Source organism: Bufo bufo, chromosome 9 (assembly GCF_905171765.1).
Source record: "Bufo bufo chromosome 9, aBufBuf1.1, whole genome shotgun sequence".
NCBI lineage: Eukaryota > Metazoa > Chordata > Amphibia > Anura > Bufonidae > Bufo > Bufo bufo.
In genome coordinates, this window is record NC_053397.1 from 57,811,157 (window position 1) to 57,955,335 (window position 144,179).

At 43.9% G+C, this 144,179-nt stretch overlaps 1 protein-coding gene across 2 annotated transcripts; it reads right to left on the reverse strand.

Annotated features, from left to right (window-relative positions):
• Nucleotides 1-3,332: 3,332 nt before the first annotated feature.
• Nucleotides 3,333-104,487, reverse strand: LRRC8C (leucine rich repeat containing 8 VRAC subunit C). 2 transcript variants are annotated; one of them, XR_005774226.1, is made up of 5 exons: nt 104,295-104,487; nt 32,364-32,505; nt 23,979-26,435; nt 16,341-16,343; nt 3,333-3,343 (listed from the first exon to the last, which is right to left on the reverse strand). XR_005774226.1 is itself a non-coding variant. In XM_040407536.1 (3 exons), exons 2-3 carry the CDS (start codon nt 32,499-32,501, stop codon nt 24,171-24,173), a joined length of 2,403 nt encoding a protein of 800 aa, XP_040263470.1. In that variant the 5' UTR covers nt 32,502-32,505; nt 104,295-104,487; the 3' UTR covers nt 23,608-24,170. The 2 variants fall into 2 exon arrangements, 1 of the variants encoding a protein (XP_040263470.1); XM_040407536.1 differs by lacking the exons at nt 3,333-3,343; nt 16,341-16,343 and having other exon boundaries at nt 23,608-26,435.
• Between the last annotated feature and the right edge of the window lie 39,692 nt (nt 104,488-144,179).

A 144,179-nucleotide genomic window follows, 5' to 3' on the forward strand; every position in this document is an offset into this window, starting at 1 on the left:
CCTTAAAGTGAAATAAATGAAAAAAATATACATATTAGGTATCACCGCGTCCATAACAACCAACTCTATAAAAATTTCACATGACCTAACCCCTCAGGTGAACACCGTAAAAAATAAAAATAAAAACAAAAACAAAATTTATTTGTCACCTAACATCACATAACGTGAAACACCAAGTGATCAAAAAGGCACATGCCCCCAAAATTGTACCAATCAAACTGTCATCTCATCCCGAAAAAAATTAGACCCTACTTAAGACAATCGTAAAAAAAAAAAAAAGCTATGGCTCTCAGACTATGGAGAACCTCAAACAAAAATTTTGGGGTTTGAAAAATGCTATTATTGTGTAAAACTTTAATAAATAAGAAAAAGTATACATATTAGGTATTGCCACGTCCGTAACGAAATGTCACATGACCTAACCCCTCAGGTGAACGCTGTAGAAATTAATAAATAAAAACTGTGCCAAAACAACCAATTTTTTGGTCACCTTGCCCCATAAAGTGTAATAATGAATGATCAAAAAATCATATGTACCCAAAAATTGTACCAATAAAAACGTCAACTCTTCCTGCAAAAAACAAGCCCCTGGACAAGACGATCGGCAGAAAAATAAAAAAATAAGGCGTTCAGAATTTTTTTTCCAAAAATGCTTTATTATATAAAACTGAAACAAATAAAGTAGACATATATGATATCATTGCATCCGTAACAACCTGCTCTATAAGAATAGCACATGATCTACCCTGTCAGATGAATGTTATAAAAAATAAAAAAATAAAAACATTGCCAAAACAGCCATTTTTTGGTTACCTTGCCTCACAAAAAACGCAATATAGAGCAATTAAAAATCATATGTACCCCAAAATAGTACCAATAAAACTGGCACCTTATCCCCTAGTTTCCAAAATGGGGTAACTTTTTGGGAGTTTATACTGTAAGGGTGCATCAGGGGGGCTTCAAATGTGACATGACATCTAAAAACCAGCCCAGGAAAATCTACCTTCCAAAAACCATATGGCGCTCCTTTTCTGCTGCGCCCTGCCGTGTGCCCGTACAGCAGTTTACGAACACATGTAGGGTGTTTCTGTAAACAAAAATAACAGTAATACCTTTGGCACTAGGGATGAACGTGCAGAGGTATAATGTCTCACTCTAAATTATATATCAAAAACCAAGTGGACTGGGTATAATTAAAACATAACTTTTACTATGGTATTTTAAAAAGACGTAAATAATAGACCAAATTGCAGTGAGAAGATAAACAACAATAAATAACGCCACCTACTAATTCCACAGTGTAATAGAAGGAAAAAGGGTGGATCTTACCACTTTCGGTAGAAGGAAAATCTGCAGATGGCGTGGATGTCCAGGGCTGCCATCAGAAATTTTGGGGCACCTTACACAGCTCAAGGCCTGGGCCCCCCTCCTACCCCGCCCCTTTAGAATCTTTCCTGACTCCGCCTCCCGGCCCCCCTCCACCCCCAATTTCATTATTTTTTTGCATTAGGATGCATTAGGGCCGTACGGATCCATTCGGGGCCTCTTGTGAGAGCCTTCAAACGGAACTCACAAGCGGAGCCCCAAACGCGAATGTGAAAGTAGCCTGTTATGGGGGGAATCTGTGGATGACGCACTGTTATGGGGGATATCTGTGGATGACGCACTGTTATGGGGGGAATCTGTGGATGACGCACTGTTATGGGGGGAATCTGTGGATGACGCACTGTCATGGGGGGATCTGTGGATGACGCACTGTCATGGGGGGGATCTGTGGATGACGCACTGTCATGGGGGGGATCTGTGGATGACGCACTGTCATGGGGGGGATCTGTGGATGACGCACTGTCATGGGGGGGATCTGTGGATGACGCACTGTCATGGGGGGGATCTGTGGATGACACACTGTTATGGGGGATCTGTGGATGACAAACTGTTATGGGGGGATCTGTGGATGACGCACTGTTATGGGGGGATCTGTGGATGACGCACTGTTATGGGGGGGATCTGTGGATGACGCACTTTTATGGGGGGGATCTGTGGATGACACACTTATGGGGGGATCTGTGGATGACACTCAACCACTCTCAAACTTGTTAAAAGGATCCCAAACACAATATGCACAATAATAACACTCCCCACCCCCTCCAACACTTAATTAACCCCTTCATGGCCTAAACTTTTTTTGTTTTTTCTAAGCAGTACACAGCTAAATGGGGCTGGGTGGGCTGGCAAGGGAGGGGTTAATAATAAGTGATGGATCATGGTCTGGAGGATCATCATGGCCCTGGATAATGTTGCTCGGTCTTTGCTCGGGGGTAAAATGCAAAGCTGTTTTCTGGATTATCCCACAGGGCCATGATCCTTCATCACTTATTGCTATTAACCCCTCCCTTGCCAGCGCCATTTAGCTGTGTGTTCTGACTGCAGCTAAACACACAGCTAAATGGGGCTGGCAAGGGAGGGGTTAATAACAATAAGTGACGGAGGATCATGGCCCTGTGGGATAATCCAGAAAACAGCTTTGCATTTTACCCCCGAGCAAAGACCGAGCAACATTATCCAGGGCCATGATGATCCTCCAGAGCATGATCCATCACTTATTGTATTGTTATTAACACCTACTTGCCAGCCCACCCAGCCCCTTGCCTTATGGATGGAAACAAGTCAAATAATAACCTACCTAATTTAACCTAATGGACGTTATGGACCTAATGAATTATTGGGGGGGGGGGGGGGGTCCATCCAAGTCCAAGAAGATCATGTGTGTGATGGAGGAGAGGGCACTAGGGCAGCTGGGCAGGCTTCCAGACCACCACAGTCTCAGACCACAAGTTACCTCCAGACAGTACTGCGTCTGCTGCCACTCTCTCTGCCACTGCCAGGCCAGAACAGAAGTTCAAGTTCACAGCGCTAATTTGAATGACGCCGGCGGCGTGAGGCAGCGACGACAGACAGGTACAGCCAGCCGCACGCACAGCATCTGAGGTCACGTGCCGCTGCGCATCGGCTGCTTTTAAAGGGGAATGCAGCCGGGCCCGGAATACCGTCCCCACTCTCCAGGTTAGGCTAAGGTGTGTTGTACACTACTTACTGCGGCCGAATCAGCGGAGCGGCGGGGGGAGGGTCGGTCAACGGGGCCAGGAACAATCAATTGCCCAGGCCCCCTGCAGACAAAAAAATAAAAAATGAAATTGGAACTGGCCGGGCCCCCTCGGGGTCCGGGCCCCTTACTGGGGTATCGGCTGTACCCCCCTGATGGCGGCCCTGTGGATGTCCTAATGTGTGGTGGCAAAAGAACACTTGTGACCGGCACTCTTGTGGTCCATGGCGGTAAATATATCTCATATTATGCCCTAATGGTATAACCCTACCTAACAGGAGGGTCAGGGGCTATAGAAGTCATCTGCCTAGCGGACACAGAGCACCCGCCCCGATAGGGGCGACCCCGCACGGAAGCTGTCCCTGTATCGGGGCCTAATCCCTATTTGAACCCTTATAACAAAGCCCTACATGCCATGTTTCGTTCCATAAAACCGGAACTCATCAGAGGACTCAATGAACTGAAGGGAATATGGTTTAGACTAAAGGAAAATTCCTTATGGTGTGGAATGTAGGGACATTCAATGATAAACATCCATACCGAGGTGTGGGGAAGTGTCCCCAATCCACCTCCGTCTCACCACAAGTTGTAGGTATTTGGGAGAGCCTGTAAAATGCAGAATCAGGGTAATAAATATTGAGTTTTGTTTGGCTGTTAAACCTCGATGTGTTAAAGAAAAAAATTGATTAAAATTGAAAATCTGCCAAAAAAGTGAAATTTTGAAATTTCATCTCCATTTTCCTTTGATTCTTTGGTACACCTTAAGGGTTAACAAAGTTTGTAAAATCAGTTTTGAGTAACTCAAGGGGTGTAGTTTCTACAATGGGGTCGATTATGGGGGGTTTCCACTATGTAAGGCCTCTTTCACACTTGCGTTGTCCGGATCCGTCGTGCACTCCATTTGCCGGAGGTGCCCGCCGGATCCGTAACAATGCAAGTGAACTGAAAGCATTTGAAGACGGATCCGTCTTCAAAATGCGTTCAGTGTTACTATGGCAGCCAGGATGCTATTAAAGTCCTGGCTGCCATAGTAGTAGTGGGGAGCGGGGGAGCAGTATACTTACAGTCCGTGCGGCTCCCGGGGCGCTCCAGAATGACGTCAGAGCGCCCCATGCGCATGGATGACGTGATCCATGTGATCACGTCACCCATGCGCGTGGGGCGCCCTGACGTCACTCTGAAGCGCCCCGGGAGCCGCACGGACGGTAAGTATACTGCTCCCCCGCTCCCCACTACACTTTACCATGGCAAACAAGACTTTAGTGTCCTGGGAGGCATGGTAACCATTCAGAAAAAGCTAAACGTCGGATCCGGTAATGCGCCGAAACGACGTTTAGCTTAAGACCGGATCCGGATTAATGCCTTTCAATGGGGCAAGTGTTCAGGATTTTTGACCGGAGCAAAAAGCGCAGCATGCTGTGGTATTTTCTCCGGCCAAAAAACGTTCCGTTCCGGAACTGAAGACATCCTGATGCATCCTGAACGGATTTCTCTCCATTCAGAATGCATGGGGATAATCCTGATCAGGATTCTTCCGGCATAGAGCCCCGACGACGGAACTCTATGCCGGAAAAGAACAACGCAAGTGTGAAAGAGCCCTAAGCCCCACAAAGTGACTTCAGAACTGAACTGGTCCTTAAAAAGTGTGATTTGGAAATCTTCTTAAATATTTTAAGAATTGCTTCTAAAATTCTAAGCCTTCTAACGTCCTAAAAAAATTGAATGCCAACATAAAGTAGACATATGGGGAATGTTAAGTTATAAATATTTTATAAGGTATCACTTTCTGTTTTAAAAGCAGAGAAATAGAAATTTAGAAAATTGCACATTTTTCAAAATTTTTGGTAAATTTGGGATTTTTTCCTAAATAAAGGTGAAATATATTGACTCAAATTTATGACTATCATGAGGTACAATGTGTCACGAGAAAACAATCTCAGAATGTCTTGGATAAATAAAAGTGTTCCAAAGCTATTACCACATAAAGTGACACATGTCAGATTTGCAAAAAATGGCCTGGGCAGAAGGGCGAAAACTGACGTGGGTTAGAAGGGGTTTATAACACCTCACCTTTGTACAACTATCAGTGACTGACAGATATCTCTTTATACACTTACGCCTTTACTCCAGTCTTCTCTGCAATACCACTTCTCACCACCGTGTCTGCTATTGGACTCAGTTCACCCTAACTGCTGTTCTTACTGCAGTTTGAGCTATTGGAGTGTTACCTGTTGTCTCACACTGTGAGTCAGCTGTCAACCTTATTAGCCAATCCTGTAGGTAGTGGTTCAGTTTCTCTCTTGCTGCGTTCTGTCCTGTCTCCTGCAAGAGTGCTGAATAACACCCTAGGGGTTAGTAGCTGCCATCCACTGGTTGACACAGAGAAACCACACTCTCTGGTTTGACCAGTGGGTCCCACCCATTGGTCGTAACAGTAGAATATTTTTTGTCGCACAACCCTTTTAAGTCCTAAAGGTGGTGGAGGCTCCAGGGCCATGTTTCCAATCTATAATACAGGCCTGGCACTACTATTACGTGTCATTCCTGATTGGTTTACAATTTTGATTTCGCCAACTGAATTCTAGTCAGTGTCACATAAAATACATGTCACAGTGTGTATGCGTGTTACAATGTGAATATATATGTGTCACAGTGTGTATATGTGTGTCGCAGTATATATATATATATATATATATATACTAAATGATGAATATGGGTTTGTATTTATTGTGTTCATAACCATGACCCCCCCCCTTTACAGAAACCTGCATATGTTACTATATTACATCAAAATATTATCAAAATTTACACCAAGCACATGCTTCACAGTTACAAGAACTTCAAATCCCTAATCTGTCATTAGGTAGCCACTGTGACTACCTAACAGGAGGTCAGTGGATTTGTACTTGTCTCTATTCCCTCATGGACTATCTGTGACAGTGTCGGCAGAGTCATCTGCTGCTATAACTGTTGTGAACATTCCTCTCACGTGAGGGCGATTAAAATAGGAAGTGAATGCTAATGTAACCACATACTAAGAATCAGAAAATCAATGTGTTCTTGTGTCCAATTGCAAAAATATTATTATTAGGTCCATGTAGTCTTTATTAAACTGTGCACTGCCAACAATACTAAGGATCATGACAATTTGAAATTTGTAGCCAGCGTTGTAACTAGTAACTAGTGAAGCGGAATTCGGTCCGGAGTTTAGGAAAACTTCGTTTCGCAACAAATCTGAATTTCCTCCCGTTTTGTGGTAACGAATCAGGTTTTCCTAAAATAATGGATACACGTGTTGCAAAGCGAAATTTAGTGTAGAGGAGACAAGCCCAGGAATGCAAGATCGCCCATAATGCCGTGCAGCCCGCCCCTGTGATGTCACAACCCTATAAAAACCCTCATCCCGCGTGGTCTCCACCATTGTCCTGTGAGCTGAGCATAGGGAGAGATGTAATATAGTAACATAGTTTATAAGGCCAAAAAAAGACATCTGTCCATCCAGTTCAGCCTGTTATCCTGCAAGTTGATCCAGAGGAAGGCAAAAAAAAACTGTGAGGTAGAAGCCAATTTTCCACACTTAAGGGGAAAAACTTTCCTTCCTGACTCCAATCAGGCAATCAGAATAACTCCCTGGATCAACGACCCCTCTCTAGTAGCTATAGCCTGTAATATTATTACACTCCAGAAATACATCCAGGCCCCTCTTGAACTCTTTTAGTGAACTCACTATCACCACCTCTTCAGGCAGAGAGTTCCATAGTCTCACTGCTTTTACCGTAAAGAATCCTCTTCTATGTTTGTGTACAAACCTTCTTTCCTCCAGACGCAGAGGATGTCCCCTCATCAGTCACAGTCCTGGGGATAAATAGATGATGGGAGATATCTCTGTACTGACCCCTGATATATTTATACATGGTTATTAGACCTCCCCTCAGTCGTCTTTTTTCTAAAATGAATAACCCTAATGTTGATAATCTTTCAGGGTACTGTAGTTGCCCCATTCCAGTTATTACTTTAGTTGCCCTCCTCTGAAGCCTCTCCAGCTCTGCTATGTCTGCTTTGTTCACAATAGCCCAGAACTGTACACAGTCCTCCATGTGTGGTCTGACGAGTGATTTGTAAAGTGGTATGACAATGTTCTCATCACGGGCATCTATGCCCCTTTTGATGCAACCCATTATCTTATTGGCCTTGGCAGCAGCTGCCTGACACTGTTTTTTGCAGCTTAGTTTGCTGTTCACTAAAATTCCTAGGTCTGTTCCCATGTCAGTGTTACCCAGTGTTTTACCATTTAGTATATACGGGTGACTTGCATTATTCCTTCCTATGTGCATAACCTTACACTTGTCAGTGTTAAACCTTATCTGCCACTTATCTGCCCAAGCCTCCAGTCTATCCAGATACCTCTGTAGTAGTATACTGTCCTCTTCAGTGTTAATTACTTTACACAGTATAGTGTCATCTGCGAAAATGTATGTTTTACTGTGCAAGCCTTCTACAAGATCATTAATAAATATATTGAAGAGAATAGGGCCCAATACTGACCCCTGAGGTACTCCACTAGTGACAGTGACCCAATCTGAGTGTGTACCGTTAATAACCACCCTCTGTTTTCTATCACTGAGCCAGTTAGTTACCCACATACAGACGTTTTCTCCCAGTCCGACATTTTCATTTTATATACTAACCTTTTATGCGGTACAGTGTCAAATGCTTTGGAGAAGTCCAGATATACGACATCTATTGATTCGCCGCTGTCAAGTCTAGAACTTACCTCCTCATAGAAACTGATTATGGTGTTATTTGCTTATTTTCATTGACTTACTCCAAGATAACATCTCTTAGAAAACCTCCAAACAGTTTACCCACAACAAACTTACCGGCCTATAGTTTCCGGGTTCTGTTTTTGGACCCTTTTTGAATATTGGCACCACATTTGCTATGCGCCAATCCTATCAGAAATAAGGGTCTGGCTATGACATTACTTAATTCTCTTAGGATAAAGGGGTGTATGCCATCCGGTTCTGGCGATTTGTCTATTTTAATCTTTTTAAGACGCCGCTGTATTTCTTCCTGGGTCAGACAGGACACTTTTAATGGGGAATTACCTTTTACATTCTGCATTTCATCTGACAGTTTATTTTCCTCAGTGAATACAGTGGAGAAAAAAATATTTAATAGCTTTGCTTTCTCCTCGTCGCTCTCTGCAACTCCCCCATCCTTACTCTGTAAAGGGTCGACACCTTCAGATTTATACTTTTTACCATTTATATAATTGAAGAACATTTTAGGGTCAGTTTTGTTCTCTTTGGCAATTAATCTCTCTGCCTCTAGTTGGGTTGCTTTTATTTGTTTTTTACATATTCTATTTTTTTCCTTATAGTTTTTCAGTGCTTCCTTGCCACCCTCCTGTTTTAGTGATTTAAATGCTTTTTTTTGTCATTTATTGTTTCTTCACAGTTCTATTTTCCACATTGGTTTCTTCTTGTTCCTTAACCTTTTATTCCCATAAGGTATGTACTTCTCACAATTCGATTTTAGGATGCTTTTAAAAATATCCCATTTTGTGGCTGTATTTTTTATTTTTGAGGACTTTGTCCCAGTTAGTTAGGCCTATGGCCTCTCTTAGTTGTCTTCCCTGAAGAAACACTCTTTTGAATGATAATTGGAAGTTTATCCCCCAACCTGCACATCTGTTGTTCTGTCAGGTCTATTGGTTAATATTATGTCCAGTATGGCTGTCCCTCTAGTCGGGTCCAGAACCAGTTGGGAAAGGTAATTGTCTTTGGTTATTGCCAAGAACCTGTTTCCTATATGAGATATACAAGTGTCAGTTTCCCAGTCGATATCTGGGTAGTTGAAGTCCCCTGTAATAAACACCTCATTATGATCTGCCACCTTGTCTATCTTGTTTAGAATTAGATTTTATGTGGACGCTGTTACAGTGAGGAACAGAAGTATTTGAACACCCTACTATTTTGCAAGTTCTCCCACTTAGAAATCAAGGAGGGGTCTGAAATTTAAATTGTAGGTGTGTTCCCACTCTGAGAGACAGAATAAAATAAAAAAAAATCAGGAAATCACATTGTATGATTTTTAAAGAATTTATTTGTCTTGCACTGCTGAACATAAGTATTTAAACACCTGAGAAAATCAGTGTTAATATTTGGTACAGAAGCCTTTGTTTGCAATTACAGAGGTCAAACATTTCCTGTAGTTCTTGACCAGGTTTGCACACACTGCAACAGGGATTTTGGCCCACTCCTCCACACAGATCTCCTCTAGATCTGTCAGGTTTCGGGGTTGTCGCTGAGCAACACAGAGTTTCTATTGAATTTAGGTCTGGAGACTGGCTAGGCCACTCCAGAACCTTGATATGCTTCCTATGGAGCCACATCTTGGTTATCCTGGCTGTGTGCTTCGGGTCGTTGTCATGTTGGAAGACCCAGCCACGACCCATCTTCAATGCTCTGACTGAGGAAAGGAGGTTGTTGCTCAAAATTTCCCAATAAATGGCCCCATTCATCCTCTCCTTAATACAGTGCAGTCGTCCTGTCCCCTTCGCAGAAAAGCACCCCCAAAGGATGATGTTATCACGTCCATGCTTCACAGTAGGGATGGTGTTCTTGGGATTCAACTCATCCTTCTTTTTCCTCCAAACACGACGAGTGAAGTTTAGACCAAAAAGTTCTACTTTGGTCTCATCTGACCACATGACTTTCTCCCATGCCTCCTCTGGATCATCCAGATGGTCACTGGCAAACTTCAGACGGGCCTGGACATGTGATGACTTGAGCAGGGGAACCTTCCGTGCAATGCATGATTTGAAACCATGACGGCGTAGTGTTCTACCGACAGTAACCTTTGAAACTGTGGTCCCAGCTCTCTTCATGTCATTGACCAGCTCCTCCCTTGGAGTTCTGGGCTGATTCCTCACCTTTCTTTTCATCAGTGATACCCCACAAGGTGAGATCTTGCATGGAGCCCCAGTCCGAGGGAGACTGACAGTCGTCTTTAGCCTCTTCCATTTTCTAACAATTGCTCCAACAGTTGATCTATTTTCACCAGCTGCTTTGGAATTGCACCGTAGCCCTTTCCAGCTTTGTGGAGGTCCACAATTTTGTCTCTGGTATCTTTTGACAGCTCTTTGGTCTTGCCCATGGTAGTAGTTGGCGTCTGACTGACTGTGGGGTGGACAGGTGTCTTTAAAGAGCTCAGACAGGTGCTACTAAGTTAGATTAATGAGTGGAGTAGAGGTGGACTTTTTAAAGGCACAGTAACAGGTCTTTGAGAGCCAGAATTCTTGCTGTTTCTCAGGTGTTCAAATACTTATGTTCAGCAGTGCAAGACAAATACATTCTTTAAAAATCATACAATGTGATTTCCAGATTTTTTTTTTTAAATCCTGTCTCTCAGAGTGGGAATGCACCTACAATGTGAATTTCAGACCCCTCCATGATTTCTAAGTGGGAGAACTTGCAAAATTGCAGGGTGTTCAAATACTTCTGTTCCTCACTGTATATTAGGTGGTTTATAATAAACTCCTATTAGTAATTTATTATTGTTTTTGCCTCCATGTATTTCTACCCACAGTGACTCCACATTTTCATGTCCCTCATTTATATCTTCTCGGACTGTGGGCTTTAGACAGGACTTTACATAAAGGCAGACCCCTCCCCCTCTCCGGTTTTGACGATCCTTTCTGAACAGACTGTAACCCTGTACATTACCTGCCTAGTCATAGCTATCATCCAGCCATGTCTCCGTTATTCCCACTATGTCATAGTCCTCCTCACACATCACTAATTCCAGTTCACCAGTTTTATTAGTCAGGCTTCTGGCATTAGTATACATACAATTAAGAGGATTATGTATATTTTTTACCCTACATCTTTCCTTCTGAACTTTTCTAGTCCCTCCTTCCATTCCTCCCCCAGTTCCATTACCTCGCCCCTGGTCTCTATCTGCACTATCTTCCCTCCTATAATGTAATTACCCTCCCCCAGTCCCTATTTTAAACACTCCTCCAACCTTCTAGCCATCTTTCTCCCCAGCACAGCTGCCCCTTCCCCATTGAGGTGCAGCCCGTCCCTACGATAGAGCCTGTAGCCGATAGAGAAGTCGGCCCAGTTCTCCAGGAACCCAAACCCCTCCTTCCTACACCAGTTTTTAAGACAATTGTTAATCTCCCTAATTTCCCGCTGCCTTTCTTGCGTGGCTCGTGGTACCGATAGTATATCAGAAAATACTACCTTTGAGGTCCTTGCCATAAGCTTTTGACCTAAATCCCTAAAATCCTTCTTAAGGACGCTCCACCTACCTCTAACTTTGTCATTGGTTCCGATATGGACCATGACCGCTGGATCTGCTCCAGCACCTCCCAGTAATCTGTCCGCGATGTGTCGAACTCGAGCACCAGGAAGACAACACACCGTTCGACAATCCCGGTCTTTGTGACAGATTGCCCTATCTGTACCCCTAATAATTGAGTCTCTCACTACCAGCAGCTGTCTGGCCTGCTCTGTTCTTCTGGTCCCCTGCTTACCGGAGCTGACATTCCACTGACTGGCAGAGGAAGTGTCTGGCTGCAGCAGTGCTCTCCCTGGACTGACATCCCCCTCATCTGCCAAACGTGCAAACTTGTTGGGGTGTGTCAGATCAGGGCTAGCCTCCCAGGCACTCTCCCCTCTACCCCGTTTTTTAACTGTTACCCAGCTAGCTACCTCACTTTCCTGAGCCTCCTCGCTACCACCCTCCCCCACATCTACCACATAGAGTGCTTGCTCAGTGAGCAGCAAACTCTTTTCCAAATTGTCAACGCCTCTCAGTGTTGAAATTCGCCAATTTACCAATAACAAAGATGGAAGCCTTTATTATTTCAGTGCTAGTGAGTCAACCAATACCATCCAGTCTGCACCCTTTTGGAGGGACAGATCTTAATGATGACCATCCTCATCTTTTGCTGGCTTTACTTCTTCCAAATTATCCTTTAAAGTCTCCATATCCTAGAAAAGTCAGCAAGAAGCAGAGAGAGGAGGAGCTGGATGTTCCTGATGATATATTCTCATTGATATTAGATCATGTGGAAAAGGAGGAAAAGCAGATGGCACAAAAAGAGCTCCCACCTATACGACAGGAGAGCGCTGGAGAAGTGGGTATGCCAGCATATTGAGCCCCTGCCTAACCAGCCAAACCCCATACCAGCAACAGCCCCTGTCTAAAGGTGCAGTAAAGGTGCTGCTGCATGGCCGCAACCCATCCAAAGCACGGCCGCTCCGTGTGGCCATAACGTAAGGCAGATTAATTTGCCCTCTTTAAGGGCCAGTGCGCACATACCTTCTGTCTTCACCCTATGGCAGACTCCCTTTGGGTAGTAAGGCAGGTATCAGCATGGGAGACTTGCTGGAAATTCCTGGTAATGTGCTGCCCCGTATCAGATAAGACATTACACAGCTTAAGGCCTGGCAAGTACCAATATGGGAGACGGCATTCAACACTCGTGATGGCCACTACAGGTATCTCAATGCTCAAGTGGTTTTTAAACAACATGTTCTGTGATCCACTCTATGTTTGTAGTGGTATATCTGTCACGGGAAGTACGGGGGAGGAAAGACAACCAAAGGGAACCACAACAAAACAACAGACTAGGCCTCAAACCTAGGGAGTAAAGAGGTCACCTCCTAGCATTCCCTGATACTCACCCTAAGCTGCTAACAACATGTGCAAATCTCAATAGTAGAAATGCACATGCACAGGAACCTGAGACTGCTGAAACACTGCACCAAACCCTCAGCTTAGGGAACAGGGAAAGAGGCAACCGGCTCCTTCCAAACTGAAGGAGCCAGTGTCTCCCTGAGGCCTAGTCAGGACAGACACACCAAGAAAATGGAAAGGACTTAGCTTGAAATGTAACTGGAACAGGAGAACCACCACACAAGCAGAGCACTCCACAGAAGAGCTATCAGTCACAAGGAAGCAAGTGAGAGGCGGAACATATAAGGAGCCACCTGACTGATAATGAGCAGCATCTGCGAAGGGGTGGAAACCTGTCAGCAACAATGAAAACAAGAGAGATCTGTCAGATAGACTCCTGAGTCTTCCGTCTATTAGAACTTCTAAGATCTCTCCCAGGGCCGGCGGTGACAATATCTGGATGACATTATAGTCTTCGGAAGCATGTAAATATGGTGCTACAACGTCTGCAGAAGAACAGGTTTCCTAGCTTGCTAGTTCCTGCTAAGGTGTGCTACAGTTCTGTTTGCCTGTGCTCAACCTCTGTCTGATTACTGGATTTCATCCTCTGCTGCCTGCCCTGAACTTTGGACTGTTTATCATATCATGGTTGCTGTCTGCCGTTCCCTTTGGTTTTGCCTGATCCCTTGGTGCCCCTCACTGGTCTCTCTTGATCCCTTTGAGTCAGCTGTCAATAATATTTTTTTTTTAATGGTAACACCCATCTGGACCTTTATCACAAACTGCTATTAACTTATAACTTCTAGCAGGAATAATGGCACATCTAAGAATAATAAGAATAGATGCTCCAGACTTGTTATGACAAGGGGGATGCAAGTAGTTGCTAAAACAGACATGTCAGGAGAAACTAGAGGACCTCTTTAAATGGTCTGTCCCATTAAACCATCTTATGCCCTATCCTGATAATGGGAGCTTGTGTAAATGGAGCAGTAGACATGCATGTGCACTGCTACTCCATTCAGCTCTATGGGGTTGCTTAAAATAGCCAAGACAATCAGCATGTATGGATGTACGTGTTCTGCATGGATTCATACCCAAATCAGTGGAGAGCATCTTCCACATGGATGAGTAGGCCCAGAGAATGCCATGAAAAACTTAGCTGCCACCACCAGCTTGTGTTCTTCCAGCAATGGTTGCAGGGTTTTTGTTCTTTGATGTTTCTCACCTGACACACCAACGTCCATCCATTCGATGAAGCAGAAAACGTGACTCATTTGGGAAGGTAATTCTTTGTCAGTCAGCGGTGGTCCAATTCCAATCCTGGCGTAAAAAATGTAAGACTTTTCTGCCGATGCAAATTTATTAGCAGAGGTGCAGTCACCATCCATATGTGTCAGGGCCCCATACACAGTTTTAGACACACTACTATTTCCCTTGTCAAAGGGGGCGTGTCCCTGCACAGTCTTCCACTGCTAGTACTGGTTGGAGAGTGTCAGACTCTGCAGAAACACACTGCAAACTAGTAACACCCAGTTGCCAATGTATTTACAGGGAGTGCAGAATTATTAGGCAAATGAGTATTTTGACCACATCATCCTCTTTATACATGTTGTCTTACTCCAAGCTGTATAGGCTCGAAAGCCTACTACCAATTAAGCCTATTAGGTGATGTGCATCTCTGTAATGAGAAGGGGTGTGGTCTAATGACATCAACACCCTATATTAGGTGTGCATAATTATTAGGCAACTTCCTTTCCTTTGGCAAAATGGGTCAAAAGAAGGACTTGACAGGCTCAGAAAAGTCAAAAATAGTGAGATATCTTGCAGAGGGATGCAGCACTCTTAAAATTGCAAAGCTTCTGAAGCATGATCATCGAACAATCAAGCGATTCATTCAAAATAGTCAACAGGGTCGCAAGAAGCGTGTGGAAAAACCAAGGCGCAAAATAACTGCCCATGAACTGAGAAAAGTCAAGCGTGCAGCTGCCAAGATGCCACTTGCCACCAGTTTGGCCATATTTCAGAGCTGCAACATCACTGAAGTGCCCAAAAGCACAAGGTGTGCAATACTCAGAGACATGGCCAAGGTAAGAAAGGCTGAAAGACGACCACCACTGAACAAGACACACAAGCTGAAACGTCAAGACTGGGCCAAGAAATATCTCAAGACTGATTTTTCTAAGGTTTTATGGACTGATGAAATGAGAGTGAGTCTTGATGGGCCAGATGGATGGGCCCGTGGCTGGATTGGTAAAGGGCAGAGAGCTCCAGTCCGACTCAGATGCCAGCAAGGTGGAGGTGGAGTACTGGTTTGGGCTGGTATCATCAAAGATGAGCTTGTGGGGCCTTTTCGGGTTGAGGATGGAGTCAAGCTCAACTCCCAGTCCTACTGCCAGTTTCTGGAAGACACCTTCTTCAAGCAGTGGTACAGGAAGAAGTCTGCATCCTTCAAGAAAAACATGATTTTCATGCAGGACAATGCTCCATCACACGCGTCCAAGTACTCCACAGCGTGGCTGGCAAGAAAGGGTATAAAAGAAGAAAATCTAATGACATGGCCTCCTTGTTCACCTGATCTGAACCCCATTGAGAACCTGTGGTCCATCATCAAATGTGAGATTTACAAGGAGGGAAAACAGTACACCTCTCTGAACAGTGTCTGGGAGGCTGTGGTTGCTGCTGCACGCAATGTTGATGGTGAACAGATCAAAACACTGACAGAATCCATGAATGGCAGGCTTTTGAGTGTCCTTGCAAAGAAAGGTGGCTATATTGGTCACTGATTTGTTTTTGTTTTGTTTTTGAATGTCAGAAATGTATATTTGTGAATGTTGAGATGTTATATTGGTTTCACTGGTAAAAATAAATAATTGAAATGGGTATATATTTGTTTTTTGTTAAGTTGCCTAATAATTATGCACAGTAATAGTCACCTGCACACACAGATATCCCCCTAAAATAGCTAAAACTAAAAACAAACTAAAAACGACTTCCAAAAATATTCAGCTTTGATATTAATGAGTTTTTTGGGTTCATTGAGAACATGGTTGTTGTTCAATAATAAAATTAATCCTCAAAAATACAACTTGCCTAATAATTCTGCACTCCCTGTATAAACCTCTAGTAGTAAAAAGAGAAGAAAGGCACAACACATAACTATAAGAAAAGATGCTCCAGAATTGTAATTTCATGTGGAATACAAGTATTTTAACAGACATGTCAGCAGTAATGACAGGTGTATTGTAAGGGTATTTAATTCTGTTCCCTTTTCCTATTACTATTCTATGTGATGATGTGCTTTGTAATGTAGTACCCATCCCCCACTGTGCTGATAAGACCACATTCCTGAGTGATCTCAGAGACATGTGTGATGCACACTGGAGCAGGGGCTGATGGGAATAACTATGGTCTGCACTAACAATCAATTGGGATTCCGCTCCCTAGCTAGATGGCCTACCGGCGGAGTTCTTTAAAAAATATAGCACTCTATTACTACCACAGTTGATATCTGTGTTTAATGACTCTCTTCAAAAAGGAGAACTACCTGCTTCTATGAAGGAGGCAATAATAGTGGTATTGCCAGAACCTGGGAAAGACCCGACTATCCCCGATTCGTATAGACCGATCTCCCTGCTAACATCTGATGTTAAGATCCTGGCGAACAGATTACAAGCAGTTATCTCAACCATTATACATAGTGATCAAGCTGGTTTTATGCCTGATAAATCTACCTCAGTTAACCTTAGACGGTTATTTCTTAACATTCAGAGGTAGTCAGAATCGGCAGGAAGTCGGGCCATATTATCCCTTGATGCTGCTAAAGCCTTTAATAGTGTTGAGTGGCACTACCTATGGGAGGTATAAAGAGTCATGGGATTCAGAAATACCTTTATCTCTTGGGTTCAACTGATATAATGCAGCTCCAAGGCTAGGAACAGAGCTAATGGTGGTACATCGGAAGTCTTTGAGTTGGGTAGGGGTACACGTCAGGGATGCCCGCTATCCCCTCTTCTTTTTGCCATTACAATTGAGCCACGTGCATGCCTACTTCGCTCATCCAAAAGAATTGTTGGGTTCCCCATGGGAGCCAGAGAGGAACAGGTGTCCCTATATGTGGACGACATGCTCATTCACGTGGGAGATGTGGGAGGGTTGTTGGGCCCCATAATGTCTTATACAAGACTTTGGAGACTGGTCTGGGCTTTGTATAAACTTGGACAAGTCCATTCTGTTCCCACTAGAGCCGGCCCCCGTTGGTCTCTCCCTCTTGTCCACTCAGCTGCAGGTTGCTCACAACTTCAAGTATTTGGGAATCCTGGTTTCATCAAATATTGGGCACTACGTGAAAAATAATATAGATCCACTCCTGAACAACATGTCTGAAAAAATCAATGCGTGGTGTAAACTACTAATGTCTGAAACAGGTAGAAGTAACCTCCTAAAAATCATACTTATGCCGAAACTTGTGTACTGTATGTCCTACATAACTCCCCTGTTTGGATTCCACAACTGATTTTTTTTTTACAATACAAAGGTTGTTTAGAAGCTTGATTTGGATATTTTACAAAGAGGGAAAGATGCAGGGGGTCTCTCTATTCCTAATCCATGGCTATATTTTATTTCCTCACAAATGCAGCAATTTAGGCTTTGGGGGAGGACTCCTGGGGACAACACATTATAGAAAATGAATCCCCTATAGCCCTACTAAAGCATAGTGGTCTCTCTGACAAGTTGGTGGGATATCCTACACTTAATTTGATATATAAGGTTTGGCATAAGTGTTGTGACTTCACTCAGGTCACCCCTCTATGGAGGAATCCTCAGTTGCCTGAAATATTTTGACCAGAGGGGTTCTCCCCTTAGGAACGGAAGGGTGTGGTGTTCTTGTATCAGCTGTAAAGAGATGGTGTGTTCAAATCATTCGAACAATTCAGGAATGAGTTTTCTCTTTGTCATACGGCCTTTTATAAATTTTTGCAATTAAGACATGCATGCTAAGCTCAGGCAAGGTCGCTTACATGTCACTTACATGTACAGTAGTCCCATTGTTGCAACAGATTCTCACATGCGGCTCCTCGAGTGGATTAATATCATCCATATACAGGAGCCTGTTTGTGAAATCTGTGAAGCATGACCCCTTGATGGTCAAACAAAAATGTGAGGGGGAGGTTGGTTCTATTTCAGAGGATCAATGGAAAGCAGTAGTCACCTCAGTTATCAGTTTGCGAGGGCCAGCATATGTCCCAATTATTTCTTGTTCATCGTGTATACCGGACTCCATCCTTTCTGTTCAAGATCGGGGTTAGGAACGATGCTTCCTGCCCCAGATGTGGGGAGAGTCCTGTATCCCTGATGCACATGTTTTGGGAGTGTATGGAGCTTCGGAATTTCTGGACAGGCGTGTTAACTTGTATTAAAGAGACATATCACATTGTGGTCCCGTCTGGTTCGAGGACGTGTGTATTGGGAATGTTGGACATTACAGACTGTAACTCACGCCTGGGTGTGCAGCGTCTGCTCTTCCAGGCCAAGAAGTTGATTGCTAAATACTGGCTTAGACCCCAGCCCCCCTCCAGGGTTGAGTTTTTGAACAGAATAGACGAGATCCTTCGCCTGGATAAAGGAGTATATATTAAAAGGCAGTGTTTGGCCAAGTTTACCAAAATCTGGGACAAGTGGGCATCTTATAGGACCACTGCGACACAACATGGCTTATGATTATATTGGCTGTGTTGAGGGGTGGTTTCAGAGATACGTGTGGTTTTGGAGTATGCATATACGAGACCGGGACTGGGAAGGATAATTATGGCGGGTGGCCTGGAGTGGAGGAATTGAGAGACTAGGTTATCATTGAAAGGGTAGCGGACAAGCTCATACTTAGGGTGTCGGCTATATATTCCTCAGCGCTCTGATACATTATACCTATGTAAGTGGTATGGTATCCGTCTCATCACTGGGGGGAGGGGGGTTTATTAAATAACATTCTATGTTACATTTGAAAGGGTATATTTCTGTATCGTGTGCTTTCATTATTGAAAATTGGATGTCAATTATGGAAAATGTCTTGATATCTTTCTGAATGTCCAATGGGGTTGCATGTACTCATCCCTTTATCTTCTTTATGGGTTTCTCTTTATTGTTTCTGTATATTGAAAACTTGTTAATAAAAAATTATCTGATAAAAAACAACAACAATGAATTGCGATTCCACCTGGAACTTAATCCTAGGTAAGATGTAAGTATTGATTTGCTCTATCTCGTGTACACCCTGGGGTGTTGGTCAAGTGTTGTAACATGGTAGACAGCCATGTGTTATAGCATGGCCGACCAGAACCCTACACCATTTTTTAGTCTAGTGATATTTACTTTTTATTATTCTGTATGTGATTTGCTTGTGTTATCGTATATTTATTCACACTTAGTAAATATATTTATTCACTTAGCCTGCATAACCTTATTTATTCTCAAATCTTTTGAATTCATGTTACATTACAACAGGTCCTCTTCAAAGGAGTTCCCCAGGACATAATGTTGGACTGGTGGGGTCCCAACATTGCTCATGGAAGTGCCGTATTCCCTTCAATGTTTATACAGAGGCAGCAGTTCACCCATTCAAGTCCCATTGTGGACCCCCATGTTCATGTTTAAGTCCTAGATAACCCCCTTTAAATAATGCAATATGACAAAAACAGCTATATATGTATATTTTGCCTAAACAGTAAATAAATGACAGTGACGAAATTGGAAAAAATAAAGTCACACATATGAATATATTGCATTCAAGAGCAATATAATATAGCAGCATTCATTGGCACTTGATTTCTCAGATGTGATCTTTAATTATTGTATAACATATTAACTTAGAATTAAAGTGGTATTACCACAATCAACAATTATCACCTATTTATAGGATAAATGAGACAGGAGCTCACTGATTGACTTCTAAGGGACAGTTTTCTAGGCATGCTCTGTGCCCTGTGCTGAGGTTAAAAGGGATCTGACCTCTGAGTTTTTCTGCAGGAACACTTGTCTTATAGTTTTTATTGTGTTATTGTCACCGCCAGTTCTGTGAGAAGATCTGGCAGACGTTTTTCTCTACCTCTTGTATGATGTTCTTTGTTTTGGTTTCACTTTCTCATCTCCTTTCCTTCTGCCAGGTGTCACTTATTTCGACTAATCGTCTTCCTTTATAATCCCTCCCATACTGCCTCACTTTGCGGTTTATACTACTTCCTGGATGAGGTGTTCACTGCTGGAGGCTGCTTCTGCTGTTTGTACAGATAAGTCATTTACTTTATTGTGTTTCCTTGCTGGCTTGATTCTAGGTGACCCTGACTCCGTCCGTATTAAGTGCAGGGAGCCGGTGGTCGTGTCCCCTCACTATTATAGGGTTTTCAGGTGTCATACAGTATTAGGTACGCGGGCATGCAATCGTCTACCATACAGACCCTTGCATGTGCATAGCAGTCAGGGAGAGCTCTTAGGGTTTTATAGGGCTCACCTATAAGCTCCTTAGTTTGGGATCAAGCCAGTCGCTCGTTTATTTATATGTTCCAGCTATCTGCTAACTTCCATGTGTCTGCTCCTTTAAAATCTTGCACTGTGTATATCTGCATATCAAGTGCCTGTATCTTATATTTTTTATAATTTTTTAAATAAAATTTTTCAATTGTACTGGCAGCACCCCAAGTTTTTTCTTTGTTCAATATTCAAGCATTTCCCCAAATGCCTGAAACCTATTAGAAAAAGTAAAATTTAAAACTTTGTAATATACTTAACTGTTTAAGTTTATACTACACCTCTGCTTGTCTGAACTGTCGTAGATTTCTGTTTCGGCGCACAGACTGCTAGATGTGCCTAATTTATGACCAGGTCTGCACCTCATCGTAAATTGGGTGCATCCTCTGGCAGCACAGGGGATATCAAGACTAGGGATGAATGAATTGACTTCGGATGAGACATCCGAAGTCGATTGCATAAAACTTCATTCTAATACTGTACGAAGCAGGACCTTTAACATCTGGGTCAGTACGATTACAGCGATACCAAATACTTAGTTTTTTTATTTACGTTTTACAACTTTTTACAATAATAGTTTTGCATCACTGCTTCCCAAGATGCATAACTTTCTTATCTTCACCCCCACAAAGAAGGATCCGGAGTCACTAAGAAAGTTTGCAAACTTTTCGAATGCTGGAGCGCTCCACTGAATCTTGATTCAAAATTACTCCAAGGAGCAATAGGACTGAACAAACTGACAGGCAAATCCCGCGAGACAACCATCACGTAGTACGGTAGTCTCGAGCGAGGACGCCAAACAGCGTGAGAAGAAGCCGGCGCAGTGTGGTGAGTAGCGGCAAGAGAAAGAAATTTTCTAGCTACCGGCCCCTAATCAGAAGGGTAAGAGAAACGGTTCCGCTTTACTCCTCACCTGCAGCCTTATACTAACATTCCGGTGTACTAATATCAGTTGGAATTTTATACCTTCTCCTTGAATCGATATTACCATCCGGCCATAGTGCCGATTCCGGAATACCCTCTGTCCCAAATTGGGGAATTATTCCAAGGAGGACACAATTATATATGATAGAGTGACTGTTCTAAAGGATTTCCCTGCAGATCCAACTAGGGGATATATACATTTTGAGTCTTCTAAGGGACATCTCCAACACTACATTGATCATAATAGTGATCACCAACAGTGTGTATTTATCCTGCGGTTTTTATATTCTTATACATTTTTTTTGTATTTTATTTTTAGTGATTGTATTTTTATGTCCTTTTACTGTGGATGTTATGCTGGTTTTAATTTAATGTTGAAATAAATTGCCACTTTTCAATAGAATCACATATTTGAGTGCCAGCCTTACACTTTTTTACTATATTATTCTTCTCACTGACTGGGTGATCAGTTTTTAGGCTAGAGCACCAGTTCCGTTTGGGAGAGGTGGTGAGCTATCCACTATTGTGTTACATCTTTCTTGATTTTTGTCTTGCAGTTTTCATTGGTATCATTTTGGGATAAATTATGCTTTTTGATCGCTTGTTGTTAACTTTTTTGGTGGCGACTACGAATAAATTAGTAAATTCTGCCATTTTTTTTATTGGCATTCACCGTAGGGGATAATTTACATGATATTTGTATAATATGGGTCATTATAGACATGGTGATACCAAACGTGGTGGAGATTTTATTTTTGCCATTTTTTTATTGCAAAACATATTTCCAGGGGAAAAAACATATTTTTTTCATTTGAATTAATGTTTTTACTTTGATTGCTTTTAAAATACAATGCATTATCCCATACTGACATTGACCAGCAAAAAAAAACATTACCTATACCAGGCCCCAGTCAGCCTTTACACATATTGGCACCCCGCGATTGCATTTGAGGGGTGCCGATGGGAGAGAGTGGGAATACGCTTCCTCTGTCACCGCTTACATGCGGTGGCGCCATGAAAGGGAGTTAAACAGCCCCGATCGGCACTCCTGCTGGTCTGGGCTATTAGAGCATGTAAGAGTCGAGCCCCCACTCTCCGCTGCACAATGGATCAGTGCAGAACTTTGACCAGGCCGCTGTGAGCTTAAGGCCCTTTAGGGACCGCTGTAAAAAGGCGTATTGGTGGTCACTATGGGGTTAATTTACTGTCTTTTAAGAGATCAAATAAAAAAATAAAGCTCTTCTTTATTGATCCAGTGCAGTGTAGGCAGAGCCAATCTTGGCCACTTTTTGGAAAACACTGATGTACAGGGTGGGCCATTTATATGGATACACCTTAATAAAATGGGAATGGTTGGTAATATTAACTTCCTGTTTGTGGCACATTAGTATATGCGAGGGAGGGGAACTTTTCAAGATGGGTGGTGACCATGGCGGCCATTTTGAAGTCGGCCATTTTGAATCCAACTTTAGTTTTATGAATAGGAAGAGGGTCAGGTGACACATCAAACTTATTGGCAATTTCACAAGAAAAACAATGGTGTGCTTGGTTTTAACGTAACTTTATTCTTTCATGAGTTATTTACAAGTTTTTGACCACTTATAAAATGTGTTCAATGTGCTGCCCATTGTGTTGGATTGTCAATGCAACCCTCTTCTCCCACTCTTCACACACTGATAGCAACACCGCAGGAGAAATGCTAGCACAGACTTCCAGTATCTGTAGTTTCAGGTGCTGCACATCTCGTATCTTCACAGCATAGACAATTGCCTTCAGATGATACGAGATGTGCAGCACCTGAAACTACGGATACTGTAAGCCTGTGCTAGCATTTCTCCTGCGGTGTTGCTATCAGTGTGTGAAGAGTGGGAGAAGAGGGTTGCATTGACAATCCAACACAATGGGCAGCACATTGAACACATTGTATAAGTGGTCAGAAACTTGTAAATAACTCATGAAAGAATAAAGTTACGTTAAAACCAAGCACACCATTGTTTTTCTTGTGAAATTCCCAACAAGTTTGATGTGTCACATGACCCTCATTCTATTGAAAAAACAAAAGTTGGATTCAAAATGGCCAACTTCAAAATGGCCGCCATGGTCACCACCCATCTTGAAAAGTTTCCCCCCTCACATATACTAATGTGCCACAAACAGGAAGTTAATATCACCAACCATTCCCATTTTATTAAGGTGTATCCATATAAATGGCTCACCCTGTATATTATTGACCAAGTGTGTCTTGGGATGATAATTGAGGGTGTCATGTCCATTTGTTTCATGGAGCTCCTTCTAATTCACTAATAATTTATCACCATAGAAAATATAAAGGTTTTCACGATGAATATGCAGAAATAAAAATTAACTCCTCCATGTTCAAAATCATCTTTATAGTGCATCGAATTCTAGAATAAAAAAAGTCTGAAACGCATTTTTTTTCTCATTATGTGATAAAATAAGGCACAAACTAACATTCACGAAACACTGTATAGTCATTTAAGTTATTTATACAAAACAGGTATACTTGATGAGCTAATTCGTGATAGCTTGGTCCCTGGAACAGTCATAAAAGAACCGACAAAGTAACTGTAACACAAAATTTTTTTTTTAAACAAAATATAAATGTTTCTCAGATCTACAGACAGTACCTGAGCATTTCTAACCTCAAATAAAAGTTTACAAAGGTCCCACAAAAAGTTACATTGCCCTGCAATAGATTGTTTTAATGCCAACACTCAACAGTCAACACTATAGTGCTGAAAAATAGTGACCAGCAACATGTACACTAAAATGATGCCCAGTATAAGTGGGCCATGACAAGACAAAATATTAGGTCCAGTAACAGAGAATCATTCCCTCTGTCTTCACAACAGTACTGTTCTTGATTTCCCTTTCAGTCCTATAATAGGCCCTGACATCAGGTCGTTTTGTCCTATTCAGATTTCATTTGTTCTCTAATATCGGATGGAAGTGTCTCAAATAAAGTGTCTTCTACAACAAGTCCAACTCTCTTCAAGGCCCTACAATCTCCAAGTTCTGGTGGCAAAGTTTCAAAATGATTACCCTTAATATCCAGGTAAGATAGGAATACTAAATTCCCAATTTTTGGTGAAAGAGTACATAGGTTATTCTTCCCGATTTTTAAGGTTTTTAATTTCTTGCAGAAATACAGTTCATCTGGCACACTTTCTACTTTGTTGCAAGAAATTGAAAAATATTGTATACTTTGGAGAACTCCGATCTCAGGAGGAATGAATCTAATATCATTATAAGACAAGTCTAAATATCGAAGTTTGTGGCATAAGAACAGGTGAGATGGAAGCACCTCTATCTTGTTGTGGCTGAAGTACAGTCGTTCCAAACTTGTAAGTTTCTTTATGTGTTCTGGAATATAGGTAATGCTGTTGTACCACAGCTTTAAGATTGTGAGTTTACGCAAATGTTGAAAACTAAGTATTTCTTCAATGGATTTAAGATTATTTTCTTTCAGATCTAGTTCTTGAAGAGCTATAAGACTAAAAATTGCATGAGGTATGCGCTCCAAGTCACAGTGTATAAGCTCCAGCTCTGTCAAGTTGATCATTTTCTTTAGATTGTTTAGCATTACCAGCTTGGATCCATCATTATGGATACATAATTTCTGAAGATGACCAGAAACATCAACTGCTCCTTGAGGGATTTTAGATAAATTACTCTTGATAAACAGTATCTTAAGACTCTTCAGCTCCCGGAAAGACTCAAGGTTTATATTTTTGGATATATCATGGCTTAAAGAGCCTATCAAGTACAGTTCCTCTAGGTTCCTCAAACTGTACATCCATGGTGGAAGTTCTCGAACATCGTCAAACTTTACTCTCAATATCTTCAGATTCTCTTTTAAAAAAGCCAGGGCTGCTGTATGAATTTTTACAGAGCACTGAGACAAGGACAATTCTTGAAGGTTATCAAGCTGAGCAATTGTTGCTGGTATCATGACATTATTAATAATTTCCAGCTTTAAAGACTGCAGCTCGGTTATCTCAAAGACAGTATCTGGAAGACCGGAGAGCATAAATAATTGTATCTCCAAGCGGTTGTAAGCATTTGTTAGTAACCTCTGCCTCAGCTTATCCACTGTCCATTCATTATTTAAGTTTAATTGCTTCAATTTATTTTCACTGACTTCTGATAAGAAAACTGCAAACCTTTTTGAGTAGAGTGGGTCATATTGGTCTATCATGTGAAACATGAAGGCAAAATCATTTTTCACATCTGGAATATCATCAATGCCAGTTTCTTGACGAACATACTCAAAAGAATATTCCTTCAAGGACCGGTAGAACAACCAGTAGAGAGTATAAAGGCACGTAAGTCCATAGACTCCAACAAAACACAAGTAACAAAAGGACAATTTTGAAAACAAGTGCGCCATTGTGTGGTTACAGGAAAAGTTCTTATATCCCGTCATATCTTGTATGTCAACATTACAGTCCACAGTAAACTGTACTTTGGAAACAAGTGCACTATTGTAGCAAATAATAATGAGGAATTTAAGAACTTTCAGTATGGTTTGACGCACATACATGGCATGAAGAAGATCTCCTTCCTCAACATGCAGTCGAAATTTTTTAACTTTCTCAAATAAGGCTTTAGCTTGTTCTCCTTCCTTTTTATCCAGGGCTCCTGCTGTCGTTTTATCAACCACAAACTTCTCAGGTATGGATTTTAGCGACTGGGTCTTCACAAGTGGGCTCTCCACAGCAGAAGGGGTAGCAATTGTTTTGCTCAGAGCATTTTTCCGGTTGTCCTTCTCTTCTGGCTCCTCACCAGATACTTCTGACAAAGCTCTAGTTGTCCAGGGTGATTCAAAACACTTCCCCAATATGGAAATAAAATGCTCAATTTTTGAACTTGATCCGGGAAATTTAAACCAAAAGTTGCTGCAAACCATAAAAATTAAAGTGTGGATGAGAACTAGGTAAGGGAAATACTTTGCATACCAATGAAGGGCACGCTCATAACACATCTGATTAATGAAACTGTATTGCTGGAGATCCAAGTCTGTCTTTAATCCCCTCATTTCCACTGTCCCAGAAGGAGCTGTTGGCTTGGGAGTCGGAAGAGGCATATTGGTAGTGGCACCAGATGCATTATAAATAGAAGTGTTCTGAGCAGGATATATTCTCTTTGGCAGACAGATAATCTTATCTTGCATTACCTAAACATAAAGAAGAAAGAATTAATTATTTCCAAAATAAAACTACTCATAATCAAATTATAATGCACTTTCTGAGGTTGATCTCAAGAACTAATGTAATTTCTATGTAAGGGTTATAGCCAATATTTTGAGAAAACAGTGGCCTGGCTGTGATCGGTGGCGTAACTAGAAGGGCTTCAAAGAAAAGTCTAAATGGATCTAACACCATGTTGAAAATCAATTATTGTTGTTAAATGGCCATATCAACCACAGAAGGGTAAAAAATATATGACAGTAGGCAATGTATTTAAAAATATATATATTTTTTTAACCTTTTGAGGTTTGTTTGGCTGTTTATACCATTTTGTAGGTTAGTCATTACGTATAAGCATAATTAAGCCTGTGTTTATTTGCTTGGTCGGCAGATATTAACTGTAACAAGGCAGAAAGTAGCATAATTCTGGATATATATGTGCCAAATATCAAAAAGACGGCAGCTTGTTTGCACTCACAAAGCTGAATAACATTCCTGCATATGTGAGGTGTGGACCCACATTTCACACAGCAACTGACTTTAATCTACTATAGCTGTAGTTACTCCCATGGTCATGATCATCTAAATATCTGAATATCACTTTGTCAGAATTTGTTAAATATCAGCTTTAAATGGGAATTTCCATAAAAAAAATTATGACATATTAAAAACCTATATGTGATAATTTTATGTATTTTTAACAGGTGTTTTTGTAGATATATTTTTTGAAGTTACTCTATGTAATCTACTCCCTGTCCTGGTTCTTAAACTTCTTCTTTGTTTGGACGTTTAGCAAAGTAGACAGTGTTGCTTAACTCTCTCAGTCAGGCCATCACTGTGGCCGGGGTGGGTGGGACTTAATTAGAGGATCACACATTACACTAATCCCTGCAATACTATTCTGTTGGCATCTTTATCTAGGCCTATAAAGAGAACTATAGAGCTCTCATACTGTCATCCCAATTCAACAGCTACTATTATCACAAGGATCAGCTTGCAGATAACATCTTCTCCTCCTCACAACAGCACTAAACTGACAATACATGACCTATATAGGAGGTTTTATCACTTGTGCTGACTGCCATAATACTGCCAAAAAAGCTGCCATAAATAAAATAAAAAATATTGCTTAAAAAAAACAACTTTACTGTAGCACGGTCCAATCAAAAAGGAGAGCATCACAGCCCGGGAGAAGGAGACGCCCATTGAGAAACAGGGCAGTCTATTCCTACCTGTACCAATGCTATTCATTAGCATACCAGGCGGGAGAATTCAACAGGGGCACAGCGGACAAACGGAGCGGCGCCCAGAAAAAATAGTAAGCGCTCTTAGATCCCTGCTCTATGCCCTACATAACCTGCTACTTATTTCATAATGTCTGGACCCATGAAAGGTCCCCTTTAACATTTGTCTTTGCCGACCATGTGTGCATAAAGTCACACAAACTTCTGGATCCAAATAGGTTAGAGATATTATCTTAGAGGAAATGCCTTGTAATATAATTATCAATTGGATTATTTGTTCTGGTACAAACAAAATTAATACAAACTGCACAAACCAGGTGAACACGTTCCAATGTTGTTTCTAAGGCAACAAAGGAAAGGTCTTAAGAAACAAACAAACTAATTACACTTTCAGATGTGAAGCCACAATGGAATTTCCTTAAATTATCCAAGCAAATTTTCATGGAACGATAATTCAATTCAGATGGAAACTAATGTCTAATTAACCGCTTATCAGAGGTTTGCATATTTTTGCTATAAATATATAGCGGTGAGAGGTTTTGTTCTGTGATCATCCTTCAATGATAACACCTGCAATAACAAACCAGAAAAAAATGGTTTACGCCCCATGCACACGACCATATGTTTGGTCTGCTTCTGATTCGCATTTTTTGGAAAAAAACATGTCCTATTCTCTTGGCTGAAAATGCAGACCACAAAACCATTGAAATCAATGGGTCCGCTGGATAGAGGCGGCATATCGGTCTCTAATGTTATGCATTATTACTGGGCTTCTCATTTGTGTGTCATCCCATTCTGGGCATCCCAGCAGGCATTCACCAAATGGGTTGAAATTGAAAAGCTCTGGCTAGCCCCGGTCCATCCGAATACCCTGCTATGGCAGCGGACCCCTTTAGCCCCTCACACTCCCCTATTGGGGCCTAAGGCTTTTACCAAACACATATGGGACACCTGCCATGGCCGATTTGCCTTAGCCTCCCGACACTCCAATAATCCAGCTATTCCCTCCAGCTTAACCGCCTCAATGGGACACTTAAACCCTTTGCGCAACTTCAAGAGCAATCGAATGTACCGATGACGGAGAGATTTCACTACTTTTAGGTTCGTCACTATGTGAGTTCTACCTTTGAGTCACTTAAGGTGTCACTCCCTACCCCATTTTAACATTTGTGCCGATTGGGCACTGGGATGAGAGGTCTGATTTCTCTCATCTACCGCCTTTTGGCTACATTGGTGGAAGGTGAGATCCCCCACCATGCATACATGGATAAATGGGCTATCGCCCTCGGATCGCCTCTCTCTTGCAACGCCTGGCAGACTATATGGAATAGGGCAGCCCAGTCCTCTATTTGCACCACGTATAAGGAGTCCCAGTATAAGCTGCTTATACACTGGTACCACACTCCTGCCCTACTACATTCCATAAACCTTACTATTCCATCTGTCTGCTGGTGGTGCTTGAGCGACATGGGTTCTCTATATCATATTTTTTGGACATGCCCCAGTATCACCCCGTTTTTGGAAGGGGTGAGGGAAGTGGCTCAGTCCCTTTTTGGATCCCCCGTACTACTAGACCCAAAGGTCTATCTGCTTAACTTACCACCTCTGAGGTTCAATAAGTGCTCCTCCAGGCTGTTCCTCTCTCTATGTACCGCAGCCAGATCCTTGATTGCAAAATCCTGGAAGCAGACTACCTCTCCTACCAAGTCCATGCTGCTGGCCAGGCTCCGTGACTTTAGATCCATGGAGTACCCCACGGCGTCCATTAACAACGTCGTGGAGCAATTCCAAGCAATCTGGCTACCCTGGGACTCATACTCAACATGCTCCTAGTGGTCTCTCATCCCCCTTCTCCACCCTTGCTCTCACTTCCCCCTATTTGTTCCTTTTCCCTGTGTTTTGTCGGTTGTCTTGTCCTTTGTCATGAGTACTTGTGTTAAATCTTTGGTTATAGCTATGGGATCTTTACTGCTGTATAAGCTGATTCTGTACCTCTTCCCATCTACCCACTGCACTTTGATGTACCACTTTTTGTTTCTTTTTTATGTATCATTTAAAATCTGTACGTTATGTACTAATAAAAATCTACAGTTTAAAAAAAAAGAAATCAATGGGTCCACAAAAACAAAAAAAAGGATGTAACACATACTTTGTCTGTATTTTCTGGATCCGAGATTTGCGTACTGCAAAACACATATGATCGTGTGAATGCCCCCTAAATGCTAAGTTATGCAAGTAATACAAGTCACCAATATATACTAAATGGTTAAAACTGACACTGACATGGAAAAGGACATAGGGATCTTTTGACAATAAACTTAAAGGGGTATCTTCATCTCAGACAATGTGGGCATATCACTAGGAGGTATCCCAGAGGTGGGACCTGCACCTACCTCTAAAACTAAGCCTAACAGGAAGCCGGGAAAGTGGTGACTGGCGGTGGCGGGTCCGGCCACCACCAAGCCTTCCTATTGGCCCACCAATATTTTCAGAATTCCCATAGAAATGAATAGGAGCACACTGCCACCCGCACTTATCTGACAATGAAGACATATCCTATCCTAGGCCCCAATTGTCTGAGATGACATAACCTCTTTAAAGTGTACCTAAACCTTTCTATATACTTTATTTAAAACTATTTTCAAATATTCTTTATTTTTTTATGTTTTCTCACAGAATTTCAGATGCCTATTTCTTTTTAGAATCCGTAATCCCATACAGTGCTGCTCCTCCTGCCTGTACCTGCATTGCTCTACTAAAGCTGGCATAAATTGGCTATGTCAGGCTTTAGCAGATAAGGCACGGACTATTAAAACAGTGGAGTGAATGGTTGCATGGAAGGAGATCACATAAGACATCGCTCCTGTGCTGTGCCTGCTCTGCTAGAGCATGACATAGCCAGGTCCATAAATATTGGGACATCGACACAATTCTAACATTTTTGTCTCTATACACCACCACAATGGATTTGAAATGAAACGGACAAGATGTGCTTTAACTTCAGACTGTCAGCTTTAATTTGAGGGTATTTACATCCAAATCAGGTGAACGGTGTAGGAATTACAACAGTTTGCATATGTGCCTCCCACTTGTTAAGGAACCAAAAGTAATGGGACAGAATAATAATCATAAATCAAACTTTCACCTTTTAATACTTGGTTGCAAATCCTTTGCAGTCAATTACAGCCTGAAGTCTGGAACGCATAGACATCACCAGATGCTGGGTTTCATCCCTGGTGATGCTCTGCCAGGCCTCAACTGCAACTGTCTTCAGTTCCTGCTTGTTCTTGGGGCATTTTCCATTCAGTTTTGTCTTCAGCAAGTGAAATGCATGCTCAATCGGATTCAGGTCAGGTGATTGACTTGGCCATTGCATAACATTCCACTTCTTTCCCTCTTTGGTTGCTTTTGCAGTATGCTTTGGGTCATTGTCCATCTGCACTGTAAAGCGCCGTCCAATGAGTTCTGAAGCATTTGGCTGAATATGAGCAGATAATATTGCCCGAAACACTTCAGAATTCATCCTGCTGCTTTTGTCAGCAGTCACATCATCAATAAATACAAGAGAACCAGTTCCATTGGCAGCCATACATGCCCACGCCATGACACTACCACCACCATGCTTCACTGATGAGGTGGTATGTTTAGGATCATGAGCAGTTCCTTTCCTTCTCCATACTCTGCTCTTCCCATCACTCTGGTACAAGTTGATCTTGGTCTCATCTGTTCATAGGATGTTGTTCCAGAACTGTGAAGGATTTTTTAGATGTCGTTTGGCAAACTCTAATCTGGCCTTCCTGTTTTTGAGGCTCACCAATGGTTTACATCTTGTGGTGAACCCTCTGTATTTACTCTGGTGAAGTCTTCTGTTGATTGTTGACTTTGACACACACACACCTACCTCCTGGAGAGTGTTCTTGATCTGGCCAACGGTTGTGAAGGGTGTTTTCTTCACCAGGGACAGAATCCTTAGGTCATCCACCACAGTTGTTTTCCGTGGTCTTCCGGGTCTTTTGTTGTTGCTGAGCTCACCTGTGCGTTCCTTCCTTAAGAATATTCCAAACAGTTGTTTTGGCCACGCCTAATGTTCTTTCTATCTCTCTGATGGGTTTGTTCTGTTCTTTGGATCTCATCTTGAGAGTTGACAGCAACAGATTCCAAATGCAAATAGCACACTTGAAATTAACTCTGGACCTTTTATCTGCTCATTGTAATTGGGATAATGAGGAAATAACACACACCTGGCCATGCAACAGCTGAGAAGCCAATTGTCCCATTACTTTTGGTCCCTTAACAAGTGGGAGGCACATATGCAAACTGTTGTAATTCCTACACCGTTCACCTGATTTGGATGTAAATACCCTCAAGTCCCCCCCCCCCCATTCTTACACAACTCCTTTACGTACACTTTAACTGTAGCTACCAGTTTCAGATACCCTCAAATTAAAGCTAAAGGTCTGGACTTTATGTCCATGTCCATTATATAACTAACACATGAATATATTTTAGTAAACAGGTAATAAAAACTAAATTTGTGTCAGTGTCCAAATATATATGGACCTAACTGTATATAAGGGGTCAATACAGAGATTTCTCCAAAACACAGCTCATAGTCTAAGTGGAGTGCAGAGAGAGACAGTAGGTGGGATTACACATGAATACAGAGGTTACCTGCAATGTACAGCCGAACACCCCGATCATAAGCATGGCCACAGACAGATAATCGGTAAACACATCCCACCATGGTTTGAGGACTCGGAATGCTGGCTGCTGCTCGGAGAACTGACGGAATTCAGTAACGGGAATCATTGTCCTGTAAGGTACGAATAACACTGTGATGTGACTGTCATAGCAAGAGCATGCAAGACAAGAAGACTCACTGAAATCTTCACATATGAATACAATATCTTTATGTATATTTATCATCACATTATATATCATAATATACAGGGGCATACACAGATCTCATAGGACCCTATAGCAAAACCTACTCTGGGCCCTCCTGCCCCACCCAGTTTCCCAGTACACGTACATCAATCACTCCCAGGCAATGCAGAATACAAAGCCCAGCGCTCCAGATTACACATTTTATTATTAAGCAGAAGAAATTTTTATAGAAAAAAATTCTAAGAAAAAAGTCACACCTGGCCTCACCCAGGTTATCTGACTTTTAGACAAAGTAGAACAGGTGCTTCATAAACACCAGATTTCTTAATGTATTCACACCAGACAACTGGCATTGATAAAGCTCCTGCTTCTTTCCTATTACAAAGCTGGCTGCCTGCAGCCACCACTAGGGGGAGCTCAGCGCACAGGAATGAACTGACTGAATTAGAAGCTGTAATAATCTATTTGCACTGTGCTGCCCCTAGTGGCGGCTGCATGAAAGTGCAGTTTACACACAGAGAAGAGGAGTTCCCCCCATAGTAGTTGCATGGTCTGCCTCCATTGAAGGCATGCCACTGATAGCATATTGAATGCCTGCTACTTATCGACTATTTATTAAGACTGGGCTAGTTTTTCGTGAGCGTAAGATGAGTATATAATGTCTGAATGTCCTGGGTCTAACCAGCCAAACTGACAGCATCAAAGGTCTCTATGAAGCTGCTCATTTGGGTCCTTAGACCCACTGTTAGGTCGGGGCGTTTGGCTGTAATACTGGTGCATGGTATTACACATTGGTGAAATTAGTCTTAGATAACAATATAAAATATCCTTTTATGTTTATGTGACTTTTAATTTTTATTCATTAAACATTTCATATCATCCATTATATCCTAATTGGTTTATAGTGCCGGTAATTCCTTTGGCTATAATTTCATCATTTTAATCACTGGGGAGGCGATGTATCCTGTGCCCCTCAGACATGTGTACAGCTGCCCACATACTCTGTCTAATATGCAATAGCAAGAAGTAAATGCTTCCTCAGCTTCAAACAAAATGGGAAACTATCAAGGAAAGTATTATATTTTGGGGAAAAAAAACTATTAAAAATAGTCATTTTTTTCTTGTAAAATAAAGTCTAGCACAGAAAATTGAAGCCACAATGAATCTCTGCTATAAAGGTGGTCACGTAATGTCCAGTTAATAGAAGCTTTCCTGCGGTGGCTTGTACTTCTTGTTTCTACAGAGACATTAGCGAGCTTAGTTTTTCTCAGAAAAGGTTTCTAGTATGCAGATCGCAATGTAGATGTATACAACAAGCAGTTCACCGAGGGCAAAGCGTTTTCCTAAAAACTGTACGCAGCGCCCTGTCAAGGCTACACTCACACAGACGCTAGATGGTGTCTCCCTGTAATGTGAGCTGAGCGTTCGCATGGTAAGGCTAGGTTCACAGTCTATTTGAAGTTGAAAGTAATCCAGGCACATCCAGATTACGTCAGGACGCGTTTCGGCCTGTCCTGAGCCTTTATCAACACAAAGTTATAGGCACAAAGAATACCAAAAAATGACGCCCAGGGGCGGTCTGGGAATTTAAAGTAGCCCTGGAAAAAAAAACTAAAAGTAACCCCATGTTGTAGGCAAATCCAAATTGGCAGAAGGCGGGGCAACACAAGTAGGCAGGGCCAACACAAGACACAAGTAGGCAGGACAGCAGAAGTAGGCGGGGCCAGCAATACCATAGGGCAGCACAAAAGCCCACCCCAGCAGAACCAAATACAGCAGTGCAGCACAAAATACTGCCCTGTCACCATACTGAAGACGGTGATATAGTTAAATTCAGGAGGACATCTGCAGCTGCTGGCCAGGTTTCACTGTAGGGACTATGGCCAGTCCGCCCCTGATGACATCAGATGCTGTCACCCGGGTAACCAGCATAAACAGAATATTGCGGCATCATTATTAAAGCACTATGAAGTAAGAACTATGCTTATGGCATACTTTCCGTCCTGCTCCCTGCGCCGCCTCCGAAGCTTTGCTGCATCTCCACGCCTTCTATGCATCATTGTAAGTAGCATCTGTATCTAATTTAGTGCTGATTACTTTATTATACTGGCTATATAAGGTTCATACAATAATATAGTTACTGTTATCTCCTGATGAAGCATGAACGAAACGTGTTGAGATCTCAGGGTCCACAGGAACACTCTCATATGTCTCAGCTGGTCGTTATATGCAAAACTGAGTTTGGCATGTGCTCTCTATTTTGAAAGCTGTATACATAGTCTCCTTTTATTGTTGTGTTAGCACAAGGTCTGTTATTTTCACTTGTTTGGTCGTTTATTAACAAATACAATAGCACTTATTTTATTATATTTATTCAGTTTAGGCTACTTTCACACCTGCGCTTTTGCCGCATCCGGCAGGGATCAGCAAAAATGCTTCCGTTATTAATAATACAACCATCTGCATCCGTTATGAACGGATCCGGTTGTATTATCTTTAAAATAGCAATGACGGATCCGGCATGAACACCAATAAAAGTCAATAGGGGACGGATCCGTTTTCTATTGTGTCTGAGAAAACTGATGCGCTTTGCTCCACAGCTTGCATTTTGGAGCATTCCGTTCTGTTCAGTTCAGTTTTGTCCCCATTGCCGGATCTCAATACCGGAAAACTTAAACGCTAGTGTGAAAATAGCCTTAGGGTACGTTTCCTGAACTGCCTGCCTGATCAGGCAAACTGTATGCAAACACATGTCATTTTTTCTGACTGATCAGGCATTTTTCAGACTGATCAGGATCCTGAAAAATGCCTGATCAGTCAGAAAAATGCATTGCAATACCGGATCCGTTTTTCCGGTGTCATCAGGCAAAATGGATCAGGTATTTATTTTTTTCTCATTTTTAAAGGTCTGCGCATGGAATCTACTGGGTATGGAATCTACTCTAATATTAGAACTTTCTGAAGCTCTTCCAGGGGTGCCAGATTTTGAGAAATTGAGTGTGAGAATGTATTTCCCAATGCGCTGATTCTTCAAATCTGAAGGTCTGAAATAGAGGGGGGGGGGGGACACTCCCTTTTCCACAGTGAAGGGATCAACAAGCGGGCTGCCGTCATAAGCATAGTCGGAAGGTTGGATTTAGATGGTGTGAGAGAACTATTGGGGCACCAAAGAAGGACTAGTTTAGGGTCTAATGTAATATGAGAGGAACAGACCTCATTAATTAAGTCTTCTATTTGAGTCCAGTATGGACGTATTTTCCTGCAATGCCACCAAATGTGGGATAGCGAACCTGTTTCTACTCCACACCTCCAGCATAACTCCGGGACCTCTGGGTTGAGCTTATGTAAGAATTCTGGTGTTTTGTACCACCTCGTTAGCAACTTATATGAGTTCTCTTGTATTCTAATACAGCGATTAAAGCCATGTGAATGAGAGAGGATGAAGGCCTTTTCCGGATCAGAGAGGCGAATAGAAAGTTCTGTTTCCCAGGATCCTAGAAAATGGAGTTCAGGAGGTGAGGAGGAGAGCATCTCCCTATACATTTAAGAAAGAGGTTTATGGGGGGCTCGAGCAGCACTTAACCTTTTTTCCAACCAGGTAGGAGAGTCAGGGTAGGTGGGTGGCAATTTGAGGGACCTAATGTCTCTGAGGAAGTTTATAGAGTGAAGAAAGGAGGTAGCTTTGACCTTGGATAGGCCAAGGATCTCATCCCAATCCAAGTCGCCGTCAGACCTAGATATGTCTTGCAAGGTGAGACTCATGGGTAGGGACCAAACACCCGAAGGTTCCAGGATGGCGGGATGGATATGGGATTCTAAAAGATGTAGTGGCAGTCTAGGGTTAGGGAATTTGAGCGCTTGGGATTTGTATAGTTTAGACCATTCTACAAGCATGCCTTTCCAAATGGGAGAGATGAATGTGTTATTAGGGGAGCAGGATTGAAGTCCCCACAGGACAAGTTTCTCTTTATTGGTGAGCAGGGTCCGCTCCAATTGGGAGCAAAGGTTTGCGGTCTGACCAGAGAGAAGGGCCGCGCTTCTGCATACTTGGAGGGCCGTGTAATATAGGTGGATATCAGGAAGGCCGAAGCCTCCAAATCTCTTCTCTCTAGTCAGAGCATAAAAAGCAATCCTAGGCGATCTGCCTCTCCAAAGAAAAGAGGAAAACACACGGCGTGTTTCTGTGAAGAAAGAGTGTGGTAACCAGGGAGTGCCTGGAGTAAATAAATAAATTTGGGGACTATATAAGACTTTAAATAATTCTTCCTGCCTATCCAGAAGATAAATGGGAGTTTCAGGTTCTGTAGATGTGATCTAATGGAATTAAGTAATAGGGCATAGTTGAGGGTGAATAGATCTTTAACATTTGCCGAGATGCGGACACCAAGGAATGTTATGTCCGAGGGGCCCAGTTGAAGGGGGTGGTGCGTTTAAGAATATTAACCATACCGGTAGGGCAGGAGACATTAAGAGCGAGAGATTTGCTGTAATTAATTTTAGAGTTTGAGAAAAGTCGAATTCATCGAAATGGGTGAGCAGCTTAGGAAATGATTTTTTGGGGTTGGAAGTCATGATCAAGAGGTTGTCAGCAAAGGCGGCCATCAAGTGGGCTTGGAAGCCAACAGTAAGGCCTTCAATGTCTGGGTCCTGGCAGATTTTACAGAGCAGGGTCTTCATAACAATGACAAAAAGGGCTGGGGAGAGTGGACACCCCTGTCTTATACCGTTAGAGATGGTGAAGGTGGGTGAGATGGTGCCGGTGACTTTGACCCTGGCAGAGGGGGCAGAGTATAAAGTAAAGATTGCAGCAATGACTTGGTCAGAAACGCCAAATTTCAACAGGGCCCGCGACATGAAACGCCAGTTGACCCTGTCGAAGGCCTTTGCCGCATCTGTACTTAGTAGGGCCAAGGGTGTAGAAGTGCTTCGTGCCCAGGTTAGTAGGTGAAGCAGGCGTGTAGTATTTTTGTTCCCCTGTCTGCCAAGGACAAAGCCAACCTGTTCCCTGTTGATGATATCAGGTAAGATCAGTTGAATACGTTGGGCCAAGATCTTAGCCCACCATTTCACATAATTGCCACAGATAAGGTGGTCCTTGTTTTCCTTACGAATGATGGTTATATGGGCCGAAAGTGACTGGGGAGGAAGAGAACCCCCGTTAAGAAGGTAGTTACACAAGGATCTAAAATGGGGAAATAATATATCTTTAAAGGTTTTATAGTAGGAGATGGTAAAGCCGTCAGGGCCAGGGCTTTTACCCGAGGGGATGGAGGATAAAACTTTAAGGATTTCAGAATCTGTGACAGAATATTAGTTTTTGTTCAAAAATATTTTAAACTATTTGGTATTTATATTATTTAGAGCTAATGACTTTTTTAAATTATTATTATTCAAGTAGTCTAAAAAGGAAAAGACATAAAAAGGCAAATTTGAACGGCTACATCAATATACAGTATACTTCAGGCTCCTACATTCATTCGGAATCCTGTATTCAGGATTAAAAAAGAAATTCAAGAAGTTGCAATCAAATATGAGGTGGGACAAGTAATTGATAAGAAACTGGCCAGATATATGACTCTCCAGAGGCCCATGTTTTCTAAATATTGCTAAAAATACATAAAACACTGGACAATCTGCCAGTTCGACCCATTGTAGCGACAGACTCTATACCAGGAACTAGGGATCGACCGATATAGATTTTTTAGGGCTGATACCGATAATTTGTGGACTTTCAGGCCGATAGCCGATAATTTATACCGATATTCTGGGAATTTTAATTTTTGAAAAAAAAAACATTTCCTACACAAATCTGCTGAAAATTAATATGTTTATTGTTAAGGATCTCACACTGTCCCTGCTGCTCTGTGCTTTGTGCACACAGCAGCATGGAGCTGAACATGGCAGCCAGGGCTTCAGTAGCGTCCTGGCTGCCATGGTAACCGATCGGAGCCCCAGGATTACACAGCTGGGGCTCCGATCGGAGGAGCAGGGGAGAGGGGATCCTGTGGCCACTGCCACCAATGATTAATACTGGGGGGGGCGCACTGCGCCACCAACGTTTTTAATACTGGGATGGGGGGCGCACTGCGCCACCAATGATTAATACTGGGGGGCTCCCGCCTCCTGTATATGAATTAATGAAAGACTTATCTTCATTGGTGGAGCGGTGGCCACAGCCCCTCCTCTTCTTTTATCCTCTCTCCTCTAATTGGCGGCAGTAGCAGCACAGGGGGAGGGAGACACTGCTTCCTTCTCTGAGAGCAGCGCGTTCTGTGTTCCCAATACGTTATCGGTATATCGGCAAAATAGATGCCGATACCGATAACTGTAAAAATCCTGAATATCGGCCGATAATATCGGTAAAACCGATAATCGGTCGATTCCTACCAGAAACGCATCTCATCCACCGGCTTCAAAGCTAGATTCACATCACCGTTTCAAATTCCAGTATTCTCTTCCGGCATAGGAACAGAATAGCGGAATTACCAGATATGGCATACACCAGATCCGCCAGCGCCCGATGGATTGCATTCACCATAATAGGGTCCGCCAGGGTTCAGACATGAAGACAAAATACCGCTGCATCCAATCACCAGCAGTCATATGCCATACATACTGGTTTACCAGTACAGTACAGAGACCATCTCTGCTGAACTAGGGGGAGTGGTGGTGAGGGGAATGGATTTAACAAGTGAATACGGGGTGTGTTATGAGCCCGGAGACCAAAAAGTTTATCTTCGCTTAAGCTCAAGGATGGCAGTTCCTTGGATGAAATTCTGAGATGTTTTGTGACTTCCTAAATGAGTAGTCACTGGGGCTTTGAGCAATTTTGGCAAGCCTCTTCTTCTTTAATGCAGTCCCAGATTGTCTTCACTAGGGATTAATAGCTCACACTAAGGGTACATGAAGTCCAAGGGAATGTACAAATGGCTCAGTAAATCATTACAGCCTCATAGTATTCAACAACTTTTCTCAAATTGCCTTTGATATTGGTGTTTTTGTTAAAAGTTTACAGAAATTACTTCACTAATGGGCCTCGGGAACATCCATATTATAAGGCCCTATTCACAAGTCCGCAATTTTGTTCCACAGTTTGCGGAACGGAATTGCGGACCCATTAATTTCTATGGGCCCGCACTTCCGTGTCCGCATTTCCATTCCCGAAAAAAATAGTACTGTACCTCTGTATGGAGCGCTCTATAGAAGTACATGGGACCCTACTGTACCTCTGTATGGAGCGCTCTATAGAAGTACATAGGACCCTACCGTACCTCTATATACACCTCTCTACAGAGTTGCACAGGACCCTAGTGTACCTCTATATGTAGCTCTCTATAGAGGTGCATAGGAACCTGGTGTCCCTCTGCATATGAACCTCTCTATAGAGCTGTATAGGAACCTACTGTACCTCTGTATGCACCTCTCTATAAAAGTACATAGGACCCTATTGTACCTCTGTATGCACTGCTCTATAGTGGTGCATAAGACCCCACTGTACCTCTCTATGATTTATTTTTGTCGTATTCTATAAAAATTATATATTTTGGCATGCTCTATTGCCGACATAAGGTTCCCAAAAGAGGCCTACATGGAGAGTCTACATAAAGTCTTATGGTAACGTTCTGTATAGAGAGGATGGTATCTGTCAAGTCTACTGTAATCAAGTCTTGCATTGTAGAGTTCACGTTTTTTAGGTTGATAACTGTGGCGAAACCAACCTCGCCACTGGGTTTTGGAGAGGACTGGCTGCTGGCCTCTTGCCCCTGGATTATGGGCCATATACTAACTTTTAAACCCCTGAACCTATTCAAGTGAATTTTGGATAGGTTTGTCACAAAGTTATACTGTTTGAATTAATGTAAGTTATATGTATGGCCAATGTAAACTCACAAAGTTGTAACAATTTATAATAAGTGTAACTTGTCAGCTTGGGAGGAATATGCGGGTGTGTTTCTATTGTGCCATTGTCCCATTGTGTGTTTAAAATGGTGATGTCTGTTCTGTTGTCCTCACATGTGTATTGGCGATCTCCCTTTGTCCTCAGAGATAATTGGATTGCTCCTCAGGTTGTCTCCGGAGAGAGAGGAGGAGACCATGATGCATTGTGGGGATATGTTGTATTTGTCCTATGTCACAGTCTTCATTCTGGTCCTCTGGGGGTGTGAACGATTGGTTGCTGTAGTTACATTGTATGTGTTGTTAATTACTGATTGGTTATATTTCAAACCCCTGTGGGCAGTACTATGTTTGTGGTTTATGAATAAAAGAGGCTGTACGTGAAGTACAGTCAGACCACTGCTTGACCCTCAACACGGAGCCTTGTCTCGTTATTGGGGGGATTCACTGTATGCTGTTAGAAGACCGATTGCCAGAGGTGTAAGCTGATCCCTGTTCGTCTGCTAGCAGCTATTCGTGAGGTTCCAGTTTGGAGTGCTACTTTGTATCCAGTTCGGGACTTTGGTGTTCTGCAGTAGCTGTGCCTGTCTCTCAGAAAGGGGCATATCGCCTAAACGGATTTTAACCCCTTGTCTGCCGAAACGGTCCGTTACAATAACTAAGGGAGCAGTTACTTTTTCACATGGTTCCTTCTGGAATTGTTAAATACTTGTTACATCCCCTTATCTGAGTCCATATGTAATCCCCCTTTAAGTCTGCACAAGCTTTGATTTGGCAGAAATGACGCACAAGACATTGTCAGCCAATTTGAAATCTATAGAGCTGTTTACTGGTCACTCAGTCACCCACCGCTTTTCTTCTCCCACTTTCCCGTCTCCATATCTGTCAGTCTTATGGATGTTGGTCTCCCAGTCATGCCCTGGCTGAGAAGGCACGCCCAAATGCCACACTTGCACACTGGGAGCTACAAATGTAAATTCTTCCATCCATTTTGTTTTTCCTTTATTTCAATGCAAAGTAGGAAACAATATAGCAAGGCGGCTTCTAAACGTACAATTTTGGACCTCTTGTATCAGAACAATTGGCTTCTCACAGCAACCAATCAGAGTTCAGCTTTCATTTTTTAAACTACACTGAAAGTATAAAATGTAGAATCTGATTGGCTGCTCTGGACAACGCAGCCAATGCTTTACTCGGGGGACCCCTGGAGTGTTCCTCTGCAAGAAGCATCTCAGGAATCACAAGCAAAACAATATTGTACAGAAAGATAGCGATAGATTTTTTAGCCCTTCTATTATCAACCTGGCCGGTCATGCTCTGATAAAAACGCAGTCTAAACATGCCAAAGATTACATCTTCATATCCGGACATTACAGATGTTAGTTCTCAGAAAAGGTAACAACTGTTTTCCAGCATATTTTATACAAAAACCAGAGATGTACAAGTAGATCCTATCAAGATGGAACCTGACACGCTTCTCCTTCACCTTATTCCACTGAATACTATTATTAATGATTTCATCTTCCTACACCACTCAGGCAGGAGAAAGTAGCAAAGCTTTATCGGTACATTTTGTGGAAATTTAAATCTATGTGTACTTAAAAATATATATTTTTATATGTCATAGACACATATCAAAGGTTTTGATCGGTGGGGGTCTGAGTGTTGGGACCCTCACTGATCACACAGTGCGCTCTCTTTTCTCCTTGCAGGAGCTGGATTCGAGAAGGACTCATGGACTCTCTATTGAGCCTGTCTCAGCTCTAAATCTGGACAACCCCTTTAAAAGGGAATATGCCTAAGGGTTGTCGTAAGAGCCAACCCTTTTAATGAACAATTGAATGCATTGTCCACATTATTTTTTGTTAATTAAAACTGCCCGAGCCCTTATAAAATAGTAAAACCATTTCTACTCACCTTTCCAGCACACTGATCCACTCCTCCCTCTCCCCTGGCTGCAGCCAGTGATGTATTTTTTGGGCTGCAGCAGTGATGTCCCATACACCGCTGCAGCCAATCACTGGCCTCTGTGGTCTTGGGCCATACACCGCTGAGGACAGTGATTGGCTGCAGCTGTATACGAAACGTCACTGCTGCAGCCACATATTCGCTGCAGCCACAACAAACATGAAATAGGCAGTGCTTGGTAACATAAATGTTAACTTAACCCATGGTGTAAGATAGTAGTACCACTCAACAGTATTATCATCTGTGTACTATGATTTTTATACTTTGAAATGTATTTGCATATTGTACATTATTATTATTATGTGTTTTACTATTGAAGTGATGCTCTCCCTATATGCGTTCCCTGTTGGGGCACTGTCAAAGGTAGTTTTGTGACCTATAGGCACAGATGTGTTGGCATGTTGTATGTTACCACAGAGTCCATCGTGTGGAAAGATCTTTTTAAGTACATATGGGATGCTCATTGGTCTGGAAAGCTAAAAGTAATATTTTAGATTTAAACGGAGTCTTACTTCATTGACGTTATTTTTGATTTGTTTTCCTCTTGGATGTGATTTAGGTGTCCGAGCCTAGCGAGTTTGTTTCAAAGGGGTTGTGCCATAAACTAAAGTGTATTTTCAAATAACTAGCTCCCTTTCTTCCTTGGATTCTTAATTATTATTTTTTTGCTTGATTTGCAGTTTTCTCTTATCCCCCATGCTTGAATCCTACTTCCTGGTTTGTCATTTGTCTGCTGCCCCATCATTTCTTAGGACAATGAGATGTGTCCCGTCATAAGCAGGACATGTGACACTAACCATGCCTCTTGTTCTTACCAATGACCCATGTGCGTCCTACAGTTTTTTTTTTCAGATTTACCCCATTTGCAGTTTTCTCTTATCCCCCGTGCTTGAATCCTACTTCCTGGTTTGTCAGGAAGTGGGAATAAGTAAAATAAACAAATAAATAGAATTGTCATGTGCCTGCCGTCCCATTATGCCTTAAGACAGTCAGATATGTCCTGACATCAGCAGAACATGTGACACTAACCACGCCCCTTGTTCTTACCAATGACACTTGTGTGTCCTACATTACAAGGCCCCAGTATAGGACATAACCTACAGCAACTGAAAATCTAAATAGATTTGCCACAGGTTGCAATGGTAGGCTAATATCTTTAGAAAAAGGTAGTTTTGATAAATGGTGCTATTTGGGGAAAGTGATGTAACAGTGATATCTGTTGAATGGGATACATTTATATTAGTGTCACGGCCCCTTTAAGTTGGGTTTGACTAATAGAGAAATCTTATATAGAACCATTGTTAATTGTGAATTTGCTGATATTGTTTGCCAGTAACCAAAAAATACAATGAAACAGCAGGACAGTAAAATTCCAATTAGCCATTGGCTACAATGTACACTGCTCATAAAATTAAAGGGAACACTTAAACAACACAATGTAACTCCAAGTCAATCACACTTCTGTGAAATCAAACTGTCCACTTAGGAAGCAACACTGAGTGACAATCAATTTCACATGCTGTTGTGCAAATGGGATAGACAACAGATGGAAATTATAGGCAATTAGCAAGACACCCCCAATAAAGGAGTGGTTCTGCAGGTGGTGACCACAGACCACTTCTCAGTTCCTATGCTTCCTGGCTGATGTTTTGGTCACTTTTGAATGCTGGCGGTGCTTTCACTCTAGTGGTAGCATGAGACGGAGTCTACAACCCACACAAGTGGCTCAGGTAGTGCAGCTTATCCAGGATGGCACATCAATGTGAGCTGTGGCAAGAAGGTTTGCTGTGTCTGTCAGCGTAGTGTCCAGAGCATGGAGGCGCTACCAGGAGACAGGCCAGTACATCAGGAGACGTGGAGGAGGCCGTAGGAGGGCAACAACCCAGCAGCAGGACCGCTACCTCCGCCTTTGTGCAAGGAGTAACAGGAGGAGCACTGCCAGAGCCCTGCAAAATGACCTCCAGCAGGCCACAAATGTGCATGTGTCTGCTCAAACGGTCAGAAACAGACTCCATGAGGGTGATATGAGGGCCCGAGGGTGATATGAGGGCCCGACGTCCACAGGTGGGGGTTGTGCTTACAGCCCAACACCATGCAGGACGTTTGGCAGTTGCCAGAGAACACCAAGATTGGCAAATTCGCCACTGGCGCCCTGTGCTCTTCACAGATGAAATCAGGTTTACACTGAGCACATGTGACAGACGTGACAGAGTCTTGAGACGCCGTGGAGAACGTTCTGCTGCCTGCAACATCCTCCAACATGACCGGTTTGGCATTGGGTCAGTAATGGTGTGGGGTGGCATTTCTTTGGAGGGCCGCACAGCCCTCCATGTGCTCGCCAGAGGTAGCCTGACTGCCATTAGGTACCGAGATGAGATCCTCAGACCCCTTGTGAGACCATATGCTGGTGCGGTTGACCCTGGGTTCCTCCTAATGCAAGACAATGCTAGACCTCATGTGGCTGGAGTGTGTCAGCAGTTCCTGCAAGACGAAGGCATTGATGCTATGGACTGGCCCGCCCGTTCCCCAGACCTGAATCCAATTGAGCACATCTGGGACATCATGTCTCGCTCTATCCACCAACGTCACGTTGCACCACAGACTGTCCAGGAGTTGGCAGATGCTTTAGTCCAGGTCTGGGAGAAGATCCCTCAGGAGACCGTCCGCCACCTCATCAGGAGCATGCACAGGCGTTGTAGGGAGGTCATACAGGCACGTGGAGGCCACACACACTACTGAGCCTCATTTTGACTTGTTTTAAGGACATTACATCAAAGTTGGATCAGCCTGTAGTGTGTTTTTCCACTATAATTTTGAGTGTGACTCCAAATCCAGACCTCCATGGGTTGAAAAATTTGATTTCCATTTTTTTTATTTTTGTGTGATTTTGTTGTCAGCACATTCAACTATGTAAAGAACAATGCATTTCAGAAGAATATTTAATTAATTCAGATCTAGGATGTGTTATTTCCCTTTATTTTTTTGAGCAGTGTATAAGTATGAGCCACAGCTTGTCACACAGCAATGTGGCCGCCCAGCCATTCAGAAGTCATTTTTACTGCCATCTGCATCTCTGTTATGGAAGCGTGCATGTTTTATGTCAGACTGCCCAGATCTTGACAAGCAAGGGCAGCTACAAACATTACATCAGCGACAACCACTGCTAACGGGTCCATTCAATCACACAAACAAGTAATCTCTATAGACACAGTGCAGAGTGGTACTGTTATAGGATGCTACCTTCTCAATGAGCCAGTTTGTCATATGTGTGCCAGGTGTACTTTGCTCAAAGAGTCCATGGAGTGTTACAGCACGTAAATATAGCAATGCCAGCACAAGTGCACCACGATTTTCACAGAGTAGACTTCCATGGGTGAGAAGAAGAACACAAGGCTGAGATCACCATGCACAATATCAAGCGCACCACCACAAGACATAATAAATCACAACACAATACCCACAAGGCTATGGGCAGTGTCGGACTCGGGTGCTTAGGGCCCACGGTACGGATTCATTCAAATATAATAAATAATCTAACAAGGTTTTTATATAAACATAGGCTGGTTGAGGTGCTGTGCATTGAATATATGTACAGTGGATATAAAAAGTCTACGCACCCCTGTTAAAATGTCAGGTTTCTGTGATGTAAAAAAATGAGACAAAGATAAATCATTTCAGAACTTTTTCCACCTTTAATGTGACCTATAAACTGTACCACTCAATTGAAAAACAAACTGAAATCTTTTAGGTGGAGGGAAGAAAACAAAAAAAAACCTAAAATAATGTGGTTGCATAAGTGTGCACACCCTCTTATAACTGGGGATGTAGCTGTGTTCAGAATTAAGCAATGACATTCAAAATCATGTTAAATAGGAGTCAGCATACACCTGTCCTCATTTAAAGTGCCTCTGATTAACCCCAAATAAAGTTCTGCTGCTCTAGTTGGTCTTTACTGAAATTTTCTTAGTCACATCCCACAGCAAAAGCCGTGGTCCACAGAGAGCTTCCAAAGCATCAGAGGGATCTCATTGTTAAAAGGTATCAGTCAGGAGAAGGGTACAAAAGAATTCCCAAGGCATTAGATATACCATGGAACACAATGAAGACCGTCATCATCAAGTGGAGAAAATATGGCACAACAGTGACATTACCAAGAACTGGACGTCCCTCCAAAATTGATGAAAAGACGAGAAGAACACTGGTCTGGGAGGCTACCAAGAGGCCTACAGCAACATTAAAGGAGCAGCAGGAATATCTGGCAAGTCCTGGCTGTGTGGTACATGTGACAACAATCTCCCGTATTCTTCATATGTCTGGGCTATGGGGCAGAGTGGCAAGACGAAAGCCTTTTCTTACGAAGAAAAACATCCAAACCAATCTACATTTTGCTAAAACACATCTGAAGTCTCCCAAAAGCATGTGGGAAAAGGTGTTATGGTCTGATGAAACCAAGGTTGAACTTTTTGGCCATAATTCCAAAAGATATGTTTGGCGCAAAAACAACACTGCACGTCACCAAAAGAACACCATACCCATAGTGAAGCATGGGGGTGGCAGCATCATGACAGTTCAGTAGAAATAATTAAGGAATGGCACAACATAGAGTCATAGATGCTCCAGAATTGTTACTACATGGGCAATGCATGAAACTATTAACACATGCATGTCAGGAGTGGTGAAAGGTCCTCTTTAAGCTCACATCTGCTTTGGAAGCTCCACTCAGCGCCTGCGTAACAGATTCCCTCAAAAACACCGGACAAAAAAGTTCTGCATCTGGGACTTTTTTGTCTGGGAAAAAAAACAGGTTCTAAATAGAAACTGAACTAACTCCAATTTAGTCAATGAAGTCTGTTCAGCTCCATTTAAAGGGAACCCGTCATCAACTTTATGCTGCCCATACTAACGGCAGAATAAAATAGAGACAGGTGAGTTGATTTCAGCGGTCTGTCATTGATAAGTTAAAAGTAAGTGGTTGCCGAGAACCAACATCACAATCACTGCAGACTGGGCCTGGAAAAGAGTCCCGGCCTCCTGCGAAGAGTCCTGGTTATTCCTGAATTCCTGCTCTCCCGCCCACCTGCTGATGACTGACAGTCTTCTACCTAGTTTTCTCCCTTTCTCTCTAGGAGAAAACTGCCAATCATCAGCAGATGGGCGAGAGAGCAGGAGATTATAATAACCAGGACTCTTCCCAGATAGATTTGACTCTTTTCAAGGCCTGTGCTGCAATAATTATGATGCTGGTTCTCAGCAACCACTTACTTTTAGCTCATGAGTGAGACACCGCTGAAATCAGCATTTCTGTCACTATTTTATGCTGCCCTCAGTGAGGTCAGCATAAAGTTGATGACAGGTTCCCTTTAACTCAGTTATGTGCCAAACCCTGCACTTCCGTTATTTTTGCAGAGCAGTACAACGGAAAAAACAATGATGTGATCTCAACTTTAATCTGTTGTCCGCTGGTGCTGGATGCTCCACAATTATTCCCCTCCATGTGTCAGTAACTAAATCTACACCATCTGGCATTGATTTATTTTACTCACTTATATAGGAATATAAAAGGAACATAGTATTACTCATATTTGTTGGTTTATTAATTTAAAGGGGTTGTCCGGGTTCAGAGCTGAACCCGGACATACCCAGAATTTCACCCAGGCAACCCCCTGACAAGAGCATCGGAGCATTTGATGCTCTCTTTTGCCCCGCTGAATCACGCAGGGAAAAGGCATTTTCTGGAGTTCCGGTGACGTACCGGGCTCCCCTTTGGGCTGCCAGGCACTCATCACTGGCACTCATGGGCGGGCTTTAGCGCTGCCCTAGCCTGTAAAACGGCTAGGGCAGCGCTAAAGCCCGCCCATTAGAGCTGGTGACGTCACAGAACACACTGCTGGGCGGAAGCCTCTGCCCGGCAGTGTGTTATAGTAAATAAAAGAGCCCTTGCAGTGCTCCAGACTAAAAAAAATACCTAGTAGCCATTGGCTCCTGAACTGAAAAATTTAGGAGCCAAATCAAATTTTTAGTCGCCAAATCGAAACCGAATCAAAATTTTGGTATCGTGACAACGCTACGCCGATCAGATTGGCGTAGGGTTGTTTCGATACCAAAATTTTGATTCACTTTCGTCACCATAAATACTGCGCAAAAAAAAAACACCAAAAGAAGCCGCGTGCATTTCGAATTTTATGAAACGTTCGGCCCATAATAGAACAGTCCTATCCTATTTTTTGGGGTGACAAGGTGACTAAAAAATGGTGAATGCTCACCGTATAGGAGATATTTTTTTATAATTTAATAGTTTGGACTTTTCGGACGCAGCGCTATGTAATTATGTTTATTTATTTATTGTTTATATATTTTATATGTAAAATTGGGAAAGGGGGATTTAAACTTAATATTTTAGGGTACTTCCACACTAGTGTTTTTCATTTTCGGCATTGAGTTCCGTCACAGGGGCTCTATACCGGAAAAGAACTGATCAGGCATATCCCCATGCATTCTGAATGGAGAGTAATCCGTTCAAGATGCATCAGAATGTCTTCAGTTCAGTCATTTTGACTAATCAGGCAAAAGATAAAACCGCAGCATGCTACGGTTTTATCTCCGGCAAAAAAAACTGAAGATTTGCCTGAATGCCGGATCCGGCATTTTTCTCCATAGGAATGTATTAGTGCCATTTCCGGCATTCAGAATACCGGAATGCACCCGCACTTCTATGGTGCTGTTCACATGAGCGGTGATTTTCACACATCACTTGTGTGTTGCGTGAAAATCGCAGCATGCTCTATGTTGTGCGTTTTTCACGCAACGCAGGCCCCATAGAAGTTAATAGGGCTGCGTGAAAATCGCAAGCATCCGCAAGCAAGTGCGGATGCGGTGCGATTTTCACGCATTGTTGCTACGATGACGGTCTATTCACTGTATTATTTTCCCTTGTAACATGGTTATAAGGGAAAATAATAGAATTCTTTAATACAGAATGCTTAGTAGAAGGTCAATATAATAAACATTATATACACCCCAGTATAATAAACATTATATACACCCCAGTATAATAAACATTATATACACCCCAGTATAATAAACATTATATACACCCCAGTATAATAAACATTGGTGGCGCAGTGCGCCCCCCCTCCCCAACACCCCAGTATAATAAATATTGGTGGCACAGTGCACCCCCCTAACACCCCAGTATAATAAACATTGGTGGCACAGTGCACCCCCCTAACACCCCAGTATAATAAACATTGGTGGCACAGTGTGCCCCCCCCCAACACCCCAGTATAATAAACATTGGTGGCGCAGTGTGCCCCCCCCCAACAACCCAGTATAATAAACATTGGTGGCACAGTGTGCCCCCCCCCCCAACAACCCAGTATAATAAACACTGGTGGCACAGTGCGTCCCCCCAGTATAATAAACATTGGTGGCGCAGTGGGCAGTGCCAATGAGGGTTAAAAAATAATTAACTCACCTCCTCCAATTGATCGCGTAGCTGCCGGTCTCAGGACCTGTCAAAGGACCTGTGGTGACATCACTGTGATCATCACATGGTACATCACATGATCCATCACCATGGTAATGGGCCATGTGATGAGCTCAGTGACGTCACCACAGGTCCTGAAGAAAGAACAGGAGACCGGCAGCTACGCGATCAATTGGAGGAGGTGAGTTCATATATATATTTTTTTTTTAACCCTCATTGGCACTTCCCACTGTGCCACCAATGTTTATTATAGGGGGGGGGGGGCGCACTGTGCCACCAATGTTTATTATAGGAAGGGGGGGCGCACTGCGCCAGCAATGAAGATAACTGAGCTTTTAATACAAATACAGGAGGCGGGTGCCGGAATCACATAGCCGGCACCTGACCTCTATGACAGGGAGCTGCGATCAGCGGCAGTTAACTCTTCAGGTGCGGTACCTGAGGGGTTAACTGCCGCTGATCGCAGCTCCCTGTCATAGAGGTCAGGTGCCGGCTATGTGATTCCGGCACCCGCCTCCTGTATTTGTATTAACAGGTCAGTTATCTTCATTGCTGGCGCAGTGGCCACAGCCCCTCCCCTCCTCCTGTCTCTCTTCCTATTGGCGGCGGCGGCAGCACAGGGGGAGGGAGAGACTCCTCCTCCACTGCGCTGCTGAGAAGAACATCGGCGGCGGGGCAGAGAACTATCATCTCCTGTGCCCCGCCGCTGTATTCAACTGCAGAGCTGCTGCGGCGGGTCTAGTCGCAAATGGCGACAAGACTAAAAAGTCTTGTCGCCATTTGTAAATTCTAAGTCACCTTGGCGACCATTTTGGTCGCCATCTGGAGCCCTGCCTTGTCCTGCGCGATCCTGTGTAGGGCAAGGGAGAGCATCGGAGCTGTCTGGGTGAAATTATGGGTATGTCCGGGTTCAGCTCTGAGCCCGGACAACCCCTTTAATTGAGTATTTCTGTTAGGTGAAGCAGTGGTTACTTTGTGGGTTTAAATCCTTGGTCAGATTCAAACCTAAGACCCCAGAACTGAGCCTCCGATACTGCTGCCTGAGATCCAATTTACACCAGTTTTCTGGTGTAAATAGTAATAAATTTGCCAGGTTGTCTAGGCCCTATGCTGCCCCTGTTTTTTTCAAAAGGGTGAACTCCCCATAAAAGTCAATCTTTGTGCAAGTGTGGACTTGGTCCAAAATTTGGTACATCTGTGGTGCATCTACCAGCTGGAGAACCTATGCTCTAGAGCAGGGATCCCCAACCTGCAGCCCTCCAGCTGTTGCAAAACTAAAATTCCCGGCATGCCCTAATAGCTTGTAGGCTGTCCAGGCACACTGGGAGTTGTAGTGTTGCAACAGCTGGAGGGGCACAGGTTGGGTATGAGAATGGTCAAAATACTTAGCCCACGACCTACATAATGGGCAACAATATTGGCAACAGCCCGTCCTCAGGTATAATAGCTGGAAAAGTACCTGCAGAACACAAACTGCTGCTCCAACTGATGAAATACTGCATAGACTAAGACAACAGGAACATTCACGAGCATGAGTAAGCAGGTGCCCGGTATGACGCTGAGGAACAATAGAGCCATTGATCAACAGCAGTAGGAGAGTTTGGGATGGGATTAGGAAGCAGGAGCCACTTGCTGCACAGTCAGCAGCTGAAGTCTGTTTGAATTTGCTTCGATGATTCCGATCTCACACTGTTAGGCCCCTTTCACACGAGCAAGTATTCCGCGCGGGTGCAATGCGTGATGCGAACGCATTGCGCCCGCACGGAATCTAGAACCCAATGTGGCTGTGTACGTGTGCGTTGGTTTTCACGCATCACTTGTGCATTGCGTGAAAATCGCAGCATGTTCTATATTCTGCGATTTTCACACAACGCAGGCCCCATAGAAGTGAATGGAGCTGCGTGAAAATCGCATCCCATCCGCACGGATGGTTGCTAAGAGATGTTGTTTGTAAACATTCAGGTTTAATCACGCGCATGCAAAACGCATTAAATCGCATTGCACCCGCGCACAAAAAACTGAACAACTGAATGCGATCGCAAACAAAATTGAATGAACTTGTTGGCGAAATCGCACAGTTTTCACTGAACGCATCCGCAACGCATCCAGACCTAATCCGGACACACTCGTCTGCAAGGGGCCTTAATGGTTTGGCAAGCTGCACATAAGAAGAAGAAACATAGCGTGAAACCACCACCATCGTGAGAAGACCACCCCCTTATCTAGACCAGGTTTACTGTGACATATTTCAGTTTCGCCATATTTTATTCATACTGGTTTTCTCCTTTTAATAGTCCACCCCTGTAGAAGACCATTTTTCAATGTCATTTTGGGTGAAGGTTTAACTCTTTATAGAATTGATTCACTTGCATTACTCTGCATTGCTTGCCACTACTACCAGTGGTTAAAGGGGTCTGTCTCACTTCAGCAAGTGACATTTATCATGTACAGAAAGTTAATACTAAGCACTTACTAATGTATTGTGATTGACTTGATTCATTTTTCCATCACATTATGACTCTATTATTAGGGGGACAGATAGGGTCATCTGTCGCCGAGACCGTGAATGCCGAACAGTGTGTTGTCTTACAGGTGCTCGAGTTCGGCATATTGCGGATTGGATTGACAGATTGCTGGGTGGGGCTGGGGAAGACCAGGCGGTCATAGTACACATTGGCACCAATGACAAAGTCAGGGGGAGATGGAAGGTCCTTAAAAATGATTTTAGGGAACTAGGAGAGAAGCTCAAGTCCAGAACCTCCAAGGTAGTGTTTTCAGAAATACTACCAGTGCCACGAGCGTCACCAGAGAGACAACGGGAGCTTAGGGAGTTAAATAAGTGGCTCAGAAGCTGGTGCAGGAAGGAAGGGTTTTGGGTTCATGGAAAACTGGGCCAACTTCTCTGTCGGTTCCAGGCTCTACAGTAGGTACGGGCTGCACCTTAATGGGGAGGGTGCAACTGCCCTGGGGGAAAAATGGTTAGACAGCTGGAGGAGCTTTGAAACTAGGATTTGGGGGAGGGTGGGGGGGTCATACTAATAAGGGGGTAGATAGTGTAGATAGAGCGTGGGATATAGGAGGGGACAGTGGGGATTTAGTGGGGGCTGGGGTTAGTGAGGAAAGTAGGGAGCAGACTGGGAATAACTATACACCAAAGAAAAATAGAACTTCTGGTAACAAGAATCTGTTACATACAAACATCAACCAAGGTAACCCAAAAATCCCAGATATTCACTTTACAGGTAATAGTAACTTAAAATGTATTTTCACAAATGCCAGAAGTCTAGCTAGCAAATTGGGAGAGCTGGAGGCTATGTTACTAGAAGAACACATAGATGTAGTTGGTGTGGCTGAGACATGGTTGGACTCTTCGCATGACTGGGCTGTTAATATTGAGGGGTTTACACTATTTAGGAAAGACCGGGTCAATAGAAAACGTGGTGGTGTGTGCCTGTATGTGAGGAGTGATCTGAAGACAAGTGTGAAAGAGGCAATTGTGGGTGCCGATGGTGAGGATGTGGAAACCTTATGGGTGGAAGTTCAAAGGGATATAAACACTGAAAAAATAATACTTGGGGTAATCTATAGACGCCCTAACATCACAGAGGAGATAGAAGCTCAACTGTATAACCAAATAGAGCGGGCGGCACAGGCTGGTACAGTGGTCATAATGGGAGACTTTAACTTCCCAGACATTGACTGGGGTCATGGTTCTGCCTCAACCGCAAAGGGGAGAGAATTCCTCAACTTGCTGCATGACCACTTTATGGGCCAGTTTGTAGAAGCTCCCACTAGGGACAATGCTCTGTTGGATCTAGTAAATTCTAATGATGCAGAGCTTGTTGGTAATGTTACTGTTCGAGAAACACTAGGTAATAGTGACCACAATATAATTAAATTCTCCTACACCAGGGATAGGCAACCTCCGGCACTCCAGCTGTTGTGAAACTACAACTCCCAGTATGCACACTTGCTCTGCTCTTCTAAGAACTCTCATAGAAGTGAATGGAGCATGCTGGGAAATGTAGTTTCACAACAGCTGGCGTGCCGAAGGTTGCTGATCCCCGTCCTACACTATAAGAAGCAAACTCTGTCAGGCAGAGCAAAAACACTGAATTTTAAAAAGGCCAATTTCCATGAGTTGAGGGCAGCATTTCAGGGCATAGACTGGGAGCAGCTACTGTCACATAATAATACTTGGGAGAGCTTCAAATCCACATTGAGTAATTGCACTGAAAAATGTATTCCTTTAGGTAAAATTAAACCCCCCATGGCTTACAGCTACTGTAAAAAGGGCAATAAAAGAAAAAAAAAAGGGGCATTTAAAAAAGACAAATCTGAGGGGTCAGCTGTAGCGTTTGAAGATTACAAAGGGCTTAATAAAATCTGTAAAAAGGAGATAAAATTAGCAAAAATACAAAACAAACAGCAGGTCCGTGCAGGTAGGTCCTAAATAATGGTAAAGGGGGAAGGGGGGGGGGGTAGTCACTGAAGATAAGGAAAAGGCAAAGTTACTAAATGTTTTTTTTAGCTTTGTATATACAAAAGAAGAGAAAGGAGCTGATATCTGTGGCACCGGGGCTGTTTGTACATCCAGTAATATACTCAATTGGCTAACTGTAGATATGGTCCAAGAGAAGTTAAATAGGGTAAATGTGAACAAGGCTCCGGGTCCAGATGGATTACACCCAATAATTTTTAAAGATCTCAGTTCAGTCATTGCTGTGCCCCTGTTTATAATTTTTAAAGATTCTCTAGATACTGGTACAGTGCCAAGTGATTGGCGCAAGTCAAACGTGGTCCCCATATTCAAAAAAGGATCTAGATCCTCCACAGGTAATTATAGACCAGTTAGTTTAACTTCTGTCGTGGAAAAAATGTTTGAAGGACTCTTAAGGGACTATATACAGGAGTATGTGACTGTAAATAATATTATAAGTGATAACCAGCATGGGTTTACCAAGGACAGAAGTTGTCAGACTAACCTGATTTATTTTTATGAGGAGGTGAGTAGTAGCCTGGACAGAGGGGCGGCTGTGGATGTAGTGTTTCTGGGTTTTGCAAAGGTTTTTGATACTGTCCCCCATAGACGTTTAATAGGTAAAGTAAGGTCTATAGCAGGGGTGGCCAACCCGCGGCTCGCGAGCCGCATGTGGCTCCTCGCACCTTCACTTGCGGCTCTCAGAGGAGCGCGCTCTCCTCTACGTATGCGGCTCGCAGAGGGGTGCGGGCCAGGGATGTCGCAGGTTTCGAAATATTAGCAGCACAGGGGAGAAGGAAGAAGAAAGCAGTCCCCCCCTCCCCCCTGTGCTGCTGCCGCTGCCACCAATAAGAATGCAGAGGGGAAGAGGAGGGGAGGGGCTGTGGCCGCTGCCACCAATGAGAATGCAGAGGGGAAGAGGAGGGGAGGGGCTGTGGCTGCTGCCACCAATGAGAATGCAGAGGGGAAGAGGAGGGGAGGGGCTGTGGCCACTGCCACCAATGAAGGTAACTCACTCATTTATTGAAATACAAAAGGTGGGTGCTGGCTGCAGAATCATAAAGCCCGCACCCGACCTCTATGAGAGGTAGCTGTGATCCGCGGCAGTTAACCCCTTAGGTGCCACACCTGAGGGGTTAACTTCCGGGGATCGCAGCGCCGTCATAGAGGCCAGGTGTCGGCTATGTGATTCTGCCGGCACCCGCCTCCTGTATCTGTATTAAAGGTTAATTGTCATTGGTGGCGCAGTGCACCCCCCCCCCTTAATACGTGCAGGCCCGCGCTCTGACCTGACGCTGTGCACGTCAGATCACTGTTGAGAGGGCGCCACAGTCTTCAGAGCAGCGGCAGCAGAGGTAGGATAAGCCCTCTCCTACACAGTTTTGTTTTATTAAAGTACTGATCATGGGGGTCTTATGAGCTCAGATAAGACCCCCAAATCCTCATCAGACCCACAAAATTAGCCTCCCCAGTGCTCACATAAGACACCAAAAATCAGACACCCCATGCTCACATCTCCCCTATGTCAAATCACCCCCCCACACATGATCTCAGAATGGGGGTGGGGGAGTCATCTGAGCATGGGGTGTCATCTGAGCATGGGGCGTCATCTGAGCATGGGCGGTCATCTGAGCATGGGGCGTCATCTGAGCATGGGCGGTCATCTGAGCATGGGGCGTCATCTGAGCATGGGCGGTCATCTGAGCATGGGGCATCATCTGAGCATGGGGCGTCATCTGAGCATGGGCGGTCATCTGAGCATGGGGCATCATCTGAGCATGGGGCGTCATCTGAGCATGGGGCGTCATCTGAGCATAGGGGGTCATCTGAGCATGGGGCGTCATCTGAGCATGGGTGGTCATCTGAACATGGGGCGTCATCTGAGCATGGGGCATCATCTGAACATGGGGCGTCATCTGAGCATGGGGCGTCATCTGAGCATGGGGCGTCATCTGATAATAAGGTGGTCATCTGAGCATAGGGCGGTCATCTGAGCATGGTGCGGTCATTTGAGCATGGGGTGGTCATCTGAGCATAAGGGTGTCATCTGTGCATGGTGCGGTCATCTGAGCATAAGGGTGTCATCTGTGCATGGTGCGGTCATCTGAGCATGGGGTGGTCATCTGAGCATAAGGGTGTCATCTGTGCATGGGGTGTCATCTGAGCATGGGGCGGTCATCTGAGCATGGGGTGGTCATCTTAGCATAAGGATGTCATCTGTGCATGGGGCGGTCATCTGAGCATAAGGGTGTCATCTGAGAAATCTTGAAACACATTGTGAAAAACAAAGATTGCCAGAAGTCTCACTAAAGCTGTCTACACTACAGGTAGGAAAGGTGGTTTAAATGCACTTTTAAATGTTTGATAACTCAATTGCAGTAATACTGTCGTGTGCACGCATATTTGTGTAAACGGATAGCTTGTGGCTCCTGGCAGTTATACGATTTTTTTTTCTGGCTCTTTGTGTCTGTAAGGTTGGCCACCCCTGGTCTATAGGTTTGGAAAGTATAGTTTGTAATTGGATTGAAAACTGTCTGAAGGACCGTGTCCAGAGAGTTGTGGTCAATGATTCCTATTCAGAATGTTCCTGGGTTATAAGTGGTGAACTCCAAGGTTCAGTGCTGGGCCCTTTATTATTTTAGGATACTTTCACACTCGCGTTTGGTGCGGATCCGTCATGGATCTGCACAAACGCATCCGTTCAAGTAATACAACCGCATGCATACGTTCAGAACGGATCCGTTTGTATTATCTGTAACATAGCCAAAACTGATCCGTCTTGAACACCATTGAAAGTCAATGGGGGACGGATCCGTTTTCTATTGTGCCATATTGTGTCAGTGAAAACGGATCCGTCCCCATAGACCTACATTGTGTGTAAGGACTGATCCGTTTGGCTCAGTTTCGTCAGACAGACACCAAAACGCTGCAAGCAGCGTTCTGGTGTCCGCCTCCAAAGCGGAACGGAGGCGAACTGATGAATTCTAAGAGGATCCTTTTCCATTCAGAATGCATTAGGGAAAAACTGATCCGTTTTGGACCGCTTGTGAGAGCCCTGAACGGATCTCATAAATGTAAAGCCAAAACGCCAGTGTGAAAGTAGCCTAATTTATTTATTAATGATATCGAGGTTGGGATTAATAGCACCATTTCTGTTTTTGCAGATGACACTAAGCTATATAGTACTGTACAGTCTATGGAAGATGTACATAAACTACAAGCTGACTTGAACACTCTGAGTGATTGGGCATCAACTTGGCAAATGAGGTTCAATGTGGATAAATGTAAAGTTATGCACCTTGGTAGTAATAATCTCTGTGCTTCATATGTCCTAGGTGATGTAACACTGGGAGAGTCACTTATAGAGAAGGATTTGGGTGTCCTTGTGGATGGTAGATTAAATTATAGTATACAATGTCAATCAGCTGCTTCTAAGGCCACCAGGATATTGTCATGCATTAAACAAGGCATGGACTCGCGGGGCAGGGAAGTAATATTACCACTTTACAAAGCGTTGGTGCGGCCTCATCTGGAATATGCAGTTCACTTCTGGGCACCAGTCCATAGAATGGACGCACTGCAGCTGGAAAAAGTACAGAGGAGAGCGACTAAATTGATAAAGGGCATGGAGGGTCTTAGTTATGAAGAAAGATTTAAAGAATTGAATTTATTTAGTCTTGAGAAGAAACATCTAAGGGGGGACATGATTAACCTGTACAAATATATAAATGGGCCATACAAAAAATACGGTGAAAAACTGTTCCATATCAAATGCCCTCAAAAGACAAGGGGGCACTGCCTCCGACTGGAGAAGAAAAAGTTCAGTCTCAAGAAGTGTCAAAGCTTCTCTACTGTAAGAACTGTGAAGCTGTGGAATAGACTTCCTCAGGACGTGGTCACAGCAGGAGCAGTGGACAGTATCAAAAAGGGTTTAGATGAATTCTTAAAAGTAAACCACATTAATGCTTATGAAAACGTGTAGAAATCTGAGACTCACTTCCTTCTGGGATTCGCGCCCCCACCTATCCCTTAGTTGAACTTGATGGACGTTTGTCTTTTTTAAACCGTATTAACTATGTAACTGAGATTTTTCCTCTAGTAAGCAAGCATGACCACCACTGATGGATTGCAAGGTGGCCGTAACCATGGAAACAAGCTTTAATATTTAATATTTTGGTCATAAAGCAATATATCAATTATGACCAAGGCGTCAGAAGGTTATATAATGAAAAAAGTAAAAAGCATTATTGTTCCAGTATTATCAGATAATGCCTGCTTGTGAATGGATGCAAAGTAAATTACAGACAAAGTCTAATTACATGCTCGGCTCCAGAAAGCCTGTATCACGTAAATGAGCTCTGATGAGGCATATTAAAGGATTCTATGGAAAAAGACATTTCCTGCTATTTGGGCGATCTTCCACATAATAATAATAAAGCAACATAAAGATGCTTTATATTGTATTTCCTAATGCACTGACCAACAAGAAACATCAAGGCTTTTTATGGATGCAGACTATGTGCTTCAACCAGAAGGTGGCGCTATATTTACTTCATTTTACCAGTATAATTGTGCAAGAAGAGAATACTTTTGCATAACAAAATTGCAATTTCAACTCTGTTGCTCATATCATTTATGAATATATGTTATAAATGCATCCGAGAAGTGTACATGGTTAGCGTATGGTTTACAGTTTAACACTTACCACTTGCATTTGCTTTTTTGTTGGCGCTGCACTTAAAATTTAAAGGGGTTTTCCGAGACATTAATACGGATTACCTATCAGGTCATCAGTATCTGATCGCTGGAGGTCTAACACCCAGGACCCCCGCCGATCAACTGTTTGAGAAGGCAGCGGAGCTCACAGTAGCGTCACTGTCTTCTCTTAGCTTTCCCTAGGTCGGTGACGACATGTTCATTGGTCACGTGGCCTAGGTGGAGCTCAGCCCCATAGAAGTGAATGGGGCTGAGCGGATTCCAAGAACAGCCGCTATACAATGTACGGCGCTGTGCTTGGTGAGCAGAGAGAAGGCAGCACGCCCCCAGGAGCGCCAGTGCCTTCCCAAACAGCTGATGGGTGGGGGTCCTGGGTGTCGAACCCCCACCGATCAGAAAACCCTAAAGTCCTGGAAAACCCTTTTAAGGCCTCTTTCACATGGTGATATGGATTGTGTCAGGATCTGTCCAGGAAAAAACTGATGGTTTTCTGCGATTGAGTTCAGTGTGTGTGTTTTTACCATCCAGATGGTATCCGGATTGCATCCGTTTTTCAGGCGCATGAAGGAACACTGAAGAATAACACTCAACATCTCCCAGTGACCATCAGTGCAAAACGCATTGCCTCCGGATGCCTTCCGTTTTTCATGCAAGCCACATTCACTTTTATGGAGCCAATGCTGCATGAAAAACGCACACTATAGAACATGCTGCCATTTTTCCTGAGTGCATCGCATATGGACAGAAAACTTGCTTAAGGAGTCCTAAGGAATCTTGGAAATTATAAAGGAGTCATGGATTCTTGGGCACTGCCCTTAAAGGGGTTATCCCATGAATCATACCAAAAGTCCTAAAAGACTGCTAATAGTTACATTAAACAATTTGCAGTGTTTCTACCATATTAAATACATTTTTCATTTTTTTTGCTTCTGTATGTTCTCCTTGGTGCTGCTGCTAAGGGTACTTTCACACTTGCAGCAGAGGAATCCGGCATTTATTTATTATTTTTTTTAATTCGGTCTGCGCAATGCGACGAGTCCGGCATTGCGGTATTTTGAATGCCGGATCCGTCACTAATACATTCCTATGGGAAAAAAATGCCAGATCCGGCATTCCAGCAAGTGTTCCAGATTTGTGGCCAGAGTTAAAACGGTATTATCTCCGTCCTGAACAGTCAAAAAGACTGAACTGATGCGTCTCTCTCCATTGCTCTCCATTCAGAATACATGGGGATAAAACTGATCAGTTATTTTCCGGTATAGAGCCCCTAGGATGGAACTCAGTACCTGAAAAGAAAAACGCTAGTGTGAAAGTACCCTAAACTGTGCAGCTGGTGGCAAGCTCTAGACAGAATCAGTCTCCTCTCCCACCTGGCAGCTGAGAACATAGTCCCTTTTTAGGCTACTTTCACATGTGCGGCACCAATTCTCTGCAGGAACAGCTGCCAGTTCTCTGGATACTGCACTGCTGTATGCAACCGGAATGTCCGCCGGCCTCATTAACTATAATGGGGTCCGGGGGAGGTCCGGCCGCAATCCGACAAAAATGCAGAGAACTGGCCTAACAGAAACTGCTGCACACTGCGGTTTGTGTCTGGACGATTCCCGGCCTTCTCTGCCGGAACTGACGGCCAGATCACTCTCCCGCAGAGGTGAAAGTAGCCTTAGGCTGGGTTCACACGGGCGTTGCGGGAAAATGTGCGGGTGCGTTACGGGAACACCCGCGATTTATAAGGGAAAATAATAATGATCGGGTCTCCATCCCGATCGTCTCCTAGCAACCTTGCGTGAAAATCGCACCGCATCCGCACTTCTATGGGGCCTGCGTTGCGTGAAAAACGCTGAATATAGAGCATGCTGCGATTTTCACGCAACGCACAAGTGATGCGTGAAAATCACCGCTCATGTGAACAGCCCTAGAAATGAATGGGTCGGTATTCAGTGCGGGTGCAATGCGGAATACGTGTGAAAGGGGCCTTAGTCTTTACAGCAGTACGGCCACCCTACTTCTTAGGCTTGCCTGATAAGCAGGGCAGAAAGCTATTTCTATGGGCTGCCTTGTGGCGAACAGAGGATCACAAAGCAGAGATCTGGCTGTGAGGAGGGTGTCTGATCATGCCTGTCCACCAGCACTCAATTCATTACAGGCACGTGCACACCGCTATACAATGGACCCACTGACCGCCGGAGACTATTGTCTCCCATGGTCTCTGGGTTCATGTCCCATGAGACAAGAAGAAAATTAGTTTCTGCCCATGGACCCTCGGCCCATGCAGAAAAAAAGAGGTGTGAATTGCCCCCCCCCCCCCCCCCCCCCCCCCCACCTTCATTGCGTCCAAAACACCTGAACTAGGCCTCTGATGTATTGGGGCAATACAATAACAGGTACTGTATGTGTAGCTTGTGTAGGTGTCCAGAACGACTGATAATGTAAAAGGAGCTCCAAGTACTGGAACATAATGGGGAAAAAGTTGCATATTGTGTTTACTGGCATTACACAACCCCAGTGACTAAGAGTAAGTGATCTCTCCCATGGTATATATTAAGCTGTGGTTTATGTACTTGCCTTCATACTGACGAGCATTCGGTCATAGGCCTCTGGATATTTCTCATAAAGTAAGTTGCTAGGTGGTGCATCTGAACTGAACAGCTGGCTCTCACGCCTACAAGATCCAGCTGATTTGTGTTAGGCAGCTGACTAATGTAGCCAAACCCTGACCTTCTAAAAATGCAGTATATGCTATTAGACGGCGAAACATCAGCAAACTTAATAAATAACCAGTGGGCAGTGCAGAGTGCTTGGAGGATTTGATGGCAACTGTGATTAGTTGTCACGAGGGTATCGAGAACCACGCCTGACTCCGTTATACCCGGGGTCAGGAAGTCGCAGCGGTTGGCTGCACGCTATATTTAAGATAGGGCTGTTTTCCTTATGGTAGCTTTCTGGGTTTGCTTTGCAAACCCTTTTGGCTCACTCAGGGATCCGTAGCTCCTTCTCCTCAGCTGTTCCTTGTCCAGCACTCCCAGACCTCCTTATATTCCCCTCTCACACTTCTCTGGTTGCCAGAGATAGAGCTTCCTGCCTGGACATCTATTCTGACCCTCTGGAGCTGTGTTGCTGCGTTCTCTGGTAGTTGGTCCAGAACGCTACCCTCCGGATCCCTGTTGGACCTTTGTGGTCTATTGTGGTCACCCACCTGGGTGTATGTGTTTGTATGTTTTGTCTGTCCTCTCCCTGGTGTTTCCCTCTTAGTGATAGTGGTGCGGACTAGCGATCCCACCGGCCCGTTCACTATCCAGGGCTCATATTAGGGAAAGCCCGGGTTTAGGCACGTGATCGCCGCACGGGTGAGGAACCCGTCTAGGGACGTCAGGGCAGTCAGGTGCCAGCCGCAAGGTGAGTTAGGGGTCACCACCTTTCCCTCTCCCTTGGGCAGGGCTTTCCCTGTTTTCCTCCCTGTGCGTGACGTCGGTCATTACATTAGTCAGAAGTACAGCTCGGAGCACCTGGGAGAATGGAAAGATCAGGCAAAGAACTGCAGACGATAGGACAATCTGACCTCTGCCCAGCAGTGACAGACATCAGAAGAAAACAACTCAAAAACATTCTGTTCAAAGACAACGGAACATGTGTTTTATAGCACAAACTGTGTAGAAACACACAAAAAGAATAAAAGGTACAGGCACACGTCTGCCAAAAGTCTGCAATAGGTCCACATGGGTGTTACCATTTGGGGGTCCAGTCTGACAGTGGAAGCACTGATTGGATAGTGTCAGGCGGTGCAGGGACACACCCCCAGCTGGTAACACCCATCGCGACCTTCATTGCAGACTGCTAGTAATGAATTCATAAACTTATTGTGGGCATAATAGAGGAATGGCCCAAGAATTGATGCTCCAGAATTGTTATTACACGGCGAATGCAAGTAGTGTCTAAAACAGAGAAGTAACAGGACCTCTTCATCCACACTGCAGGGCAATTTGTGCTCTACTCTATAAATGCCACATATGTGCTGTATAAATGCCAGAGATTTGCTGCATCTATCTTCAGACAATTGTTAATATGCATTTTCCTACAGAGAAGCCTATGGGATAATGCCTGAACAAAAACCATACCCAGAATATGCTGTGTTTTGAGGAAAAAGAGTTTTATATTTCATTACTGGCTTTCAGCCAACCTCTGGTCACAGAGGTTTATTAAAAAAAAAAAAAAAAAAGCTAAAAAAATACCATAGAAGTGCCTATGCAGCTTTCTTCTAAAAATCATTATGTATGAGATCACCCTAAAGCTGGCCATACAGATAGCTGTCAACCAAACACCTGTTTAACTGACAGGTATACCTCCCAACTACCCTCCATAGAGTTTTACGCTTAGCTAAGCCAAGCATGCATGTGTCCTCAGTGAGGTAAAAGGATTAGGCAGCTGCCAGACATCTCTGATAGCTTTTCTCCCTTGAGAACAAAGGATTGAGCATGTTAAAATACAATATGTACACGGGGAAGGTGTTATCAGTGATTGATAGCATTCCCTGTGTAAGTGTGTATACAGAGATAGCTGTCAGTCACTGACAGTTGTACACAGGGGAGGTGTTATCAGTGATTGATAGCATTCTCTGTGTAAGTGTGTATATAGAGATAGCTGTCAGTCACTAATAGCTGTACACAGGGGAGGTGTTATCAGTGATTGATAGCATTCCCTGTGTAAGTGTGTATACAGAGATAGCTGTCAGTCACTGATAGTTGTACACGGGGAAGGTGTTATCAGTGATTGATAGCATTCCCTGTGTAAGTGTGTATATAGAGATAGCTGTCAGTCACTAATAGCTGTACACAGGGGAGGTGTTATCAGTGATTGATAGCATTCCCTGTGTAAGTGTGTATACAGAGATAGCTGTCAGTTAGTGATAGTTGTACACAGGGGAGGTGTTATCAGTGATTCATAGCATTCTCTGTGTAAGTTTGTATATAGAGATAGCTGTCAGTCACTGATAGCTGTACACGGGGAGGTGTCATCAGTGATTGATAGCATTCCCTATGTAAGTGTGTATACAGGGATAGCTTAACATTAGCTTAACATTAGCTTAACATTAGGGATGAGCAAATCGACTTCGGATGAAACATCCGAAGTCGATTCGCATAAAACTTCGGTCCAATACTGTACAGAGCAAGCGCTCCGTACAGTATTAGAATGTACTGGCTCAAATGAGCCGAAGTTATTACTTCGCGAAGTCTTGCGTGACTTCACGTAATACCTTCACAGATTAATTTTTACTGTAAAAAAACATTTCCCGAACTCGGGTTCGGTTCCAAGTGGTATCATATGAGCCAATACATTTTAATACTGTACGGAGCGCTCGCTCCGTCCAGTATTGGACCGAACTTTATTGCGAATCAACTTTGGATGTTTCATCCGAAGTCGATTCACTCATCCCTACTTAACATGCAATCCGTGCTGAAAGCAATAGTGTACTAATACTCCAGTAATCATATAGAAGCAGAACGTTGCTGCAGTGATATGTGACACCATCATATATTATTCATTATTGCCAGAAATAGATAAACTAGAAAGAGTTAAATGGCTTCACCCTTTGGTCACTTCCCATAGGTGTAATCCAGGCACTACAGCAGACATAATGTAAGATATCAACATTATTTTTTCCCAAAACGGGGGAAAATGAGAGGCGACGGCCTTCAAACTGGACCTAAAGATAAACCCTGCTGCTTACTTACTGAGTAAATAATCTTCCTCCAGCGCATAAACATTTATATTACTCATAAATAGTAAGGGAAGCCAGGACAGACAGCAAGACAAGTGACTCAGACAGACTTCCTGCAATCTCCATTTGTTGTTCCCCCCCCCCCCCGCCCCCGGGGGTTTGAAGATTAAATCTTAGCTCTTCAGAATTGTCTATTTTAGTAAATACTTGCTTTCCACATAAAAAAAAAATCTGGAGCATCTATTCTTAGAACTGTGCATTGTGCCATTCCTCTGTTATTCCTCCTGGAAATGTATGAATACACTGACAGCTGGGTGTTACCATTTTCTTTGTCAAGGGTGTGTGTCTCTAAAACGTCTGACAGTGTCATTTACAGCAGAAATGGGAGGATCGTTACTATGCAGAAGCCTGTGAAAAGATCTCCAGGACTGTTTACTAAGGGTACTTTCACACTTTTCCGGCATAGAGTTCCGTCCTAAGGGCTCTATACCGGAAAATAACTGATCAGTTTTATCCTAATGCATTCTGAATGGAGAGCGAGCCGTTCAGGATGCATCAGGATGTCTTCAGTTTGCAGCGTCCCACTCAGGACACCTGGGAACTGCAAAATAGCTTAACATTGCATTATCATACTGCATGTTATTTTGTACTACAACACCTGTTGTATCCCTGTTCATAGGCTGGTCTGGTGTAATTTATACATCCCACCACTAGATGGGGATAGTACTTAGGTCGTATAAATACTTAGGTCAGGCCTAGTGAGAGAGTAGTGAGATGAGAATGCAGAGTGAAGACTTCACACCACAGATTAGTGAGTGGAGCCAACTTCGCTATGTGGTAGTACCAAGGTGTGAGGCGCAGAAGAGCGTTTTCCTTCTGTGGCCGGACTATAGACTTGCATCCCTGACCAGTAGGAGAGAGTTTGCCTCCCTGGAATAGACCCAAGCATCAGAAAGATTCATCGGTGATAATAGCCGTTATTTAGGGCCACAGACACCTTTGCGCAGGGTGGAGGACTTATAGCTTCTGGCAGCCACACCATAATTCTGGGAAACAGACTAGCTACCTGTCCCAATGTTCTGCTTGGAGGGAAAAGACAAGGTATAGGACTGAGCATACCAACTGAAGTAAGGTACTCCATAACCACAGCCTGAATCAGAGCCCAAGAAAGCCTAGAAACAGTGGATTCGCAGATGAACTCTACTACTAACAAAGACTGCATTGTGATTGATGTACCTACTACAACTGGAACCAACATCAGTAAAAGTTGTGAGTTGCATCTTACCACTGTCTACCTCATTATTACTACTATTGGTTGTACCACCATTAACGGTACAGGCGTCACGACAAATACCATCAAGGGACTCAGCCGCAACAAGCACCCTAAGCACCCCTAACATCAAGGGCACCCAAACCACCATCTTGGCTGATGCTTCCCTACACAGAGCGTGCCCCGGAGGATTTCGTGCTGCCCACCTCAACACTATGCTGCCAGCCCAGGGAGGCTTTCTGCTAACCGTGAGTAAACTGATGAACTGTGTGTTATTATTTGGCCCCTCATCGGTCCACCGTGCACCTCACGTGTTGCCCCTGTGGTACTGGCTGGCTGCAAGTTCAGTCTTTTTGACTGTTCAGGACGGAGATAATACCGCAGCATGCTACGGTTTTATCTCCGGCCAAAAATCCGGAACACTTGCCGGAATGCCGAATCTGGCATTTTTTTCCATAGTACTGTAATAGTGCCGGATCCTGCATTCAAAATACTGCAATGCCGGATCAGTCCTTCTAGTCTGCGCATGCTCAAGGGGCATGTCTTTCTGCTGCATCTCTCTCTTTCACAGCTCAGGGTTTGTATCATTTCTGCTGCATCTCTCTCCCTATCCCACACTGGGGGTATATCCTTTCTGCTGCATCTCTCTCACTATCCCACACTGGGGGTATATCCTTTCTGCTGCATCTCTCTCCCTATCCCACACTGGGGGTATATCCTTTCTGCTGCATCTCTCTCCCTATCCCACACTGGGGGTATATCCTTTCTGCTGCATCTCTCTCCCTATCCCACACTGGGGGTATATCCTTTCTGCTGCATCTCTCTCCCTATCCCACACTGGGGGTATATCCTTTCTGCTGCATCTCTCTCACTATCCCACACTGGGGGTATATCCTTTCTGCTGCATCTCTCTCCCTATCCCACACTCGAAGTATATCCTTTCTGCTGCATCTCTCTCCCTATCCCACACTGGGGGTATATCCTTTCTGCTGCATCTCTCTCCCTATCCCACACTGGGGGTATATCCTTTCTGCTGCATCTCTCTCCCTATCCCACACTGGGGGTATATCCTTTCTGCTGCATCTCTCTCCCTATCCCACACTGGGGGTATATCCTTTCTGCTGCAGCTCTCTCCCTATCCCACACTGGGGGTATATCCTTTCTGCTGCATCTCTCTCCCTATCCCACACTGGGGGTATATCCTTTCTGCTGCAGCTCTCTCCCTATCCCACACTGGGGGTATATCCTTTCTGCTGCATCTCTCTCACTATCCCACACTGGGGGTATATCATTTCTGCTGCATCTCTCTCCCTATCCCACACTGGGGGTATATCCTTTCTGCTGCATCTCTCTCACTATCCCACACTGGGGGTATATCCTTTCTGCTGCATCTCTCTCCCTATCCCACACTGGGGGTATATCCTTTCTGCTGCATCTCTCTCCCTATCCCACACTGGGGGTATATCCTTTCTGCTGCATCTCTCTCCCTATCCCACACTGGGGGTATATCCTTTCTGCTGCATCTCTCTCCCTATCCCACACTGGGGGTATATCCTTTCTGCTGCATCTCTCTCCCTATCCCACACTGGGGGTATATCCTTTCTGCTGCATCTCTCTCACTATCCCACACTGGGGGTATATCCTTTCTGCTGCAGCTCTCTCCCTATCCCACACTGGGGGTATATCCTTTCTGCTGCAGCTCTCTCCCTATCCCACACTGGGGGTATATCCTTTCTGCTGCATCTCTCTCCCTATCCCACACTGGGGGTATATCCTTTCTGCTGCAGCTCTCTCCCTATCCCACACTGGGGGTATATCCTTTCTGCTGCATCTCTCTCACTATCCCACACTGGGGGTATATCATTTCTGCTGCATCTCTCTCCCTATCCCACACTGGGGGTATATCCTTTCTGCTGCATCTCTCTCCCTATCCCACACTGGGGGTATATCCTTTCTGCTGCATCTCTCTCCCTATCCCACACTGGGGGTATATCCTTTCTGCTGCATCTCTCTCACTATCCCACACTGGGGGTATATCATTTCTGCTGCATCTCTCTCCCTATCCCACACTTGGGGTATATCCTTTCTGCTGCAGCTCTCTCCCTATCCCACACTGGGGGTATATCCTTTCTGCTGCAGCTCTCTCCCTATCCCACACTGGGGGTATATCCTTTCTGCTGCATCTCTCTCCCTATCCCACACTGGGGGTATATCCTTTCTGCTGCATCACTCTCACTATCCCACACTGGGGGTATATCATTTCTGCTGCATCTCTCTCCCTATCCCACACTGGGGGTATATCATTTCTGCTGCATCTCTCTCCCTATCCCACACTGGGGGTATATCCTTTCTGCTGCAGCTCTCTCCCTATCCCACACTGGGGGTATATCCTTTCTGCTGCAGCTCTCTCCCTATCCCACACTGGGGGTATATCCTTTCTACTGCATCTCTCTCCCTATCCCACACTGGGGGTATATCCTTTCTGCTGCAGCTCTCTCCCTATCCCACACTGGGGGTATATCCTTTCTGCTGCAGCTCTCTCCCTATCCCACACTGGGGGTATATCCTTTCTGCTGCAGCTCTCTCCCTATCCCACACTGGGGGTATATCCTTTCTGCTGCAGCTCTCTCACTATCCCACACTGGGGGTATATCCTTTCTGCTGCATCTCGCTCTTCCTATCCCACACTGGGGGTATATCCTTTCTGCTGCATCTCGCTCTTCCTATCCCACACTGGGGTATATCCTTTCTGCTGCAGCTCTCTCACTATTCCGCACTGGGGGTATATCCTTTCTGCTGCATCTCTCTCCCTATCCCACACTGGGGGTATATCCTTTCTACTGCAGCTCTCTCACTATCCCACACTGGGGGTATATCCTTTCTGCTGCATCTCTCTCCCTATCCCACACTGGGGGTATATCCTTTCTGCTGCATCTCTCTCCCTATCCCACACTGGGGGTATATCCTTTCTGCTGCATCTCTCTCCCTATCCCACACTGGGGGTATATTCTTTCTGCTGCAGCTCTCTCCCTGTCACAGATATGGCTGTTGGCAGTTGAAGAATGGAACTGAGCATGTGCAACCACCTCAGTAGAAATGGAACTGAGCATGTGCGACCACCTCAGTAGAAATGGAACTGAGCATGTGCGACCACCTCGGTAGGTGGAGGTACACATTACAGATTAAACACCAGAGGGCATCATTATAGCGAAGCAAAGAGAATATCTCATACTAGAAGCATATTTATAACAGTACAAAAGTAACAAGCTTTTTTAGGCTGAATTATATTTAAATAACATTTAATGGCGGCACAACCCCTGCAATGTGAACGCATTTAGGACGTAAGTCCCCAGGTAGGTATTTCTGGGTTTATATGAGGTAAGTATTGACTGTACTTGCTTCAATGTTCCTAAACGGATCTGTTAAGAAAAAATAAAATACTTGGGGAAAAGTAGGCCAAAGAGTTTGCTTCAGTGAATCAAGGGAGTCATTTAGAGGAGCCAGCTTCTCGTTGAGCAGGTAAACATGGCTCTCCGCCGGGCACACTGGCTGGATTCTTCTGCACAGGATGCTAGCACTTTTCCTGTCAGTGTGAATGGGCGCTTTCTTCTCTCCCCAGGCTTATTCCGGGACACTTTCATGATGTGTAGAATACATCTATATCCGCACATGAAGCTCTTGTTTTCTAAAATGATAAGGTACAAGATCTATTTCTGGGCAGCCGCAGACATAACGTCAGGTTTCCCCTCCTGAAACTTCTAGACTGTGTGACTAAAAGAAGGGTCACAGAGATCCTAACATGATTCACGTAACATCAGATGAGAAGTTACTGCACGATCAGCAGGAAGCCGTGGAGTTACTGGTGCTTTCAATATTCCCAGGCACGTTGTGCTTCTGGAGAACATGTCTAGGTTAGTACATTGCTCCTCACCGTGCAGGAGAAGGCTTCACAAGTGCCGATTGGGTTGCATACTTTTTCTGGCATTTGGATTATACGTCATATTTCTGATGTTTCCTTGTTACATACAAAACTTTCAGCAAAAGAAGGAAGTCTTTCAAAGTCATGCCGATCATGATTCATTTCTGAACTTTTTTTTTGAAAAACACCATAAATAATCATTTCCTTTCAGCTTATGCCAGACGGATCCACTGGCTCCCTGCTGATGCATCTGGTGCACTCTGTACTAGAGACTACCATGTGCCAGTATTAAATGGGTCTTCTGAGACTTAGGCCTCATGCACACGACCGTATGTATTTTGCAGTCCGCAAAAAAAACTGATTTGCAAAAAATGCGGATGATGTCCGTGTGCATTCCGTAATTTGGGGAACGGAACAGCTGGCCCCTAATAGAACAGACCTTGTCCGTAATGCCGACAATAACAGGACATGGTCTATTTTTTTGCAGAACGTTCATACAAAATCGGAATGCACACGGACTAACTTCCGCTTTTTCTATTGAAATGAATGGTTTCTTATACAGTCCACAAAAAAAAACGGAACAGACACGGAAAGAAAATACATTCCTGTGCATGAGGCCTTATATACTGATTACCTATCCTAAGTATTTGATTGGTGGGAGTCCGAGATCTGAGACCTCGGCCGATCTGCTGTTTGAGAAGGCACCAGCACTCATAATAGCGCCGCGGCCTTGCCCCTGCTCACTAAGCACAGAGTCGTACATTGTACATTCACTTCAATGGGCCTAAGTCACATGACCTAAGGCAGGGATGCCCAACCAGCAGCCCTCCAGCTGTTGCAAAACTACAACTCCCAGTATGCCCTAATAGCTGTAGGCCGTCCAGGGATGCTGGGAGTTATAGTTTTATAACAGCTGGAGGGCTGCAGGTTGACCTAGGAAAAGCTGAGAGAAGGCCGCAGAGCTACTGCACACCCCAGTGCCTTCTCAAACAGCTGATCGGCGGGGGTCCCGGATGTCGGACCCCCACCGATCAGATACTGATGACCTATCCTTTGGATATAAGTCTCAGAAAACCCCTTTAATGATCTCCCACCAGTGTCTCTTGCAGCAGATGTTGTGCAGCAATACTTTACTCGTGGACTTACCGCAGCAGGCAGATATTCCATTTCCTTGCCTTGTGCTGTCCACAACTATTCTGCCACGTGTGAATGCGTCCTACTCTACAGATCTGATGTACTGAACATTGGACTTGTGACAATGGCCCTGGACACATGTACCAAGTTTTCTATTCGGAAGCGGAGAGGAGTCCACAGAGCAAGCCTGACACTAGACTCACTCCAATCTATAATGGCTGACGAACGGTACGTTCCAGACCTGAAACGCGTTGCATCTACATTTTTGCATCTACCCTCTACCCTGGCTGCATCTCGGAGGTAGCTCCGTGAACTGAAGTCCCCGGTTCTCTCTTCTGAACTCCTCCAATCTATAATACATACTGCACACTGTGAGTCTACGGTAATATGTCACTTAAAGTGAAGGTTTCCCTTATGTGGAGTTATTGTGGGATCTTCTCCCCGTAGCAGAGGGAGCATTCCAATAATAAGAAATGCAGGCCTGTGTACTATTCCCCTGACAGTGCATGAGAATCACTTCATGGCAGCCAATAATCTGTCAATGTCCACAGTCTAAACCCTGCGTCTGCGGAGGATTTCACAGGGAAAGGCAGAGAGATTCAGGAGTCTCTGCAGCCATGCTTCAGCAATGATCCCGCTGTAAAGGGATGATGGATTTCCAGGAATTTTTAAGGGACTTATGACAGAGGTGGCTAAATTCCCTTCCTCTCCCTTTAAACCCCATATATCTTTATACGGGTGTTAGGGGCATGTGCTGCGCCCCTCTCAAGTCCCATCTTTTCTCCTCTACATGCTGGGGGCTGCCGCTGCTTTCTCCATGTTCCAGGTGTCCAGGACCTTCACATGTCTGAGCTGTATACACCACATACCTCTGTGTACTATATATACAGTATTGATCACTTCTGCTTTTCTATAAGGGCCACAGAGTGATAGAACATAAAATAGATTCATGATTAACATTTACATTTTTTTCTACATTTATATGAACGTTAAAGGGGTTCTGCACTTTGTTTACTACTCTGGATAGATCATCAGCATCTGATCGGCGGGGGTCCGACACCCGGGACACCCGCCGATCAGCTGTTTGAGAAGGCAGTGGCGCTCCAGTAGTGCCGCGGCCTTCTCACTGTTTACCGCTGGCTCAGTGACGTCACGACTAGTATCAACTAGCGTGGGCGGGGCTAAGCTCTGTTCACTTGAATGGAGCTTAGCCCCGCCCAGGCCAGTTGATACTAGTCGTGACGTCACTGGGCCGGCGGTAAACAGTGAGAAGGCCGCGGCGCTGCTGGAGCGCCGCTGCCTTCTCAAACAGCTGATCGGTGGGTTGTCGGACCCTCGCCGATCAGATGCTGATGATCTATCCAGAGGATAGATCATCAGTTTAAACAAAGTGCAGAACCCCTTTAAATAATTAATTACACCCTATTAATAACAGATAATATTTTTTTAGTTGGAGTCAGATGAAGTACATTTCTACCGACTCCACCCAAAACTGGCTCTGACTGTTAGGCCCCTTTTACCCAAGCGTGACGGATTAGGTCCGGATGCGTTCAGTGAAACTAGCACCATTTTGCAGGCAAGTTCAGTTATGTCTGCAAGTGCGTTCAGTTTTTTTTCCGCGTGGGTGCAATGCGTTTTGATGCATTTTTTTACGCGCATGATAAAAAAACTACGCTTTACAAGCAACATCTCCTAACAACCATCAGTGAAAAACGCATTGCATCCGCACTTGCTTCCGGATGCAATGCGTTTTTCACTGAAGCCCCATTTACTTCTATGGGGCCAGGGCTGCGTGAAAAACGCAGAATATAGAACATGCTGTGTTTTTCACGCAACACAGAACTGATGCGCGCAGAACTCATGTGCACAGACAAATTGAAATAAATGGGTCAGGATTCAGTGCGGGTGCTATGCGCTCACGTCACGCATTGCACCCGCGTGGAAAACTCGCTCGTGTTAAAGGAGCCTTAGTCCGCAGCCCTGATTTTAATTCTGCTGAAAATGATTTTGTGAAACTTCTGAGAGAGGGTTATATAATGAAGTCGTTGGAATCCTGACGCAAACGGATGGCAAACGAAATCCTGACGCAAACGGATGGCATTTGTCAGACGGATACGAATGTGGATCCGTCTGACAAATGCATTGAAATACCGGATCCGTCTCTCCTGTGTCATCTGGAAAAACGGATCCGGTATATTTTTTATTTTTTGCATTTTTAAAGGTCTGCGCATGCGCAGACCAGAAAACCGGATCCGTTTTGCCGAAACACTTAATGCCGGATCCGGCACTAATATATTTCAATGGAATTCTTGCTCGGAGAGAAAACTGCAGCATGCCGGCCAAAAGAGAAAAAAAGACAATGCAGCAGCACTCTGCACACCAGATAAAGTACAATAATGCCATAGTCACAAAAAATATTATAGTGCTAATGCTACGCTTATTTATAAAGTGAGATGCTTGACAAATGCATTTTGTACAAAACCATTTGGGCCCGTTTGCCGAACGACAAGGCGATCTCTGTAAGACGGGAACCTAACACTAAATACTACAAAGGTAGTGGCCACAGCCCTTAATAACCAGTTCTGGGAAATGACACAAATCTACTTTGCCATTATAACATCACATGACGACCGTTGTGTTTTTGCGGTCCGCAAAATTTGCGGAACGGCACGGACGGCCTTTAATATAACTGCCTATTCTTGTCCGCAAAGCACGGACAAGAATAGGACATGTTATATTTTTTTTTGCGGGGCCACGGAACGGAGCAACGGATGCGGACAGCACACAGAGTTCTGTCCGCATCTTTTGCGGCCCCATTGAAGTGAATGTGTCCGCATCCGAGCCACCAATACTGCGGCTCGGATGCGGACCAAAACAACGGCCGTGTGCATGAGGCCTAAGTGACTCAGTTTGCAGACTTGATGGGGTGAATGAATATTCAGGAAGAGTGCTGGTGAAGCGCAAGGCTGGGGACATTAGACAGCTTTTTACGGATCCCAAATGAAATGACTTTAGTTCCAAGAGGAAATTCTAGAAAAACATCTCTGCGTGTCATCGATGTACACTATGCTTAAGTTTACTGTAGACGTCAGCTCCAATTACTGCAATATCCAGGATCACAAGAATAGGACTAACTACAGAAAAGAACCCAAAAAGTGGTGCTAGCAGAAAATATCTAGGGGCACAGGCTGCCTGGCTCGTAGAAGGTGCCTAGCCCATGGCTTAGGAGACCAGCTATGGAAGAGCCCGAGGTAACAGTCACACCTGATACCTGTAGATATACAAAAGCCTCTCTACCACATAAAACAACACGAGTATTATGAATGCCTTATGGTGGTGGTGGGGCTCTGTTACAGATTTTGCAATGGAGTCCAGGAGCTTCAAGTTATGACTCTAGCTATATGCTACAATATGCAGTCCTATGTAGTACTACGCTGTCACTGCTGTGAGGATCAGATTATACCGTAGTAGCCGATAATCAATGTCCACAGTCCACTATAAAACAGCCTGCAGATTAGGGTCACACTAGCAGCAGGACGGATCCGACAGGCTGTTCACCCTGTCGGATCCATCCTGCCGCTATTTCGCCGGACTGCCGCTCCGTCCCCATTGACTATAATGAGGACGGGGGCAGAGCTCCGGCGCAGCATGGCAGTGCACGGCGAAAGGCTGCCGGACTAAAAGTATTGCATGTCCGACTTTTTAGTCCAGCGGCCTCTCGCCGTGTACTGCCGTGCTGCGCTGGAGCTCCGCCCCCGTCTCCATTATAGTCAAAGGGGATGGAGCGGCAGTCCGGCGGCACAGCGAAATAGCGGCAGGACGGATCCGACAGGGTGAACAGCCTCTAGTGTGAAAGTAGCCTTAGGGCTTTTTCAAAGAAGGTTTTTTTGAGAGGCATCCAAATCACTGTAGGCTTAAACGGAGTCTGCACCTCAAAAATTGGTTTCAAAGCAACCATACCACCATGTATGGTAGATGCCACAGAACATGACCACCATTATCTTTCTTATCAATCTCTGGTCCTCTATCCTAAGCAAATAAGGATTTCAGTGCACCATGGGTGGGACCTCTCCGTTAGGGGATCCATTGCTCTGACAGTAATGCCACCCAACACCTCTTTTTTTTTTTTTTTATAAAAAATAAACAATAAAGCAATAAAAAAAATTGCATTATAATCATCAAGTCCCAAAATGCCCATACTATCAAAATATAAAAATATTTTTCCCATACAGTGAACGGCATAACGGAAAAAGAAATCAAAATTCACAATCAATTCCCAAAAATACTTAATAAAAAGTGATCAAAATATCATACAAGCTCCAAAATGATATACAGCTAGGTCCATAAATATTTGGATACTGACACAATTTTTTTTTAACCTGTTTACTAAAACGTAATCAAGTAGTTATATAATGGACATGGACATAAAGTCCAGACCTTTAGCTTTCATTTGAGGATATCTACATTAAAATTGGATGAAGGGTTTAGGAGTTTCAGCTCCTTTACATGTGGCACCCTGTTTTTAAAGCGACCAAAAGTAATTGGACAATTTACTCAAAGTCTGTTTTATGGGCAGGTGTAGGCAATTCCTTCATTTTTTCATTCTCAATTAAGCACATAAAAGGCCTGGAGTTGATTTGAGGTGTGGTGGGGAAATCTACAGCTTGGTACATCCTGAGAAAGAAAGAAAGCATTGGTGACCTCAACAATGCAAAAAGACCTGGATGCCCACAGAAGATAACAGTGGTGGATGATCGCAGAATAATTACCATGGTGAAGAGAAGACCCTTCACAACAGTCAACCAAGTGAACAACACTCTCCAGGATATAGGGGTATCAATAACCAAATCTACCATAAAGAGACGACTGCATAAAAGTAAATACAGAGAGTTCACTGCACGGTGCAAGCCACTCATAAGCCTCAAGAATAAGAAGGCTAGATTGGACTTTACTAAAAAAAAAAAATCTGTAAAAACCAGCACACTTCTGGAAGAACATTCTTTGGACAGATGAAACCAAGATCAACCTCTACCAGAATGATGGAAAGAAAAAAGTATAGCGAAGGCACGGTCCAGCTCATGATCCAAAGCAATACCACATCATCTGTAAATAACGGCGGCGGCAGTGTGATGGCTTGGGCATGCATGGCTGCTAGCGGCACTGGGTCCCTAGTGTTTTTTGATGATGTGACACAGGACAGAAGCAGCCGGATGAATTCTGGGATTTTCAGAGACATACTGTGTGCTCAAATCCAGCCAAATGCAGCCAAACTGATTGGTCGGCGGTTCATAATACAGATGGAAAATGACCCAAAACATAAAGCCAAAGCAACCCAGCAGTTTATTAAAGCAAAGAAGTGGAATATTCTTGAATGGCCAAGTCAGTCACCTGTTCTGAACCCAATAGAGCAGGGATGCCCAACCTGTGGCCCTCCAGATGTTGCAAAACTACAACTCGCAGGATGCCTGGACAGCCTACAGCTATCAGTGTACAGCAGGGCATTGTGGGAGTTGTAGTTTTACAACAGCTGGAGGGCCGAAGGTTGAGCATCCCTGCAATAGAGGATTTCACTTGTTAAAGACTAAACTTCAGACAGAAAGACCACAAACAACCAGCAACTGAAAACCGCTGCAGTAAAGGCCTGGCCGAGCATTAAAAAGGAGGAAACACGGCGTCTGGTGATGTCCATGAGTTCAAGACTTCAGGCAGTCATTGCCAAGAAAGGGTTTTCAACCAAGTATTAGAAATGAACATTGTATTTACAATTATTTAATCTGTCCAATTACTTTTGAGCCCCTGAAATGAAAGGATTGAGTTTAAAAAATGCTTTAGTTCCTCACGTTTTTATGCAATCATTTTGTTCAACCGACTGAATTAAAGCTGAAAGTCTGAACTTCAACTGCATCTGAATTGTTTTGTTCAAAATCCATTGTGGTAATGTACAGAACAAAAATTAGAAAAATGTTGTCTCTGTTCAAATATATATGGACCTAACTGTAAATAAAAACGACAGATCCCCCTACAGAAAATGAGGCCTCACACAGCTCCTAAGATGGAAATCTAAAAAAGTATGGGTGTCAGAATATGGCGATTTTTTTTAATTTTTTGTTAAAGTATTAAAACAAAGAATTATAAAAATGTGGTATTGCTGTAATCATACTGACCCAGAGAATAAATGTTAGCATATACCCCCCAAAGTTCCTATCTCTAAAACTGAGCCCCCAAAGAGAAGGGGAGCTGACTGCGCATGCGTAGCCGCCCTCCATTCATTTCTATGGAAGTGCTGAAAATAGCCTAGCGGCACGCTTGGCTGTTTTCGGAGGTCCCATAGAAATGAATGGGAAGCGCACTGAACAAGCGTGGCCACCGCGCCATTCACTTCTGTGGGGCTGATGAAAATCATTGAGCCGGTTCCACAGAAATGTATGTACCGTAAGTATGATTTTTTTGTTGTTGTTGTTTTTTACACCATTTCAGGGAAAATCGATTAGTTACCACAAAGCACAAGGAAATCCTGCCCTGCGGCAAGTTGAATTTTCACTGAAATTCGGATTGAAGTCCACTTTGTTGACTTCGATTCGCTCAGCACTAGCAGTCACCAATGTTAGAAACGTGTTTGTCAAAGGAATCATTCACACAGCGGACCCTTCATGTCCATACAGGCCCACTGCAGCCAAACCACGGCTGTCATTACCCGTACAGCTCTCACAGTAGTCTGACTGTTCTAAAATGTCTGTGTGGTCAGTGCTCACATGGTAGCGTATAAGCGGCGTCTGCACTGGAGTTTTTATGTTCCGGTTTCCAAAAATAGGCAAATTGGCTTCCTACAAAACTGCCCCTAGTGTGCGTTGTGTGTTGGGGTGGAATGACTGACTTCACAGGGAGCCGCCCCAGACACACAACTATCCCTGTGAGAAGAGCACTTTACATATGTTTGTCGTATATCGGTAGTATAGTACATGGGAAACGTGACAATCTTCATATCGATAATGACATTTTCATACATGTCCTGTCACATTTTGCAAATTATCATATCCAATGATTCTATTATGTAACCATTCTACAGATTGGTATAAAATAAAGCCACTGCCACTAGGGAATAGCCTGCCATGAATGGGCGTTCCTGGTCTGTACAACGTTGAGGTAGATGGTACGTGTCAAAGTAACCCCCATCTGAATGCCAGGCCCCAAAGTTTCCCATCAGAACATCGCCCAAAGCATCACACAGCTTCCACCGTCTTCTCTTCTTCCCACATTGCATCCCGGTGCCATCTGTTCCCCAGGTAAGCAACATACACAAACCCCGCCATCCGCATGATAGTAAAGGGGTTTTCCGGGAATTAAAGGGGTTTTCTGATATTTTCCTTTGGATAGGTCATCAGTATTTGATCGGTTGGGGGTCCGACACCTGGGACCCCCACCGATCAGACCGCCGCGGCCTTCTCTCAGCTTTTCCGAGGCCAGTGACGACACGTTCATCGTTCACGTGGCCTAGGAAAGTGAGTTTTATGGAAGTGAATAAGGCTGAGTGCAATATACAATGTACAGCACTGTGCTAGGTGAGCAAGAAGAAGGCCGCAGCGCTTACAGGAGTATCGGTGCCTTCTCAAAACAGCTGATTGTCGGGGGTCCCAGGTGTCAGACCCCCACCGATCAGATCAACGTGCTGACACCTTTCTATCATAGCCAGAATTAACCTTTTCAGCAATGTGTGCTACAGTAGAACTTCTGTCGGATCGGACAGGTTAGCTTTTGCTCCCAATGTGCATCAATGAGACTTCAGCACCCATGGCCGTTTCACTGGTTGTCCTTCCTTGGACTAGTTTTGGTAGGTACTAACCACTGCATACTGGGTACACCCCATAAGACCTGCCGTTAGCCATCACAATTTGGTGCTTGTCAAACTCCTTTTAGTGGTTTTAATGTTAAAAAGGTTTTCTGAGACTTATATACTAATGACCTATCCTCTGCATAGGTTATCAGTATCTGATCGGTGGGGGACTGATACCCAGTACCCTGACGATCAGCTGTTAGAGAAGGCAATGGCACTCCTGTGAGCACCGCGGCCTTCTCCATGCTTACCAAGGACAGTACCATACATAGTATAACGGCTGTGCTTGGTATCGCGCTCAGCATTATTCACTTTAATGGGGCTCAGCTGCTCTTAGGCCACGTGACCGATGAACGTGTCGTCACTGGCCTGGAAAAAGCTGAGAGAAGGCCGTGGCGCTACTGCAAGAGCCGCTGCCTTCTCAAACAACTGATGGGCGGGGGTCCTGGGTGTCGGACCACTATGATCAGATACTGATGACCTATATCTACACACTCCATGGTATAATAGACATGGGATTTTTTTGTATGGCTGCTATTGTCTTCAAGTGAACAGTTATAAGATGTTCTTTGGTGGAATACAAGCCCAGAGTCACTAAATCTGACCCCAATTTTCAGATCGCTGTTTATAATACCTTATCCAAGCCTGCTGATGTTGGCACCATGACCAGGGTATGCAAAGAAAATGGTTATTTTTACAAACTAGGCTATACGGTTTAATTTTTTCAAGACAAGTCTCTAACAGAAAACATAGCATCAAAGGGAAGTTAGTACTCAAGGAACACATGAAAGAAATTAGATTCTGCTGCTCAATCCGTCCTACGATGTGGTTTAGACCTTTCTCAACTACAGAGCAAGTTCAATGTAGGAAAAAGTCCAGGGACTCGGAGTGACAGCCAACCAGTGCCATTTGGTGGTGCCCACTGGAGACTGCCAAAGAACAGGGTACACCCCCCTTCCCCAAGGCAATGTTGTCTGTATATGGCAGCTTGCCTTCAAATAATCCAAAAGATTTTAGCGAACCAGCCCTAACTTCATACGCATACACAGATACTGACTGTATGGCACCTGACTACTGTATGTGCTTTACATAATTAAAAGAAATACTGCTTCTGTCCGTCAGAGACTTGGGACAAAACATTAGATATACCTCAATAATGGTAGTGCAGTACCTACATAGTACCACACAATGCCAATATAAATAGTGCCATACTGTACCCAGAAAACCAGCACACATAGGGGGACATTTATCAAGACCTGCGTATTGTACCTCTCCTATATCTGGTGCATCTTCAGGCCATGCTGCGAAACAGCTGTGCCGCCTGCTCCCTGCACGCCCCCTTTTCTCGCCACTACTGTAAAATGCCGTAAAGAGGGAAATGTCGCAAAGGTCCTATACAGTACTGTGGGCCTGTTTCCTGACAACAAAAACATTGAGCATGTTGAAATCCAACAGCCCGATTTGCTGTTTGGGGGAATCAGGAAGCACCTATACACATTTGATGGCAAGAAGGGATCGGCAGGTATGGCCGACATACCTCTGATGTCCAGCTTTGCTTGTTATAAATGTCATGTTTAAATTTTGGAATTTTACACTTTCTTGCTTTATTAGCATTTTGCAGACTCATTTATACATTGCAGCAGTCTCCACGACATCAAACATTTGGCAGGCACGCACAAGAACTGGAAAGCCATAAAGCATAATGCATGCACTGCAGATATAACACTTCTTCTGATCCAAGTGTCTGCAGTAAAGTAATAGCAACTCCCCTTGGGTATATATCTGCTCTTCATTCTTGCCAAGAGATTATTGCAAAGATGATGATGTATATAAGACGCAAAATCAACCAGACACAATGTTTACTCTAACGAAAACTTCTAAAGAAGAAAACACAAAGGAATCTCATGTTCCTCATTAGTAGACTTTAGTTCATCCGGGTTCTAAACCCAAATTAAACTTGTGTTTCATGCATAAACAAGACATGTCGGCCTCGCGCCGGCCTCTGGGGAGGGCACAGAAAGCCGTAACTGAAAGGATATATCTGACAGTGAGTAACAATCATCTTCAGCAATTCAATTACCAAATGAAAAGCATGGGAAATGGAAGTTCAAAGAGCACAAGGATGACGGCCCATCTCAGGAGGCTTCCTGTTGCTCCAATACCTTCTGCTCACATGTCCTGCTACCTAAGTAAATATCTAAGGGTACTTTCACACTAGCGTTATTCTTTTCCGGTATTGAAATCCGGTAAAGGGTCTCAATACCAGAAAAAAAAACGCATCAGTTTTGTCCCAATGCATTCTGAATAGAAAGCAATCCGTTCAGTATGCATTAGGATGTCTTCCGTTCCGTCCCTTGTACGGCATTTGACCGGACAAAATACCGCAGCATGCTGCAGTATTTTTTCTGGCCAAAATCCCGGAACACTACCACACTTGCCACACAGCATTCATTTCCATTGAACTGTATTAATGCCGGATCCGGTACCAAGTGTTCTGGAAATTGCCGCATCGCCGGATACGGTTTTTCTGGTCTGCGCATGCTGGTCTGCGCCGGATACGGTTTCTCTGGCTGTGAGAAAATTAAATACCGGATCCGCTATTCCGGATGATACGGATCCGGTATTTCAATGCAAAAGTCTAACAGATCCGGAAAAAATATATATCCGTTTGCATTACGGATTTCGGGATCCGGCAGGCAGTTCCGCCAACGGAACTGCCTGCCGGATTCTTCTAACGCTAGTGTGAAAGTACCCTAAGGCTAGTTTCACACTAGCGCTAAAATGTTCCAGCAGAGAACAGTCTGCCGGAGTTCTCCGGATCCAGCATTGCCCTCATTGACTTGAATGGGTGAGTTTAGCATGAAAATCAAAACAGTCCATGCTGAGGATTTCCTGAAGACTGGACATATGAATTGGCCCATTGACTTTAATTTCTCATTATTCAGTCCGTGTGCTGTTGGTTGTACCCTCAGACAGAACACGGACATGAAAATCCGTTGTCTGTATGAACCCTAAAGGGGCAGTCCAGCCATGTAAAACTTTTATAAAAAGTAGATAAAAGAAGTAATACTCCCCTTGATAATCCCCCACCGCTCCTGTGCGGAAATTTCCTGGAACCCCGCTGTACTTCCTGCTCTAAAGATGGCGCTCCAGTGAAGATGTGACCATGGCAGCCAATCACTAGCTATAGCAGTGACCTATCAGTACCACTGAGGTCAGTGATTGGCTGCACTGGTCACATGTCGGGATGTCATTGCTGGAGCAGAGACGGGACGGTAACCAGGACACAACAGTAACGGAAGCAACAGGAGATCGGTAAGGTGAATCAGACTTCTTTTATTGTCTAAAACATTCTAATAGTTTTTTTAGGGATTTGTGTACATGGCTGGACAATCCCTTTAATGAAGTAGAACCTCATGACATATCTCTTTCCAAAAAGATCTTGATCGCTCCTAGACTATATCCAAGTTCCTTGTATCTGCCATGTTATGTTCACCTTCAACAATGAGTGTCATAAGGCAGCACACATCTGTATCCTGAGGAAGGCACGGGGACAATGCCATTGTGTAGACCTCTTACTCCTCAATAAGGAAAAACACTATTATACTAGATTTATCAATGAAAGGTTAAAAATAACAGCCCCTATGTAACTGGATATTACATTAAATTAAACAACAGCACCGTGGATTTCAAGGAGGTCAAACACGACAAAAAGTAAAATGCCCAAAAAGTCAGTCTACCTCTGCTCTACTGTATGCACAGCTATATTCTACCAATGATTGAATACTAGAACGAGGGGCACTCAATAACTAGCAGTACATGGACCACTATATAAGCCAATGGCAAGGATCTTTTTATTCTTTATAAAACTAATATCAAATAAATAAAACACATCAAAAGTTAAAACCATAAAACTCCAGACTATATACGCTCTGGCACAAGTCCATCTGTTTGTGAATGATCTGAGTACTGCACAGTGTAAATAGGCCCCTATTATTGGGGTAATCCTCCCTTAGATTGTATGTTCTTAGGGATAATAAACTGTGCAAACTCAACTGAAAGTGTCTAAAGTCTCAGTTATATCGATGCCCCTCTATTTTGTGGGGTATACTCTCCCAAAGGTATGCGACCAGTATACTATTTTCACAAAGATTTTAGTGGCCAATGTGCCAGTTACACAAAGAATTAAATAATAGCTGAGGGTTCGGTACTTTACCGCTCAACGCTGCCGAGGCCGTCCGTGTAATATCTTCTTTCTTTGCGCTGCCAGGACCAACGCGGCGTCCGCACGTGATCCGTCAGCCTCCACTTGGCATCCCACGTGACGGAGATAATAGAGGTTCCCCAGGCCCTAGCGCCCGGACCGAAGGTGCGGCAACTTTGTGTGTTGATCCTGGCCGAACAAAATTTTAGACATCCACAAGATATGTATCTATTAGTCCAGTATTGGCCCCATGAGTATCTCACTGTTCTGTTCCAGACGCGTTTCGGGGCTACACATGCCCCTTCCTCAGTGGTTGAACAGTGAGTGTCAGAGGCTTCCTTTTATATGGTATACACGGGATAAAGCAGTGCTTGCTGGGACAGTGAGATAACCTCAATATATGGATCCGGACTTCCGAGCACTGGATAATGCGGAAGATCCAGTGAATTCAAATAACTTAATATATCAATGGATACAATATACACCAAATGCAAAAATATACTTCTAAATATGATTCTTGAAAACCCCAAAACAAAAATGTAAATCATATAATTACCATAATATGTCTACACATCGAAAACACAAAAACGGAATTGCGGTTTAAATGCGTCTTCTGTGCGTTATTTGATTTACATCGTATTTCACAATATTGGTATCATGGTGCTGATCTAGGAGACTAAATCTAGCCTATAGAAGTACATGTGTCCCATCTAGTTTATGATGTCAATGCATGTTACTGTGAGAAGGTAACAGGTAGTGTTGCTAGGAGGGATACTTGCAGATGCATGGGGGAGGCGACCTGCTGGGGAGGAGAGATCGGGGTGCTGATAAATAGCCTGACCCTGATGTCCCGCCCCCAACAGACAGCCACCCCAATATTCTATAGAAATCCAAATACTTCCATTTCAGCATTTAGACCTCTTGGAATTAAGGCATCGAAATCAAATATTCTTTTGGACTCCACTCTAGACATATGTGCAATGTGATTCCCAAGGTCTCTTGACTTTGTCAAGTGCCATATACATCAAAGTGGAAGGATCACAATTGTGCTGTTCCTTAAAATTTTTGGAAAGGGAGTGTTAATGTTTGCCAAATGTTTCGCTACCCTCTTTTTTAGGGTCCTCTTTGTTCTCCCAATATACTGTTTCTGACAGGAACATTTTAGAAGGTATATCACATCTGTAGAGTCACAGGTTAACCCTTCTTTGATGTTCAGACTAAATGAATTTTGTGTGGAATTTACTTTTAATATTTTCTTTGGGAAAGAGGTAATCCTACATCTATAAAATGAACAACGTCCACATCTATAAAATCCCTTAAATCAGTGGTCCCCAACCACCGGTCCGCGACCCAGGACCAGGCCCTGGATGATTGTTTGCCAGGCCGCGGCAATACAGACAAGGAGAAATGCAGGAGCCGGCAATCTCCATACCAGTATGACAATCCCTCAGGCAGCTGCTCCCAGCCAATCCCAGTGCTTCTTTCATGTACACCTGATGTGAGAGCAGTTATAACAGGCTGATTGGTTAGTGGTTAGACAAATGCTGATTGGCATAAATGGATTAGGGGCGGGGCTTAGCACAGTCGGAAGTGTAGTGTTTTCAGGTTAGTGTTGCTTGCTGTTAGACCAACCTATAAGACAAAACTCAAATTGGGTATATAAAATACACTGGGGTCTAGTATAATATACTGAGCCAACCAACAAAAAAAAACAATAACCCCATAGAAATGAGAGAACACACATATAAAATATATATGTAGTTTATTGAAACACAATACAATAACCATTAATGTGACACAAGGCACTAGGTAAAGGAGGGTGGGACGCCCCGTGTAGCGGGACATAGACAACCACCCTCACATATACCCGACCAACAGGGAAAAGGGGTCACAGACACAGGGTATAAAACCGCATAAAGATGGGAAAGCTGTAAGTTCGCCAAAAGTGACCTATAGACATATGTATGCTGCATGCATGTAAATGGTCAGTATGGTCACACATAGCAGACTTGCCCACCTATGGTAACATAAATGGCCATCTGGGAAATACAGATAGCCAAATGTATCACAAGTAGAGGCGAAGCAAGAATGCTATGTGTAAGCAGTAACACTAAAATAACAAACTAGCCATGCATGAAACAAAACATTAGTTACCCATGGTATGCTGGATCCCCAGGTCTGTGACCAGAGCGCGTTTCGCCACGTGACTACCTGCAGTTCATGACCCTGTGTGCCGTGTGGGCCCTAGCTGCTGTCATAGGGTTGTCACTAGGTAGGTGATGCTTTGTGTTTGCATCATACAATTTGTTAGTTAAAGAAGCAACCTATGGCCTTAAGTGCACTACAAAGCCAAGCAAGCCCTCAGCTATTTACGCCATGCAGACACTGAATAGATATTGTAGAGGGGGGGGATTGTTGCCCCATGCAGTATAATATCACCATTTGGCCCACCCCATGTGGTATAATGTCACCATTTGGCCCACCCCATGCGGTATAATTTTACCATTTGGCCCACCCCATGCGGTATAATGTCACCATTTGGCCCACCCCATGCGGTATAATGTCACCATTTGGCCCACCCCATGCAGTATAATGTCACCATTTGGCCCACCCCATGCAGTATAATGTCACCATTTGGCCCACCCCATGCAGTATAATGTCACCATTTGGCCCACCCTATGCAGAATAATGTCACCATTTGGCCCACCCTATGCAGAATAATGTCACCATTTGGCCCACCCCATGCAGTATAATGTCACCATTTGGCTCACCCCATGCAGTATAATGTCACTTTGTCCCCAGCCGCCTCGTACAGTATAATGTCTTTGTGGCCCCATGCAATATAATGTCACCTTGTGGCCCCATACAGTATAAGGTCACCTTGGCCCCAGCTGCCTCATACATAGTGGTATATATTTGAATATGCACCTTGTGTTTTGTTATGCGCGGGAATCAGTCAGTGCCGATCAGATCCCCCCTAAGCCGCCCCCCCCCCCCCCCCCGATCACTGGGACAATTGTCTTGCATAAAACCGGTCCTTGGTGCAAAAAAGGTTGGGGACCACTGCCTTAAATGACAGCCGATGTTGCCTACTACTAGTCCTTTCATTCCTAACTGACGGAGCTACTTTTAAGCCCAAATTTGGAACTTTAGTGTATGTAATCTGTGGAGTGTTTGTTAATTCAGATCCAATAATTCTATCATTAAGTAAATGATACCAATGTTTTTTGATAATTTTTTCTACCATCTTATACTCAGAATGAAAGGGCGAAATCATTCAAGTGTTTCACCTTTTTTTTATTTCTCGCTTAGGGGAGAAAAAATCCTTTCTATCCATGGCTCTTATTTTATGTAGTGAGTTTTCAAGTAGATGCGTAGGGTAATCTTTATCCAGAAATTGTTGTTTAAGATGAATGACTTCATTCTCAAATTGTTTTTCATCAGGACAATTTCGTTTCAACCTCTGAAACTGGCTTGTAGGAATATTTATCAGCCATCTAGGGAGGTGACAACTGGAAAAACTAATAAAACTATTCTTCATCACTGGTTTAAGATGAGTGCTACAAATGAGTTTATGTTCATCTACCCTAATATTCAGATCCAAAAATTGTACATTGGTTGTACTGATAACAGGAGTGAATCTAAGATTCCTATCATTTGTGTTGATGTCCTGTAAAAATTGATTCAAAGATTCCATCGTGTCCTGCCAAATGAATATGATGTCGTCTATCTACCGACGCCACAGCACCAGACTCGTCCCAAGCTTGGATTGGATGGTATCTGCCTCCCACTGCGCTATAAATAGGTTTGTATAGCTAGGGGCGAATCTGGTGCCCATGGCCGTCCCTCTTTGTTGCACATAGTACTCATTATTAAAAACAAAATAATTGTGAGTCAAAATATATCTAAATATATCCTTCCAATGTACTATTTGTAGTAAGTTGTCTATGTAAAGCTTCCAAACCTGCTAAGTGATCAATTATTGTGTAGAGTGAGCTTACATCTAAAGTTCCTAGAATCCACTCTTTCCTCCAAACCAATTCCTCCAAAATTTTAACTATATCCGTAGTATCCTTAATATATGAGGGTGTGGTCCTAACCGTAGGCTGTAATAGTTTGTCAATATATTGGGAAAAATTTGAGAAAATAGAATTTATGCCTGATACAATAGGCCTGCCCGGTGGCGAATTCAGATCCTTATGTATTTTGGGAATACAGTAAAATACTGGTATTCTTTTTCGTGCATTAGTAATACATCTCGCCTCTTGTTCCAAAAGAAAACCTGCATTTGTTCCCCTTCTACAATATTCAACCAGTTCTTTATGATAATCCTCGGTGGGGTCCTGTCTAAGTTTCCTTTATGTACTTTCATCGTTAAGTTGTCTCCAACATTCTCGTAAATAATCCTCAGTATTGAGAATCACTATACCCCCCCCCCCCCCCTTTGTCCACGGGTTGAATAGTGATCTTTTTGGTAGATTATAACTGTTGTATGGCTTCTATCTCCTTCCTAGTGAGATTTTTCTTTACCCTGTGACTCTTAAGTTGCCTTAGATCCCTTTCCACATTTAGTTTGAATGTTGCTATTTCATGGCTTATCTCCTGCTTTGGGTATCTCTTTGACTTTACTCTTAATTCTGTATGTTGATACCTGTCAGTATTAGGGTTGATGTTATTTTCCTTAGTTACTGGATTTTTTATATAATTTTTTTTAAGGCATATTTTCCTTTTCTATTCCTATATAGGTGAAAAATTTATCTAAAGTAGTGGTAGGGGCAAATTTGAGGCCTTTATTTAAAAGTGCTGTCTGCGTGTCCGTGAGTTGTGTTTTGCTTAAATTTACTATGTTTGACTTGATTTGTGTTGACCGTAGTTGTTTTTTCTTATTCGAGTGTCTCCCTCTCCGATTCTTACCTCGTTGTTGTATTGTTGTGTTCTGGTTTGTGTCCTTGTGATGTGAACCTTGGATTGGTGATAGTGACACAAGAGTCTTCTACATTTCTTAATGAACAGGTCCGGATATTAGGCACCCACATATACAGAGACTTACCTGGCATTCCGTTGCACCAAGTGACTTCTTTAAGGGTGGATAACCCCATTCGAAGAGTATACCCCACAAAATAGAGGGGCATCGATATAACTGAGACTTTAGACACTTTCAGTTGAGTTTGCACAGTTTATTATCCCTAAGAACATACAATCTAAGGGAGGATTACCCCAATAATAGGGGCCTATTTACACTGTGCAGTACTCAGATCATTCACAAACAGATGGACTTGTGCCAGAGCGTATATAGTCTGGAGTTTTTTGGTTTTAACTTTTGATGTGTTTTATTTATTTGATATTATCCAGTTTTATTGATTTGATATTAGTTTAGAAAGAATAACATGATCCTTGCCATTGGCTTATATAGTGGTCCATGTACTGCTAGTTCTAGTATTCAATTATATATTATTTTTTCTTGCGGTATTGGGGGGTATCGCGAGGTGTGCACCAGTCCATTTTCTGGGATCTAGGTAGAACCGCTAATCTTCCATTTCTTCATATTCTACCAATGGAGGCGCTATATCAGTGAGGTTAATTCTCGTACACAGAAAATCACATTCATGGTTCTATTATAACCAGAAAGGAGCAACACACGTAGAAGATAGATGAAGAGTTGGTAACAATGAGTCCCACTAGAAATGTTTCCAAAATCCACAATCATTCCAGCCATATAGAATTTCATTGGAACTTGCCGAGCATCTAGGAAGTATTGGGGGATCTCCTGACTGTCCTGAAACAGCTGATGTCCCTTTGATGGGGTTTTAAGTAGGGGTGCACCGAAATGAAAATTCTGGTCCGAAACCGAAACCGAAAATTCAGGATGCCCTTGACCGAAAACCGAAACCGAAACTGCCTTTTTGCCCAAATACTTTTAAAATACTTTTTTTTTAATGATTTTATTAATAATTATTTTTCATGAATGAAATTCATCTGTGGGTGGCGCTGTTATGGAGAGGGGGGGATATGTGCACTGTTATGGGCATAACAGTGCACAGATCCCTTTCCCCATAACAGTGCACAGATCCCTTTCCCCATAACAGTGCACAGATCCCCCCTCCCCATAGCAGTGCCATAGACCGATCCCCCTACCCATAACAGCCCCGGCCCTGCTGCTCACAGCAGACTAATCACTCACTGCATCTTTATTTTACCTTACAATCGTGACGCTCCAGTAAGAACTCTGCAGGCAGAGCGGAGGGCGGCGTAACGTCACTTACTCACGTGATGCACCTGCTCCGCCCACTTTATGAATGAAGGAAGCGGAGCAGGCGCGTCACGTGAGTAAGTGACGTTACGCCGCCCTCCGCTCTGCCTGCAGGGTTCTTACTGGAGCGTCACGATTGTAAGGTAAAATAAAGATGCAGTGACTTAAAGTAAACCGCCCGCCCGGCGCGGGTGACAAATCCCACAAATCCCAAACCCCATATTTTCTGACGATATGTACCAATATCGGCCGAAATGGATTAGGCCCATTTTCGGCCGATATTTTCGGCCGCCGGAATTTCGATGCACCCCTAGTTTTAAGGGTTTTGTTGCCATCTTCTGACTTAGGCTGAGTTCACATCAGTGTTCAGCCTTGTCATTCTCTCCGTTATAGGACCAGGAGAACGGAAAGGACGGATACGGCACATAACTGAGCCAAACGTAGCCTATGGACCCCATAGACTATAATGGGGTCCTTTAGGTTTCGGCTCCGCTTCAAAAATCTTCTTCTAAGAGGAAACCTAACGGACCCCATTATAGTCTATGGGGTTCATAGGCTCCGTTCGGCTCAGTTATGTGCCGTATCAGTCCTTTCCGTTCTCCTGGTCCTATAACGGAGCAGGAGAACGGAAAGGCTGAACACTGATGTGAACTCAGCCTTAAAGGGGTTTTCCCATCTCAGACAATGAGGACATATCTCTAGGATGGACCCGCACCTACACTGAGAATGGAGGCCCAAAAGTTGCGGAGGGCGCACTGCTGCGCATGCACAGCTGCCTCCATTTATTTCTATGGGGTCACTGAAAATAGGCAAGCTCCCATTCAAACCAAGCTCCCGGAAACCCGGGGTCCTCCTGCCACCACCTTCCCTGCTTTGTTCTCGATATAGGTGCGGGTCCCAGAGGTGACTTCCTTGAGATATCCCAGAGATAAGCCCCAATTGTATCAGATGGGAATACTCCTTTAAAGTGTACATGCTTATGGAGGAGACAAGTGATTAAGCTTGTTCAGCCGACAGCTATAGCATGCGCAGGGTTGGCTCTAAAATAAAATGCCAAAACTACCAAAAAATATTAAATTTAAAGGGGTATTCTGGTTATAACGAGTTATCCTCATAACTATCAGATCAGGGATCCTATTGCCGGGACCCACACTGATCACAAGAACGGGGGCCCTGTACCGCGTGGAGCCCCCCGCCCCAAATGGAACGGAGCTGCTGGTCGAAAAAGCGCATTCATTTCTATAGGAGCACCGGAGATAGCCGAGTACAGAGGACCATAAAAAATGTGATAATTGTTACTTGCAATATAAATTGTGGATCAGTGCTGGTTTTCAAGAGCGTAACATAGTAAGGGTGGGTTCACACTCGCGTTAGGTATTCCGTTATGGCTTTCCGTTATAACATGGTTACAACAGAAAATAACAGAATGCCCAGACAGAATGCAAAATGGAAGCCTTTAAAAGGCATTCCGTTTGCTCTCCGTCCTAATAGAAGTCTATGGGAAAGCATAACGGATCTGTCTGGGCCCCGTTATGCAAGACGGAAAACAAAGTCCTGTCGACAGGACTTTGTTTTCCGTCTTGCATAACGGGACCCAGACGGATCCGTTTTGATTCCCATAGACTTCTATTAGGACGGAGGGCAAACAAAATGCCTTTTAAAGGCTTCCATTTTGCATTCCGTCATAATACAAGTCTATGGGCAGAAGAACGGATCTGTCCTTCCGTCTTATGGATTCTGTTGTTTTCCGTTATAACAATGTTATAATGGAAAGCCATAACGGAATCCCTAACGTTAGTTTGAACCCACCCTAACCTTGTATGAAAGGCTGAAAATCTGTCGCCGGAAATTCACTGATAAGCCAGACATTGTGCCTGGTTTAACAGTGAATTTCCTGAACTCCCTTCAAGAAAAAAAATAAAGTTTGTTCCTGACTAAATCTGGCAATCAGGATAAGGTTACATGCACACGAACGTCGTTTGTTTCCGTGTCCGTTCCATTTTTTTTTCCGGATAGGATGCGGACCCATTCATTTCAATGGGTCCGCAAAAAATGCTGTCCACATCCGTATGTCCGTTCCGTAGCCCCGCAAAAAAAAAACAGAACATGTCCTATTCTTATCCGTTTTAGGCATTGATACAATGGATCCGCCAAAAAAATGGATGGCATACGGATGTCATCCGTATTTTTATTTTTTTGCGGTTCCGCAATTGGCGGAACATAAAACACATACGGTCGTGTGCATGTAGCCTAACTTGCAATACCGCTGCTCTCATACACCTGTATGTTCCACATTGTAGACGGCAGGTGGGAAAGAGACCACAGAACGGTCACCGACTCTTTCTAGTGGCCTGGCAATAAGTACTTTCATGGTAATTTACAGAAAACATGGATACCATGGTCCTGGGATTCCTCTAAGCCTGGTACATATGTTAAGGGCAGCGCTAGGAATTCCGTTATAGTGTTCCGTTATAACAGAGTTGTAATATAACGGAATTTTGGGACGGAATGCAAAACGGAACCCTTTAAGAGACATTCCGTTTTGCTCCATCCTTATACATATCTATGGGCACAAATAACGGTTCCGTTTTGCTCTGCTATATATGACGGAAAGAAAAGTCCTGTCGACAGGTTATATTTGCCCATAGAAATATATTAGGATGGAGCAAAGCGGAATGTCTCTTAAAGGGTTCCGTTCTGCATTCCGTCCTAAAATTGTGTTATAATTATGCTATAACGTAACTCCTAGCACTGGTGCGAACCCACCCTAACATATACAGAGAGAAGTAGAATGTAGTAGCCTCTGATGGCTAACCTCCGGCACTCCAGCCGAGGTAAAACTACAACTCCCAAGATGTACACTTGCTTGACTGTTCTCAGAACTCCATAGAAATGAATAGAGCATGCTAGGAGTTGTAGTTTCGCCACAGCTGAGGTGCCGGAGGTTAGCCATCACTGGCGTAGGCCCCATCTATGGACTTAGTCTAATGTAATCCCATAATTCAGCAAGTAGCTCCATATGTCATTCTTTTTCTGCGATTTCCTTATGTGGAAGGACCCAGCAATCTTCTGCAACTCCGGTATCTATGGTAAGTCACTGCAGATATAACGACTGTATATTATGTAATGTAAGCCTAACTGTGTACACCCAACATCCGTCAGCTGCACAACAGCCAACAGCAATAGTTTACACTATATATAGGCGTATATAGGTAGTAAAAGAAATGTGAATCACATCCAGGGGCCCTTAAAGAGGACCTGTCACCTCTCCTGACATGTCTGAGTTATATAACTACTTGCAATCCCTTTGTAATAACAATATCTATGTTGAGCCCTTTCTTTATTATTCCTTCTAAAAGTTATGACAGCTGAAGTGAAGGGCCAGTTGGGTGTCACCAGTTGGGTGTGTGTTCTTGCACAGTCTAACACTATCCAATCAGTGCTGCCAGTATGAGACTCCCCACTGGTAACACCCATCTGTATCTTCATTGAAAACTACTAGTAATTCATTCATAACTTCTAGCAGGAATAATAAAAGGGATGGCGCAACACAGGGTCATAGAGGCAGCGCGTTATTGAGCAGGGGGAGCTAAGCAGATTGAGTTTTGTTGGAAAAGTTTATTTATAACTTGTATTTTATTCATTTCAATTCCTGCTCATTCTGGGCTTTGGAGTCCAGGGGGCGGTCCTATCAGTGACTGACAGCTGTCTCTGTATACACAGTCATAGAGGGAAGGCTGTCAATCACTGATAGTCCCGCCTCCTGGACTTCTCTATACCGTGAGTCAGGTATCATGTTCAATGTTAGAGTATCCTGAAGACATAAACTCTCTATCAACAACCAAAGCTTCTTCTCAGAATCCGGGTAGATATTTCTATGAAATTTCAAAAGAATAATGACTGAATGGAGCCAATCATCTAACGGCAACAAAACACAAAGAGGATCCTCCGCTATGTCAATGGGTAATACCAGTAGTACAGGCGTCGTCTGCAAGTAAACAGAAGAAAGAGGCGCACCATAGGGTGATAACGTTCTATAAAGGTAAGTATTGTGCTCCAAAATGGGAGGCTCACCTTGAGGGGTTGTGCAAACCTTAGGCACTAAGAAGCTTGTCTCAATAGTGTAGGGTGGATCCCAGGAAAGGTGGTATGCAGCCATGGATGTCGTTCTTCTTAACGGGAATGCCTGATTCCCCAAGAAGATTCGGAAGTGCTCACCAACAGGAGAACATCCCTCGGCTCAAGGAACCAGCCAGAGGATCCAGGTTGATGCAGATTATTGATGATTTATTGAATAAAACAACGCGTTTCGGGGAGCTATCTCCCCTTCATCAGGTAAAAACTGCATATAACCTATTGGTAATTAAAGCAGATATATATACAAATAGTAACACATGAAAAGAAAACGCCAAAAAGAAGAAGGTCAAAGATCAAGGGGAGGGGGTGTCCAGGGGTGTAAAGGACATTCCCCCACGACAAGCACAAAATAAAAATCAAACTGATAAAACAGACAAGAGGGTAGATAAAATCCAAATAGATGGTGGTACAAGTGGTTAACCACAGAATGTATTAAAGCATATTAGAATGATATCAATATAGAAAATGCTGTGGAGAGTCACATGATCACTGCCGAGATCATGTGACTGCAGGGAAGATCATGTGACGTCTGGTTGTCTAAGTAACCAGATACTGAGTGCACATACTCATCCAGACGGATAAAATGTACAGTCGGATATGAGGACCTAGGAGGAGGAGACGCCTTAGCGCACGTTGCTAGGTATTCGGACGCTGATGCCCGAGGCAATATCTTGGGTTGATCCTAGAGAAATGTCAGAAGACGCTGTGGTTCTGGTTGTGACATATGTGTCCCTTAGATGGGAGAAACATGGATGGTCGTTATTAGTAAAAATCAATGAATGGCAAAGAATAAAACAATGATTGGTCCTTACGATTTAGCCTAAATGAAAGGGTGGGGAGGAAGGATCGCAAATATGTGATTGGATAGTTACAGAATAAAAGGTATTATTTAGCTTTAGTAAATTCTGTGGTTGACCACTTGTACCACCAATGTCTATTATCTACCCGCATGTCTGTTTTATCAGTTTGATTTTTATTTTGTGTTTGTCGTGGGGGAATGTCCTTTACACCCCTGCCCCCCCCCTCCCCTTGACCTTTGACCCCTTCTTTTTGGTGTTTTTTTTCATGGGTTACTATGTGTATATATATATCTGCTTCAATTACCAATAGGTTATTTGCAGTTTTTACCTGATGAAGGGGCGATGGCTCCCCGAAACGCGTTGTTTTATTCAATAAATCATCAATAACCTGCATCAACCTGGATCCTCTGGCTGGTTCCTTGCGCCGAGGGATGTTCTCCTGTTTGTGAGCAATGGGTAATATTAGACACAGTCCCTCATGGTCATATCCTGACTACAGCCATCATGTGCTCAGAGTAATATGAGAACAATCATAGAACTAACTCTCGAATGCAGTATTGCGGTATATTCACACACAGCAGATCTGTTACAGAAATGTCTGCAGGCCCTATTCAGATAAATGACCTTTATGTTACGTCACTATCCAGGATCACTACATGCGGTATACAAAGCAAGTACATAACCCATGTGGACAGACCGGAAGACAATGACGGCAGGGGGTCCTTTACTTGGCCGCTAGGTTTTGGTGGGAAAATTCCAAACAAAGGGCTCATGCACACGGCCACAATTTGCGGTCCCCAATGCACGGGCAACATCCGTGCGGACCCTTGAATGGGCACTTGATCCATCTGCACCGCAAAAAATTCTATTTTTTTGCGGTGCGAAGGCACGGAGAGAAACCCCTCAGAAGTGAAAGGGGTGCACAAAAGCTAGATTATTCCCCATCTGACGGCTCATGCACACGAACGTATTTTATCTCCGTTTCCGTTCCGTTTTGTTACAGGTCCATATGCGGAACCATTCTTTTCAATGGGACTTGTAAAAAGACGGAAATGACGTGTGCATTCTATGTCCGTAAGTCCGCTCCGCAAAAAAAAAAACAGAACATTAGGGTTGTTGCGGGTATCGAAATTTCGATACCCAATCGATACTTTTGTCCCGGTATCGATACGATACCGGGATTTCCGTTTTTTCGATACTGGGCTGCGCTTCTGCGCAGTCTAGTATCTCTGAACATGAGCGCGCTGCTATCGGCGCGCTCATGTTCTCTCTCAGCAGCACGGGGAGAAGGAAGCTGTCCTCCCTCCCCCCTGTGCTGCTGCCGCTGCCACCAATGAGAAGAGAGGGGCGGAGGAGGGGCGGCAATGAGAAGAGAGGGGCGGAGGAGGGGCGGCAATGAGAAGAGAGGGGGTGGAGGAGGGGCGGCAATGAGAAGAGAGGGGGTGGAGGAGGGGCGGCAATGAGAAGAGAGGGGCGGAGGAGGGGCGGGCGCACTGCGCCACCAATGATAGGATTACTATCGGAGCGATGGGAGGAGACATCAGCTTCACTAGTGGGCGTTCCTTTTCCCTGCGCTGCGATTGGACAGCGCTACAGCCAGGGAGAAGGAACGCCCACTAGTGAAGCTGATGTCTCCTCCCATCGCTCCGATAGTAATCAGCAGCATGTGGAGCAGGAGAGGAGACAGTAATGGGGCACTGCGGGCGAACGGAGCGGCGCCCAGGACTAAATGGTGAGTGCTGAGACATCGCTGGGCGCCGCTCTGTGTGGCCTAATAGTGAAAGTCTGGACTCATATACAGTAGTCAGTCTTTAACACATACAGGAGGCGGGTGCCGGCAGCAGAATCGCATTGCCGGCACCCTGCCCCTGACAGGGAGCTGCGATCAGCTTGCAGTTAACTGCCGCTGATCTGCTAGTACCCGCCTCCTGTATAAAGGGGTAAAATCATTGGTGGTGCAGTGTGCCCCCCCCCTCAATCCCCCCATCCCATTAAAATCATTGGTGGCACAGTGCGCCGGCCCCTCTCAACCCTCCAGTATTAAAATCATTGGTGGCAGTGGCCACAGGGACCTCTCCACTCCCCCTCATTGGTGGTGCAGTGGCAGCTTCTGATCGGAGCCCCAGCTGTGTAAGCCTGGGGCTCCGATCGGTTACCATGGCAGCCAGGACGCTACAGAAGCCCTGGTTGCCATGGTAACATCCCTGATGCTGTGTGCACAAAGCACAGAGCAGCAGGGACAGTGTGGAGTCCTATTCACCCTGATAGAGATCTATCAGGGTGAATAGGAAAAGGGATGAAAGATCCCAGGTTCTAGCCCCTAAGGGGGGAAATAGTTATTAAATAAAAAGTGAAAAAAAAAAAAACACTAAAATATGAAGTATAAATCACCCCCCTTTTCCCAATTTCACATATAAAATATATAAATAAACATATTACATCGCCACGTCAGAAAAGTCCAAACTATTAAAATATAAAAAAAAAATCTAGGTGGTGAATGCCGGAACAGAAAAAATAAAATAAAAACTGCGCGATTCGCCATTTTTAAAAATGAGGAATGCACGTGGCTTTTTTTGTTTATTTTTTTCGCGTGGTATCGAATGGTATCGAGTATCGCAATACTTTTTCATGGTATCGAAACCGAATCAAAAATTTGGTATCGCAACAACTCTACAGAACATGTCCTATTCCTGTCTGTTTGGCGGACAAGGATGTGCATTGTTACAATGGGTACACAAAAAAAACAGATGCAACATGGACGTCGCATGGATGTCATCGTTTTTTTTTGGTGGATCCTTGTTTTGCGGACCGCAAAATACATACAGTCGTGTGCATGAGCCCTAAATCTGGGCAGATTACAGGTAACATAGTAACATAGTAACATAGTACATAAGGCCGAAAAAAGACATTTGTCCATCCAGTTCGGCCTGTCATCCTACAAGTTGATCCAGAGGAAGGCAAAAAAACCCTGTGAGGTAGAAGCCAATTTTCCTCACTTTAGGGGAATAAAAAATTCCTTCCCGACTCCAATCAGGCAATCAGAATAACTCCCTGGATCAACGACCCCTCTCTAGTAGCTATAGCCTGTAATATTATTACACTCCAGAAATACATCCAGGCCCCTCTTGAATTCCTTTATTGTACTCACCATCACCACCTCCTCAGGCAGAGAGTTCCATAGTCTCACTGCTCTTACCGTAAAGAACCCTTTTCTATGTTTGTGTACAAACCTTCTTTCCTCCAAACGCAGAGGATGTCCCCTCGTCACAGTCACAGTCCTGGGGATAAATAGATGATGGGATAGATCTCTGTACTGCCCCCTGATATATTTATACATAGTAATTAGATCTCCCCTCAGTCGTCTTTTTTCTAACGTGAATAACCCTAATTTTGATAATCTTTCAGGGTACTGTAGTTGCCCCATTCCAGTTATTACTTTAGTTGCCCTCCTCTGGACCCTCTCCAGCTCTGCTATGTCTGCCTTGTTTACAGGAGCCCAGAACTGTACACAGTACTCCATGTGTGGTCTGACCAGTGATTTGTAAAGTAGTAGGAATATGTTCTCATCACGGGCATCTATGCCCCTTTTGATGCAACCCATTATCTTATTGGCCTTGGCAGCCGCTGCCTGACACTGTTTTTTGCAGCTTAGTTTGCTGTTTATTAAAATTCCTAGATCCTTTTCCATGTCAGTGTTACCGAGTGTTTTACCATTTAGTATGTACGGGTGACTTGCATTATTCCTTCCCATGTGCATAACTTTACATTTCTCAGTGTTAAACCTCATCTGCCACTTATCTGCCCAAGCCTCCAATCTATCCAGATCCCTCTGTAGTAGTATACTGTCCTCTTCAGTGTTAATTACTTTACACAGTTTAGTGTCATCTGCGAAAATTGATATTTTACTATGCAAGCCTTCTACAAGATCATTAATAAATATATTGAAGAGAATAGGGCCCAATACTGACCCCTGAGGTACTCCACTAGTGACAGTGACCCAATCTGAGTATGTACCGTTAATAACCACCCTCTGTTTTCTATCATTGAGCCAGTTACTTACCCACTTACAGACGTTTTCTCCGAGTCCGAGCATTCTTATTTTATATACTAACCTTTTATGAGGTACAGTGTCAAATGCTTTGGAGAAGTCCAGATACACGACATCCATTGATTCGCCGCTGTCAAGTCTAGTACTTACCTCCTCATAGAAACTGATTAAATTAGTTTGACATGACCGATCCCTCACGAAGCCATGCTGATATGGCGTTATTTGCTTATTTCCCATAAGATGCTCTAACATAGCATCTCTCAGAAAACCTTCAAACAGTTTACCCACAACAGATGTTAAACTTACCGGCCTATAGTTTCCAGGCTCTGTTTTTGGACCCTTTTTGAATATTGGCACCACATTTGCCATGCACCAATCCTGTGGGACATTCCCTGTCAGTACAGAGTCCACAAATATCAGAAATAAGGGTCTGGCTATGACATTACTTAATTCCCTTAGGATACGGGGGTGTATGCCATCCGGTCCTGGCGATTTGTCTATTTTGATTTTTTTAAGTCGCTGTTGTACTTCTTCCTGGGTCAGACAGGACACTTTTAATGGCGAATTTATTTCAGCATTCAGCATTTCATCTGACAGTTTATTTTCCTCAGTGAATACACTGGAGAAAAAAATATTTAACAGCTTTGCTTTCTCCTCGTCGCTCTCTGCGACTCCCCCCTCATTACTCTTTAAAGGGCCGACACATGGAGTACTGTGTACAGTTCTGGGCTCCTGTAAACAAGGCAGACATAGCAGAGCTGGAGAGGGTCCAGAGGAGGGCAACTAAAGTAATAACTGGTAGGGTAGCAACGTGTGGTTAATGGGTTAACCTGTGTGATAAACTTGCTCAAGAAAAGATTAGGGTATCTGCCCAGTACCGGACAGGTCATTGAGTCTCATGGCACTTTTACACAGGTAGAGGAACGTGTGGTTAATGGGTTAACCTGTGTGATAAACTTGCTCAAGAAAAGATTAGGGTATCTGCCCAGTACCGGACAGGTCATTGAGTCTCATGGCACTTTTACACAGGTAGAGGATGGGGGCAATTATTGGGAATGAGCAATCGTATAGACACTCATTCTCAATAATTGCCTGTGTACAGGTGCCACCGATCACCCGAAGAATGAGCAAACACTTGTTTATCGGGTGATCGTTACTTTCTTATAACAGCGATGTGCTGCTGACAAAAAATGAAACTGTACAGGGCTAAATGATCACCGTAACGATCGTTCATCCCCGGGAGCATTGCCCATTTTATAAATAAAGGGCCCTTACTAAGTGTCGGCCCACAATGAGCACCGATGTAACAGGTCAATCGGCACTAAATGGGGGGTGAACAATCGTTAATACGATTGTTCTGTCCCTGGGCTGTTTGCCCATTGTCGGCAGCGCACCCCCTGTTTCGACAATGATGATTTTTAGGTCCACATAAAAAATGAGATCTACTGACAAACAAGCAAACCTTGACCACCTGCCATGATGACATGCACAAACGATCAGGGACAAGCATTATCTGCCCCTGTAAATGGGATGTATTTTGTTTGAGTTTTGTGTGTTGCATTTCCCTGTCATTTGTATTTAGGCCTGAGGCAGACTCCTGTTCGTCCCTCCTTTTGGAGGAACCGGTTGTCTCAGTCCTGACATTAGTACCGGGGTCCTATAGGGTGAGTTAGGACATTAGGTATCCTGTGTATGAACTCGCCTTGGACTTTGATTAGGGTTTTTCTAGGAGGTTTCCTTCTCCTTTCCCTAGTTTCCGGGCCTTATTCCCTCCCCCCTTTCCCTCCTATGTTCGGTGTTTCCCTCCCACACCCGAAGGTGACAATAACCCCCCCACACACACATAGAAACATTGGGGGGTACCTGTAAAGAGAAGATTACTTAGCTGCCCCCCCCAGCGTTGGCCCCCTGCTCCTTCTCCTCTAGGCCTGTCCTGCTCCACTGCTGAGGGGTGAGACCTCTGCTCTATTCTTTCAGCCCTCCTATAGCCAAATTGCACACAAAATGTTATGCCAAGTGTGTGGCTGTGATATACTGCCTTTATATAGGCCGCTGTGTTAGGCCTCTTTCACATGAACGTGTGCGTTCTGTGGCCGTATTGCGGATCCGCAATACACGGGCGCCGTTCCGTGGGCATTCTGCATCACGGACGCGGACCCATTCACTTGAATGGGTCCGCAAATCCGGAGATGCGGAATGGAAGCACGGAACGGAACCTTGCGGAGGCACTACGGAGTGCTTCCGTGGGGTTTCGTCCCGTACTTCCGTTCCGCAAAAAGATAGAACATGTCCTATCTTTTTGCGGAATGGGCAGATCGCGGACCCATTAAAGTGAACGGGTCCGCGATCCGCTGCGGCTGCCCCATGGTTGGTGTTTGTGCATTACCGCCCGCAATTTGCGGGCCGCAGCACGGCCACGGGGCGCACACGTTCGTGTACAAGAGGCCTTAGGATTGTCTATTAGTGCACTGATGGAGCAAGGGCACTGTGGTATAATAACTGAATGCAATGTATTCTCTTTATAAGTTACATCTTCTATGCAGGGACTTGTAGTTCCACAGCAGTCACTGCACTGTAGCTATATATGTGGCTGTTCTGTTCTGTTCTGTTCACTGCATATCAGTGGTGGGAAAATCAAAGAGGAAGGACATGAGGGACGGGTGCGGCACTGCTGAGTAAATGGGTACTGCTAAGTAAATGGGTACTGCTGAGTAAATGGGTACTGCTGAGGTCATGGGTACTGCTGAGGTCATGGGTACTGCTGAGTAAATGGGTACTGCTGAGGTCATGGGTACTGCCGAGGTCATGGGTACTGCCGAGGTCATGGGTACTGCTGAGGTCATGGGTACTGCTGAGGTCATGGGTACTGCTGAGGTCATGGGTACTGCTGATTAAATGGGTACTGCTGAGGTTATGGGCACTGCTGAGGTTATGGTTTGGGCACTGCTGAGGTTATGGGCACTGCTAGGGTTATGGTTTGGGCACTGCTGAGGTTCTGGTCATGTCTGAGGTTATGGGTACTGCTGAGTATATGGGCACTACTGAGTATATGGATACTGCTGCAGTTATGGGCGCTACTGAGGTTACGGACGCTAGTGAGTTTATGGGCGCTGCTGAGTTTATAGGTACTGATGAGTATATGGGCACTACTGAGTATATGGGCACTGCTGCGGTTATGGGCACTACTGAGTATATGGGCACTGCTGCAGTTATGGGTACTGATGAGTATATGGCACTACTGAGTATATGGGCACTGCTAAATTTAAGGGCACTGATGAGTATATGGGCACTGCTGGAGTGTAATTTGTGCTCCTAGAATAAGAGGCCCTGGTAAATAACCACTAATCAGCGTCATCTCCATCATACGCTGCATTTTTAGAGGATGTGACCTCAGACTTTCACGCTGCCAGCGACATTCATCATAAAACCTCAAGAACAGCAGAGGATCAGATAAAACGTCTTGTGGCGCTCAGCATGAGATGACATGTCATTCACTTTACGCTTCACAGCCAGAGGAAGCAGCCGGGTATCTGACAAAACAACATACGAATACTGTGGTAACACAACGGAATATTTTATATCCCGGGGCCCTGGGGTGACACCAGACCCAGCACCCGACCGCCATGACCTTACACAGGGAAGCTCGGGACATCTGCACTGGATTGTCCTCTGCTCAGCAGAGTGTTTGCTGTTCAATTCAGGAAAGTTACAGAACACAGATGTAGCAGAGCTGAATTTGTCTTTTTTCAGGCTGCACGTTTTCTGCATTTAGGGTCGCCCCCCACACACACACACGCACACACACACACACACAAATTTTGTCCTCATGTCTTTTTTTTTTACCAGTAAGAAACACCAGAATAACCACAAGGTTGTTTTTTTTGGGCATTTGTTGCATTTTTTTGCAGTATGTTTGCTCTCTAGTGTTTCCTTTATGGAGGTTTTTTTAACAGTGTCCAGAAAGGCAAAAAAGTCAACAAAAATGACAGTAAAAAAAAACATTTGCGTGTCCTGTGTGTCATATATACCATAGACCATTAGCTAATATCTGGAGCTGGTGTTTTTAGCAGAAAAAAAAGCCCAAAATAACCCACAGGTACAAAGAAACAAGCCAAAAGTGCAGAAAAAATCCTTATAACTATATGTGAAACCGGCCTAAGGGCTCATGCACATGAACGCATTTTAAAAAAAACGGAAATAACTCCTTTTGCATTCCATATCTATATGTCCGCAACTCTGTTCCGCAAAAAAAACTGAATATGTTCTATTCTTGTCCGTTATGCGGAAAAGGACAGGCATTGTTACAATGGATCCGCAAAAAAACAGATGTCACACAGATGTCATCCTTTTTTTTTTTGCTGATCCGTGTTTTGCGGACTGCAAAATACATACGGTCGTGTTTGTGATCCCTAAGGCCTCATGCACACGACCGTATGTCGGATCTGCAAAAAATACGGATGACGTCCGTGTGCATTCCGTATTTTGAGGAACGGAACAGCTGGCCCCTAATAGAACAGTCCTCTCCTTGTCCGTAATGCGGACAATAATAGAACATGTTCTACCTTTTTACGGAACGGACGGATCACGGACCCATTCAAGTTGAAATGGTCTGGATCCTTTCCGGCCGCCGCACAGACATTGCCCGTGCATTGGGGACCGCAACGGCCAAAGGACTAAGGCTAATTTCAATCTGGGAAATACATCCGTAACATGGAGTGCGTTTCCCGGACTGAAACTAGCCTAAGGGCACAACCACACGCCATGGCTGTGTTCGTAGGGGCCACGTCTGCCTCTAATGAGACCGCACTGTTCCACGGGTCCGTATTGTTAATGGCCGCGCTGTATTGTACCGCAGCGGTACTTGACTGCAAACTGCGACACAACCGCGCAACGTGGTTGTACCCTAAGATCTCCCAGATAGAACCATTTAGGCCTCATGCACACGACCGTTGTGTGCATCCGCGGCCGTTGTTCCGTTTTCCGTTTTTTTTCGCGGACCCATTGACTTTCAATGGGTCCGTGGAAAAGTCGGAAAATCCACCTTTTGGCTTCCGCGTCCGTGATCCGTTTTTCCAGTCCGTGAAAAAAATATGACCTGTCCTATTTTTTTCACAGACAACGGTTCACGGACCCATTCAAGTCAATGGGTCCGTGAAAAATCACGGATGCACACAAGAGAGTCATCCGCGTCCGTGATCCGTGTCCGTTTTTCCTATCATTTTCAATGCAAACTTGACTTAGTTTTTTTTTTCACTTTTCATGTCCATGGATCCTCCAAAAATCAAGGAAGACCCACGGAAGAAAAAACGGTCACGGATCACGGAACAACGGAAATCCGTTTTGCGGACCGCAAAAAAAAACGGTCGTGTGCATGAGGCCTTAACCTGCAGTCCTATGTAAAAACCGACAGAGATAGCCTCATCATGATCAGTTATAACAAACCGCAGACTCGGCTCTGCTACACCAAAAAGACCCAAATCTGCACAATCAAAACAAAGAAGAGGTGACAATCAGAATCACTCCCATCATAGGTAATCACTCCCATCATAGCCGAGGCATTCATTCCAGTCTGAAGGACCAGTTGGAGCCCGTACCCTCTTATGATGCCAACTGGGACCAGTATAACATATTTCCACTGGTTGGTTGCTATGGTTATGGGTACATTCTGCCATGAAGTCCCATTTTGGGGACGTGCACAGGTCACACAGACTGGTATATGCCAGGGAGAGGCAGAGGACGGTCCACCGCATCCCCCCTATGGGCACATGGAAAGTCACACAGCGCAGCGGCCTCCCGCACAGTGTGCACACAGCCCTGTCACCCGGGCGCTAAAGTTCCCAGAGCCCGAGCCCTGACTCACCCGGACGGCGGCTGGACGCGGCGCAGGCGGCTGGGCACTCAGCGTGTCTTCATGGTGCCCCGGGCCAGGGAATGGGGATGCCGCTCACCCGCTGCCTTCCTCCTCCAGCGTCCTGCAGCCGCCCAGCCCCGCAGTGACGCACAGGCTGGAGAAGGGGCGGCGGGAATAATGGAGGGTCCTCTGTCCTGCCCCCTGCAAGACTCTGTGCCCTCAGCCCGGGCAGCGGGAGGACAATGTGAGGAAAAGGAGGAGCAGGGGCTGGCACACTGCACCGGACCCTGGGAGAGGGGGGCATGTCTGGCTCTAATCTATCTATTATCTATCTATCTATCTATCTATCTATCTATCTATCATCTATCTATCTATCAATTATCCATCTATTATCTATCTATCTATCTATCTATCTATTATCCATCTATCTATATATCTATCTATCTATCTATCCATCTATTATCTATCTATCTATCTATCTATCCATCTATCCATCCATCTATCTATCTATCTATCTATCTATCTATCTATCTATCTATCTATCTATCTATTAGCTATCTATCTATCTATTAGCTATCTATCTATCAGATTACATTTGAATCCTGATCAGGATTCTGATCACAATGAAAAAATGCATTGGAAAAAACGGATCCGCCATTTCTGGACTTTAACTTTTTTTGCACATTTTTCGGATTTAACATGCAAAAGCCGGATCCAGTTTGATGGAACACACGGCGCCGGATCCGGCATTAATGCAAGTCAATGGGAAAAAGGCCGGATCCGGCGTTCAGTCAAAGTGTTCCGGATTTTTGGCTAGAGGTAAAAATACAACATGCTACGTTTTTCTGAAAAGCCTGATCAGTAAGGCTACTTTCACACTTGCGGCAGAGAGATCCGGCAAGCAGTTCCGTCACCGGAACTGCCTGCCGGATCAGGCAAAATGTATGCTAACTGATGGCATTAGTAAGACTGATCAGGATCCTGATCAGTCTTAAAAATGCCTGATCAGTCGAAAAAATGCATTGAAATGCCGGATCCGTCTTTCCGGTGTCATCCGGCAAAAACGGATCCGGCATTTATTTTTTCACCTTTTTTTCAGTCTGCGCATGCGCATACCGGAAGGACGGATCCGGCATTCAGGCAAGTCTTCAGTTTTTTTAGCCGGAGATAAAACCGTAGCATGCTACGGTTTTCTCTTTTGCCTGATCAGTCAAAACGACTGAACTGAAGACATCCTGATGCAAACTGAACGGATTACTCTCCATTCAGAATGCATGGGGACATACCTGATCAGTTTTTTTCCGGCATAGTGCCCCTGTGACGGAACTCTATGCCGCAAAAGAAAAACGCTAGTGTGAAAGTACCCTAAGTTCCCCATCCTTATGACTCTGCAGTGTGACAGGAAACCTATACTAACACTGGGAGAACATAAGACTGCTTTCAAAAATAGAACTTTTAATAGATTATTTCTATTAGATAATAAAATGCAAAGGGAATGAACAAATGATAAACGTGAGTCGGCCTTCGGTGTGAGCTCTCTGTGCCCTTACACCAGCAGCAGTTCTTCTAGGCACACTGTCAGACACCGTTTTTGAGAGAAGTAAGCGCAGATCTGGGGATGTAGGCTTGCTCTAATCCTTCTGTCTCTTCATCAGGGCTCTGCGGAGGCCATATCATCACCTCCAGGACTTCAGGTCCTTCTTTATGCTGAAGATAGTTTATAATGGGGTTTTCCTCGATTCTGATACTGACGACCTATCCTCAGGATAGGTCATCAATATCTGATCAGTGGGGGTCTGACACCCAGGACCCCCACTGATTAGCTATTTAAGAAGCCACCAGAGCTTCCACAGCCTTCTCCGTGCTCACCAAGCACAGCACCGTACATTGTAAGACGGCTGTGCTTAGTATCGCACCCAGCTTCATTCACTTTAATATGGCTGAGCATGATACCAGGCACAGCCACTATACAATGTTCGGCGCTGTACTTGGTGAGCGCTTAGGGTACTTTCACACTAGCGTTTTTCTTTTCCGGCACTGAGTTCCGTCCTGGGGGCTCTGTACCGGAAAAGAACTGATCAGTTTTATCCCCATGCATTCTGAATGGAGAGTAATCCGTTCAGGATGCATCAGGATGTCTTCAGTTCAGTCTTTTTGACGTTTTAGGACGGAGATAATAACGCAGCATGAAATGTATTAGAGCCGGATTAAAAATACCGCAATGCCGGATCCGTCCTTCCGGTCTGCGCATGCGCAGACCTTTAAAAATGTGAAAAAAATTGAAACTGATCCGTTTGTCCGTATGACAAACGGACAGACGGATCCGTTCTTGCAATGCATTTGTGAGACGGATCCGCATCCTGATCAGTCTACAAATGCTGTCCGTTTGCAGGCAGATTGCCTGATCCGGCACTGCTTGCCAGATCACTCTGCCGCAAGTGTGAAAGTAGCCTAACAGTAGCTGATCAGCAAGGGTCCTGGGTGTCAGACCTCCACCGATCAGATACTGATGACCTATCCTGAGGATTGCTTGGGGACGTTGTCATGCTGTGTAATAAATCTGGAGCCACTCCGACACCTCCTACACAATAGAGCTATGTACCTCCGGAGCCACTGTAAAGCAGGGGGCGCAGCCAGTATCCGAGGAAGCACAACTTCTGCAATGTCCTAAATTCAATATAACAAAACAATAACAAACACAGGTGCACTCTGCAGAATCACTAAATCCTCAAACTGATTTTAAAATTGAGAGATTAGTCAACATGTCCTACGGTGTAGAACATGTCTAAGCCCGGACACCACGACAAGGTTTCTCAAGTAGCCCGGGACCCTACACTCTCCTACCTGAGCCGTATGGGCGATACCAGGAGCCAGTGGGCAAATTACAGGAGCATAAGGCCGACTCACAAACAACTCACCAGTTACCTCCAGCATGTGGCCATGCTTGCAATGGGAGGAGGGAGGAGTCTGTGAGTCCCACTCAAGACTTGCTGATATGTCCCAGGCCTCACAGGGCTACTTGAGAAACCTTGTCGTGGTGTCCGGGCTTAGACATGTTCTACACCGTAGGACATGTTGACTAATCTCTCAATTTTAAAATCAGTTTGAGGATTTAGTGATTCTGCAGAGTGCACCTGTGTTTGTTATTGTTTTGTTATATTGTTATATTAATTATTACATCCGCACTTGTTACCTTGTGTAGGATGTCTATTGTGGTACTTGTGGTTCGCCGCGGGCATCCTCCATTGTATGCATTTTGCTGGGGATTGCCATTAGCAACGGGCCACAAGTGCAGGATTTGCTCCCCTATATATATGCACAACTGCATGTGGGTTTGAAGCACCTCCTGCTAATGCCAACCTGTCTTCTTAGTTTGTATAATGTCCTAAATTCAGTATAAGGTGGCTTTGGGATAGAGCTTGACTTTAAAGGGGTTCTGCAGTTTTTTTAAACTGATGATCTATCCTCTGGATAGACCATCAGCATCTGATTGACGGGGGTCCGACACCTGGGACCCCCACCGATCGTCTGTTTGAGAAGGCAGCGGTGCTATAGCAGCGCCGCGGCCTTCTCACTGTTTACCGCAGGACCAGTGACGTCACGACTAGTATCAACTGGCCTGGGCGGGGCTAAGCTCTGTTCACTTGAATGAAGCTTAGCCCCGCCCAGGCCAGTGATACTAGTCATGACGTCACTGGCCCTGCGGTAAACAGTGAGAAGGCCGCGGCGCTGCTGCCAGCGCCGCTGCCATCTCAAACAGCTGATCGGCGGGGGTCCCGGGTGTCGGACCCCCGCCGATCAGAAGCTGATGATCTATCCAGAGGATAGATCATCAGTTTAATAAACAAACTGCAGAACCCCTTTAAGTGCAGTTTTGGCATATTAGCGCGTTTCTTAGGTATATGACAAATAGTAAATAAAAGTGCAGCGCAAATGAAAATATTTTAATAACTGTGTCAAATGTTTGGGTAATTTGTGATAAATGATAGCAATCCGCTAATTATTAAGTTACAGCTGCTCTTCTTGCTTACATTTCATGCAGTGTTGGAGCACTTTGCTAAACACAGATTTTGCATTGCTGGTCATAGAGATTCATTGTGAATTCCAGAACAAAACATAAAGCACGCTAAATGGGAACCATGTGCATATACTGTATTTCTTATCTGCTCTGAGCATGTGACATTAAAGAGGACCTGTCCCCACTCCTGACCTTCCTGGTTTAGTAGCTTCATGCATTCCCTATGTGATAACAATTCTGGAGCCTCTATTCTTATGGCTCTATGTTGTGCCATTCCGTTATTATTTCTACTAGAAGTTATGAATGAATTGCTAGCAGTCTGCAGTAAGGGTACAGCGGGGAGGTAACCAGTTGGGGGTGTGTACCTGCTCAGACTCAATCTATCCAATCAGTGCTGCCATTTTCAGACTGTGCAGGTACACACCCCCAACTGGTTACCTCCCCTCTGTACCCTTACTGCAGACTGCTAGCAAAATAACTTCTAGTAGAAATAATACAGGCATGGTACAACATAGTCATAAGAATACACGCTACAGAACTGTTATGGGATGAAACATCCGAAGTCGATTCGCATAATACTTTGTTTGAATACTGTACGGAGTGAGCGCTCCGTACAGTATTAGAATGTATTGGCCCCGATGAGCCGAAGTTATTGCTCATTGAAGTCTCGCCAGACTTTGCGTAATAACTTCAGAAATCAATTTTTACTGTAAAAAAAACTTTTTCTGAACTTGGGTTTGGTTCCAAGTGGTGCCTTGTAACCGAACCCGAATTCGGGAAATGTTTTTTTTACAGTACAAATTAATTTATGAAGTTATTACGTGAAGTCTGGCGAGACTTCCAAAGCAATAACTTCAGCTCATCGGAGCCAATACATTCTAATATTGTACAGAGCGCTCACTCCGTACAGTATTCAAACGAAGTATTATGCAAATCAACTTCGGATGTTTCATCCGAAGTCGATTTGTTCATCCCATAACTTCGCAATAACTTCGGCTCATCCGAGCCAATACACTCTAAGGCCCCATTCACACGTCCTCAATTTCGTTCCGCATTTTGCGAAACGGATTTGCGGACCCATCCATTTCTATGGGGCAATTCTATTGCGGACAAGAATAGGCATTTTCTATTAGTGTCGGCAATGTGCGGTCTGCAAAATGCTGCTGTCCGTGGATCCGCAAAACACGCTAAGGACGTGTGAATGGAGCCTAATACTGTATGGAGCTCCTGCTCCGTACAGTATTAGAACGAAGGTTTATGCGAATTGACTTCGGATGTTTTATCCGAAGTCGATTCGCTCATCCCTAGTTATTACATGGGTAATGCATGAAGCTATTAAAACAGGCATGTCATGTCATGAATTAGTAGAGACAAAGGAGCAATATAAAATAAAATAAAATAAAAACCGTAATCATATTTTTATTGTCATACCAGTCGTCCCCCCAGCTGCAGTTTTTTCTTTATTTTATACTGCCCTTTGCTCACTGCCAATTTCTTAAAAATAAAAATAAGTCTTAGAAAACGACATTTCACAATTAGTTACATGGTGACATTTCGTACTATGAGTAAACAGCAGATTCATCCATCTATGTGTGCAGTCAGCAAATGCCATCCTATAATTTGCAAATGTTACCGCTACTAAAAGGAGTCATTCCACATGTAGCTACAATACATTCAGAAAGTCTTCAGACACTTGAATAATGTGAAGAAAAAATTAATCCAGCCAGCAAAGAAAGCAATATGAACAATCACAATACATTAGTAAGTGCCTTGTATTAACTTCCTCTACATGATTAATGCTTTTTGCTGAAGTAAGACAACCCCTTTAATGAAAAAGTAAAAATAGAATTTTAGAAATTTTTGCAAATTTGTTTTAAATTTCGCATGGACATACGGTAAGTACAGACCCTTGACACTTTAAATTTAGCTCTGGGGCCCTCATATTTTTCTTGATCATCTTTGAGATGTTTCTACACTAGATTGGTTCCACCTGGGGTAAATTCAGTTGATTGGACATGATTTGAAAAGACACCCCCTGTCTATATAAGGTATAAGACAATGCATATCACAGCAAAAACCAAGCAATGAAGAGAAAAGAACTGCCTGTAGAGCTCAGAGACAGGACTGTGTGGAAGCAGAGATCTGTAGAAGGGTGCAAAAAAAAATTCTACTGCACTGAAAGTTCCCAAAAGCACAGAGGCCTCAATAATTCCTAAATGGAAGAAGTTTGGAACAATCAGGACTCCTAGAGCTGGCCTCCCCACCAAACTAAGTAATCGGGGAGAAGGGCCTTGGTAAGAGAGTTGACCAAGAACCCAATAGTCACTCTAGCTGAACTCTATTTAAAGATCCTGTGTGCAGATGGCAGAAACTTCCAGAAGGTCAACTATCATTGCAGGACTCCACTAATCTGGTGGCCAAAAAAAGCCTCTTCTTAGTAAAAAAAAAACACTTGAAATAAAGGAAAATGGGGGAACTGGGATTTATTATCACCAATATTTGAGAAATTATGGTCAGTTCAATGAATCTGGAAAGGAAAAGGTTTACAGGGTAATATTAAAGTAACATTCTCTGTTCAAACCATTCGGCTCTAAAGCATCCAATCAGTGTATACACGTCAATTCCTTTTGTCTCAATAAGGTCTTTCTATTACCACCCCATCTCAGAGGTGGAACATGGTCTACCACCAAGAACCTCAATTGTGATATGTGATGTTTGAATTGATCAAAATGGGCTGGTATGGGTAATAGCCGATTATGGCATCTAATTGTAGATTTAAGTTGGGATATACGGTCTTTGACCAGTTGTGTAGTTTCCCCAACATACATGAGACCGCAAAGACATTTATCACATATACAACAACTGTGGAATCACAGGTGAAGAACTCCTGAGTCTTAAAGCATTGTCTACTGTATGGCTGCAAAATGTTATTAACTTTGATCACTCTGGAACAATGTACACATCCTAAACAAGGGAATGTTCAGTTTTTAGGAGTTTGGAGAAAGAGTTGGGTTGGTTGCCTATTAAGGCTACCAACATCTGCTCTAACAAGTTTATCCCTTAAGTTTTTAGGTCTCTTATACTCATGTGCGTGTAGGGGAACTAAACTCCTCCACCTCTGGAAATGACTTGTGAAGTCAGGGCCAAAACAATTTTCTTCTAGGATGATGTCCAACAAAGTCATCCAAAATTCCTGTTCTGATGGATTGAGGTCAGATTCAGTCATCAATAGATCTGCCACGGTTCTCACACCCCTTTGATGTTCATTGGAGCTATTGACATCTAGTGTTAGTAGTAGGTAATCACAGGTACGTTTTTTTTTTTATAAGAAGTCGTCAGTGTCGAGCACCTCACAAGAGGTGTAAGTATGTTGTCCAAGTGTATTGCTAGGATAGATTTTGTAGAGGCCACTATGGGTCATCCAGGAGGATTGCGTACCTATTTGTAAATTTTGGGCAATATATAGAAAACCAGTGTTTTTGGATTAGATTTAGTAGGAAAATTAAAAGTTTGTGTGTCCATTATATCTCTCCGGTTAAACTCTCGTAGTCTCCTCTCAATCCTCCCTGCTATTCGCCAAACTGGATTACCGGTTAGCTTCTGATATGTGATAGAATCAGACAATTGATGTGTAATCTCTGCCAAGTCTTTTGACTTGTTCATTACAACAATCGCCCCGCCTTTATCAGGTAATTATAATGTCTTTAGAACGTTGTAGATTATCCAGTGACATTCTCTCTTCTGATGTGACATCAGAGGAATGTCTTAAATTACATTGTTTAAATTCAGCCATCACCTTGTGTACTTCACGATTCATCAGAGAAATTTACAACTTAACTGGGTGATTGTTTTTTGGGGGCATAAAGCAGTTTTTATTAAACAGTCCCAAATTGCAGATAGGCAGGGGGTCCCGTATGGATTTATGGGATATATCCTCGTCAGGGTGTTCGACATGTTTTATATGTAGGTAAGGCTGCCGTGCAGCCTGTATTTGTGGGAGGGGCAGAGGCCACGCCCCTTGGCTATATAAACCCCACGAAGTTCAAGGGACGGGACGTGCAGCCAGGTACTTCCGGGTTACGTCTGGTTTCCTGCACGTCCCGCACCTGTAAGCCAGGGTTTGGTGGCTGCGTTCTGGTCGGTTATCTGACGCTTCACACCGTTCCAAGGATTGCTTTACTTACAGTAGGTGGTACTGTCACGGTGGTGTTTGGCCTTGCTGCACACGGTGGCTGGCAGAGGACAGTGGTGTTGGGACACCGGTGGAGGTAGGCATCCGGCACGGTGGCATTATGGGGGATTCCATCTTTTGAGGGCCATAGTCGGGAGTACTTAGGTCACGGCCGTCAACGGTCATTCGCCATCTCACGTCCGCTGTCAGTGGCAGGGTGGCAGGCCTGGTACCCACAGGGTTTTGTGGGTCCAGGTCGCTACTTATGGGGCCGGTTGCGCTCAGGCACGTTCTCACGTCTACCGCCCATGGGGGAGGTTGTCCAGCCGGGGTTATTTCGGTGGCATACTCAACAATGTTGTTATACGTCGGCTTGGTGCTTTCAAGTCATGTTACGTCCGCCGCTCCGTGGCATGTTGTCCCGCCTGGAACGTCCAGGTTGTCATACGTGGCATGTTGTCCCGCCTGGAACGTCCATGTCGTTGCTCGTCTGCTTGAAGCATTCAGGCTATATTCTGTCAGCCGCCCCGGTGACATGTGATTCTGCCTGGAACTTCCAGGATTGTCATTTTTTGTCTATTGTTGTACGTCTGCTTGAAGCGGTCAGGCAATGTTATGTCAGCCACTCCGGTGGCACGTGGTCCTGCCTGGAACGTCCAGGTTGTCATACTCGTCTCTCTTGTGGCACGTCTGCTTGAAGCATTCAGGCGATATTATGTCCGCCATGCCGGTGGCTTGTGGTCCTGCCTAGAACGTCCAGGTTGTCATACTCGTCTCTCTTGTGGCACGTCTGCTTGAAGCGTTCAGGCGATATTATGTCCGCCACGCCGGTGGCACGTGGTCCTGCCTGGAACGTCCAGGTTGTCATACTCGTCTCTCTTGTGGCACGTCTGCTTGAAGCGTTCAGGCGATATTATGTCCGCCACGCCGGTGGCACATGGTCCTGCCTGGAACGTCCAGGTTGTCATACTCTTCTCTCTTGTTGCACGTCTGCTTGACATTGGCGGACAGGCACAGGCACAAATGATTTTGTACAAAATGTATTTGCCAATAATTTTTAGCATGGCATTAGCATTGGCACATTTTCTATGGTGAGTATGGCACTATATTTGCTTGATTACTTGTGTTTGCAGAGTGCTGTTGCATTGTGTTTCTTTTTGCTTTCAGGCATGGCGATGTGCACCTGAACATTGGGATGTGCTGACTAACTCCAGTTTCTTGTTTGCAACTCTCATCCACTATGGAAAAATGGATCAAGACCAGTGAAATGATCAAGAAGAATCTACCAAAATGCGGAAAATTTTTAAGGGACACTAAAGATTATCGTCTAGACCGAGTATACAAATGGCAGAATTTACAATCTTCATCCAGGGGAGGCAGACAATGCAGGCCGTTTTTGCATGAACAGACATCCTCCAGCCCCGGAAGCGATTCCTCAATTTATTACAGGAAACCTTATTTTTTAGGACCACCCAGGGGCAGGGGGGGGGCCCTTCAAGAAACCTACCCGGCGGGGAGATCGACATCGGAAGAGACAACCACATCCAGACTGGATCACAGGTAATGCCGAAAATTTAGTACTTAATATTTCTTCTGTATTTGTCTCCTGCTGAGCTCTCGCTGTTGCACAAGGGTCTTTCCTTCTGCCCCTCTTCCTCATTGGATACCTTTGTGTTGAAACAGGAATTTCTGCGGTTTTTAGACTCTATAACACTGAAAGCCCATTTTCATAACACACCAGGTATCCCTGAGGAGGATATGTCTCATAAATCCATATGGGACCCTTTGCCTATCTGCAATTTGGGACTGTTTAATAAAAGCTACTTTATGCCTCCACAAAACAATCACCTAGTTGAGATGTACATTTCTCTGGCGAACTGTGACGTACACAAGGCGATGGCTGAATTTGAGGTAATTTGAGACATTCTTCTAATGCCACACCAGAAGAGAGAATGTCAGTGGATGATCTACAACCTTCTAAAGATATTATAATCAAAGTCGCCACTAAAGGCGGGGTGATTGTTGTCATGGACAAGGCAATGTACTTGGCAGAGATTACACGTCAATTGTCTGAATCTATCACATATCAGAAGCTAACCGTGTATAACGGGGAGGATTGAGAGGAGAATATGAGAGTTCAACCCGAGAGGTATCACTGACAAACAAACTGCTAAATTTAATCCCATAACACCAGTTTTCTGTGACATGCCCCAAATTCACAAAACAGTCCTCCTGAATGACCCATAGTGGCCTCTACAAAGCCACTAGCAATATACTTGGACAACATACCTTGTGAAGCACTCTCAGTTCTTCCTGCTTGACACTGGCGACTTCTTATGCAAACTAAAAAACTTACCTGTGATACCCGGTGATTACCTACTACTAACACTAAATGTCAATAGCTTACACACCTCCACTGAACACCACGGGGGTTTGAGAGCCTTGGAAGATCTATTGATAGCTGAATGTGATCTCAGTCCATCAAAACAGCAATTTTGTAAGGCCTTGTTGAACATCATCCTAGAAGAAAAGTACTTTCTTTTGCACACCCTCTTTTCCAACAGCATGCAAGCATCTGGATGTGCTTCATAGATAAAAAATGTTATCTATGGAGGTGACCAGAGTCTACAATTCATCAATTCTTCCTGTTTTTAAACATGCTATATCCTGAGTTAAAATTTACACTACATATGAGCAAAGAGCAAGTTAGCTTTCTTAACACTAAGATCATAAGGGACTCTACAGAAGGTTTATGCATGAATCTATACACAAAGTCACCTGATTGCCATATTCTCCTATACTAATACTAGTTCCATCCAAGAGCTACCGCAATCACAATTCTTCATAGTCAACCGTATTGTGTCTAACCCAAAACTAGGGACAATAGATTAGAGGAGATGAGAAAGAAATTTTCTGCACAAGGTTGTCTGACCGCACTATTGAATTTAAGTTAATTTGATCGATTGAGGACTCCCCAAGACTCCCACACCTGCTAGCCTGTTTCACTACATACCATCCTCTCCTTTCCAAAAAAACATCATGCACTTAGTAATTATACCCAGCATGGGGTCAGAGGTCATTATACCCAGCAAGGGGTCAAAGGTGTTGATTCCATTATCCTAATTGGAGTCAGTAGGTGATAAAGACTTCCCAGAAAAAGGTGTCAAGACAGCATTGTATGTGGCAGACAATAGATGTCTTACCCCCCCCCCCCCCCCCCCCCCCGCCTCTATTCAAGCTTGGCTTCTCCATTTTTACATATTTATTCCCAGAGAATTCTTGTTCAGTCACTCAGAATTGAGAAAGCTCGTTGGAAGAACGAGTGAAACGTTTTCAAGAAATCTACAGTACGTCCAGTTGCCTTGATTTATTCTTTACAGATATACCATGACCTGGATAAATGAGAACCTTCACAGACATCATGCACTTAGAAAACACTGGCCCTGACTTCACAAGTCATTTCCATGGGTGGATGAGTTTAGTTCCCCTCCACTCACATGAGTATAAGAGACCTAAAAACTTGAGGGATAAACTTGTCAGAGCAGATGCTGGTGGTCTTACTAGGCAACCAACCCAACTCTTTCTCCAAACTCCTAAAACTCCTCTTCACCTGTGATTCCACATTTGTTTTATATGTGCTTAAGTGTCCTTTTGGTCTCATCTGTGTCAGGGGAACTACCAGATATCCCAACGTAAATCTACAATTAGATGCCATAATCGGCTATTACCCATACCAGCCCATTTTGATCAATTCAAACATCACATATCACAATTGAGGTTCTAAGTGATAGACCATGTTCCACCTCTAAAATGGGTTAGTAATAGAAAGACCTTAATGAGACACCGATTGGATGCTTTAGCTCCAAAGGGTCTGAACAGAGAATGTGACTTTAAAGGATTTCTCTCACTTCAGCAGATGGCATTTATCATGTAGAGAAAGTTAATACAAGGCACTTACTAATATATTGTGATTATCCATATTGCCTCCTTTGCTGGCTGAATTCATTTTTCCATCACATTATAGACCATGGTTACGACCACCCTGCAATCCATCAGTGGTGGTCGTGCTTGCAGTTAATCCTTTTTAACCCTTGTCCATTTTGTTCCTGCATAATCCATTGCTTTAACCACTTCCATTTACGGTACCCCGTAATCCTTTGTCACTTTATGTGGTAATAACTTTGGAATGCTTTTACTTATCCAAGCCATTTTGAGATTATTTTTTCATGATACATTGTATGTCATGTTAATGGTAAATTTGAGTCAACATGTTTTACCTTTATTTAATATTTTTTTTATCCCAAATTTACAAAAAATTGGGAAAAATTCACTATTTTCTAAATTAGAATCTCTCTGCTATTAAGACAGATATTGATACCTCCTAAAATACTTAATTAATTAACATTCACCATATGTCTACTTTATGTTGCCATCATTTTGGTAATGTTTTTTTTTTTAGGACGTTAGAAGGTTTAGAATTTTCGAAACATTTTTTTTAATTTCCAGAAAATTTCCAAAAACAACTTTTTTAAGGACCAATTCAGTTCCTAAGTCACTTTGAGGAGCTGACATAATAGAAACCACATATAAATACATTTTAGAAACAATACCTCTCAAACTATTCAAAACTGATTTTAGAAACGTTGTTAACCCTTTAGGTATTCCACAGGAATTAAAATTTCAAAATTTCAATTTTTTTTGCAGATTTTCCATTTCAATCTATGTTTTCCTGTAACACATCAAGTGTGAACAGCAAACCGATGTATGGGCACATGACAGGGCTCAGAAGGCAAGGAGCACCATATTGTATTTGGAGGGCAGATGTTGCTGGAATGGTCTTGGAATGGGTGCCATGTTGCATTTAAAGAGACCCGGAGGTAACCCTACAGTTAAAACCCCCAAAAAGTGACCACATTTTGGAAACTACACCACCCAAGGAATTTTTAAGGGGTGTAGTGAGCACTTTGACCTAACAGTCATTTCATAGAATTTCTAACACTTAGCTGTGAAAATGAAAAATTACATTTCTTTTTACAAGAAAATGGTGCTTCAGGCCCAAACTTTCGCAACACGCAGAAAACACATCTGTTTATAACATTTTACCAAAAAGTGGCCAATGTAAGGAGACAGACACCTCTCCATCCATTTCAGCCACTTTCCTGGTGGAATAGGGGATAGATGGGGGTCCAAGGGATTATCATGTAGCTATTCCATACATTTCTGGGATTGTAATACCTTTGTTATTGCCACATTAACTATATTCTTGTAAAAATAAATGTAGGCAGAGGACCTCTTTAAAGAAAAGCTGGATAAATGGGAGATCAGCTCAAAGTTAGAAAAAAACTTATTTTTGGACCGAAAATACAATATAATACTCTATAATAATAGATGTCATAAAAACTGAAGGTCCCATACACAGATCTTGTAAACATCATATGGTAGGTGGGTGGCCTTGTTACAATCTCACTGGAGCCCGGGAGCTTTAGGTGACACCTCGGGTGCACATATTTCTGTCTTGCTTTATATTTTTTCCACAATAATTCTTTTTTTAGGAAACACCAAGAATATTTGGAGCCACAATACATCAGATTTCCTGTTTCAGTTTGTATTTTGTATATTTCTGGCCTCCATAGGTCAGATATATTTATATCCAGTAAGCAGCCTACTCTTGTAAGAAACACAGGAGACTTTCAGTATATGAGATGCCAGATTAATGCTGTAAGTGGAGTCATATTAATTCTTCATGACATGAAGCTTTAAAATGTTATTATGTTCCTGGGTGAGGCGCCTGCGTAATAAAGCGTTCACATAACGGAATCAATTAGAACAAAATGTCCAGATTCATATTTTCACAGTGCCTGAGACTCTTCGAGGAAGATTTATCAGGAGAGGAGTTTTGAAAGTCAGTTTTGCTGAAGTCTGTGTTGTCATAATTTGTGCCATAATTATCAAATGTCAAATGATGTTTGGTAAATTTGTTGCATCTTTAAAATCTATGGACCTTCAGGGCAAGTTTTTCATGTTTGCATTTTACTCATTTGGGGCTAAAATCCTTTTTTTCATTTGGATTTTATTAAAAATTTTCAGCAGTTTTTGTGATACATACAGGGAGTGCAGAATTATTAGGCAAGTTGTATTTTTGAGGATTAATTTTATTATTGAACAACAACCATGTTCTCAATGAACCCAAAAAACTCATTAATATCAAAGCTGAATATTTTTGGAAGTAGTTTTTAATTTGTTTTTAGTTTTAGCTATTTTAGGGGGATATCTGTGTGTGCAGGTGACTATTACTGTGCAACTTAACAAAAAACAAATATATACCCATTTCAATTATATATTTTTACCAGTGAAACCAATATAACATCTCAACATTCACAAATATACATTTCTGACATTCAAAAACAAAACAAAAACAAATCAGTGACCAATATAGCCACCTTTCTTTGCAAGGACACTCAAAAGCCTGCCATCCATGGATTCTGTCAGTGTTTTGATCTGTTCACCATCAACATTGCGTGCAGCAGCAACCACAGCCTCCCAGACACTGTTCAGAGAGGTGTACTGTTTTCCCTCCTTGTAAATCTCACATTTGATGATGGACCACAGGTTCTCAATGGGGTTCAGATCAGGTTAACAAGGAGGCCATGTCATTAGATTTTCTTCTTTTATACCCTTTCTTGCCAGCCACGCTGTGGAGTACTTGGACGCGTGTGATGGAGCATTGTCCTGCATGGAAATCATGTTTTTCTTGAAGGATGCAGACTTCTTCCTGTACCACTGCTTGAAGAAGGTGTCTTCCAGAAACTGGCAGTAGGACTGGGAGTTGAGCTTGACTCCATCCTCAACCCGAAAAGGCCCTACAAGCTCATCTTTGATGATACCAGCCCAAACCAGTACTCCACCTCCACCTTGCTGGCGTCTGAGTCGGACTGGAGCTCTCTGCCCTTTACCAATCCAGCCACGGGCCCATCCATCTGGCCCATCAAGACTCACTCTCATTTCATCAGTCCATAAAACCTTAGAAAAATCAGTCTTGAGATATTTCTTGGCCCAGTCTTGACGTTTCAGCTTGTGTGTCTTGTTCAGTGGTGGTCGTCTTTCAGCCTTTCTTACCTTGGCCATGTCTCTGAGTATTGCACACCTTGTGCTTTTGGGCACTCCAGTGATGTTGCAGCTCTGAAATATGGCCAAACTGGTGGCAAGTGGCATCTTGGCAGCTGCACGCTTGACTTATTTCAGTTCATGGGCAGTTATTTTGCGCCTTGTTTTTTCCACACGCTTCTTGCGACCCTGTTGACTATTTTGAATGAAACGCTTGATTGTTCGATGATCACGCTTCAGAAGCTTTGCAATTTTAAGAGTGCTGCATCCCTCTGCAAGATATCTCACTATTTTTGACTTTTCTGAGCCTGTCAAGTCCTTCTTTTGACCCATTTTGCCAAAAGAAAAGGAAGTTGCCTAATAATTATGCACACCTAATATAGGGTGTTGATGTCATTAGACCACACCCCTTCTCATTACAGAGATGCACATCACCTAATATGCTTAATTGGTAGTAGGCTTTCGAGCCTATACAGCTTGGAGCAAGACAACATGCATAAAGAGGATGATGTGGTCAAAATACTCATTTGCCTAATAATTCTGCACGCAGTGTAGGGTTAAAAATCAGTCTATTTGCACACTGTTGCTCCTGTGTTCTGTCAGCTGACGGCTCATGTGAAGCCTTGTCTTTGATCTCCCAACCTAATAAACACCCATTTAGGCTATATTCTTATCAGTTTGATTAGGGTACATTCACAGTTGCAGTTGCCAGATTCGACAAGCTGTTCTGGCATGGAACAGCCTATCAGAGGTTACAGGCTCCGGTATTGCTGGATTTTACCCTTCACTGCCAGATCCCCATTGATTGCATGCAGCATTTTTTGACTAGCCGACAGCGGGCATTTATACCGGAAGAGCGTGCCGGATTTGAACCGCAACTGTGAACGTACCCGAAGACTTTAGCTATAGTGAGTGTTTATGAGGTCAGGAGATCAGAGATAAGGCTTCACATGAAGTAAAATGTAGTAACGCAGGAACTCACTCTCTCAGATGTATATGCATATGGGTGCTCTGCCTACGGCACACCCACTGCCGCGTATAAAAATACTAGGTAGAATATTGAACCAATGGCAGTCACTAGTGTGGATTGAGCACCAAAGTGCTCGTGTGCTTGAGTAGAACACTTTGCGATGCTCGTGTAGAACACCCAAGCAAAATGGAAGTCAATGGGAGAACCCCAGGCACCCCCTGCTCTAAAGAGGGGAGGGTGTCGGGACTCTAGTTCAGCTTAGGAGTCCCTGCTCTGACTCCATATATAGCTATGTCCATATATGGAGTCAATGCTTGGGGACACCCCAGTGTATTTAAATCTAATTTAGCCTGTATTTCAGAAAAGTTCCTGCCAGGATTAAAACTCACAACCTTCTGCATTAGAGGCAAGGCACCTAACCACTCAGCTATAATAGCTGCATAGCCAGTTACTTAAAAAAAAAAAAAAAAGAGAGAGACTTCTACTGTACTGTACTTCTACTGAGACCTATACAGTAGAAGTCTCATATATATATTTTCATATTTTTTTTTTTTTTGTGATTGGCTATGCAGCTATGTAGTGTGGTGGTTAAAGTTCTGGACTGTGATGCAGAAGCTGTGAGTTTAAATCCTGTCACAAACTTTTTCAGAAATAGAGGCTAAACTTAATTTAAACATATACAGTATATATATAAGTTTTTAGCCATAATATATTTACACATATTATTATATATTTAGAATATATAATATATTATAATATATGTAAATATATTATGGCTAAAACATCAGTAGCAGTTTCCCACATATTGCGCATTCATATATATCAGAAGTATGAATATATATATACTGAAGAAAATTCTTATATATATATATATATATATATATATTTAGTATTTACACATTTATTTTGTGCCATACATTTTTTACAATTACTAAAAAAAATATAAAATATATAAATCTAATTTAACCTGACGGGATTTGAACTCACAGTTTCTTCATCATAGCCCAGAACTTTAATCACACTACTGTATTTAGCTGCATAGCCAGTCACAAAAAAATATAATATATGAGACTTCTACTGTATAGGTCTCAGTAGAAGTACAGTACAGTAGAAGTCTCTTTATTTAATAAAGTAACTGGCTATGCAGCTATTATAGCTGAGTGGATAAGTGCCTTGCCTCTAATGCAAAAGGTTGTAAGTTTGAATCCCGGCAGAAACTTTTCTGAAATACAGGCTAAATGTCACGAGGGTGTCAAGAACCACGCCTGACTCCGTTATACCCGGGGTCAGGAAGTCGCAGCGGTTGGCTGCGCGCTCTATGTAAGATAGGGCTGTTTCCTTATGGTAGCTTTCTGGGTTTGCTTTGCAACCCTTTTTGGCTCACTCAGGGATCCGTAGCTCCTTCTCCTCAGCTGTTCCTTGTCCAGCACTCCCAACCTCCTTATATTCCCCTCTCACACTTCTCTGGTTGCCAGATATAGAGCTTCCTGCCTGGACTTCTATACTGACCCTCTGGAGCTGTGTTGCTGCGTTCTCTGGTTGTTGGTCCAGAACGTTACCCTCCGGATCCCTGTTGGACCTTTGTGGTCTGCTGTGGTCGCCCACCTGGGTGTATGTGTTTGTCTGTATTGTCTGTCCTCTCCCTGGTGTTTCCCTCTTAGTGTCAGTGGTGCGGACTAGCGATCCCACCGGCCCGTTCACTATCTAGGGCTCATTTTAGGGAAAGCCAGGGTTTAGGCACGTGATCGCCGCACGGGTGAGGAACCCGTCTAGGGACGTCAGGGCAGTCAGGTGCAAGCCGCAAGGTGAGTCAGGGGTCACCACCTTTCCCTCTCCCTTGGGCAGGGCTTTCCCTTTTCCCTTCCTGTGCATGACGCCGATCATTACATTATATCTGGCCCTTATTTTGTGTAGGTAAAAAAAAATAAAAAAAATAAAAATTAATTTTTACCTACTTAGAATCCAGTATGGATCCAATTGCTGCTCTGTCCAAACAATTTCATGGCCTGTCTTTGGAGGTGGCAGGATTGAAGGCGTCGGTCCTCCAGCAACAGCAGCAATTACAACTGACCACAAGCCCAGCGGTTGCTACTGGTAACCAGGTTGTTGCGGAACCCAAGGTCCCTCTCCCTGACAGATTTTCTGGGGGCAGGGACAAGTTTTTGACATTCCGTGAGGCCTGTAAATTATATTTTAAATTTATAGGCCTCACGGAATGTCAATTTATATGACGACCCTGACCGAGTCGCACTGGCTGAATCAAGATTACGGAGACTACTACAAGGAGAGCGGCCGGTAGAGGAGTATTGCTCTGACTTCCGTAGGTGGGCTACGGATACCCAATGGAACGACCCGGCTCTCAGGAGTCAGTTCTGCTCTGGGTTATCCGAAAGGGTTAAGGATGCGCTTGCATTATATGAGACCCCCTTTTCCCTTGATGCGGTTATGTCCCTTTCTATCCGAATAGATAGACGCCTTAGGGACAGGTTGAAAAAACCGGAGCAATTGGTAACCCCTCCCAAGCAGCAGTTAGTCTGTACGGACTTAGACGAGCCTATGCAGCTAGGAGGAACTACTCATCATGTCCGTCCTCCTGAGGCTCGCCGTAGGTGTGGGGTTTGTTTTTTTTGTGGGGAGAGGGGTCATTTCATTAATGTCTGTCCTTCTTTCCTCAGAAACAAAAGACCGTCGGAAAACTACTAACCCCAAGCTGTGTGGAGGATGTCAGCCGGGGGGTATATGTTTCCTCCATACGTACATCGCAATTTGTGTTGCCAGCGGTTATTGTTTTTGGTGTTAAGACGGAGACTATTTCTTTCTTTCTATACAGTGGAGCAGGGGTAAATTTGATAGATGCCCATTTTGCCCGCACTATGGGTTTGTCTCTCTGTACGCTACAGAGACCTATTCCCATATTCGCTATTGATTCTGCTCCTCTGTCTCAGAGAAACCTCACCCACATTGTTCATAATTTACACCTTCGGGTAGGGGACCACCATAACGAGATGCTTTCATGTTATGATCTGGAGGGGCTTCCCACTCCGGTAGTGCTGGGCCTTCCCTGGTTGGTAGCGCACAATCCAGTGGTGGATTGACAGGCCAGGGAGATATCGGAGTGGAGTGAGCATTGCAGAGAAAATTGCTTAAATAGCAATTGCTTAGTCACCTCCATAACTACCCTACCTACATTTATTTCGGATTTTGAGGACGTTTTTTCTGAAAAGGGTTGTCAGAAGTTACCACCTCACCGTCCTTATGATTGCCCGGTTAACCTTATTCCCGGCGCAAAATTACCCAAGACCAGGTTATATAATCTTTCGGGTCCAGAGAGACAAGCCATGAAAGATTATATCTCCGAGAGCTTGGCTAAGGGACACATCAGACCCTCTTCTTCACCCGTGGCTGCAGGGTTTTTCTTCGTTAAAAAGAAAGATGGGGGCCTGCGTCCTTGCCTAGATTTTCGCGAATTAAATCGGATAACCATCCGAGACCCATACCCTCTTCCTCTCATTCCTGACCTGTTTAACCAGATTGCGGGTGCTAGGTTCTCCAAACTTGATCTTAGGGGGGCCTACAATCTGATTCGTATCAAGGAGGGGGATGAGTGGAAGACAGCTTTTAACACCCCTGAGGGGCATTATGAAAATCTAGTTATGCCTTTCGGTCTGACCAATGCTCCTGCCGTCTTTCAACATTTCGTTAATGACATTTTTAGTCATCTAATCGGCAGGTTTGTGGTAATATACCTAGATGATATTTTAATTTATTCGTCTGATCTGAGAACACATGAAGTGCATGTCAGACAAGTACTGCAGGTCCTACGGACGAATAAATTATATGCTAAAATTGAAAAATGTGTCTTCGCCGTTCAGGAGATACAATTCCTAGGTTATTTTTTATCTGCTTCAGGTTTCCGTATGGATCCTAGGAAGGTCCAGGCAATTTTAGATTGGGATCTTCCTGAGAACATCAAAGCACTGCAACGGTTCTTGGGCTTCGCAAATTTCTATAGGAAATTCATTAAAAATTATTCAGTTATTGTAAAACCACTTACTGACATGACTAGGAAGGGGACTGATTTTTCTAAATGGTCTGACGCCGCTAAAGTTGCTTTTTCCTCTCTAAAAGAGAGGTTTACCTCGGCACCTGCACTAGTCCAACCTGATGTCTCTCAGCCTTTTATTGTTGAAGTCGATGCGTCAGAGGTGGGAGTGGGGGCGGTGCTGTCTCAGGGTCCGTCTCCTGGCAAATGGCGTCCTTGTGCTTTCTTTTCCAAAAAACTATCTGCAGCAGAAAAGAACTACGATATTGGCAATAGGGAACTATTAGCTATTAAACTAGCGTTTGAAGAATGGCGTCACTTTTTAGAGGGGGCAGTCCACCCCGTCACTCTGATTACGGACCACAAAAATCTTCTGTACCTCGAATCAGCTAAGCGTCTCACCCCTAGACAAGCTAGGTGGTCGCTATTTTTTACCAGGTTTAACTTTGTTATTACCTATCGTCCTGGGGCAAAGAATAACAAGGCTGATGCACTATCTCGTTGTTTCCCTGGAGGGGGTAATGTGAGTGATCTGGTACCCATTCTTCAAAGAGGAGTGGTTGTTTCTGCGGTACACTCTGCTCTGGAGGGGAAGGTGTTAGAGGCCCAGGGGGACGCCCCGGTCTCTTGCCCCTCAGAGAAATTGTTTGTACCGTTGAACCTGCGTTTCGAATTATTAAAGGAACATCATAATTCGGCACTTGCTGGGCACCCGGGTAGTAAAGCAACCTTGGAGCTATTGTCTCGTCGTTTTTGGTGGCCAAGGTTGCGTCAGGATGTATTGGATTTTGTGTCTTCTTGTTCTACCTGTGCGCGCGCAAAAGTTTCGCATACACGTCCTGCATGGTCTCTATTACCACTCGTCATTCCCAATAGACCATGGACACATCTGTCAATGGATTTTATCACTGACTTACCTTTGTCTGCGGGTAAAACAGTTATTTTGGTTGTAGTGGACAGGTTTAGCAAAATGGTACACTTCATTGCGTTACCCGCACTACCTAATGCTAAGACTCTTGCTCAGGTATTCGTCAGTGAAATCGTGAAGCTTCACGGGGTCCCTTCCGATGTTGTTTCGGATCGGGGTACCCAGTTTATTTCTAAATTTTGGAAAGCTTTTTGTTCCCGTTTGGGGGTACACTTGTCCTTTTACTCAGCTTTCCATCCTCAGTCGAATGGACAGACTGAGCGTACCAACCAAAACCTGGAGACATATCTAAGATGTTTTGTGTCTGAAAACCAAGAGTTGTGGTCATCATATTTACCGTTAGCTGAGTTTGCCATAAATAATCGTCATCAGGAATCCACTGGCAAGTCACCATTTCTTGGTGCATATGGTTTTCATCCCCAATTCTGTACTTTCAAAGAGGGGGGGTCTTCTGGGGTTCCCGAAGAGGAACGGTTTTCGTCATCTCTTTCATCGGTATAGCAGAAGGTGCAAGCTAACTTGAAAAATATGGGAGGTAAATACAAATACATGGCTGATAAGAGACGGTCGCCAGGTCCAGACCTAGGAGTGAATGACTATGTGTGGTTGTCTACTAGGAATATTAAATTAAAGGTTTCCTCTTGGAAACTGGGTCCTAGGTTCATTGGCCCTTACAAAATTGTAGCCATCATCAGCCCCGTGGCTTTTCGCCTGGAGCTACCTCAGACTTTTAAAATCCATAATGTCTTTCATAAGTCGTTACTCAAAAAATATGTTCCACCTCTAGAACCGTCACCGCTGCCACCCCCTCCTGGTTTTGTGGATGGTAATCTAGAGTTTCAGATATCCAAAATTGTTAATTCTCGTCGGGTCCGCCGCTCTCTTCAATATCTGGTGCATTGGAGAGGTTACGGTCCCGAGGAAAGAATGTGGGTTCCTGCGTCTGAGGTAAACGCAGACAGGCTAGTTCGGGCTTTTCATGCCTCTCATCCTGAGAGACCTGGTCCTGAGTGTCTGGAGGCCCCTCGTAGAGAGGGGGGTACTGTCACGAGGGTGTCAAGAACCACGCCTGACTCCGTTATACCCGGGGTCAGGAAGTTGCAGCGGTTGGCTGCGCGCTCTATGTAAGATAGGGCTGTTTCCTTATGGTAGCTTTCTGGGTTTGCTTTGCAACCCTTTTTGGCTCACTCAGGGATCCGTAGCTCCTTCTCCTCAGCTGTTCCTTGTCCAGCACTCCCAACCTCCTTATATTCCCCTCTCACACTTCTCTGGTTGCCAGATATAGAGCTTCCTGCCTGGACTTCTATACTGACCCTCTGGAGCTGTGTTGCTGCGTTCTCTGGTTGTTGGTCCAGAACGTTACCCTCCGGATCCCTGTTGGACCTTTGTGGTCTGCTGTGGTCGCCCACCTGGGTGTATGTGTTTGTCTGTATTGTCTGTCCTCTCCCTGGTGTTTCCCTCTTAGTGTCAGTGGTGCGGACTAGCGATCCCACCGGCCCGTTCACTATCTAGGGCTCATTTTAGGGAAAGTCAGGGTTTAGGCACGTGATCGCCGCACGGGTGAGGAACCCGTCTAGGGACGTCAGGGCAGTCAGGTGCCAGCCGCAAGGTGAGTCAGGGGTCACCACCTTTCCCTCTCCCTTGGGCAGGGCTTTCCCTTTTCCCTCCCTGTGCGTGACGCCGGTCATTACACTAAATAAGATTTAACTACACTGGGGTGTCCCCAAGCATTGACTCCATATATAGACATAGCTATATATGGAGTCAGAGCCGCGGACTCACACTGAGGGATTCCCTCACTGTACAGCGATATTCTGCATAGAAATAGAGAATAAATTAGATTTAAATACACTGGCTCAAGCACACGTGGTGTTTGGCCGAACTCTGCAATGTGCCGACTGGTGTTCGTTCGAGCATGCTCGCTCAACATTAGCAGGCGCTATATAGCTTGGAGTTGCATGGACAAATTAAACCATTAAATTTGGTCATTTTATGCTATATGGAAACGAACAAAAGGCTATCAGTACACTCATCATCCACCCGGATACAGAGACTTTCAACCCATCCTGATACTAGGACGTTTGTCCATTCACTCTGCCACATCGTCTCTGCTAATCATCTATGTTACAACTCCAACCCACGTGGGACGCCACGTGAGACGCTGTGATAGTCTAACTTACCCGCACAGGGAACGGCCACAGCACGGAGATTGTACACCTCTAACAGCGGCCGCTGTAAAGATCGCGTGAGCCTTCACTAAGGAATCACGGAGAGACGCCTGCAGTTTAGTAATGTAACTATGCATTCAGGATGGTAATGTCATTTTATACTACTGTATAACACGATATAATTGGCAACATCACGCTCAACTGTTGGATGAATAATCACTCTCCTTCATCTGGCCCTATTTATTAGGCTATATAACAGTGATTTTCTACATCAGAGTAACGCCAATTTTACCGGATAAGCTTAGAAGACGTCTCTATGATTTTTAAGGCATGCCTCACTAACAAAATAGCAGTTTTCAAATACGTCTGAATTTATGACTATTATCTCCATGGAGTTATATATTTTTTTTACATTTTTTATATACACGAACTTAATATCATTATTATTTATTTACTATTAATTTCTCAAGGATCTATATAGATAGGGTAGTTGTAGGTATTAATTGTGTCATTCATCATATCTCAGCCTGTAGGACCAACCAGTCAGTAGAGAATATTTTTTTTTATCATTTATTTATCATTTGATTATTTTTATTATAATTTGTATACATCATGATATGCTATCTATATTATAATCATGTTCTTTTATGATCTTTAATAAATCATGTTATATATACATTTAATGGTTTGATTTGTCCATGCAACTCCAAGGTATATAGTGCCTGCCATTGGTTCAGTTTTCTACAAGGCTTCACATGAGCAGTCAAGTGAAAGAACTCAGGAGCGACGGTCTGTAAATAATTTTTAACCCCAAGTATCATAAAAAATGCTGAGAAATATTATTAAAGACTAAATGAAAAATATATTTTTTAACCCAAAGTGAGTAAAATTCAATAATAAAAAATAGCCCAAAAGGTGTCCATAGCCTTTAAGTCTAACACTTCTTGAGAAAGTTACTTCACTATCTCAGCTGATAAATGGGGCTTAAAGTGACCCTATAGTTCAAGAAAAAAAATTCACATTAACTGGGGAACGAACAAAACACTTATTGGTGTCCCCCTGTTTATTTTTACAGTTTCAATTCCTACAATTCAGTACCTCCCAACGGTACCTGGATCCGGCGGGACAGTCCCGAATTTCAGTGGCTGTCCCACGGTCCCGATATGGGGGAGCTACGTCCCGCTCTCAGGCAGCTGTCCATGCTTCCTTAAGAAGCAGAGACAGTTGCCTATAATGATTAAGCAGAGAGCCATCCACTCCCTGTTTCATCATTCCTCCCCCTAATGGCGCTCCACACTGCTGGTCTTTGCAGGGGGTGGGGGCGGGAGTCATCTGTGCTCCTCCTCCCTCTACACAGGCCAGCATCTCTGTGTGTATCCTGCTGCTGCTGGGGAGATCATTGGAGAAACCAGGTGAGTATGTAGAGTTTGTTTTTTTAACTTCCTGTTAAGGGGGCATGGGCATTATACTGGGAGGGGTCACATAACTGGGCATATTACTATGAGGGGGCTCATATCAGGGCATAACTACTGTGAGGGGGCACATATCTGGCCATACCTACTGTGAGTGGGCACATATCTGGCCATAACTACTTTGATGGGGCACATATCTGGCCATAACTACTGTGAGGGGGGCACATATCTGGCCATAACTACTGTGAGGGGCACATATCTGGCCATAACTACTGTGAGGGGGGCACATATCTGGCCATAACTACTGTGAGGGGGGCACATATCTGGCCATAATTACTGTGAGGGGGGCACATATCTGGCCATAACTACTGTGAGGGGGCACATATCTGGCCATAACTATTGTGAAGGGGCATATATCTGGGCATAATTACTATGTGGGGGCATTTAGGGGACTGGGTGGGATTAGGGGGATAGTTACATTTTGGGCAGAGTTAGAGGCTTGGCCTAGCACAGAAAAATTTGCTCTCATCCCTCTTCCTTCTTTTCAAAAGTTGGAAGGCATGCAATTCTCAGCCTTTTTATTTTGTCATCCTATATGGCTGCAACCCTTCTCAGACTTCCTGCTACTCTCGGATTGGCCAGCATGTCTCACATGAGCAGTGCTAGCCAATCCAAGAGCAGCGCTGGACAAGCAGAAAGTGTCTTGGACTACCAAATGCACAGTGACCCTCAGGTAGTCTGAAAAGAGTTGCAGCCATGTTGGATAAGGAAGAGGCTGAAAATCAGCAGATCTGCACCGAAAAAGACAAAAAGGAGGCCACCCAGGAAGTGATCTGGTTGTTCCCCAATGTTAGTTCTTTTTTTTTTTTTAATCAGAGGGTCGCTTTAAATCAGCTTGACCACTGTCCCACCCTCTTTTCAAAACTAGAGCGGTGTAACAAATGCAGTGTTGCAAAATTGTTGTGCAAATAAGCCCAAAAAGTCACAAAACCCTATTTTGTGACTTTTTGAAGCCAAAATTGTGAGCTTGATCATTTTCCATAGTCACCAACGGTCCCGAATCTGCAGACTGTACCTAATTTTCAGAGACAGTGCCTGCAAATTCGGGCTGTCCTGGGCTGAAAATAAGTGTGGCTTATGTAAGATCTGCCCACCATTAGATGATCCTGTGATGTTTGGGGTATTCCTAGGGTGGGGTCTACTTGTCCCTAATGTGTCCATCAATGTATCCATGAGACACAAATATTTCTGCCATGTAATGATGAGAATTGCTCAGTCATGAAGAAGTAGGCGGCAGTTTGGGAGTGCTGTCCAGGAAACACAATCCGCAGAAATCAAATTCAATTGTGAGTTAAGGCAAATTGAATATCTTTGCCTGTTCTTAGGTTAAACTCAATTAAAATGGTCTGAACAATGTCTTCAGACCTCTAGAAGGTGAACTGCATAAAGACGTAGATTTAAAGGGACAAGAATTTTTGGTGCTGGTGAAGGTCTTAAAAAGGTCTCATTTTAAAGGACATTTACAGAATACTCATGAAATGTTATGCTCCTGGATGCTTCGACATCCCACAATTCCGATTTTAGAAAAAGAGGTTGAGGGGGATATTCTGTATCTGAAATCTTGCTCAATATACATTTTAGAAAGCCTGGAGTATTCTCAGTAAGGCTACTTTCACACTTGCGGCAGAGTGATCCGGCAAGCAATTCCGTCGCCGAAACTGCCTGCAAACGGACAGCATTTGTAGACAGATCCGGATGTGGATCCGTCTTACAAATGCATTGCAAGAACGGATCCGTCTCTCCGTGTGTCATCCGGAGAAATGGATCTGATGTATATATTTTTCACATTTTTACCGGTCTGCGCAGGAAGACCGGATCCGGCATTGCAGTATTTTTAATGCCGGATCCGGCACTAATACATTTCAATGCAAATTAATGCCGGATCCGGCATTCTGGCAACTGATCCGGAAGTTTGGACAGAGATAATACTGCAGCATGCTGCGGTATTTCCTCCGTCCAGAACGCCGTTCAGTGACTGAACTGATGACATCCTGATGCATCCTGAACGGATCGCTCTCCATTCAGAATGCATGGGGATAAAACAAATCAGTTATTTTCCGGTATTGAGCCCCTAGGACGGAACTCAGTGCCGTAAAAGAAAAACGCTAGTGTGAAAGTGCACTAAGTCTACTTTCACACTCACGTTTTGGCTTTCCGTTTGTGAGATCCGTCCTGGGCTCTCACCAGCGGTCCAAAATAGATTAGTTTTGCCCTAATGCATTCTGAATGTAAAAGGATCCACTCAGAATGCATCAGTTTGCCTCCGATCAGTCTCCATTCCGCTTTGGAGGCTGACACCAAAACGCTGCTGTCTGATAAAACTGAGCCAAACGGATCCGTCCTGGCACACAATGTAAGTCAATGGGGATGGATCCGTTTTCACTGACACAATCTGGCACAATAGAAAACAGATCCGTCCTCCATTGACTTTCAATGGTGTTCAAGACGGATCCGTCTTGGCTATGTTAAAGATAATACAAACGGATCCGTTCTGAATTGATGCAGACGCTTGTATTATCTGAACGGATCCGTCCATGAGAGTGTGAAAGTAGCCCAATACTGTTAGACCCAAGGGTGTAGCTAGAAGGGCTGGGATGTGTCCTGGGCGCTGAATGCCAGGGGAGGTGCCAAAACGTACAGTCATTTTGGCCAGAATATTTAGATACAGGTTTAGTTCAGCAACCAGATTTTTTTGGCCCAAGTGAAGAAAGCCGAGCTACAAGTCTGATTGGGCCTCTCAAAAGAAAAGTGCTCCCTCAGGATGCTAGGCACGTGGAAGCTTTATGGCTGAATCCCATAGGAGCCGAGGGACTTTAGGAATGAAAAATAAATCAGTCGACCACGTTTTTATCATATGTGCAACTACTAAAGACAACCAGCAGGACATCACAGCACAGGTCAGCAATATAAGCTGCAGTACCCAACCTAGCCACATGTGCACGGACAGCACTGTGTCAGGTACTGCCGCGGTGGGGCCTCTGCTCTGCTGATCATCTGCTGGGGTTAGACTCACTATTCATGCTTAGTTGACTATAATAAGGCCTCATGCACACGACCGTTGTTGTGTTCCGTTCCGCAAAATGGGGTTCCGTTGTTCCGTGATTCATTTCCGTTTTTGTTTCCGTGTGTCTTCCTTTTATTTTTTCTTATTCAAGGTTTTATTAAGTTTTTCCAAGGTAAATAGGACAAGAGCAATAAAGCGAAAAAAGAAGTTTGAAGGAATCCAGCTCCACTTAGTTAAAGGAATGTAAATAGCAGTCTTATTATTTAGCTAGAATAATGAATAATATTCTCGCTAAATAATTTATGTACATTCAGCATATACCTTATGCGTATCCTTTTTATTATTATCTTTGCATAGGTATTTTTACTATGTATATGTATGGTTTAATGTCCTCTTGTGTTTTTTCTTTTTTCTTTTCATGAGAAGAGCTATTTAAAGGTGTGGTACCTTTTCTTGGGGGCGGTTACAGGCCTGTGCAGACAATAAGTGGAAACAGGTGCACCCTCCCCTTTAAAAGGTCTCACTTTTCAATGTCTAACTGTGTCATGAGGAAGGGCTGGAATTGTCTCTGGTAGCCCGAAACGCGTAGACAAGACTGCTATTTTTGTAAACTGATGGATGAGTTTTTACTGCAAGCAAAATAAATTTACATTCCTTTAACTAAGTGGAGCTGGATTCCTTCAAACTTCTTTTTTCGCATACTGCTGCCCGTTACCTGATTCGGGTTATCCGTGCTCACAGCTGAAGGAAGGGCAGGTGAGAGCTGCTGAACTTTCCTTTTTCTATAAGAGCAATAAAGCGTATATGAACATACAGCATGTGGCAATAAGTCAAGAACAGCGAATATCAGTTTCAAAAGCAGAGAACATCTGTATCAAGAACATATTCAATAAAGAAAAGACATTGGGAAAAGGAGCATACAATGAAGACAACAGGGGGGACACACGAGGAAAAAAGGGAAGGGGGAGGGTGGGGAACAGACATGAGCGCTGTTTACAAGTGTGCAACCCGGTACTCACTGGAGGTACGAAACATCTCCCATGGGCTCCACGTCTTCACAAAACGGGCGACGGCCAATGGGGAAACGCATATGAGGTCCTCCATCCTTTGGTGGAGAGCGATTTCCTCAAACCACTCCATTAGTAGGGGGGGGGGGGAGGGTGACTTCCAGTGGCAGGGAATGACCGTTTTAGCGGCTTGGAGCATATATTTCAAGAGGGAGACCTTATAGGCTGGGATGGTGAGGTCGAAGGCGAAAAGCAAGAGGGATTCGGGGGTATTGGGAATAGGAATCCCTGTCACTTTGCGCACAATGGAATGCACCGAGTCCCAGAAAGGGCGCAGGGCAGAGCATTGCCACCATATATGAATCATGGTGCCCTCTTCTGACAAACATCTCCAGCATCTGTCCGGCACAGACGGAAAGTCTTCCTTTATTTTTGGAGGATCACCAGACATGAAGGAAAGTAAAAAAAAGTCCAAGTCAAGTTTGCCATGAAAATGATAGGAAAAAAACGGACGCGGACGACAATCTTGTGTGCCTCCGCGTTTTTTCACGGTCCCATTGACTTGAATGGGTCCGCGAATCATTTTCCGTGAAAAAAATAGGACAGGTTATATTTTTTTGACGGACTGAAACCACGGATCACGGACGCGGATGACAAGAGGTGCATTAGCTGAGTTTTCAACTGACCCATTGAAAGTCAATGGGTCCGCAGAAAATCGCGAAAAACGGAACAACGGACACGGAATAAAACAACGGTCGTGTGCATAAGGCCTAAGGATAAGCATCAATAGTAAGTCTGTAGTAATGGATGAACACATGAATAGTAATAACATAATATATTAATACTATTACTACTACTACTACTACTACTACTACTAATAATAATAATAATAATAATAATAATAATATGCAAATAATAAACCTAGGAGGAGAACCCCATTAACCAAAAGTACTCCACAAGGAATCATACAGCCAATAGACAATCAGAATTTGGAGCATTTAGCAAGAATGCCAAATGTCACCAGATCCAACAACAGCAGCTCCTTGATGGTTTCAGTGGAGAATGTGCCCAGCATGCACTGTCGTGTCTCCACCAATGCTATTCACATCTGATGCTTTTGCTGAAAATAACTCAGTAAGTATGCCTACATTTAATAAACTGACATTAAATCCAGAGCAAGGGTTAGAATAACTAAAACTTCCGCCAGCCCCATTTCATTTGTGATAAATCAGAAGCAAGTCTTGAGCCAAGATGTGGTGCGTCTGCCACTGCCGGGTCATTGCAATGATTCATGGGCTGAGCTCATGAATAACACTTTCTTATTACTCAGAAAAATGATGTCGTTTCCTGCAGAACTGAATCTCCTGTAAATTCTGAATTGATGTGTAATCTCCTCTGACATCCTAGTATTGTGCTACGTCTGTGGTCGTTGACAATTGTGACACCCGCATTGACAACCTTCAGTGTCCCAGAGGGACAATACCGTTCACTACAAGAGTTAAAGGGGTTGTCCAGGATTAGAAAAACATAGCTGCTTTTTTTTTTTTTTTAAAGAAAGCCCCGCCCCTGTGCATGGGTTGTAGATGGTATTGCTGCTCAGCAGTGAATGGGGCTGAGCTGCAGTACTGCACACAACCTGTGGACAGGGGTGGAGCCGTGTTTGTAAGAAAGCAGCCATTGTTTTCTAGTCCCAGAGATACCCTTTAAGCGTGAATTTGGGAAAATTGTGGCATCTGATCATATGTAGTACGTCACATGTTGTACCGTAAGGGTTGAGCTCAGCAACCAGTGGGCAGTGTATGCCTCCACCGCCATATACAGTCGTGGCCAAAAGTTTTGAGAATGACACAAATATTAGTTCTCACAAAGTTTGCTGCTAAACTGCTTTTAGATCTTTGTTTCAGTTGTTTCTGTGATGTAGTGAAATATAATTACACGCACTTCATACGTTTCAAAGGCTTTTATCGACAATTACATGACATTTATGCAAAGAGTCAGTATTTGCAGTGTTGGCCCTTCTTTTTCAGGACCTCTGCAATTCGACTGGGCATGCTCTCAACCAACTTCTGGGCCAATTCCTGACTGATAGCAACCCATTCTTTCATAATCACTTCTTGGAGTTTGTCAGAATTAGTGGGTTTTTGTTTGTCCACCCGCCTCTTGAGGATTGACCACAAGTTCTCAATGGGATTAAGATCTGGGGAGTTTCCAGGCCATGGACCCAAAATGTCAATGTTTTGGTCCCCGAGCCACTTAGTTATCACTTTTGCCTTATGGCACGGTGCTCCATCGTGCTGGAAAATGCATTGTTCTTCACCAAACTGTTGTTGGATTGTTGGAAGAAGTTGCTGTTGGAGGGTGTTTTGGTACCATTCTTTATTCATGGCTGTGTTTTTGGGCAAAATTGTGAGTGAGCCCACTCCCTTGGATGAGAAGCAACCCCACACATGAATGGTCTAAGGATGCTTTACTGTTGGCATGACACAGGACTGATGGTAGCGCTCACCTTTACTTCTCCGGACAAGCCTTTTTCCAGATGCCCCAAACAATCGGAAAGAGGCTTCATCGGAGAATATGACTTTGCCCCAGTCCTCAGCAGTCCATTCACCATACTTTATGCAGAAGATCAATCTGTCCCTGATGGTTTTTTTTGGAAAGAAGTGGCTTCTTTGCTGCCCTTCTTGACACTAGGCCATCTTCTAAAAGTCTTCGCCTCACTGTGCGTGCAGATGTGCTCACACCTGACTGCTGCTATTCCTGAGCAAGCTCTGCACTGGTGGCACTCCGATCCCGCAGCTGAATCCTCTTTAGGAGACAATCCTGGCACTTGCTGGACTTTCTTGGATGCCCTGAAGCCTTCTTAACAAGAATTGAACCTCTTTCCTTGAAGTTCTTGATGATCCTATAAATTGTTGATTGAGGTGCAATCTTAGTAGCCACAATATCCTTGCCTGTGAAGCCATTTTTATGCAACGCAATGATGGCTGCACGCGTTTCTTTGCAGGTCAACATGGTTAACAATGGAAGAACAATGATTTTAAGCATCACCCTCCTTTTAACATGTCAGGTCTGCCATTTTACCCAATCAGCCTGACATAATGATCTCCAGCCTTGTGCTCGTCAACATTGTCACCTGAGTTAACAAGACGATTACTGAAATGATCTCAGCAGGTCCTTTAATGACAGCAATGAAATGCATTGGAAAGGTTTTTTTGGGATTAAGTTAATTTTCATGGCAAAGAAGGACTATGCAATTCATCTGATCACTCTTCATAACATTCTGGAGTATATGCAAATTGCTATTATAAAAACTTAAGCAGCAATTCCAATTTCCAATATTTATGTAATTCTCAAAACTTTTGGCCACGACTGTACATGTATGAAGCTCTACAGATGAGAAAAAGAATTCATCTGAAATTTCATGGGCTTCTTACCCAGCCCAAAAAAAAAATGCAAACAATAAATCCAGGAGGAGAACTCGGTTAATCAAACTGTTCCACAATCAATCATATAGCCGCTCTGCAATCTGGATGCGGAGAATACTAAATGATACCAGATCCATCAACAGCAGCTTGTTGATGGTTTCAATGCCACTAAAAATGACAATGGAAAATCAGTTTAGCATGCTTTGCTGTTTTAGGGCTCATGCACCCTACCGTATGTATTTTGCAGTCCGCAAAATAACGATCCGCAAAAAATATGCATGACGTCCGTGTGCATTTCGTATTTTGCAGAACGGAACAGCTGGCCCCTAATAGAACAGTCCTATCCTTGTCCGTAATGCGGAAAATAATAGGACTTTTTTTTTTGCGGAACGGACATACAGAAACGCAATGCACACAGAGGAGCTTCCACTTTTTTGCGGACCCATTGAAATGAATGGTTCCGCAGACAGTCCGCAAAAAAAAATGGAACGGACACGGAAAGAAAATACGTTCGTGTGCATAACCTGATTTTGTGTGTTGAGCGTCCATAAGCCCACCCAAATACAGGGACCTCTCAGCAAAGTGTATGACGTTTACAATATTAGGGCTCATTCACACGAACGAGTGCTGCCCGTTGCCATATTGCGGACCGCATTTGCGAATCCGCAATACACGGGCACCGTTCCGTGTGCATTCCGCATTTACTTCAACGGGTCCGCAAATCCGGAGATGCGGAATGGAAGCACGGAACAGAACACTATGGAAGCACTACAGAGTGCTTTCTGGGGTTTTGTTCTGTGCCTCCGCACCGCAAAAAGATAGAACTTGCTCTATCTTTTTGAGGAACGGAGGGATCTCAGACCCATTCAAGTGAATGGGTCCACGATCCCCATGTGGTTGGGCCACGGTCGTGTGAACGAGCCCTAAGTTAGTTTAATTCCACTTAGTCCCTTGACTAGGGAACGTCTTTATACACTTGCTGAAATAATTAAAAGTACCTTCATTCCAGCACGTGTCCTCTTTCTTTTATTAAACTTTTCATTTAGATGAAAAAGCGATTTTTCTCATATGCTAATTAAGCCTCAAGGTGCCCAGAGGGGCGTTATTACTCTCCTCTAGTGCCCAGTAACGCCCCCCTGCAGTGCCCAGCCCGCCTTTCTTCCAAGCCCAGCACGCCTCTTAAGAAATAAATTTACTCCCACATCCTTGCCGAATGACGCCGCCCCCTCCACTACGTCATGTCATTTTTTTACCCCACCATCCTTGCGTCCTCCTTTCTTGGCCTCCGAAATCCCGCGCAGCCGCAGTATCGCTGAGTGCCTGCGCCTGTGCAACCAATGACGCCGTGCGCTCTTGCACTCAGCAGGAATCCAGGCCGGTATCTCACGGTCCGTGTTCCACGGACGTGTGCATGAGACTTAACACTGGAAAGATCGCTCAATATCCAACATTGAGATGTGAATGGGATTGTTACCTTCATTTTGTGGGTAATTAAATTATAAATCAAACCCCAGAAAGTTTCTAACTCTGGACACAACCAAGTCATATGCAAAAATTCTGGCAGTTGTGAATAACAGCGTGGACACATTTTTTTTTTCCCAGATCGGCGTCATATAAATTCTGTGAAAAACTGAACTGAATCAATATATGGTTAAAATTATGTGAAACAGTTCTCAGTGAACCAAATATATTACCCCAATCTTCCCACTTAACCATTGGACAATCAGTTCCCCAGGCCCTTTGACCCGGGAAACCGCCTTATTAAATAGTGCTTTAAGTAATATTTTATATAGTTGAGAAATCTTAACCTTGTGACCAGGAGTCCCTATTACAGTGTTTAAAGCTGTTCAACTTTTATTAACTGCCCGGATTCTTGCAGGGTAAATATATTCTCAAATGGGGATCGATCTACCAGCGTCCTACAAAAGGCACTTTTTTCCAAGTCACAATATAGCCATAACTGCGCAGCAATAAAATAGCCCTTGAAGTAGGGAAGGTAAAGCCCCCCCTGCTCCAATGGCTTATAACAATATTCCAGTTTTAACCTCACTCGCTTTCTTCCCCAGAGTAAATCATAAATCAGCCTTTCAATAAGGTTGAAAAACGTATCCTCAATCCAAACCGGAGAATTCCGTAAAATATAAAGAAATTGAGGTAAGATCACCATTTTAACTAAAGATATTCTGTCAGCTCTGGATAAGGGTAAGCGAAGCCAAATAGAAATTTTTGATCTCGTTTTGGCTATCAAGGGCATCAGATTAAGCTGAGTAAAGTCCTCAATCCTAGGGGAAATCATCATGTCCAGATATTCAAATGAGTCAGGGACCCCTCACACTGGTGCCCAAAATTATCCAAAGGTGTAAGAGTAGTCTTTGCCCAGTTGAAATTTAAGCCAGAGACTTCCCCAAAGGCATTAACTACAGAGAAAATGAATGGGGCTGAGCACGATACCAAACATGCCTGCTATACAATGTATACCAAACAGCTGATTAGCGGGGGTCCCAGAAGTCAGACCTCCACCGATCAGGTATTGATGACCTATCCAGAGGATAGGTCATAAGTTATAAGGTCTTCGACTATTTAAAGGGAACCTGTCATCAACTTTATGCTGACCTCACTGAGGGCAGCATAAAATAGTGACAGAAATGCTGATGTCAGCGGTGTGTCACTCATGAGCTAAAAGTAAGAGGTTGCTGAGAACCAGTATCATAATCACTGCAGCCCAGGCCTTGAAAAGAGTCAAATCTACTTGAGAAGAGTCCTGGTTATTCATAATCTCCTGCTCTCTCACCCATCTGCTGAAGTTCTCTCCTAGAGAGAAAGGGAGAAAACTCTGTAGAAGACTGTCAGTCATCAGCAGGTGGGCAGGAGAGCAGGAAGTCATGAATAACCATGACCCTTCTCAGGTGGCTGGGACTCTTTTCCAGGCCCAGTCTGCAATGATTGTGATGTTGGTTCTCGGCAACCACTTACTTTTAACTTATAAATGACAGACCCCTGAAATCAACTCACCGGTCTCTACTTTATGCTGCCCATACTAACGATAGTTTGGGCAGCATAGAGTTGATGAAAGGTTCCTTTTAACTTGTTAGAACTCGGTCAACTTTAGTATAACCGTAATTACACCAATCTGCAGAATAAGGCTGTCATGTCATTTTTAGTGCACCGTGGATGCTGCAAACACAAAACCAAAAAAAACATGGTGGAATCGCATTTCCCAATTTTACCACACAAATAATTTTTTTCCTGTTTTCCAATACAAGCTATTAAATGGTGCCATTATAAAATACAGCTTGTTCTGCAAAAAAAAAAATGATATGGCTAAGTGAACAGAACTTAAAAAAAATACAGATCTTGGAAGGTGGAGAGGAAAAAACAAAAAGGCAAAAATTAAAATAAATCATATTCTTAAGGGGTTAAAAAAAACTAGCCAAACATACAGCCAGCTAGATATAGAGCCTTTAGAAACCAGGTTGGCATCTTCCAACTTGGTTTCTAAAGGCTCTATCTCTTTCTGTATCACAGCCAGATGCGGGTCATGTTTTAAAGCTCAGCTTGATGAAGACCCCCCCCCCCTCCCCCATCCTTCAGTTGGCTATGATCTCAGCCAGCCTGGTGGAGAGGGGGAATGGTGCTGAAAGGCTGCACAGAGAGAAGAAGAAGCAGAGATCCTCCTTTCCCAGTTTTAGATCATTTTCAGGATCATTATTAAGAGGGAGCTTATGTCTTTACATGTGGACACCAGCATTCACCTCAGGCCGTGAGAATTTGACCCAGGATCCTACTCCCCAGTTTACTGTATATAGTCTTTTGTATGAGATTTTTTGGGGGGCCCCACAAATGCCAGGCCAACCCCTGCTCAAACCGCTCGGGACACAGGCCGGAAGAGGCCTACATCGCATGACTGACAGTTGCATAGAGTTAATTATTTGAGTTTATTATTTTTATTTGGCACCATGCTGTAGGGACACTATGGGGGGCATTATTAGAACAGGGGGAGCAATATGGGGCCATTGTTACTACTGGGGGAACTACATAGGGGCATTTTGTACTGGCACACATAAGGAGGCATATTTTTGAACTGGTACAAAGATCCTCCCATAGCAGTGTCATCCACAGATCCCCCCCGATAAGTGTCATTCACCGATCCCCCCATGACAGTGTCATCCACAGATATCCCCATAACAGCGTCATCCACAGATACCCCCATAACAGTGCGTCATCCACAGATCCCCATAACAGTGCCATCCACAGATCCCCATAACAGTGTCATCCACAGATTCCTCATTACAGTGCGTCATCCACAGATGCCCCCATAACAGTGCATCATCCACAGATGCCCCCATAACAGTGCGTCATCCACAGATGCCCCCATAACAGTGCGTCATTCACATATCCTCTCCATTACAGTGTCATCCACAGATCCCCCATTAATAGTGTCATCCACAGACCACCATTAGTTCAAAACCCACCAAAAGCACCCCTCTTGGTTCAAAATATTTTTTTTCTTATTTTCCTCCTCAAAAACCTAGGTGCGTCTTATCATCAGGTGTGTCTTATAAAGCGAAAAATATGGTACTTCAAAGACTGATCTATACGCTGGCAGCGCCAAAGGAGTGGTTCCCCTTTCTCCAGTTTTTCCTTCTTCACATTTTGTGTACTGGCCCAGATTATAAGGGGGTATTTCTTGTACTGGAACACATTAAAAGGGAGTATTTTTTTTACTGGCGCACATAACAATGGGGTACATATTGTACTGGGGCACATTATAAGGTATTTTTGTACTGGTGCACATTATAAGGTATTGTTTGTACTTGCACACATTAGGGGCATTTTTTCTACTGGCACACATTACAAGGCGATTTCTTACTTCTGGAACATTATTACTATTCGGGACGTGTTAACACTATGTGCACTCTGGAGATAATTATTATTATTATTATTGGTGGGACTTTTGGGAGCACTATAACTGTGGGGGGCATCCTGGCACAGTATCAACTTAGCACAAATATTTGGGGGGACATTACACTATTAGTATCAGGGACACTGTGAGCCTCTAGGTGCTATGTGGGCGTAAAATCAGCACCTAGAGGCTCTGTCCACTCACGCTTTATCCCGCCCAGGTCCCCTGTTCTGCCCGCCCCACTCCTCTTGACTGATGTCACTGTTCCTTGCATCGCAGACGAAATCCCGCGCCTGCGCCGTTCAATTCTGTATCCGGCGCAGACGCAGTGAGTGAATGATGCGCTCCTGGTGCCGGATTCCTCACTGCGCCTGTGCCGACTACGTCACAGTGAGGAAGCCGGCATCAGGAGAGCGGCCTTCACTCACTGCGCCTGCGCCAAAGACAGAAGTGAACGGCGCAGGCGCGGGATTTCGTCAACGATGGGGTGGACCGTGGCATCAATCAAGAGGAGCGGGGCGGACAGAACAGGGGACCTGGGCGGGATAAAGGGTGAGTGGACGGAGCCTCTAGGTGCTGATTTTACGCCCACATGGCACCTAGAGGCTCAATAGTATATTATAAAAGTGCATTTTTTTTAACCAAAACGGCTGCAGGGACAAATGTTAGAAACATACTGTTATGTAGTGCTGACATTAGCGCATCGCTAATGTCAATCAGCTACATAACAGTATTTCTGGTGGTAGAAGCCCTTTAAGGCCAGATTGTTCTAGGGGAAGACTTTAATCTAGTAGTAAACCCATTGCTAGATTCCTCATCACAGCGTTCCCACATCTCCCAAAGGGCAATCGGGAGACTTCATGCTAAGCTACAGGAAGTAGGGCTCATAGATTTGTGGAGACAGCTCTATCCCCAAACGAAAGACTACACTTTTAGATCGGCCACTCACAACTCCTTTCAGAGATTAGACCACCTATTTGCTACCAAATTAGTCCTGTCACAAACGAAAGCTGCCTCTATAGGTAATATTACCATCTCAGACAATGCACCATGTTCTATTACATTAACCATGAATCAGCTACCTAAAGGGGAATGGCCATGGAGATTAAATGAGTCCCTCCTCAATGATGAAAAGGTTTGTCAGGAAATCAACACGCACCTATGTGAATATTTTGACTTAAACTCAACAGACAAAGGTAAACCGCCAATTGTCTGGGAGACACATAAAGTCTTTATCAGGGGAAATTTTGTTTCCCTGGGTACAAAACTAAAAAGAGTAAGGCAAAAATAAGTTGATAGTATTCTTCAGCAGATAGCTGCAGTAGAGAGAGCCCAAAAACAGTCCAGATCCCTACTTCTCCAGGTAGAGTTGGTTACCCTGAGGGCAAAGCTTAAGACTTACCTCTTGGTCCATCAAGCAAAAAAATTCCTATTTTTTAAACACCTTATTTATGCGCATGGTGATAAAGGAGGCAGACTAATGTCTTCCCCCCTTTAAAAAAGCCAGAGCCAAATCCTATATTAATAAAAATTAAAATGGACTCCGGGGTTATGGTTACGGCCACTGAAGAGATAGCAAAGGCCTTTCAGCCCTTCTACTCTAAACTTTACAATTTAAATGACTTCAAAGACACAGAGGAACTTCGGGTTCCGGCACCAGCATGCACGGACGTGCTGAGTAAAGCTCTGCATCAGATCGCTCTGAAAAGCTCCTACTCCCCAACTTACCAGGCTTGGTGCCGATCAAGACCTGGGCTCCTCTTCACTTGGATAATCCCAGGTATCATATGGACCGCTTCCTAGTCGATATGGAGAGTAGAAACCGACAACGGGGACAGCCGAAAACAATAAGAGCAGCGTCGGTGCCGCACAAAATGGCGGACCCTGCCCCCCGGTTATCTCCTGAGGATGCACCTCCATTACCTCATGAGAAATACCTCATGGACGGGGAGGAACAATCGGGTGAGCTGAAAGTGGATTATAAGAGGCTGGCGCTTGAGGTGGAAGCGCGAATACTGCCTGATCTGCAGGACTCCCTCTCAGCTACAGTCTCGGCGTCTTTGGCGCATCTTCACCAGGAAATATCTGAGCAAGGCAGGCGCCTGGACGCTGTGGAAGAGAGAGTTAGCTCTCTGGAGGATGATCAAACTCACCGTCAAACTGAATATTTCAGGCTCCTGCAGGAAAATAAAAAAATTATCGCAAAAATAGAAGACCTGGAGAATCGTTCCCGAAGGAACAATCTAAGGTTAGATGGGATACCTGAATCTGTTCCTTTAAATTACCTTTTACACCTCTGTGAACGAGAACTCCTTAAAGCACTCGGCTTATCCAATATCTGCAAGGTGGAAAGAGCTCATAGAATCGGTCTGACTTCCCCACCTACCAGACAGAAGCAACGTGACTCGCCACTGCGCGCAGCACTAACACACAGGCCTAGACAGGTATAGTCCGCTACCTGGACTACTCAGAAAAGGCCTCTATCCTCCGGGCGTATAAAAGACATAAAGCCCCTGTAGAGATACGAGGACACCGAACACTGCTTTTTGAGGACTTTTCTGCAGAAGTTACCAGATGACTGCAAGAATTCTCGTCCATTTGCTCGGATCTTTACCGGGCACAGATCAAATTTGCGCTCTACGGATCTATGATACTGATGGCTCCATACACACTTACCAGGAC

Bases quoted from the DNA above. Each gene is read 5' to 3' on its own strand.
- LRRC8C (XM_040407536.1), bottom strand. From the start codon at position 32,501: ATGATTCCCGTTACTGAATTCCGTCAGTTCTCCGAGCAGCAGCCAGCA. The intron at 26,436-32,363 runs GTAACCTCTGTA...CTTTATGTTTAG, and splicing joins TGTTCGGCTGTACATTGCAG to GTAATGCAAGATAAGATTAT.